Source organism: Solea senegalensis, linkage group LG3, assembly GCF_019176455.1.
Source record: "Solea senegalensis isolate Sse05_10M linkage group LG3, IFAPA_SoseM_1, whole genome shotgun sequence".
In the NCBI taxonomy this organism is placed as follows: Eukaryota; Metazoa; Chordata; class Actinopteri; order Pleuronectiformes; family Soleidae; genus Solea; species Solea senegalensis.
Genome location: NC_058023.1, coordinates 30323353 through 30448969, shown reverse-complemented (window position 1 = coordinate 30448969; position 125617 = coordinate 30323353). Strand labels below are relative to the sequence as shown.

General features: G+C 42.5%; 2 protein-coding genes across 11 annotated transcripts; both read right to left on the bottom strand.

Moving 5' to 3' along the window:
* Positions 1–4706: 4706 nt before the first annotated feature.
* On the bottom strand, positions 4707–62811 carry pcloa (piccolo presynaptic cytomatrix protein a). 9 transcript variants are annotated; one of them, XM_044022160.1, is made up of 28 exons: positions 62710–62811; positions 55781–56855; positions 52233–53142; positions 49649–50608; positions 36507–38759; positions 32213–36257; positions 30345–31870; positions 27813–29880; positions 26433–26480; positions 25870–25952; positions 25616–25691; positions 24302–24427; positions 20829–20937; positions 20522–20586; positions 20009–20190; positions 19576–19626; positions 19322–19452; positions 17293–17319; positions 16021–16114; positions 14953–15024; positions 14610–14859; positions 13835–14089; positions 12693–12881; positions 11712–11853; positions 10756–10817; positions 9485–9619; positions 8240–8385; positions 4707–7427 (listed from the first exon to the last, which is right to left on the bottom strand). In XM_044022160.1, the coding sequence occupies exons 2-28, from the start codon at positions 55990–55992 to the stop codon at positions 7284–7286; spliced, it is 14361 nt and encodes a 4786-aa protein (XP_043878095.1). In that variant the 5' UTR covers positions 55993–56855; positions 62710–62811; the 3' UTR covers positions 4707–7283. The 9 variants fall into 9 exon arrangements, with proteins under 9 accessions (XP_043878095.1, XP_043878094.1, XP_043878102.1 ...); XM_044022159.1 differs by lacking the exon at positions 62710–62811 and having other exon boundaries at positions 55781–58486; XM_044022167.1 differs by lacking the exon at positions 62710–62811 and having other exon boundaries at positions 38559–38759; positions 55781–58478.
* An 8778-nt stretch (positions 62812–71589) lies between these two features.
* Positions 71590–107747, bottom strand: LOC122766534 (semaphorin-3aa-like). Of its 2 annotated transcripts, none has more exons than XM_044021471.1 (17): positions 107070–107747; positions 92592–92752; positions 90627–90689; positions 85478–85597; positions 84604–84694; positions 84386–84505; positions 82012–82154; positions 81783–81897; positions 81317–81386; positions 78691–78835; positions 78396–78615; positions 77715–77806; positions 77555–77596; positions 77139–77296; positions 75236–75303; positions 74978–75126; positions 71590–73192 (listed from the first exon to the last, which is right to left on the bottom strand). In XM_044021471.1, exons 1-17 carry the CDS (start codon positions 107173–107175, stop codon positions 72437–72439), a joined length of 2619 nt encoding a protein of 872 aa, XP_043877406.1. In that variant the 5' UTR covers positions 107176–107747; the 3' UTR covers positions 71590–72436. The 2 variants fall into 2 exon arrangements, with proteins under 2 accessions (XP_043877406.1, XP_043877407.1); XM_044021472.1 differs by having other exon boundaries at positions 85478–85594.
* Between the last annotated feature and the right edge of the window lie 17870 nt (positions 107748–125617).

Genomic DNA, 125617 nt, shown 5'->3' with positions numbered 1-125617 from the left:
TAAGGAAGTGAAAAATAAATAGTTTTTTAAGTAGTATATTCAATTTCTGCCAGCAATAACCAGCGTAAATGTCACACACTGAACCTTCCTCATTTTTGTCTTTGAGTGGTCTTCATCAGCACCGACACGTCATACTGTGTTTCCCACAACAACATTCGGCTCTTTGTTGCATCTTGTCGACTCTGTGAGAGATGAGCGATGGCGAGTGCGTGCGATCTGATGTCTCACTTGGGACGGGACAGCCTCTGTCCCCTCTGTGCACTGACTGATCACATTACTATAAGTGGAAGCTATTCTGGCAGGAGAGGTTATGGCCGAGCAAAGGAGGGCCTAAGGAGGAAACCAGCATCCACTGACAGAGAGTCCGTTTCAGGGGCCATTTGAGGTGATTGGGTACGAAGGGTCTTAGCTGTCCCATTCTATATTCTTACTTAGAAAATACTCTAACTCTTGATTTTCAGTATTTTATATCTCAGTGGCGGTGACACAACTCAAAATATGGCTTTTAATTCCACCACATGAATAACAGTAAACTCTCACCTATGTAGCAGGTGGCTCTAGTGAACGTCTCTGTGTCTCCACACTTCCCAAATGTCTCGATCTACAGTTTACTGTCCCTTGGCGTCCTCCAGACATTTATGTCCCTGCCTGGCTTTTTGCTTCATCTAATATCAAGACACTGACAATAAAGTCAATGTTTTCATGACAACATTTCCCCATCTGTGTCCATAGGACTAAAAATGATCAGACAGGTCAGACGAAGCAAACAATCCTCTTTGTTGCCAAAGACCAAACAAAGGCAGATTAATAACACCAGAAAAAAGTTACACACTGCAGCTTTAAGAGTGACAGTATTTAACACTGCTCTGACTAGATTGGGATGTGTAGCTACAGTATAGTTAAGATAATGCTGACACAGTGTTAAGTGCGTGATACAGCCACACTGATGTGTGACCCCTCGCCTGACCTTTTACATGCTGATACACCCGGCGGCGGTGGCGGCGGCACCTCGCACGGCTTCGCCGGATCCTCGTCCTTCCCTCGTTTCGTTTTTGATCAGCCTCACAGTGAATCACAGGCGCGGGGCGACAGCGCGGGATTTCTGATGCAGGCCACGTCTTTGAAGCCAAAAGAAAAGGGAACAAACATCTTTAGAAGTGAAGGATCTGAGGGGCTCCGCCAGGAGAGCGCCAGATGAAAACGGAGAGGGAGAGACACGCGTAGAGGGACGGGAGAGGGTGAATATGAAAGAGAACGGGGAATATTATGAAAGGAGAGGCAGGAGACAAAGCGTGCGTAATGCACACGGAGCAGGATGTGGCATCATCCTTTCATCAAAGTGTGAGTTCTCACCGAGAAGCACGTGTACTGGTGACCATGCAGGGCCGGAGTCACCACGAGTGTGAACCACCATGTTGTTAAAATACTGCAATATCTTATTTATTGTACAGACAAAAGGTTAGAAAAAGAAGCTGCAGCTATTTAACTACACTCAGGGTTTCAAAAATACTTTCATTTTCATGAATAATTGAGCACAACATGAATCTGAATGTCAGAATACACTCAAGTGTCAGTTTTGAAAACATAGCTCGAGGCAACAACACCTCAGCTCCTCTTCTATATTTAAGAGTCTCCTTTTAAAAGTGCAGATGAAAACTCCGAGCATCACTATGGTAACGACATCCCATAATTTGACCTCATCAGGCCTCAAAAAGAGAGAGTGGATCAGAAAACACTCCACAAAGAGAATGGTGCAGGTTTGTTTTCAGAGAGCTTTGTATTTTTTTAATGTTGTATCTTCCTCCACTGAAATATTAAGTGAAACATGTTAAATGTGAAATGTCACCCGAGAGCTGTGTTTAAAATTTAAAAATAAAAACCACGCAGCAGCTGTCGCAGGACACATTTATGTTGTCATAAATGTGAACCGAAGACAAAGAAATGCTTTATTTATTGGAAATTAAAGAAAGAAATCCACATCAGAGAGGGACCACTGGTCATCTCTGTGAAATGGGGTTTTAACTCCCCCTGCTGGTAAGATTATGTAAGTGCTGGCATTCAATTGATCTGATTTTAAACTGATCATTTTAAATGTTCTCCTTTGTTTTCACACCATTCTTTGTAAACCAGGGGTCTGGAACTGATTAAATTCAACATTTAATTATATACATATATATATATATATATATACATATATATGTACATAAGAGTTTTGATTACAATTGACTACATGTATATTTTGATTTAGTGTTTTTACAGATTCAGTTCCCATCATAAATTAACTACTGTATATATCAAAACAAAGACTTTTACTTTGAAATGGTGTGCAGTGTCATGCTCAATGTTTATAACTGCAACATCATGATGGATTATCAAGGTGTCATTTAAATTTCTAACCACTGCACCGTGATTGTTGGCCTTTCTTCACTTGACCCGGCCCCTCCTGACCAGACTAGAAGTTCACTGGCCCCCCAGGTCATTCTGAGTTTGAGGCCCCTGTTGTAAAGCCTTGTGATCCGAGTAGAGGAGCAGTTTCTGAACAACAAACAGTCCCTTAAAGCACCCTTTTTCCCCGCATAGTGATTCTCAATTAGCATGTTGCTGTCGCTAATAAAGTGGTGTCAAGTGTTTCCACTGTTCCCTTGGATCAAACCTCTCCTCACTAAAGCATAAACAGAGAACGGATTGTCAAAGAAAAACCCTATGATGTGCACCCAAATACACTTCAAATCTGAAACTGTTAACATTAATCATTATATTTTAAGGCCTGCTGGTTATCATCCGTCACAAAAACACAATGAGCACATGGCCAATCCAGCAAATCCAGCAAACAAACAACACATGTCCGGCCTTTAAAGCCTCCAGCTCCAGTCTCAGAGAAACAACTAATTTGTTTCCATGCGTGGCCACAAGCACATGCTGCTCTGCATGAGTAACTTATTATAACTTCACACATTTGCAAATATGAGGACTGATCACAAAAGCAGCCAATCCCCTCCAGCTTCTTTATTTAGTGTGTGTGTGTGTGTGTCTCATGGGAGCTGGTTCACTGACCTGAGCGACGTGCAGAGGGGATGAGGACATCACGCAACACAGCCGCTGTAATGTCTGCAAATTCCGCGGCTCGTCTTTGAACTGGCACGGTTCATCTCCGACTGACTCGCCCTGATGAAAGGAGGCATCACAATCTCCACTCCTGACAGTATAAAGACATCCCGACTCAACAATGTGACCGTCTGCAGTCTTCACTCTGAATATGACAATGTTCAACCACTGAAGAACCAGCTCTCAACCTCATTTTGGTTCTTTGTGAATAAACACAGATGTTCATGAGAAAACTCAAATCAAACTCAAATGAAAACAATACCAGAACCCCAAATCAGCCTATGAGAGGTCATGTGGCTAGTCCAAGGTACTGGTACTGCCTCACAGCAGGGGTCTAGGGACACATTTTATTTTGAAATGACAATAAAAACTCAACATTTAATTATATATAAATTTGTCTAGCATTCTAATCACAATTGTCCACATGTTAATGTCTGTTTTTGTTATTTACAGGTTAATTTTGGATCATTTTGGTGTGAACTTTACATCAAAACAAGCATTTTTACTTACAAATGGTGTGCAATAACCTAATTATTATTAAATGCCACATTATCAAGACATTATTCTAATTTCTGATCATTAAACGGTTAGTTATTTCCCCAAACTCTTCCTGACCAGAGTAGATGTTCACTGGCCCTCAGGTAATTTTAAGTTTGAGGTACCGAACCAAGACCAGATGAATGTCACCATCCAGCATTCTGAAGCTTCAGTACAGTGGGTGTTACTGCCGTTCATCTTCTTGCTATGTTGCACTGTAGCTTAAAATGAGATGCACATGGCACCATCTTGTGGTTATAAGGTGGTAGAGCAGCACTGGTATAACTGTCTGCAGTCAGTCAGCGAAGTACACAAATGAAACAAATATATCTGCAAAAAACAAAATAACTTAGTGATCTTGTGTCTCCTGGGATCCTGGCTGTTCCGAGGACTGAGACCCTTGTTCCCTGACCCTCCTGATCCACAGTCAGTGTGGGGTTGCAGAAGCTCTACTGATGGCTCTTCTCTTACGTGGCCCTGTAATACCCAGGAGGCCTGTCTGAGCCTTCGGTCGGGGCGGATCTACTAGCTCTTCTCTCAGCCCTTGGTATTTCTCCAGTTCCTCCTCCTTGATGATCTTGACGACCACTACGTCCCTCACCAGTTTGGTCTCTCTGGATCTGGAAGTCCCATAGCCGGTCGTTCTCTACCACCTTTGCAGGCTTCTTCCATCTCGATCCTGGGACCTCCAGTCCAAACGCGGCGCAGATGTTCCTCTACACTATTCCAGCCCCACTTCCTGTACGCCTTCCCAGCCAGCATCTTTCACACCCTGCTGTGATGTGCTGAACTACCTCAGGGGCAACTTAGCACAGTTCTACACCTTGGTTCCTGCCTGGTGTGGTAGACCCCAGCCTCGACTGATCTGGTGCTTAGGGCTTGCTCCTGAGCCACCTGACGATGGAACATGCCACATAGGGGTTTGTCCTGCCATGGCTCCTCCTCTCTGCTGGGTTTCAGCTGCCTTAGACATATATACATATATATATATATATATACACACATATATACATATACATATATATATACATATACGTAGATATAATGGGAACACACAACAACGCTTAATTTGTACTGATATTTAATATTTAGACATGGGGCAACAGCCATTTTTACAGCACAATTTGCATAATTTATCAATACCTCCTGTATACAATCACGAAACCATGACATTAGATTTTTTTTTGTCCTTTTTTCCCCCCCAAGTTTACTTACAAGTGGAAAAACCAGACCAGGTTTTACAAGCAATAATCTTTGTACAGTCAGCATACATCATGGATAATTTAAATATGTTTTTCCTTCCCTCTGTAACATTTTTGTTCTATCTCTCTCTCTCTCTGTTGTTTTTTTTTTCTATCTTTAGTAATATCTGGACACAAAAATAGTATGAACCACCGACGAAACATGCAACATCCAGTGTGAGCACATTTAAATTCTCCTGCAACTACTTGAGCTGTTAAGATAAGAGCTGTGTGTGTGTGTCGTTAAGACTCTGGTAAACCTTTAGTGTTTGGTGTAAAGGGTTGGGTTAAAGTGGGTCCCTAGAGACAGACGTACGGCCGTTTCTCAGTCTATCCACTGTACAACAATCCAGAGAAATACAACGTCCGGTTACTTCTATGATCACACGCCTCTTTTTTTTTTTTATTTTATTTTTAAATCGTCTGCTAAAAGACCTATTGCTCCCCGAACCCCCCGGTATAAAAAGTTATGTATTTACAAGGTTTGAAATAGAGAGATGGTGTGTCTGTATGTGTAAGTGTGTGTGTGTGTGTGTGTGTGTGAGATTCTTAAAGTTAAGTGTTTCTTACTCACTTAAGTGTCAAAAAGGTGACATGCGTGAACTTGGCGTGGATATAAAAAATGAAAAAGAGAGAGAGAAAGGAAAATAACACATACTGACCTCAAACCTGCGGTTATTTCGGGTGCAGCGTCCCATGATTACAGTGTTTTATTTTGGTAGTTTCGTTGGTAAGCGTCGGTTCTCTGAGTTTTTAGGCCCTCTAAACTTTGTAAACAAGCACTACATTGTGTTATAGAAACCAAAAAAAACACAAAAACAAGTTTACCTGATATGTACTGTAAACAAATATAATATATATATATATATATATATATTTTAAACATGTGAAATAGTCTCTCATGGGCGACACAGTTAATAAATAAATACATACATGAATAAATAAAAAAAAAAAAATCATATTAAAGCAGTAACCGTTTACACGCCAGTGCAAAAGGAAAGTCAATACATACGATACTATACGTCCTCGTCTCTCCCCGGAGTGTCTCACGGACGCAGTTTCCGTCTTCATACGTTGCATAGAAATCACGCAATTTAGTTTGGAGTTGACTGACGCAGATGCTTCCCGCTGCTCGACACTCGGGAACCATCGAAATAGACCCCCCAGAAAAACACCAAAGAGGGTTTTGTTTTTTGTTTTTTTTAACTGTATAACTCTCTAATTCATCACCTTGAAATGTATTTATTTATTTATTTTTGTAGCAGGACGATGACGACAACGACAACGACGCTCGTACTGTACGTTCTAGGCAAGGACAAAAAAAAAATGCAAAAAATACCACGAGAAACGCGTGCAACACTGAGTCGACCGCTCCGGACTCCGGACAATAAAAGACATGATCATGTGCTTTTTAGATCTCATAAATCAATCAATCCATAAATAAGTGTTTTACAATCTAGGGGGCGTGAATAAATAAAATCCTCTATGTCACGTAATCGGTAAGACTGGATTGTCGTCGATAAAGATATCTATATATATCTATATCTATATCTATATACACGTGTGTTATAGTTCATTTCCAGCTAGGACACTTTGTGCACTGCATTCCAAACACACAGAGTCATGCGCACAATACCTAGAGACAATAATTTGATAGAATTTATGGTCAAAAACAAAACAAAGGGGGGTTAAAACATGCTCTCTGTTTCCCTCTTGCACTGGAATGGTAGTCAGTGTGTGTTTTTTTTTAAATATACTATGCCAGCATTGTTTTTAAATAATCCAGGATAAGACAACTGATAGAACTCTGTACTAATATCGTAATATAAAAATAAATAAGAGGTCTTTTTTTTTTTTTAATATTTCATTCTCCAGTAAATGAATAAAACTCTGCAGGTCATAATAAAGCAATGAGAAAATCAAAATTAAATCTTGTTTTCCATGACAAGTAAATAATTAATCTGCTGTGCGAGCGATGATGACGACGATGATGTGCAAAAAGGTGTAAATAACCGTGTGTGTGTGTATGAAAGTGTGTGTGTGTGTGTGTGTGTGGATTAAAAAGTGTGTTAATACCTGGTTGATTCCGCACGTAACCTCTGAACGCCTCGCCCCGCTCGTCGCGCTCTGACGTCCGTTCACTGTAAACGTCATGTGTTCATGTCCTGTGAACTCATGAACTCTGTATCATCATCACCATCATCATCACCACCATCATCCCCACCACAGCTCTCTGTTTGTGTCGTTTTGGTTTCACCTTCAAAAGCTGCTCAAGGCCTGAAACAAAGATTGGAATAAAGACACATTTTTCTGCTCCGGCGTGAACTTTGCGCAGCCTTCACCACAAATGTTCAACGTCTTCTTCTTCTTCTTCTTCTTCGTCGTCGTCGTCGTCGTCGTCTACGAATGGATCTGGGCGGTGCTGGCGAGCAGCTTGTGCCAGCTCACCACTCGCTTACGAAGGTCCACCTTGTCCAGCCAAACATAGGCTTCACCGATCAGCGTCTTCTTCATGAACTTGCCACCGTTGGAAACCAGGAACAGCTGAGTCGACGGGGAAATAATACGTTTTAGTTTTAGTGACGATGAATCACTTTAACTTGTGTTTATGTGGCAGCTTGTGCTGGACGATTAAATTGAACTATTGTTTCCCTGTTTTATTCAGCGTTTCCAACTGTTGTATTCCATTTCCATTTATATTTTTTATTTTATTTTTAATGAATGCTTCATAATTCAGCATTTTCAACTATTGTTTTTAATTGTCTTCATTAGCTGGCAAAGCTGATTCAGCATTGTCAACTATCGTGTTCCTGCTAGCTTCATTATTAGTTGGGAATGCTGAATCAGCAATTCCAACTGTTGAATTCCATTTTCTATGAATTAGGAACATTGACTCAGCATTTTCAACTATTGTTTTCAGTTTTCTTCTTTATTAGTTGGGAATGCTGATTCAGCAAATATTGCTTTCCTGCTAGCTTGTTTTTTTTAGTTGGGAATGCTGAGTCAGCAATTCCATCTGTTGTCTTTCATTTAGCTTTTTATTGATAAGGAATGCTTTATTCAGGATTTTCAACTATTGTTTTCCTGCTTGTTTAATTTTTAGTTGGGAATGCTGAGTCAGCAATTCCATCTGTTCTACATTGTTTTTTCAACAATTTCAAAATGTAAAGCTCATTCAGGATATTTTTGTGACTATTACAAATATGATCAGATTTCTGTAGATTATTAAATATTTAAATATTTATTCGTTTAACATACATTTTAAGTGAATCAGAAAGGGATATTTTCAGCTCATACTACGATTCTATATTGTCAAATACTGTGAGCAGTCAGTGTGTGCACTGTGTCAGGATTACCTGAAGAGCGTGTCCAGTGGGGTTCATACAGAAGCGGAAGGTCTCGTTGAAGGACGGTTCGCGGTCGTGTCGACACACTCTGGTCTTTTTCTTGATGATTCTTTTCTGGGTGGCGATATTCACCACGTAGAGCTTCACATACAGATCTGTGGACACACAACACGCATCATATGTCATGTTTGGTTTTATTTCACCCCCATTCTTTTATTTATAAGGCTTAAACCTACATTTAAATATCCTAATATGGTCATAAACTAAATGAAAAATCACACCAGAAACGGGAAACAGGAGAAATATACAATCTATAAAATATTATATGCAATACTGTTCGAAAGTGTTCAAGTTACTACCATTAAATGTGGGTGGAGTGTCAGGGTTTTTGCAACAAAAGAGCAGAAACTCTGAAGAACTGGGTATTTTGACATGATCCTAAATCCTCCCAAACAGGTACAGATGCATGTAGGCAGATTAGCATTGAAGTGTTAATACTGTGAGTCAGTGCAGCAGATTGTGTACTGCAGATGAGCCACACAGTAGAAACTGTTTAAAGGAAAAGGAGCAAATGCAAAGGCAGGCAGCTTTGGGATTTGGTGTGGAGGAGGCGAGGTGGGTGGCAAATCGTGAGAAAGAAGTCACCGGCGCGAACACCCACTGGTCAGTCTTTATAGCGTTGATTCGACATGTCCTGCATGTAAAGCTGGCTGTTAACGGATATCACGGGTTAGGCAGCACCACAGTAAACCCAACGTGCTGCCAGTTTTCAAATCCTACAAGACAGCACTAGGTGCAATCAATGGTGTTACGTTGCACAAACTTACATTTAAACTTTACGTATCATACTTTATTGTACGAAACGTCATGTTTAAACAGGAAATGCATCGGCACGCTAACGGTGTATATATACATACACCTCAAGTGCTCACGTGTGAGCCATCTGTGAGCTTCTGGCGTCTGTAACCTGGCATTTTAAAGTACATTAAATAAGAATATGGTCCTTCTGTTGCTCTGCAAAGAAAATGTTGGCCAGGAAACACGATCACAACATGTGCCGCGCGGAGTTTAGAAGAAGAACTGGCGGAGATTTCATGGCCTGTCAGATGATGACAGGTGTCTGTGTGGGTTTCCCAGCTGTCGAATATTAAGAATGATGTATATCACATGAAATGATCTTAAATAAAGAATTATTATTATTATTATTATTATTATTATTATTGTTAAGTGCACAGGGAAGATACGGTCCATTACCGGGCAGGTGGTCTGGAGTCTTGAACTTGTAGGTGATGTTGCGACACTGCAGAATCTCAAGGACCAGGTGCTCACCCTCCGTCTTCACCTCTTTCTTCAGAGCGATCTTTATCTCACCCATGATCTGAGATTTACCTAAGAGTATGCACACACACACACACACACAAATATGTACATTTCTAAAAGGTATAAAGGTTGTAGAACAGTGACGTTAGAGGAACATTCCGGGAACCTTTAGAGAACGTTCTCTGAAGGTTGTGATAAAGTCATTTTCCGGGAACCGAATGTTCAACCAAAAACTCTACGTGAGAGGAACGTCCATATCAACCACATGAGAACCTGGGGGGGAACCTTGATCAAATAAAGTGTGTTAGATGAAGTCATATGGATTAGAGTAGATTTAGAGTCGTTTCCCTGGCACAAAACTGTAACACTGTACTGTATGTGACTGCCCTCTACTGGACACCGAGTGCACGAGCGATATCAAACACAGCAGCTGTCTACTGTATTTGTCTAAGAAGGATGTGGGGAAGTTATGAACAGTGCCGCTTGACCTGCAGTTGCCTTGGCAACGCAGTGGACATGACAGTTTTGAAAGCTGAGTCAACAAGAGCCTGGAAAATGAACGTCTCTTTGTGTGTGTCTGTGTGTGTGTCTGTGTGCGCGACGGAGACAGGCGCATTCATAAAGGGCCTCGATGCGAATGGCGAACAGATGAAGACGAGTGAGCAGATGAAATAATGTGCAGTCAAGAGTGAGAATGTGTAAGTAAGGTGTTTGTCTTTTACTCTTCAAGGTCTTCACACCTCTGCATTAGTCATGGTTACATGTGTCATAAGATCACAGGCAGAAAGGAGGGAAATTAGCAAAGAAACTCAAGAAAATATTCACATTGAAGAAGCTGAAACAATCAGAACTCTTGTTTTAATCATGAAATAGACGATTCATTTAGTAATCGGTTAATAGTCGATTAATCGAGTAATTGCTTCAGCTCTAAAAATATTATTATGATTGCAATGATTTTAAAAACACAATAATGTTAATAAATGAATAAATTCTTCTAATATATAAGACCGACTTTCAGTCACAGCACTGATAAAAAACGACAAAGCTCACGGTGTGAATGATCGTTTAAATACATTTTAAAGACATATTAAAAGAAAAAACGTAAAAAGCAATATTAACACATTACACGAAACACAAAAACAGCTCCGTTGTTGTGTGTCTGAAAGGAGGAGGAGAGAAGGTTGAACTGCTCGTGTATGCCTCACCTTCCGCGTCACTGTGTCCCACTGATGATTTCATAACGTCAGTGCCGTTGGGAATCTTTCCACTGAAAGACGGGAGGAACAAACATCAGAGGAATTATTAAACCACACATGACAGTAATATGTTTCATATTTATTGAATTAGATTTGTGTCAGCATTTTCACTTCTTAAGAAGCAAAAAAAATATCGATTTAAAAATAAAAAAATACACTTGTTCTTTGCGCCATGGTTTTTTGTTTGTGGGCGGGCCTTAGGAAGCTGCCTGCTGATTGGCTACCGAGTTTTGGAGTGACAATGGAACAGGAAGTCGTCACCGGTTTGGAGTGGCTGTCCGTCTGGAACTCATGCCCAAGTTTTCCCCGTCTACATCCGACAAAATAATTGTAATTATCTAACGTTTGTCGGATTATAAACGTTAGATACTTACAATTATTTTGTAAGTATCTACATCCAGTGCACAGAACAAGGGAGGGAGCGCAAATAATAAATGAGGGAGCGCAAAGAACAAGTGAGGGAGCGCAAAGAATAAATGAGGGAGCGCGCAAAGAATAAATGCGCGCGAAGAATAAATGAGAGAGCGCAAAGAACAAGTGAGGGAGTGCAAAGAATAAATGAGGGAGCGCAAAGAATAAATGAGGTAGTGCAGAGAATAAATGAGAGAGATCAAAGAATAAATGAGGGAGTGCAAAGAATAAATGAGGGAGTGCAGAGAATAAGTGTATTTTCAAAGATCAAAATACAATATTTTTGAATGATTAAATGGATATTTTTGTTTCTTCCTCAAAAGTATTGTTTGAAAATATCGACACAAATCTAATTCCATACAAATTGAAGCAGTGTGTGTGTGTGTGTGTGTGTGGGAGTCATAAGATCAACAGTTAAACTGCAGATTAAAAAATGCAAAACTGGCCTCATTTCTTTTTTTTTTTTTTAAAGAAAATAACGACATTGAACTCACAATCGTGGCACCTGGAAGATGGCACTGTCCACTTCGTTCATGTCTGCGTCTTCGTCCAACAAGCTGTAGGCGCTGCCGCTCAGCCCGCTGTCCAACGAGGCCGCGGTGACGGGGACGTCGCCGGATCTGTAGCCTGAACGAGCTGTGAGGGGGATACGACCGCAACCGCGTTAAGACAAGGACGAGGACGAGGGACGGGAAGGAAAAAAAGTGCACCTCTGCCCGGTGCGGGGAAGTAAAAGAAACAAACAGTAAATATCTGCAGCAACTTAAACCTCATACGTGTCAAAAGCACACAAACAATACTTCAATTCTTTCTCTCAGACAAAGACAGAGACAGAAGTGGCTCACATATAAAGCTGTCACATGAAAAGGACAAATAAATCCAGAGAAACAACAGAACACACAGATATGTAAATGCAGACTAAACAAGAGGCATTTGTTAGTTTACTGTATGAACTATTTATATCATCGTCTAATCTCACACTGGGATTTTAAAGCAACTTTATGTGTGTTAACATGTTTAAAATGTCAAGATTTTATGTTTCCAGCATTTTGAGCGGGCGGTGTTTGAAGAGTATGAATGAGATGCGTGGATGTGGTGCAGGACACGTTTTATATGCTTTTCTTTCAGGCTGCTCAACACAAATGATGGAAGCTCACTGAGACCAGTTCAATAATAACGTGGTAACACAGAGTGAGTCACGCTATTTGTTTTCTGGCATTAGTGAACTGTGTTGGTGGCCGTGAAAGGAAACGTGCCTCGCCGCATGAAACCCCCGGTGACGTGGTTGAGTGCAACTTTTCGTCTTCCTGTCTTTATATTAGATTTAAAGACTCCTCCCTCTCTCTTCCTGCAGGTGTGCGTTAGTAGAATCACTTTCTCTCTCTCTCTCTCTCCCCCTCGCTCCATCTGTGCTTCAGTCACACGACAGAGAGGAGACTCTCTGAGGGGGAGGGGGGAGGGGGGTTAACTCTCACCTCCGGTGCTCTGCGGCCTCTCTTCTGACACGGCTTTCCTGAGGGTCAGGTGTCTGCCGTCTGACCGGCTCCCATTGGCCGACGCGGCTGATGGCAGCGCCGGCAGCCAATCGGGCTGGGCTCTCTGAATGGTGAGCACACCCACAACGCTGTGTCTCTGGTGCGTCAGTGAGATGCGGCCTCTTTGGCCTGGACGACGTGTTTAGTTTCAGGAGGAGCAGGTGCAGGTCAGATGTCAGGCACCCAGGAAGCAAAGTTCAAGATGGAAGGAGGGGAGAGGAGGAGGAGGAGGAGCAAGATGAAGATTCAGAGAGCAGTTTATCTTCACCATGGCAACCAGCTTGACTGTTTATTCACATGCAGCCACAGTGTGCGGTGCACTTTTTTTTTGTCACTCTCGCCCCCGTGTGCAGCATCGACTGAGGTGCATTATGGGTCCGGTGGTTATTCAAAAAACACACACAAAAAAAAGGAGGTGGTGGGGGTAGTGTGAACCGCATGCACAGCCATTTTAGTGGAGGAGGGGAGGAGCTTCAGGAAAGCTGCTCATTGCTTGTTGAACATAAATAAATAAATAAAATTGAATAAAAAGACCAAAAGAGGTTAATGATATTTAAAGGAGTGGATTGGGATTGGAACTTTTCCACAACATAATGATACATTTATATTTTAAATGGCTGCTACTCGTCTTATAGTAACTTTAAAAACTTAACGTAAGGTTTTTAACCAGTCAGAAGTGGTCTTTCCTCATTTACTAATAAACGATTTGATTCAAAACAGAAAATACTAACATCAACTGGTTTCATGTTATTTCTTCTCTTCAGCCGTTGCACTTTTTAAATAAAAACAAGGTTAAACATGTTTTTAAATGGTCAGTAACCATTATGCCTCTTTGGGTTCAATGAAAGGTGCTGGCTCTACACAGTACACACAGAAGAGAAGCAGTGGAAGGCAGTGACACACCGTGAATACGACGAGGAAGAGGACCAGAGGGCGTAAAAAAACGAAAAAAAACTCAAGTGAGGGAAACCAAGAGCAGAAAAGGAAACTATAGGAAGGGAAAATAAATAACTCAACAGAAGGTAGAACAGATGAGTGTGAGGAGGCCATGCTGCGTAGGCTTTATTTGCGTCTTGCTTTACTTGGTTGGAGGCGTTGCGGCGGCTGTGACTGCTGTGGGGCATCGCCCGTCGCTATGGCAGCGCCTCCGCCGCTTCCAGTGCCGCCGTCCTGGCGGTGTTGCCGCAGCGCTGCGCTTTTGCCGGAGCGCGAAGCGCCGTGCGAGCGCGAGTGCTGGCCGTGTCCGTGGCTGTGGCTCTGGCTCTGGCCCTCGGACAGGGAAGGCTTCGATGTGCCGGGGCTACTGTGAGATTTCTCGATAGTGGGCACCTGCATGTCTAAAACAACCAGATTCACCAAATTACCAAATAAAAGTCTATCTCTTATTTTAGCGACCTGAGGCTGTTACCTTTCGTGTAGCATTGGCGGTGGCTCGTAAGCTACTGCTGCTGGGGTTAAGGTTACCAGGATTCTCATTAAATTAGGGTTGTTTTTTGTTTTTTTTTTTAAAAAAGAGGGGATTATTCAAAGCCTTCCACTGCCATGATGCCCTCTGTGTTAGAAGGAAGATAGAGGGAAGCTAAGGCTAGGCCTCGGAGCTAGGTGGCAACCAAGAAAACGGACAACGAGGAAAGCAAAAAGCACGAAGCTGAAGCTACGGTGGGTGAACAAAAATGGGCAGAGAAAAGTACTGGTAAATATGCAGCGAGAGAAGCACTGAGATAGACGTTTAAAAAAGCACAGTAGTGACAGGAAGAGGGAGTTTGAAGAAGAAAGACCACTAAAGGAATGAATACAAAAAAAGGAGCGAGGATGATAAGAGTTGAGCGGGAAGAAGGAAAGTCAAATGTGTCCTACCCTTCGCTGGATCTGGAAAAACACCGTGGCTTCGACTCTTGATGACGGACGACTTCGGGGAATCCTGGTTGTCCTGGTGAGAGGAGCCGGTGGTTTTGGGGGAGGAGTGCTGCGACGGCGGTTTGGAGGAGCCGTGTCGGCCCTGGCTCGAGTGGGAGCGCCGGTGGTGGTCGCCCTCGCTCTGCTCCTTCAGCGGTAGCCACCGCGGCGTGTTGTCCAGCTGGGTCGTGTTGGACAGATCGATGAGGACCTGGGAACATTTAAACAGCAGGTTAATCAACACATGCACAAAAAGGTGCTGGGACACTGTTGAGCCTAAACCAATATTGTCAGAGAGGTTTACCTCGCCTAAGAAATCATTAGAAGAGCACTTGTCGTAGTCCCACACGCTCACCTCCAGCGTCTTCTTCCTCAGCTGCAACACACACACACACACACACACACACACACACACACACAGAGTCAGAGAGCTGTATATTTACACACTATTGTCATAGAAACTGATGTTGGCCAAGTGAACCATAAAACTGTAAGATAAACCACAGCAGTCTGAGCAGCTGAGGATGCTTCATGAGAGACGACTGAGGTTCACACGTTATTGTGTCAGGTCAAATGAGTTTAAAATATGATCCAGTATGGTGTAATTAAATCCTGATGGCATTTTCATCAGCTCTACTAAAACTACTGGCCTCATTACAAGTCAGCGTGCCAACACTTTTTCACTTTTAAGAATGAAACTGAGCCATTTTGTGTTTGCTCTCGCTCCAATTTGTTGAGTATTTCCCGGTCGAGTTATAAAAAGTACTGAATACTACAAATGATTTTAAATATATCTCCAAATAAAACATGTAAAGCATAATGCTGCACAATCGTCAATGAACGTTCCTCAGAATTAGAATCAGTTTAACTGCCAGTTTTGTGCCTGTGGGTGATTTTGCTTGGAATTTGGTGTTTGGTGAGAACGCTAGAGTGGAATCTGTGTGGGTACGGAAGAGTATCTATTTCCGAGATTAAAGTGAAGAATTCTGAGATTAAAGTCCAAATTCTGAGATAGAAATGTCTGAATTCTGATATTAAAGTCTGAATTCTGAGAAAAAGAAGTCGTAATTCTGAGATTAAAGTCAAAATTCTGATATAAAAGTCAGAATTCTGAGAAAAAGAAGTCGTAATTCTGATATTAAAGTCAGAATTCTGATTAAAGAAAAAATCTGAATTCTGAGATTAAAGAAAAAGTCTAATTCTGAGATTAAAATCAAGAATTCTGACTTTAATCTCATAATACATGCTGTTTTTTTTATTTTTTCATGTGGCCCTAATACTCCTCTGTAGCGTCGGAACTAGTAAAAAGCAGGTACCGTATACCTTTAAGAAGCAGCTGCACCTGTAATCTGTGAACACACACATACAGTACCTGTTCCAGATGGATGTTCTTATAGATGACAGTCTGGTTCCACTCGGGGTTGAGACTCTTGCCCGCGTGCTTGGACCTCCTCTTGTTCTCAGCACTGAGGGGAACACAACCGTAAACACTGGTCACAGACATGCGAGTGTCGCGCATGTTCGTGGGCCGCCGTAACGCAGAAGGCGAGGGCAGAGTAGGGCGACATAATATTATGTGACAGTGGAGGATGAATGTGATGCACATTTTTGGGACGGTAACAATGTAGAGGCCTGCGTGCATGGACAGCAGGGTACGATGTCAGACTGGGCTGCAAAAAAGTCCATTTTAACGTCTCTCACGTCGTAAGTCTCACCAAAAATGTGGACGTCCTAAAACAAGTGAAAATGTACGCCAATGGTAGACTGTTGAATGTCCAGTGTTTATAATGTAGTAACATACATTGGAGAAATTACAGATTGTGCCTTTGTTTGTGCAAAGGTTTTCATTTAAAAGCGATTAGAAACTCATATTTAAGGATAGCATGTATTCAATTTCTGCCCACTAACTCTTACACACTGGACCTGAAGACAAGGATCTGATTTCACTGACTATTCTTTTTCACCTGTTTTGAGGAAAATCACAGTGGACTCAGTGGAATTTGACAAACAACTTGTTGATATGGATGTTTTTTGCAGTGTTTGCAGGGTTTGGTTTTAGTTTATTCAGGAGTTAGTCCGATAGAGACGAGCACAAATCGACCATGTACTGGGAAAATAATGGGATGAATGGGAGTGAGTGTGTGCTGAACGTGGGGCAGGGAATTAAATAAATAAAATAAAAAATACAATACAACGTCGGGGGGGCACGATATAGGACATCACTGGGTAGGACACGTTTTCAACACAAAACAGGGACAAACTAAAAGGATGTCACGTCCAACGTTGAGGTTTAAAACTGAACAGAACACACGTCTTAACAGGAAAACAAAAAAGTATTAATTAGAAGAAGGTTTGTATATTATTTTGTGGTTAGTTGTTAATATTTAGGGATTTTTCAGTTTCAACAATGCATTGCAAAGACACTAAAGGGTGAGTCACAGTCATTATGTTAATGTGGGAGCAGGGGGGGAGGGGGGGTGCAATAGGTTCACACTGAGGGGGACTTTGTGGGGGCAAAGCTAAATGACTTTTATCAGACGCTTCTTATCACTAGTTACAAAAACGAGCTTTAACCAAACCAAATCAAGACAACCAAATTTCAACCAAAACAGAACCAAAGTGCCAAAGTGGGCAAGTCACATACCTGGCATTCTGGACAACCATGACCTGACTGAGGGGGGTCCAGCATGCATTAAATATAAAGAACAAAATACAGAAACAATGGTCAGAGGGAGGGTGGGGGTCAGAAAGTGTCTGTGGACTGTGAGTGCATGTGTGTGTGGGAAGGGGGGGAGGGGTGGGGGGGGATTGCAAACTGCTGTAGTTTTAGGCTGAGAGTTTGATAAAGTGATCGTGTGTTTAGGGCGAAAAAAAACGGGGGCAAGAGCAGGGAGGCGTGGTGTCCTGCGGTGGGTTGAATTTGTGCTTCAGTGTGTCATGAACATCATGTGCAGAGAGTGTTCAGGTGGCGGGACGCATCGTCTGGCAACGCTAGAGGAGGTCTGAATCTAAGCACCACTCAGGTTCCTGCTCCCAGCTTTTGTCGTCCAACACAAGTTCAAGTTCTTCAAGTCAGTTGTTGTCTTTGTTCATATTTGTAGTGTCATCTTCATTATATTATTCTTTGATTGTATAATTGTAATAATTGTATAATAACTTACATGCGGTTACCTCCAAAAGCATAATTCCTGCACTGACACATACATTAACATGTCTGTTGACATTTTAGGCTTCTGTGAATTCAATCAGTATTTGAAACAATATTTTATAACCTCCATGTTGTTGCCAAAAGATCGGCGATGCACTTGAAAAGCCTCTGTATGGTCGGTGTGGCGTTGGTGCTCCACGTACTTACTGTATACACACGTAGCATATACAGCATGTGCGCACATGCCCTTAAATGGGCATGTATTCCATAACCTGGAGGCCACAGGTTGTCGGTCTTCTTGTAACCTCAGCATCGAAGCATTAACTGAAGTAGGGCTGCATGATTCTGGAAAAACATTGCTGGACTTGTGACGTCATAACCAGGGAAAATGCGCAACGAGTGCCGTCACAGGAAGAAGCACGAGAATCCAGCCGAACAATGCCGAACTGTAGATCAGTTAAAAAGACTCAACAATCCTGAAAACGTGTGTTAATCTCCGACATTATTGCAAGGAAAGGTCTAAAATCTCATCATTTAACAGAGGAGTCTGGTGTATTTAGCGACAGAACTGGCGAGTGGCGAGCCGAACGCAAACCTCTTCTTCGGCACTTCATTCACTCACACAGGCTTCCGCCTCCACCGAATCACATGAGGTAAAATCGCCTCGTGTTCAGAGAGAAGGTAGCGACAAGGCTGCGTTTAGGGTGAGAAACTCCGAGAGGAAAATATGACCGTTTATTTGCGATGCAGCGCGTGAAATAAAATCATTTAGAAATTAGATCATGTGTAGTCTTTTTTATACGTGCAGCCCTAAACTGAGTGTGTGTGTGTGTGAAACTGAAGGCCTGACAGTCATTTATTATACTGCTTGTATCTGAAATCATCACAGGAAAAAAAAAAAAGAAGCTCTCTCAAGGGACCTCATACAGCAAAGAAGGTGGGAGTGTCAATTACATTAAAGCGCAATCACAGTGAGACGGCAGCTCTGGATGTATGAGAGAGCCTGGGTTGAATTTCAAGTAAATATGAGAACTATCGATTTCAACTGCACTCTCACCTACAGTGGAAAGACCCATCAACGAACCAGCAACTACACTAAAAACTCTGTATTGTTTACATATCGTTTATGTCACTTAGCAGCAATTAAGGACGATGATTTAAGGAGAAAGGACCTGATGAGTGTAAACAGAAGACTCTGTGGAACTTATACATAAAAAAAGCCACGTGCTGCACATTGAAAGATGTCACGGTGAGCCAAAATCGATTGTAAATCGATTTTAAAATGAATGGAAATTAGGTTCCCCCCCCCCACCCCGCTTAACAAAGTGGCTGTCTGCATAGCCTGGATGTCAAATGGGAAAATCTAAGTCAAAAAGAAGGCAAACAATGATATAAATGTCACATTATGCACGTACATCCACCTATTCAAGCCCATCACCTGTTCTAACTTTGTATCATGATCCCCAAACTCATCTTCCTGTTCCTGTCCTGAGCTATTTGAGTTGTGCCAACACCCTTGACTCACCCTCTCCCTGGCAGGAGATACACTTTAACAAATGGGTCAGAGTAGCCGTTGTTGTCCCGCGGGGCGAGATTTCTGGCCTGAAGGACGTGAACGATCAGGTTTCCAAGTTGCTTGTCATAGTGGATTTGAAGCTGAGCAAAGAGAGACAGTGAATGGAAGGTGTGAGAGGATTTTACGATGAGTAAATTAGCACTTTTTGCAACGGTGACAACAATGAAAACAACCACATTTGGACTTGAGTATTTGTCATTCACCTGTATCTCTCCAGAGATGGGGTAGGACGGAGTCTTTGTTCCCTCTGCAGTCTAGAAAGTAAATCAAAAACAACATGTTTAGCTCCTGCCAATGAAAATCTGTAGGTGTACGTTTACTGGTGGGTGCTCACACTGTACACTGTGTACTTTCTGTGTTGTTACGATAGTTAATGCTGTGCTTGAGGCTAAACTGCTAAAGTTAAACTCTTAGAAATGAGTAGGTGTCATATCAAATTGTGCCCACTATTTTGCAAATCGAATCTTTATTGCAATATTAGGCATATTTTGCACATTTTTCCCCAACGTTTCAGCTCAAGAAAACACAACTCAAAGAAAAGTGCGATCCACAATCTGAATGATTTAAACCTGAATGTCAAATTAAGCACCACCACAACGACAACTCTCAACTCAACATCGCTCCTCATGGACTCGCCTTGCTGCTGTGGCGCTTCTTGCTGACGGACGGTGATCCGGGCTGAGCGGGACTGGAGGTGGTGGAGGTGGTTACCTGACCTGAGGAGGAGGTGGACGTGGGAGCCTGCTGCTGTGACACTTTCTGCAGCTCCGCCGCCAGCTGCTTAGGATCAACGCCGGGAGACCTGGGAGGTCTGTCACCTATAAGGTGTACAAATAATATCATCACAATGCTACATACGACACTGATCCAGGAATAGCTTCTCCACCCTTTTTAATTGTGCACGTTTTACATAATATTCCATGAAAAGCACACTGCGAGGGGATTGAAAGCAGCAAGAAAAAAAAAAAGGCAAGGATCCATATGCAGAAAGCATCAAGTTGAATGTTAAGCACCAAGTTATAGTAGTTTAAATTTAGTGGTTGGATGTAATCCAGACAAACTAAGAAAAGGGTCAATCTGGAAAATACAGCATAGGCAGAGACCGTGTAAAATGAAAAGCTGAGTTATAAAACAAACGCTGTAACTTGCTTTTGCTGTGGTCCTGGTAATCCAGCTGCTGGGAACCCTCAGACTCGGCAAGCATGTTGAGATCCCTGAATAAAACAAAGAAATATGACGTGTCATACACAGTTCCTTCAATAACGAACCACATGGCATGAAAGCCAAACAAACTGGGGACTTCGGGGAATCGGGAACAGTGTAACGTTGTATTTTCAATATTTAATATGTGAGTTATTACATGTCAATAATAAAATGAGAGAGCGCAATCAATGAATTTGCTTGAAAAACTGAGGAAGACCATAACATTTTAATAGAATATAAAGGTTATACTCACAGTCGGACACACAATTCTGCATCATTACACGGCTGTCCAACAAGCCCCTGTACTTCTTCATACGTTTTCCCCGTCAGCAGAACACCATTCCACTCCAGGACTTGCATTCCTATACACACATTTAAATAAAGATATAGAGATCCTGAAACAAATACAGGGACAATTCAATTCATTCTAACAAAAACAGAAATTCATGTTGGCGGAAAAATGAGCAGCCAGTTCATGGTCGAACACATCCAACCTCTGATTTGCAGCGAGTAATCTTGTGGGAGAAAACAAGCACTCACCCGACATGTGCATCTGACTGCGAGCCAAAACTAGAGAGATAAATGCTGTGACAGCCCAAACAGCGGCCGTGTGACAAAGCCACTCATGGAGCACTCGGGCACAAACACAGTCAAGATGAACCCAGAAAATGGCTTCCTCTTATTTTGAGTAATAAACATTTCACACATGATGCATTACTGGCCCGGAAAGAAAGCAGAGAGAGTGTTTTCTCCTCGTCTGCTTTTGATTTTTTTTATGTATTTAACTCCACACATCACAGCAAACCCAAGCTAAAACACACACACCCCTGCACACGGGCAGGACTTACACAGGTTGAAACAGCTCATCAAGAGGGTCTTGGGTTTGTGGCGGTAGTCTCTCGCTGCATGAATGAGTGACAGGAAAGCTGCAGCTGTAGGTTCACGTCAATGTTACTCATCAAATCAGTACAAGAACACATTCCGACACTCCTCTGACGAGCCTCCTTTGGCCGTTGAATCAGACAGCATTTCTCCATATTCACACCACACACACACACAGAGAGAGATGCCACATTCCCACTGGCGGAAAGAAAGTACTTTTGCAGCCTTTCTGCTGAGTGTAGATGACAGAGTTATGGGTGTTATCATCATGCCGGAGTTATCCTCGCGGCCAACGACACCACAGATGCATTCCGACTCTGGGACCAGAGTGGTATTCGTCGGTTTCAGCCAATAGCAGAGACCGCTCTGTGCTCCAGGCTGAACAGTGATGGATGAGGAACGCTATTATGGAGCAGGAGTAGAGCTAAACAGATAGATGGTAATGATTTAGATGGTTTATGACGAGAAGAGCACAGTAATAGGGACTTTTTTTTTTTCATTAAAAACAACCGTTCCAGTTAAAAAGAGGCTCTATTTACGTATTTAACCTCTATTTTACACGAACATGTGCATCTGTCGTGATTTTGTAACAATTACAGTGCTTAACAAATGCCCACAGCTGCCCTAAATTAACAGCATTAGTTATCAAAACCATTTTTATGGTTCTGTAATGGTTAACACACACACGTAGAAGCTCTACAACCGAGATTATATTTTTATTATTATTATTATTATTATGAATAATAATAACAATAATAATAATAGTAATAGTAATAGTAATAATAATAATAATTATGCTTGTTATGCATGAATTTTCTAATTTACTGTTTTACAAAAAATTTAAAAAATAGTAAAGCACATTATTACTTGTGAATTATTACTTGATGTCGTATTATACTTATTTATAATTGAAATATATGAATATGAAAGACTTCTCATGTTTATGACAGGTGGTCTAATACATTTGTTAAGCACTGTACATAATAAACTTATTTGTTTTAGTCATGCAAAATTATATTAAATTCATTTTCCATCTTCAACTTTTCATTTGCAGGATTTCCCTTCAACTAATTCAGAATGTGCTGATAAAAATGTGGAGAGACAAACAGGAGAAATAAAAGGAGAAAGTAACATCGTGACAGGTTCGAGAGCGAGAGGGAGGAAAAGAAACAGAAGCAGACACAGACAAGAACAGAATGTGTCACCCACACTCATACACACATCCACAAGGCACAGACAGATGGATCACACACACACACACACACACTATCTAGGCCCCTACTCAGCAGAATCTTCCTCTCCTTATCGCAGCATCCATAGATCAACAGTGTGGCAGCTTCAAAAAGGCCCGGGCCACAGCTTTACCAATTGTCCGACAGCTTCAACGCGTCTCACCACAGACATTAGACAGATGGACTGAGAAGGTGAAAGGGTTAACTGCTCCCAGAGTCCCTCGCGTGAAATCAATAACACCTCATGAAGTGTGTTCCTGTTAATACACCACACACTAATTTATCGTCAGGTGGTGTTAGAGAGAGCGAGGTACAGTATATAAAAGGTAAGCAGGGTGAAATCACACATCATATTTCTGTCAGTTAGTGCCATATGTTTGCATTGTGACTTACAGTATCTAACTGCGTATAATGGAGGTTTACTAGATAGATATACAGTAGCTAAACACGTAAATCACATGTCTAAATATCTTAAATGAATTTGTTTCTTGTCTCTTTTCATACAATAACTTGTGGGTTAGCTTAGCTAAACACACGACCCCTATTTATACAAATATATACATTTAGATATCAAGTACACCCACACACATGCAGTTCTTTGTAGACAATATGTATAAGATGTCGGCAATATTATCCTAATTTCCCTAAAGCAAATTTAAAATTAGTAAATCGCTTGTTAGCTTAGCTTTGGGTAAAACCCTCGTCATTACCGTGTTTCTCTCCCTGATACATGCACTAAGATATACAAACAGTTACATTTATGACTGTAGGTATTCAAGTATACACACATTCATATGCAGTAATGTGTAGTCAATAGGTATTAGAGGAGGGCAATACTATCCTCATTTCCCTAAAGAAACCTCAAAACTAGTAAATAGCCTTTTAGCTCAGCTTTGAGCAAACCCTCTTTGTCAGTACTTTGTTGTTTCTCTCAATGGAAATGCACTAAGTGTAGATAATTCAAGTATATACACACATATATAAACACATAACTTTGTAGTCAGTATATATTAGATGACGGCAATATTATTCTCATTTCCCCAAAGTAACTTAGTAAGTAACTTGTTAGCTTAGCTTTGAAAAAAAAACCTACTGTGTTTCTCTCACAACATGTGAACAAGATGTCTAAATATTTTAGATTATAATTTTAGGTAATATATACCTGCATTATGTATTTAATTTGTTGACAGTATTTATAAGAGGAGGACAATATCATTTCCCTAACTTGAACCCAACAGTTAACAGCTCATTATCTTAGCTTACACAAACCTGGAGACAGGAGGAAACAGTTAGCTATCAGCACCTTACAATAATCACTTTTGCTTCAGGCTACTAGATTAAAATGTTCACTCACTTTAATTTTTGTGTAAAAAACCCCAAAACAAGATATAAGGTGATAAACTCTGTGCCAACAGACAAGTGAACTTTGGACAGTACAGGTAAGCTGGTTCCCTCTTTGCTAAGCTAAGCTAATTGGCGGCTTCCTATTTACTTTTTAAATACCACACTATGAAACCAGATGAAGCAATACATGAAATACTGATTTGTGATTCCGTCGCCTTTAGTGTTGCAAACATTTTGCACAAAGGAGAATTGAATGTGGCTAACATACCTTCAAGAATCTTTCCTGTTTGCTCTGCAGCTCCACCAGGTAGGACTTTGGCAACATATGCTCCAATGGCTCCGTTACTGCCGGGGACCTCTTTCCCTCCGACCACACGGATTCCCAGACCATTTCCTATTCATGTTAAAAACTGACTGGTGAGTGCCAAAATGTATAATTCTGTGACCTCCAAAAATATATCATCAAACAAAGACGCATCTAAATGGACATATTTGGACAACATTGAATCTTGATGGGAATCAGTCTCGTATTAAATCTGCCATTGTAGTTATTTTGAAATAAAAAAATGTGCAATTACCTAATACAACAATTAAAAACCTGTGTAATAGATTAATAATTTGGTGAATTATTTCACACAACTATAAGATTGATTTCATTATGATGCAAAAAACACACTCTAACTCATGCTATGGGTAGAAGGGGCAAGTTGTAATACGAGTGAATGAAATTTGCAGTGGTCAAGGTACTAAAGGCACATGTTTAAAGTGTTTAAATTGTCATTTAGTATTGATTTGAATGCATTGCAGACATTGATAGTTGACAGTAGTAAACGTTCTCTTGAAAGAGAAATGAACATTTCTGTATGTTGGTTGTTGGTCAGCTTAAAAAGAACCCTCAAAACAAATACTCTCAGTTTCACTAGTCTACAATTTTTGAATTTATAAATAACTACTATCCTCCACGGGTCACACATTAACCTTCTTCTACACAGAATAAAAGCCTTACTTATGTTGCAAGAACAAAAGGATTAAGGCAAAAATGTTCAGTACAAGACCCCATATAAACAAGTGCTTCCTTTGTGGGCTGTTTGTTAATTGCGTTAGATAATCCTGAGTGTGAAGGATACGCCATTTTGAGCACAGCAATGACTGATGAGCATGGAGAAGAGCCAAATCAAATGGAAAGCCAGCAAATGAAATGTCTGCCTGCTTTGAGCCTGGAGGAATGGTGTGATGGAACGTAATGGCAGGGGAAGTGACTTGCCAGTTTGTTGAGGTTTGGCCTGAATTTCAAGTAAATAAAATCCACGATTCATACTAGTCATGCCTTGCGAACCCAATGATATACTGGGACCTATTTAAACATGTGCATTTTATTGCCTTTATCACGTTTAAATGATTCAAAATCTGCTTTAAGATTGTTCATATTCAAACATATTGAATGCAGTTAGTTAGCAATGGCACTAATGCAATCTAATTCATGCATCACAGTCAACGGCACATTGAATTTCCCCCCGACAGGCCGATAAGCATGTTGATGTTGTCATTATAGAATGAAATGTAGCAAACAGTGGTACTTTACCTGAGACACTGCGGTCTTTGGGATCCCTCTGCAGTTTGACCCTGAGGTGAGGGAAGGGGTAGTGTGGGACTTTTCCCTGTGGTCCATACACAACGGTGAGATGTCATGTAAATGGGAAATAGTTTGCAAGATAAACATATTCTCTGTTTGCAGGTGCATGCACTTCTTTACCGCTTGAATGTTGGTAAACAGTACAAGTGACAGCATTTCTACGTGTGTGCGTACAGTACGTTTATGTTTTCTCTCCGTTTCACCTGTCTCTTGTCTTGTCCGTTCTCCACGCGTCCATTCCTTGGTTTGTCGAACCAGTCCGTCTCTTCTCGTCTAAGGTGGTAGGCTTCAGGCAAAAAAAGAAACATATAAACAAGCACTTTTTCAGAACCAATATCAGAACCTAGACTTCTTCATCCTACTGGAGAGGATGAGTTTTGATTAAAAGGTGTTTACATGCCACATGTTTTATTATGTCTCTAATAATTGACTGTAAACATTTCAGGAGTATTGTAAATTCTGCAGAAATTATGGAATGAAATATTAGTATGGCATTTATAATAGCATAACCTATATGTGTGGAAATGTATATGAAGGTAAATGCTGGGTATATTTCTCATTCTTTTCCATCTTGCTCAGAAGACAAATGCAGTTCTTTCTTTCCAAATATTTGTAAAGTAGATTTAAGTTTTTAGAAATACAAAGGTATTTAAAACCTCCCCAACATTTAATGTACTTATAATTTTATAGGCTACTGTGTTTAACTTGGTGGTGCAGGTTAGTATGTTAGCTGATGGGTGACTTAAGGACTGAATTAATACTCTACCATGGGTTGCATCATCTCTGTTCAAAGCCATCAGGGAATCACTTAGGGCTGGAATCAAGGCAAATGGGTTTTCATTGGACATTATGTGATCCATGTAAATTAATGAAAAAAACAAGTACTGCAGCATTCAAGGCACCTCAAATAAGTGTTCAAATTTTTCATAAAAAACATATGAGACAAGAATAGGTTCTCTAAAGTCTGCTCTTAAATATGCACATTCTAAGCCCTGCTCTTGGCTTGAAGTATACACTAGTATCTTGTTTATACATGATAAAGAATGTTCGCTTTTACTAATGAGAAATATTCAAAGAAGGAGAATTTAGTAAACTGAGTTTAATGCCTTTCTGATCGGAATAACTTTTTGCAAAATCTGGGTCCTCTTTGTAATCACAGTATATTTTTTTAAAGATAATAATCCCTTTGAATAATGTGAGGCAGTAATCCCTTTAAGAAAGGATGTAGTGTAAAGATTATTTCATAGGAAGAGTAACAGACACAACTGTCCATGCAACATGAAGTATGACGTACCATAACACATACAAGCAAGACTGCACAGCAAGACATGCAAGTTTTATATTTTATTCATACACCAGTGTTGAAACTGATTACCATAACATCAAGGCTTCACTATTATGACTGTTTTAACTATTTTCTAAGTGTTTAGGACATTAAATGTGATTATGATCTACAGTAATAATATCAATTACAGGCACTACACATTAAAAATTGATTACATGTTTCCTAATATATAATCTACTGGTGGTTATTTTTATTACAGCTGGTTTGAAGAGTCATTTTAGAACTGACTTGATAGTTGATGAAAGATACTGTCAAGATTTCAAAAGGGGAGGCACTTTTTCACTGAAAAAACAACTTTTTTTAACAAAGTTCTGGGATAATCTTGAATGTTAATGTAGTAGAACAGCTACAAATCATATCATTCTCTAAATATTATATGGACTGCCAAAAGCCCTATCTTCTAACAAAAATGTATCAATCACTGAAAGTTAGACCGTTTCAATAAACTGAAACTGTCTGAATATATATTGAATGTAATTGTAACACAGACAGAAACACAGTCCAAGCATACAAGCACACCCTATAAAACATACCGGAAAATATACAAAGGCATGCATGCACAACAGATCTGAAATGAAGGAGCAAATGCAAAGACACTACAATATAAAAGGAAAATGTAGTATATCCACCTAGGTTTTATTTAAATGTGAAATCAGAGAAAACATTAGACACATGCAAACTTTTAGTAAATATTATTAATTAGTACTAAATGCATGCAAGACAAAACATAAATAGACACTCTCAAGGATGAAACATTAAAAAAGAAGGAAAGAACGACAACGGGATAAATCTGTTTTTTACCTTCGCTATCTGACATGTTGCCCTGAAGATCATCCAGAAGTACATAACCCCTACCCCTTGTTGGCTCCTCCCTATTATGCTGCTGTTGCTGGGAGTCCTGCAGAGACAGGCAAGACCCAAACTGGTCCCTTGAATCAGCTGAGATGGGTGGCAGAGGTCCTGCTGATGCACGGGCCATGCCCATAGGTTGACCAACAGGGCTCAAGGGACTCTCTTCCTCTGAGTTCTGGGCCACGATGGGTATTCGGCCACGTCCGCTTTGCACAATAGGAAGGCTTGTGGGTTTGGTGCGACCAGAAGGTGTTTGGAAACTTGGTATATCTCCTGATGATTCTCCATCCCCTTTAAGCCTCAGTGAAGAGCTGGAAGGGTCCCTTTTGAGAGACAAGTCCAAGCCGTAGCAAGACGTAGGCCTTGACGCGGGTCTTGAGCGACTACCACTGGGATAAGCGGAGTCCAAACCCAAGCTCTGGCCCAAATTAAGTGATCCAGCCAAGTTGGCACCCAAGGTTGACCCAAGGTATTTTTGCTGCTCAGCAATATTCTTACGGAGACCAAAGGTAATCTCATCCTGCATAAGCCGACTGGATCTTGGAGATGCACTGGTAGACCCCAGATAACTTGTATAGTCTGTTTCCAGACCTCTGCTGTCTGTAACGGAGGAGTACTTGGAGGATATTTTGGGTTCTAAGAGTGGAGTCTTTTGCTTTTGGTACAACATAGATGCTGGGAGTTGTTTCGCAGCTTGCTTCTCAAGAGTAAGTCGACTGATGCTATACTTTTCCAGCTTTGGATATTGTCTTTGGGAGTAACTGGAGATGCCAGTGCTTGGGGTATAGTAGTGCTGGGACAGACCTGTCAGTTGTTCTAAGTTTTCTGTCCCGCCCGTACTTCTCCTAAACTCTTGTTTGAGCTGCTGCTTTAGCAGTTTCAGTTCATATGGTTCTTCCATTGTATCCTCTTCATCAGGGGTCTTTCCATAAGTATGGAGCCTGGAGTTGGATCCCAGATAATCAGTCGACCCCAAATCCGCAGCACTCCTTCGCAGCAGCTTCTCTGCCTTAGCTAGCTCCCTCTCCGCCAGACTATATGATGAAGACAGACCTGTTGAACTCTTAGCTAGCTCTGCGGCATCCTCCAACAGCATATAACTCCGAGGTGTGTGATGATCTACATCTGTGTAATAGGAATCAGAGACAGCTGACATGGGGCTACTTGCTATACTTCCAACTTCCAAGGCTCTGAGGTCAAGATGGTTGCCATATTTGTCATACTTTACTCCCAAGTAAGCGGATGATGTGGCATCAGGTTGGCGACTAATGACTTCATATTTTGTTGCATCCAGCTCTGAGAGGAGGGCTGCTTGTCTGGCAGCTTTTTGCTGCAACAGCAGCATTTGATGATAACTCTGCTGCTGGGAACTAGTGAGTGAGGGGACAGAGGAATAGATGGAATGAGACTGGTAGGACTGGGGAGTCTGGTAAAGAGTCTGGTACTGGCTTTGAGGGTATTGATACTGGGAGTATTTTTCATACTCGTGCTTGGTTTGAGGTGGAACAAAGTCATCCAAATCTGTCTGAGGAGCTGTCCTGGGCCTTTCCAGACCGTGGCTTTCAATCTCCTCATCTTCACCACCTCCACGCCCACCTCTAGCCTCTCTGATGTTACTAACTTCACTGTCTGACATGTAATCTCTGTCTTCAGCAACACTCTGTAAATACGCCCGTTCTCTTTTCTCTCTCTCTTTCAGCAGTGCATCTTTCCTGCGATTGATGCCCATCTCCAAATACCTGAGCTTGGCATCAATCTCTTTCTCCTCCTCGTCTAGCTCTGCCTGCCTTTTGCGGAGCTTGGAAGACTCGCGCTCCACCATATTTAGTTCCCGATCAATGTCTTGTAGGATCTTTGCACGTGCCATGTTGGAGTTGCGGCACATTCTTCGGCGGGCAGAACCAGTGGTGTATGCCGTCTGGCCAGTGGTTGTTGACTCATCCTCTGATGGTGGATTGGGGAGAGTCCTCTTCACCTTCTTTTGAGTGCCTGTTGGTGTGCCACCAGAGCCTTTGCCCTACAATGAACAAAAATAAAAAAATAAAATTATTACTGCAGTTGGAATTGTATTAAAGAGTTTCCTTATTCCTAAAAGAAGAATATTTATCTGGTTATGTAGTCTTCAGAATTTCAAAAACAAAAATCCTAAAGGGGGTAATATGCTCCCCAATATTCTCCTGCAAGATCAGCTTATTTTACATCATTTTATGTGTGTATGAGAGTCTCAGCATAGAATCACTCAAGGCCTATATGTATACTATCTACAGAGTCTCAATTTCCCTAAATATGTCAGCAAAAAAAGGCTTATTAAATCTTTGCATGCAAGTCGGAAAGTTTCATCACATACATTGTGATGCATACTGTCATTAATTATAGCACTTTCCAAATGTACTGTTATTATAGCTAGAATATGGACTAAGGTCATGTCTATCAGCAGTAAATGCAGGATTTTTAAATTTAAGTGACACTTATAGTACTTACAGTGAAGCCATCACCACACTGGGTGCCAGATATTGCATTCTCTTCTCCTGTTGGACTCATTGGCTTTGGATCAGACATGGATCTCTGCATTGTTTTGGGCCCCCTAGGACTACCCGGAGAGGCTTTCAATGTCTCTGCACCTCCTCTTAGCTTTTGTGGGCTGGTCTCACACGAAACAAACTCGAGGGATTTGCTAGGGGATAAACATGGTGATACAGGGGAATAGAGTACTTTTGGAGATTTAAGAGGGGCATGAAGAGAAGAGGAATCAACATTGAGGTTAGGAGACTGGCCTATATCTAACGGTGAAGGGCGTTTCTTTGGTGAGGTCCTTTCAGAGTCAGACAGTTCCATCCTGGTGTCCATTCTAATGTTGCCCTCTGTATCTGTTTGAATAGATATTTCAGTATGGGCTTGAAGAGACATCTCTGACTGCCCTCCCCTATCACCCCTGGCCGTTCGCGGCCTGCTTTGTCGACTTCTGGTCTGAGCTTCCCACTCTTCTTGATCCTCATCATCCGTTTGCACACAGCTGTCAACACTCTTTTTAGCGCTTTTCTTTTTCCTTCCTGCTGCATAGGCTTTGCTCACTGTATCATCCTCTTCATCTGTCTGGCAACCACTGTCTGTGATTTTTCTGGACAGCACTGTGCCATCAGGTCCGAGGACAAGTGCCTCCTGAAAGCCATGCCCTTGTATGTCCCCAGCTGGGTACAACTGATGAAACTTTTGCTCTTCCAATTGTAAACGTAATTGCTCTTGTAGTCTTTGAATTTGTTCAAGCTGCTGTTGTTGTTGGGCATATGTTTCTTTTTGCATCATGAGATGAGCCTGTCTTTCTTCTTCCTGTTGAGTCAAAATGTGCTGCTTCATGGCCTGCAGCTCCTCCAATTCTTTTTGTACCAGGAGCTGTTCTTGCTCACGAAACCGCTGAATCTCCTGGCGCTCCCTCTCCAATTCCTCTGCCAGGCATTGTTGCTTGAGTTTCTCCATCTCTAACCTCTCACGTTCTGCCTGATATTGGCCATCCCCTGGGACCATGGGTGAAGACAGAGCTTCCAGTGAAGCAGCTATAGCCTCCAGGGATGCATCAGTGTAAGTGTCAAGGGACAAAGAATTTGCCCTGGTGACCAAACTGCCAGCAGTTGTACCTCCTCTAGATATTTCTAGATTTAGCGGGGCATCTCCTTGTTCTTCTGTATCAGCAGTGGAGATAGTAGACAGGAAACTGTGGGACCGTGTAAGTGGCAAGTTCTTGAGGTTGGACAGTGATGGCATTGTGTCGCTGGTATGCATACCTGACAGGGTGTTGTATGTTGTACTAAAGATGGAGCCAGGTTGAGTGGTAATGGCATATGTAGATGGTATTGGTGCTGCAACAGAGGAATAGACCACCCCGTTTGAAGACCTCAATACACTGCTTGTACCAAAGAGTGTACCAACAGCACTTGTAACTCCAGCTTGAGAATAGGGTGGAATTGTCATTCCTGTGTATGTCCCTTTCTTGGAGTAGTCAACAGCTTCACCTGTCAAGAGTCACAAATATCAGTTGAGTCCATATAATGCAGACACTTTCAATGTTGAAGCAAGCCATGCCATATCCAAATTATGCAAAAAATGTGGAAAAAGGAAAAAAAAAAATCCAGTGCTGAGAGATGCAACAAGCATACAATATGTACAGCAATAGCATGCAGGCACATGCAAAAGTATAATGACAGAACAAAAATAAAAAATGGAAACTGAATTGTCCATGCTAAACCAAAAAAAAGCAAAAACAAACAAAAAAGTCTTGCCACATTAGCCATGAATAAGTGGCGGCAGTTCAAAGTAACATTTAAGTGACAGGTCTGCAATGTCACTGCACTGACCTGCATCAGATATCTTTGTCGAGGTAAGATCTACTGCACCCTCAGTGGTGCCACTGAAATTATAGCTGTTCTTACTCTTATACAAGAACAGGCCAGCTTCTGCTAGGTTAGTGTCTGACATTGATGGTTTAATTCCACCAAACCCTCTCATTCCATACGGTGATCGGTCATACTGGTAATGGTCGTCACGATATCCAAAGCGGTCTTCTGGCAGAGGTGTAGTAGGTTGCTGGGTAGCACAGCTTCCAGCAAATGGGAGCTTATACACAACATCACAGCATACAGCTCTTTTTCCTGCTGTGAGATCCACTGGCTTTCCATCATCATCTGTGATTACAGCTGTGACCACTTCGGCCGACAAACCTTCAACTGATACCATAGTGCCGAATGGTTTTGTGGTGCTAAGGTCAACAGCTCCGGCTATTATGGCTGTACCTGTTGTTAATCCATTGGCGACACAACTTGCGACACAAGTCGGTGCAATTGTGACAGGATTGGTATGGAAAGTTCCTACACATGTACTTGAGCCTACCGTGAGGTTAATGGGGATCTCTGTACTGACATGTGTGGAGGGCTGAGAATCAATTGGCCGGTATATAATCTGAGAAACAGGTTCAAACACTTTATTTTTTGTCAGCTGAAGGGGAACTGAAGATGCTTGAGAGGTGTCTGTATTGTCACAATGCTGAATTGTTGCAGAACAGGTCACAATGGTGATGCTATCAGTCACGATAGAAACAGTAGATGAGTCAGCACTGAGGTTGACCACAGGCGACTGCACGGCACTGTTCTGACGACTGACATCAGCCACAGAGGACTGATGTCTTGAGTCTGGGCCAGTGGACAGGTCCACACCATTGAAGTTTGATTCTGGGTCCACTTTCATAGTCCTAAGATCTACCACATCAGAAGGTTGGAGTGACTGTCCATTCTGTGCGGGCGGTTGGGGCTTAGGTTTCTCCAAGGATATTGGTATACCATTTGCCCTTGGAGCTGGCACTGGTGGTGGCGTCCTTTCATGAACAACAGATACAGTTGTCCTTTGGACCTCTGTGGTGACTACTTGAGAGATGAGGTTAGGCATAACAACAGGCGGCTGAGCTGAGGCAGATATAGCTTCAATTATGTGACAAGAGCTAGATATATGTTTGTCTGAGTTACAAATCTCTTGATTTTCAATAGACTCTGTGACTCGTGTGTACGCAAGAGGCACCCTCGTTGTTTGAGCAATGGTTGTCGGTGGATTCGGCTGTGGAAATGATTGAGGTTGATGCTGTGCTAGATTATAACCTTGGGGCGGAGTTTGATGTAAAGGGGATTCTGGGTCAAAGCCAGAGGGAGCTTGAGTTGAGATACCTTCGACTGGAGAGCTTGGCTGAGATGGCAGTGTGATCACCACATATGTGTCACGGAGACTGCTGGCATACCTTGGAGAAGAAGGAGACTTTGGTGAGGGTTGAAATGGCTTGCTTTCACAGGAGGGGCCCAGATTCAGAACTATGTCAGTAGTAGTAGTGCCAGTAGGAAGTGCAGTGGGTCTTGGTGAATGTGGAGCATGGGCAGGTGAAGAAGGCTGTGAGGCAGGCTTTGGTGCAATTGGTGGTTTGACACCATGTCCTGGCCTGTGGCTTTCACCACCCCCAGTAGAAATTGATGGCTTTGGGGGAACGGGAGGGGGAACATGAGGTTTGTATGTTGGTATAACTGCTTGTCTCGTGGACGGTCCTTGGGCTGAAGTCATGACCACTGTCTCTGATACGATAGGAGCTGCTGAAGCCTGAGGTGGAAGTGGAACTGGGGGTTTTCTGGGAAAAACTGTGGGTTTTGGTGGTGTGGGAGGAGGCAGTGGTACATCTGCATTTTCCTGAGAATTAGCCCTACACAGTACACTTGGCTTAGGGGGCACAGGCGGGGCAGTTGACACTACACTTGAAATACTGGGTGTGTACTGGGGGACTGTGGACAATGGTGATACATTCACAATCACTGGGTTTGACATTTTTGAGAGAGGACTAGATAAGTCCATAATATCAACCTGGGATTGTGTGATTGTAGGGTGAGGTTGCTGATTTGTTGATGATGGAGATTCAGAAAATACTGTAACATGTTCAGTTTCTTTAACTGATGTCATGTCTGGTTCTGCAGTTGTGCTCTCCTCCCTTTTAACTATGTACTCGTCATCAGAGGACACCTCTCCTGAAGAGCACTGTGTCACCTTTAAGTCTGGGATGGGGTGGAGTGCTAGTCTAGATTCACTGGCTTCCACTCCCTCCTGCTGAGTTGGACTTGTACCTGGAGTCAGAACTCTTTTCATAAGCTCTTCATAAGCAGCCTCAGCATCCAACAGGGGTTTTCCATCTTTGCTAAGGGTTACTTCACTGCTTTTAGAGAACATATTTTCAGCTGATTGTAACACGATTTCTGGATTACTGCTTTTCTGTGTGGGCTGCATATTTTGATATTCTTGCTCTAGCTGCATGAATTCCTTCCTCTTTTTTATCATGTCTTCATACACTTCATCAGGTGATCTCAGCTTTTTGGGCTGAGCAGGAACAATCATTTTCTCGGACTCTTCCAAATCAGCAGTTGAATTGTCAATCAGAGACGCATATGCATAGTCTTCAATGAGCATGCCTCCATAAAGGGACTCCTTTTCTGATTGAATTTCACCTGTGTCAAATGTTGGAGACTTAGCTCTCAGTATGATTTCCTCATAAGCCTCATCAGCAGATTTAAGAGTTTTTTTCTGTTTGTCAGTATTTTGATCATCTGTTGGGGAATGGAGAGATACTGATGTAGGCAGTTTATATGTTTTCTGAACAGCTGCAATCTTTGCAGCATATATTTCAAACCCTTCAGGATCTGAGTCAATACTAGGGGAGAAATCCGAGCAGGATGATCGTCTGATCTCCTCCATTTCTGCTTCTTGTCTCAGTTCTTCGGTGGGTGAGGCATCTTCAATTGGGGACAGATTGCTTGGTGGTGTCTTGGAGCGCTCTCGCCTTCTCTGGCCTCGAATCTCTTCTTTGTCTTTTTTGGATTTTTTTGCTGAGCTCCTCTGTTTTTCTTGTTCCCTAAGCAGATCCTCTTCCTCCCGTAATTCTTCCTCCTCAGAAGAGTCTTCAATAGTTGGCAACATTTGACCGGGTTGTCTGTGTTTGGCTTTCCTGTGTTGTTTACCCTCATCAGAACGGATACGACTGGGACTGCTGCTGTCACTGTCTTCATCCAGTGATGACATGGATGTTGGGGATGTCCCAGGTGTGAAGCTAGATGCATGTAGACTGGATGACCCCTCACCCCTGGACCTATCATCTGGAGAGTCTGTGAGGCATTCCATTTCAGGCTCTCTTTCAGTGGTTTCACTGGTTGCATTTAGCTCCATATTTTGGAATTTGCGAACTGCCGTACCCCTTTGATTTTCCTCCGCTTTTATCTCTGGTCCATCTGTTTTCTCCAATAAACCAATGAGTTTCTTGTCTTCTCCATCATCAGGACTGATACTGCTTTTCTTGGTTAGTCGTCTGGCTTTTCCTGATGCGCTCCTTTCTACGGACTCTGTTGTCTCCTGTTCCATTTGTTTCTTTTCATTCTCTCTGATCTTTCGTCGGATCAGGTTTTCTTCGTCAGAGGGGGAAGCGTCCTCATTCTCGCTCATTTCTATGATCTGTTTTCGGATAAATTCCTCATCGTCCCCAGACAGTGGACTTCCTTTTTCGTAGCTTTCACTGCTGTCGTCCAAAGAATCTGCTTTTAAATCCATGGGCACAAGGAGCTTTTTCTTTGTAGTAGCTTTGGTATTCTTATCAAAAAGTTCCCTGTCATCTTCTGAGCTGGGTGAGTCAGGCGAGAGAGGAACCACCTCTATTTTACGTCTCGTCTTGAGAGTGCTTGTTAGTTTCTCTTCCTCATCCTTGGGTTGGGTGCTTGTCTTTGCCTCGAGAATGGGAAGGACTGTATTTTCCAGCTTCGCTATGTCTGATGGGCTGGTGGGACTGCCCGCCGTCGGAGCCGTTTGTTTTTCTCCAGGCTCCAGCGTTTTTAACTGCAAGATCGAAATACAGAGACAGAAATAAATGTTAACCACTATAAAGTCTGTGAGATGTACATTTCTGGCATTGTCAAACGTTATCAGCCTTTTTGACAGGTCCGTTAACATAATACGTAACATAGTATGTAAAAGAAACATTTCCATAACTGCCCTCTATGAGTAAAAAATATGTTGAACATCAGAATAAAGCAAATGAGGCTCAAAGAGAAATCTGTTACTACATGTGCTTAATACTGTGGTCACCTCAGGAACTGCATCTCCATCACTGGGCTTTTCCAAGAGGCCGAACAAGGCCTCCTCCATATTAGTGCTGTCTTTGTTTGTGTTTTGCTCACTAACTACAGAGATTGGAATTTCAAGCGGCGCTACAGGGACTGAAGCAACTACAGACGCACCTCCACATTCAACATCAGTCTGTGGTATTTCATTCTTTGATTTTGCATTCTCTCCTACATCAGACAGTGCCGTTGAGTCTTTGTCGCAGACTCTGCCAGCCTCTGATGAACAAATATTTTCTTGGATGTTGCCAGTAGCAGGTTGTGATTCGCTTTCTTTTTTGTCAATGTCTGGTTCATTTTCTTTGACTGACAGCACAGTCTCATCACTGCCCGTCAGTGGCAAAGTTTCTATGTTTATGTTAGTGTCACTAACAGCTGAGGCCAAATCCATCTCTGCACTTTGCACCGACTCCGAGACACTGACCATTTCTTGCATTTCGAAATCAGGACATGGTTGAAGAGTCATAACGACTGCTCTCTCAGACTCATTATTTGCTTTCACTACGCCATCTATTGGTGTTTGCTTTTCATCTTTCTGTGCTATAACCTCTTGCAGTGCTACTGTCTCACCGATACTTTCCTTGGCAGTTGATGATGCATAGTTTGCTTCTGGTTCTATCTTTTTATGTATAGGTATCTCTATTTTCTCAATTTCAGGACATACTTTGTCTGCTTTGGTAAAGCAAAGCGTTGGACTTGTTTCTGCTTCGTTAACCTCTAGTGTTAGAGACTTCTCATCATTTGCTTTTTCAGCTGTGTCCTGTTCAAGTCCCCCTTCTTCACAAGATTTCCCTTTATCAGCTTTTACCCCTGTGGCCCTCTCTGCAGTTACATTTTTCAGATCCTCCTCATCTTCCAAAGCGTTGCTATTACATAATTTAATCTCAGAGCCTGTCTCCTCTGTAGTCCTCTCTTCTATAGCTTCTTTTTTAATAACTTCCTCTACAGTATTTGTTTCTTCAGCGGCGTCCTTTATTGTTTCCTCGCTGGACTTCTCACGAGTGTCTTCCTCAGAGACTGGATGTTTTTCTGTCACTATTGGAGAACTTTCAGATTCTCTGCCTTTTTCTGGCTCTTGTATGAAGTCATGCAGGGCCTCATCAGGTTTACAGCACTCAACAGGCTTTTCAGTGACACCAGTTTGCTCCTCGTCGAAAGCAGTGTCAGTTGTCACTGCAGGAATAGCTTGGGGTTTCTCTATCTGAGAAATCTCAGTTGGCTTCCCGAGCCCTGACTCGATTATTTTCTCCTCTTTTGCGCTTGTGGGTGTAGAGTCTGACTTTGAGTCGAGGCAAATTGAAACATCCTGTGCGACTGCTTTTAGGACCAAGACAGGCTTTGGCTCAACGGAGTTTGTTGTCCCTTCTTCAAACTTCTCTGCACTGGGCTCCACTTTTTTATTGTGTGTCAGGGGAGCTGCAGCCTCACTATAATAAATGTTGGTATTTGGGTCAGTTTCTACCACAGCAGGTACTGATGTCTTGTCTAAACATGGAGTAGTCAATAGATTTTGAGGCTCATGTGATGAAGGGAGAGATATGTCAGGTCTTCCAATCAGAGAAATATTCTCTTGCTGCTGAACTGCTGGGATATCACTGACAGGTGCAGCCTGTGCTTCTTGTTTAACATTCGATGGCTCAATTTTAAAGTCATAATGGCCTCCTTCCATTTTTATAGTGCTACTCTGTGGCTGAACTACTGCGCTTTCACTGACAGTTGCATTTTGTAGCTCAGAATTCAATTTCTCTGTCTCAAGTTTAGCTTGGCTCGCTGCTTTTTTCTCGGAGTCGTTTTCCTGTTTCTCGACTGATGGAATTGCAGGAATACTCTGAGCTGCACTTTCTGAAATTGGAGCTTCTGGTTCAGGATTAATTACAGGTTCTGACACTGATTCAGCTGCTAGGGGTTGATTTATTTTACTTGATTGTGGATTTTCCTGAGCGGTACTTTCAGGAGGAGAGGCACTAACGGGAAGAGAAGCATCATGATCGGGTGTGGGAAGGGTTGTGGGAACTACCTTGGACTCAGGAACTGGTGGGGTTTGTTCTGCTGCTACTACAGGTTTGCTATCTACAGCAGCAGGGGCAGGGGTGGTAGAGGGTGCAGGAGTGGGAGCCTGTGGCTGCTCCTTTGGGGATGCCATGGAGGCAGGTGGCACGTCTCCCAGCTGGCCTGACATGGCTCTTTGTGTCTGGCAGTTGAGGCAAAGCCATTCTTTCTGTAAGACAAAGATATAAGCACATTGTTATATATTACATAATAGTATTGCATAAAACATTACAAATATTTACAAAACACTGTGAGATCCCCACAAACAAGTATGTGAGATGTCACTGTGACGCGGTGCCAGTGTAACTTCTTCTATTTCAAGAGACGCTTTTACATTTAAAGGGACTTAAGAGATCAGGCTCATGCATAATGCAAGGTAAAAGGACAGGGCTTTGCCAAAACATGTCAGGGAGGGTTGGATGGCCTGAGCAGATATTTTTATGGAGCGAACTTAATGCAGAGACAGTGTTTGAGTGTGCATTTGTGATTGTGCAACTTATAAATGTGTAAACATGTGACGGTCGAACAGTGACCACGTCTTAAACTGGTCAGTGAAGAATAACAACAAACTCGGCATGAAAAAAAAGATGTGTGACAGTTACACCAGTGATGATGAGTGGAAGTTGCAGCACAGCACAGTTGGGGGTAAATAAGACATGGGCTGCCCTTGTTATAGACACTGCCAAAAAATCGTAGGAAGCTGAAGCCTTGTTTCCAAGTGGTACAATGCACTTCCACTCATCTGACTGTTTCCACTATGGGGTGTGTGGGCCGTAAAATGTGTATGCGATGTAAAAAGTGTAATGTCATACCAGCACGACACAGTGTAGCTCGCCAGAAAGTTCTACAAACAAGAAGGTTAGACAGTAAAGGGCAACAACGGAGGACATCCAGCACATATTCTGTGTTTTTCCCTCTTGGCATTTATTGCAAGAAAAAGACGAGCTTGATTTGAAAGAATACTACAGCCTGCAAGGGAAAAAAATACCATATTTAAACTGTGATTCTTCATTGACAAATCAATGAACTGCAGTGTTTCTAGCTCCCCAATGGAAGGGTGCCAAAATCTGAGATGGTACGGATCAGTTAACAATGCAATGTGCATACCGTACCATACTGAACTGAACTGCTCGGTGAAAACAGGTCTTAACACTCTGCTCCTTCCACCTCTCAGGTTTGCTGCTGTTGGTAAGTTGCCGCCCCTTACTTGACGGAAATCAATTTAATCCTGAGGCATGATGATGGACATGGAACAGATATGGAAGACTGTGTGTATGTGTGTGTATGTGTATATACCGTACGCTATCAGCACAGCCCCTCCCACCTTTCCCAGCATGAAGGATTTGAGATGTAAGTTCCTCCAGCTTGACGGCTCTATCGGTTAAACCAAAGAGAGCAGGCACTGAGCGCATGAGAGATGGTCGCCGATAGGAAATGCCGGAAAAGCCACTCAGTCTGACAGTCAGTCAGAGCCTCAGCTACTTCAGAGCCGGTCATCACAGATGTTATCACCACATCACACTTAAGGCTTTTACTACTCCCTCAAAAACCCTATTACTTTGCAGAACTAACCCACCCTTTCAGGCAATTTGGAATAACCTCCAGATATGTTAATTTAAATCATTATTGCTAAGTGGCCAAGACTCCAAAGTATTTCTTACAAAGATGCCTGGCAGCAATCACCTTGAAAGGCCATCGAATCATTAACTGTGTCCCTGATTGGAATCAAAGCGACACAAGGGAACTTCGGCAGCTCTCACTTTAACACAGAGAAACCAATACATTTTGCAATGTCAATACACAGTCAAGTCTGTGTTGACCTTTCTTGAATGGCTGGGTATTAATACTGCATAATACAGCTGACTGATGATCAACAGATCAATAATGTATGCGTCAAATGAAACTTTGACAACATGTGTGACTTTCAGAGTTTAAAAACTAACTTTCTGCTGTTTGTATCTTTGTCTTAAAGTTTCAGGTCTTGAACTCTGGGAGAATAGGAAGGCCAAAACCTCACTTGGTGTCTACAGTCAGACAATAAAAGCTATGGGAAGTTTTAAAAAGTCAAATGGTGCTTTCGCTGACTGCTAAGGACAGCATGTTAATAGAAATACCAATGGAATCTTTTCAATGATCTTTGATATAAAGGGGACAGAGTTTGATAGCTGCACTTTCATGTAATTTTATGTAATTTCATGTAATTTATTGACTCAAATTATGTTTTATAGCGTGTTTCCACTGGCTCGCCTCGGCACAGCACGGTTATTCTGCGCTTCCACTAGCAATAGTACCTAGTTCCTGGTATATATTTTTTTTAAGTAAGCTGAGGTGATAGTGTGCGTGATGTTGCCAGACTGCCGGCCACTGATTGGTCAGACTGCTGTCACAGGATGAGACGTCCGAAACAAGAATCAAGCCAAACTGTAGATCAGTTAAAAAGACAACAATCCTTAAAAAACATGGATTTATCTCCAACAATTACCAGGGAAATGTCTAAAATCTCAATATTTAACAGAGGAGTCTGGTGTATTTAGCCATCTGAAGAAAATGGATGGATCAAGGAGCTGAACCAACCAAGAGACTATTACTGCCACGGATCAAAGATATATTGGTAGTAAAGAACTGATTGATCAGTGGCTGCAACGATAGATCCTTTCTTTTAAAGGACTGTGTCAGGGATCATCAAAAAATGCACAAATAAGAGTTGTTTTTACTCATAAAACAATCTTTCATACTGCGTCTGTCAAGTACATAAATTACAGGCCTGTGTGTGTGTGTGTTTCTGCTGAAATGATTTCTGCTAACGGCACCATGGATGAATCATAAAAGTCGAGGGGCTCAAGGATGTTCTTAACATCGCATGAGCACGATGCCAAAGAGCTGACACACACCTACACCCACAGAGCTGAGTTTGAGAGTGTTGATGATGACATGTTTAGATAAAAAGGGAAGCAACACGTTGGAAGGGGACGACAACTCATTCTGTATTCTGACACGACGCTTGAGCAAATACAAGCTCATACGTGAAGGAATAATGACGGGTTCAGTGCAAGTGTTCCAAACTTCTGCGTCAAACTTTCTCCAAGGACACAGACAGGAGACAAACAGAAAACCGCAGACAGCAACCAGATATTGACACGAGATGGGCCTTACCCATGTTTGGTTATGGTTTTTCCAACAGGGAATTTGAGTATTGTGAGGATTGGTGCAGCTATTTGATTAAGACAAGGGATGCCTGCGAGGGTTTTACCCAGCTAAATTTAGACTAGCACAGAAAGTGGGGGAGGAAGAGGATCTATAGATGATGAGTGTTCAGGTGGACAAGGGCAGATAAAAGGAGAGCAAATGAGAGGGATGTGTCTGTCAGGTGTGGAAAGAGTTCTAAAATTAAATTTTTTAAAATTTGACTTGACAAAGAAAGACCTGGAGCTTGACAACGTGAGGACAAGCGTGAAGCAGTGAGGAAGCTTAATGGTGACTGAAGGTGACTCTGCACCGCTAATGCCAGAAAGCTTGACATCATCACCCTAAATCTGCAAATCAGAAGCTGTAAAGTCAAGACAAGCTGCTGTCTGTAAGGCCTGCCAAGAATGACCTTAACATTTAATTTGTGCAGACTGAAGATTTAGTTGACATAAACACACACACACACACAAACAAAGGCACACAGTCCATAAGTCTATATATCAGGGTTAGCTTACCTCCTGCCAGCATCCATTGCTCAAAGATATAGGGGTTTCAATAGGGGTTTGTTTAATAATTGTAGCCTAAAAAAAATACTTTGACAGTTTAATTTTCTGTCTGACCAAGAGTTTGTGAGTAAATTAAAAAACAACTACTACATTTTGCTGCTGGCTAGTTTAGCTTAGCATTGACCAATTGACCAATATGAACATGGTGTTTGTATTTGTTGCTTAAGTGTCTTTTTCAAGTTTTTGGGAAAAAGTAGGAGGCGGTAGGGATATCTCCATCACAATATTTCACAATAAAGTGTCTTTGTTGACATGGAACAATGAAAAGTTCACAAAAAACAATATATTTGCAACACAAAATTAATCTATTGCTTCAAAAACATATAGAAGTAGCTCATAACTTAATATAAGTCGTGGCCCGCATTGAATTGATTGGAGGGCCACAAGTTTGAGACCCCTGTTGTAGAAGAACGTAAACAAATGAAGAATTAATTTGAAATTGCCATACTGCCATACCACACAGGGATATATTCTTTGTAACAAGACTACTGACCATATTCCAAACATTAAAGGTTATCAACAGTGTTCGGACACATCAAAAACCATGTAGGGCTAAGGAAAATTTAATATATCCATATTAATCTATAATTAAAAAGGTGTTGAAATGCCAGTGTCCTTTCAACAATGCTCTGTTCATCTTTTAGTGCAAAAGCTCTTGCTAAAATTAAAATCTCCTGCCCTTTTCTCACTGACGAGCGTCGCTGACCAGCCAACTTAATTATAATGCACTACACCGAACGCGGAACATCACATCATCAGCTCCTTTGCAAGCCAAAAAAGATCTTTGTCCTAATAAATGTCCCACGCTTAGATGTTCCCATCTCTGGGTCCAATATGCTGAACTGTTTCTCCAAAGGATCCCCACACATTTCAAGTTGCATGTAATTCTCATTCAAATATGAGCACAAACGGTTGGAGAACTTGACGGTTGGCTTTAATCCCAAAAATATGAAGCAGGATGTGGGCTGTGAAGATGAATAAATCAAACATTGCTGTCAAAAAAGCCTCTGCGAACTGAGAACTTTTAACCCTCAGCTGCTTGGTAACCAGCACCAGAGGACTATAGATGGACCAGTCAGATCTAACTGAATGTGAGCCAAACAGAACGCTGCAGGAACCCACAGTCACATCCTCTGAGGGAACTTTACCTGCATAGATGAAGGTTAATTATCCACGTTTGTGTTGAAATCTTTGCAAACACATTGCAAACAAGAGTCGAAGCATTTCTCCCTCAACATTAATGTTATTGGCTGTTTTGCACTAATATTCCCTTTGGCAAGTGAGAGTGAGAACAAGTGTTAGAGCGGGTCTGCATATTTTATGCAGATATGACACCGTGCCAACTGAAATTAAAGGGGTTTTTGTTTGTTTGTTTGTTTTTCACGACGCCCCAGGATTTTCGAGCAGATTTTCTTATTCTGCTGTATTCAGTATTTTTGGCTGAGTCACCTCACATAAAGTAGCATATTACCACACATAAATGTGAATATTTGGTTACTGGGAATGAAACTTCAGTCAATGTAATCCTAGCTGTTTAAATTAGCAGAGCTGTTTAAAGCCCCGCCAATCAATATTTTCATTATAGTAACAATGAATCACAAGACAACATGTAACATGAAGCTCCAAACATTATTATTCTCCTATTAGATGGTTTAGCTTCTTCAAGTGCAATGGTTTTTACCGCAAAAAGCACACCTGTCAGACAACATACTACGTTCACCTCCATGAACTGTAAGTACGTAATAAAAATGTTTTGTTTTGCATATTTAGTGCAGGTAGAAGGTGGGGGGAAAAGGTTGCCAGAGAAGGAGACAGAAAGGAGGGGATTCAGGAGGCTGTGGTAGCAGTGGGTGGGTTGACAGGGGAGGTTCCCACCCACAACTCCCTTCTCTGTAAAGGTTAACCTTAATGAGCTGTGGGCTTTGGTTTGACAAAATCACTTTGACACGTGCTGTTGTTTTATGGATGTGCGGCATAAAAAGACTGCAACACACAAAAAAGAGGGGGATTCATGGCTGTCATGTTAATTACATGCTAGCATGCTGTGCTACAGAACCTCGTTTATTACCCAACCTGTGTGTTAAACTGCTGCAAAATCTAATCATTTACACATATTGTTCATAGCAGGACGATACAAGCATGTACAGTGTCTCACAGCAGCACACCGGCAGTCAAGTGAACTTGTTTATTCCCTTTATCCCCCCCTTTATTCATATACGCAATGAATGTTTGCCGGTGCAGCTCTTGCTTCATCAGAGGTTTCTGCTCCACGCTAAATAAATCCTGCCTCTAAGTGCTGCTAATATGACTCACAGGTGTGACTCACAAGCCCTAAAACAAACTGCAATAGTCAGGTTGTCATGGTTTGCGCTGCTTAGGGCAGCAGAGGTTTCAGCACCCGTATCCTTCCCGACACCCCCACCCCCAGCCTTTCTCGTCTTGACTACCGCGGTTAGACTCATCTTATTTTTACACCTTTTTCCTCCGGTCCCTCTTTGGCCTCACCACTTCACCGCATTCACACAATTTTTCTACCATCATCACAACATTTATTTTAAGGATAAATCTTCACATGAGAGGAAAGGAGCCACTTTAAATGTGGAGGGAAGGGGGAAAACGTCAATGGACTTGCCTCTTAGGATTTCTTAAGCATGTAAGTGATTTTTGAAGGTGAAGTCATTTCCTAATCCGGGGCTTCCGCTGTCGGCTACACCTGTTGAATATCAATTTTTAAGGAGGACACATTCGTCCAAAGCAGGAATGTGTGTGTTTCTTTAAGAGTCTGTGTGTCTCTGCTCGTGTGTCCTTGCCTCTCGGTCTCACCGGGACCCAGTCTTGGCATGCATGATGTCCTGGCTGTTGTCCATGCCAACTTGGCACCAAAGGGCTCGGTGGCTAAAGAGTGGTCCTTACTAAGCACACACAAGTACCACTACAGTAGAGAGGGGATAATTGAAAATCATGCTACAGAGGAGCTGACGACGTCACAGATTTAGCACACAAGACGTCCTAGCCCTGGTAAATATGACGGACAAATGTCCAGGCAGTACACTATGTGCAGTATTTTCATTTTCATACGGCAGGATTTGTACTGTCAAACTAGCTCAATTGTGTCTCAAAAAGACAGACATATGCTACCCAAAGTACTGCACAGTCACAACACCTTCACGCCTAAAAATAAATTCCATTTTGAGCCTTCCAAGATGGCCATGTGAGGGATTCTGTGAGTTGCCTGGGGCAGCAGCAGCAGCAGCAGAGACCCTTTTAAAGAAGGATATATAAAGGAGGGAGAACACATAACAGCAATAAAAGAGACTGGAGAGCGAGATAGAGAGAGAGCTTCCCTACAGTTGTTGGCGTTACCTCCTTTGTGGCTGCGCCTATTTCTGTACACTTCAGCCTTTGGGGCAAATAATGGGCAAGCTGTGAGGCAGCCGGCCTGGTGTTGAGCAGATACACACGAAACCTGACTAATACGCTCACAACAGATAACAGCGAAAATCCTTTTAACAGCTGGATTCTATCACAAGATGCAATAATAGAGAAAACAAAAAATACACCAGGCTGAGTATGAAGATTGCCAGCCGATTCATACTGAAAGCTGCATTTACATGCACATGTGTGTAAATGTACAGTGAGGGATTAATTAATAATTATAGGATTAATCTGCCATTGCAGACTTGGGATGGTGCAGACTGTGGGTTGAGTCATGGACACAACTACGGAATAACAATGAAGGAGGAGGAGGAGGAGGAGACAGGAACCACCACGCAGTGCGTGTGTGTATCCTCAGACTTCAGACACAGAGGATACACGGGCATACTACCAAAAACAAGCTTTCACAAGGACACTGGAGTAGCTTTAGCTGACAGACACTGGCCTCACCCTTTTTAATCCTGAAAATATGGGTAAAATATAGACCCACAGTCACATTTCGACTTTATTTATAAATGATAGAATACCTTGTGAGCTGTATAGCTGCAGATAAGACAGAAAATAACTTTGTTGTAAGTAAGGTAGTGGTATATAAAAATCGACTTAACTCTAAATCTTGAATTCCAACCTGCATTACAAATACGCCTTTAACACCTAAGCCTATTTTTGACAATTTTTCCAGAATTAGTTATTTACAATTTACTGCACATGAAAAGAGTGTATTACTAACAATTTGAAATGAAGAGGAAAAACACTGCGGCGGAACATGAACAACAGATTTTTGCATGTAAAATTAGAATTTTGAACAGTATAAAGTGTATTATCAATAACATATTTCACATGCAACTTTCTCAGCTTTCAGAAACTGTTGTTTTTGTTCCCAATAGCACAATCCGTTGCATAATTACAGTAGTGTTAAACACTCAGTGTTAAAGATTAAAGGATAATACCATCATATAAGAAGATGTGTTTGGTTAGTAATTATTTAATGAAGTACATATTTATGTCACGCTTAACATGTGGGTTGAGCATCTCATGCTCCAGGCTATTACATGAACCACAGATTGATATTAGGGGAGTTGGTAAAGGTGACACAGAATGTTGCTCACATTTTTCCCCCTCCTATCTGGATTCTTTGATTCGTGCTTGTTAGCAAAGTGGCGCATGCCCCCATTTCACATTAAGACCTCCACCGAGTGTGTGCTCATTACTGATAAGGGCAACATGACTTGTAGCCTCTGCTACGGTGGCATCGCCGTAGCAGCACTAGAGACGTACACAATTATAGACTCGCTTACATCAAAGAGGGAAACTCAACATGCTATATAAGCATAAAATAAACGCAAAACATTTCACCTTTGCCTTGTAAAATTTAGGAAATGATTAAAAGGATACAGAGAAATTACATATATTCTGGTAAAAGGTGAAGGGGGAAAAAAATACTAAGAGGACTGTGGTGGGAAGAACTAAAACAAGAGAGAAAACTATTAAGATAAGTGCTCCTTCTGGGATGTCTCTTTTCATGACTCGTATTGATGGAGATTACGCCCTGACACCTGAGTCTAGGATCAGGCCTTGATCGAAATGACAGTCTTCCAGCTGCCCTTTAAATCCTTTTAGGAAACCGAGATTACGCCTACACACACACACGCACACGCACACGTGTTGATACACCATGCATGCACTCCCATTCTCCAGTACTTCAACACATAGGAAAATAAGCTATCAGATGCCAAATTAGCCGAAAGTTCTCACATGTACGCACAGACATACTGCAGTCACGGAAAGTAATTCGAAACTCATAGAAATCATCAGTCTTTTCAAATAAAACATCACACACATTCACATATACACACACGCTGACCCACTCACATGCGTCAGCAAACCCTTGCGCAAAGTCTTTATGACAGCAAATGACACAGAAGCGAGGCATGTATGTCGGGGGGGTAGATGACTCAAACACGGTGCCGTGCCGACACATGTGTGTCTTCTGCACTGGGTCCCCAATTTGACCCTTCAGAGGTTCAAACAAATCCCCCTTTATTTCTTCTTCGTGACATAATTAGTCTACTTATTTACTACAGTCTGAGTAATCATTGTTCCAGTTGTACCAATGTCTAGCTCCACAATTGATAATAAAAACAAGATGACAATTAGGGCTTCAAGACAATCTATAACCAATTAGAGCATCAGTCGATGGGGCCCACATTTTTATCTCGCGTAATTACATTTTCCCCAATGCTTGGCCTCCATTAAGTGATGCCGCACTTTATTCCATCGAGTGTGTGCGATTAACAGTTGCAGAAAAAAACAACAAAGAAATTGAGACTTAAAACGTGCCGTCACCACTGTAAACAAACAGCAGCCATCTTGTTTTGAAGTGTTACACATCGGGCACTTATTTTATGACACTGAACAAACATTAATGTAGCCTGTATAGCAAAAAAAAGTTTCCCATCTCTGAGTAAATGTAACATTTTACAAACTAATAACTATTATTTTTAGTCCATAGCTACTTTTTGGCAGTCAGAAAGCTAGGGTTACAGAAAAGGTTTCCTCCTTTTTAGGGTGTTTATGCTAAGCTTTAAGCTAACACACTTAAGCTAATGGGCCTAAAAGTCTACAGACTACTACTCACATCAGGCCAAAACATAATCATAAAAAAAGATATTTCTTACAACCCCATTAGCTATTTTTAGTCCTACAAGACAAAAGTTGATTTCCTATAATAACTCTGTTGTTCGTGTACATACACTAGTAGTTGTTGACTAATTCCCGGCTTATATATTTATCTGCTCGCTGTTACAGAGAGAGCCAGAAATACACATCAGGTTATTTAGGACTCGCTTAAACCACAAGCTAACACGTGAAGCAAGAAAGGTGCTGCCGATTGACAAACACGTGACTGATCAGACCTATAGCTTCTGTTTCATTTAACTAAGTGTGTGGCCTCTCTTTTTCAAAGAATGCGGGAGGTGCAGTATGTAGATAACAAGTATGCTAATCCACATGGAATAACAAGTGGGTGTTGCATATGAGTATGTTTGGCCTGCATGTTGAGAAACCACTCAAGCGAAATGACTTTTTGGCCTCTTTTCCTATAATATACTGATTGGACACCATGGAGTACCATCTGCTTTGTAGAACTCAACGCAGTATCACCAGCAAACCAGTCCCTGCACCTTGCAAGATAAGCAGGCCAAACGTGTTTGGTTTCCACGTCCATGTGTTTGGTTTCCATGTACATGTTACGCGTCAACTAAAGACCATAAATGAACACACTCCGACATACATACATACTGCACTCAAGCATGCATTCATACTTTAAAATACATAGACAAAAATAAATAAAATAAAAAGTCTACTGAATGAAAGCTGTGCATTGTGGACATAAAGCACACATATTTACTGTACATGCACAGAGTATTCCGTTTCAGAGTCAAGTGTCAATAGTTTCAAGTGCCCCACTTTACCCTCGCATTTCTGTCTGCCCTCTTTACTGAAGAAAGCCTGATAGTAATGAGACTGCCAATTGACCGCATCCATTCATTCAGTGGTCACACATGTGCAAATGTCATTACACTGTCAATTTGGGGCAGAGCAATGTATTTAGCCGGGCTAATACCATGCTATTCTCATGTCAGAGTAGTTTGCTAGATGCTAGTGGGGAAAAAAAACAACCCACAAAGCTGAAAACTCTCCTGCTGCTCCTGATGGTATCTCTTCACTGACCTATTTCAATGAAACATCTAGAGGATGTTTGCTTTCTATTTATATATGACAGGATACATAAATTACTGGTCGGCACAGTGTGTTTAGATCAAGCCGTGGGGCTTAAGAAAACTGCAATAATAATAATATGGTTTCTTACCTCTCCTAAGTGGGGTGTAGGATTGAATCCACACAGATTGCACACTGTCTTCTTGCACTCGGTGCAGAAGCTGTGGTTTGGTGCTTCTGATGATCCAATGTTCAGCTCCACATTACACAGAGGGCAGCTTTCCTTGGTTGTTGAGGCTGGGGCTTCTGGGACCTTCTGCTCCACAGACAAGGTTCTGGGAGGTTTCTTGGATTTGGCCGGTGGGGTGTCAGGAGCAGAATCAGAATCAGGGGGTGATCCGGGGGCTGAGAAGGGGGAATCAGGAGGTGAACCTGGTCCAGAGTCGGCAGGGGAGTCTGGAGGAGAATCCTCCACCTTTGCGTCTTCTCCGGTGACAAGACTGGTGGCTGAGCTCAGGAAGGATGATCCGAAGCTGAACATCTGAGAAGCAGCAGCTGGGGACTTGGTTTCTGTCAACCCTCCAAAACCTCCAAACAACTTCCCAGCCACCGACTCCTCCTGCTTCGGTGGAGCCTTTTCTTGTGGCTTTGACGATTCCATCAAACCACCAAAACCGCCAAAGAGTTTCCCCGTCACAGAATCGGCACCTTGAGAAGCAGCTGCAGGAGGTTTAGCTGCATCAGTCAGGCCTCCCAAACTGATACCACCTAACCCTCCAAAGAAGCTTGACTCCTGTTTGGCTTTAGCTGGAGACTGCTGGGGAGTTGACTTCTGCTGAATGGGGCGACCTGTTTTGGGGTCAATTCTTGGTGATCCTACTGAGGAGCCTGGAGACGTAGGACCTGGGGATTTCTGCTTTGGCGTGGTTGGTGGTGTTAGCGATTGGTCGCTGGTACTCTGCTGCTTTATCAACAGTTTGCCAGGCTTCCCGGGTGCCTGTCTCTGAGGTGAGGGAGGGGTGGAGCTTTGTTTGGGCTTCGTTATACCAGGAGGATCCATGCCACCCATCGCCCGCTGCATCTGGCAGTTCAGACACAGCCACTCTTTGCCCTGAGCACAAAGCAAAACAAGAATTAGATTCCACTGGAACAAATGTCCACACTGTTTTAAGCACAACGATCAGTGACTCGGGTTATAATAGTATACACACAGACAAAATGGAGCAATTAAACCCCATGAAATAAAACTATTCTTTGTGTTTAGTGCAAAAATAAAGACACATTTAGAGATGTGCCCTTTAGTGTGTCAAATTAAGCTGAATCCTGTTTTCCAGGCAAATTGCTTCTTTATACATGACTGAAATAAAATCTGGAAGTAGAATCCGTTCATCCTCTTTTCCATATTTACTATTTAATTCTAATTAAATAAGAAGAAAATACATCTTTTTTAGAAACAAAGTCTCAAAATAATAATGAAATACCCTACATGCATCAGTAGCTTTTATTCACCACTTTATCAGACATACTGTGTATGCTTAGACCACGATTAAACACTTGCATTTCATTGTATTTGTTCAGACCACACACTATTTCTCAACACCTGTTCCAAAGCAGACCAGACTACACGACCATGGTCTTTATTCAGTGTTAGGATATCAGCTTGGTCTCCAACATGTGCAAACTATGCTGCTTTAAAGGCAGTGTTGACAGTTGGATCACTATCTAAAACAGAACAATGGGTGTATTTTCTGTTTAATTGCACTTGTAACTGCAAACATTATCAGACTTGTCGAGAGTCCGTTCGGAACTCACAAAGAAAAGTATCATCCTGAATTGATCAGTCTGCAAAACCCTTGAACCCAGACTGGATAGAGGAGATGCTCATACAGACAGAAGCTGTCTTCCTGCTCTGCTGTCGTTATGACCCACCAGCATTTACAGTGCATGTGTGACTGTGAGTGTCCTCAATGGCTGGCACAGTATCTTCCTGTGGCCATGACATGAGTCACCTTGATCAGCATTCCCTGGGTCCATATGGTCCCTCTGTTCCTCAAACCGCTCAAACCGAGTGCCATCCTTATGAGATACATTCTCCTACAGCCAGGGAGGCTCAGAGAATAACATGTGCTGCTAAAAGACCACAGTTGGCCACTACAAATAAAATATACTAATTTTATAGTCTAATCTGAATATTTAACTGTTCTAATTTAACACAGTAACTAATATAAAACGCTATAATGGAAGTACCACAGCAAATTTCCTTTTTTGTGATAAGGTTTTTTGTGTGATTTGATTCGTTGAGTTTTTTTTGGAAGGCTTAGAGTACATTTTTACAAACAGATTTTGCCTAGATTTTCATTCATTAATTTATTCATTGGCGGGGGAGCTGGAGCCAATCCCAGCTGACAAAGGGTGACAGGAGACAGGAAGGAAGAAGTGCCCAGAGAAAATCGTACACACGGGGAGAACATGCAAACTCCACACAGAACCGGGATGCAAACCAGCAACCTTCTTGCTGCCAGGCAACAGTGCTCCACCATGTGACCCGTCAAGATTTTTTCTCATTTTGTTATGGGTACGATATCACCTGTCTTTGTACCACTCTTTATGACAAGAGGTACAAATCAGGATTGTGTCTGACGTATTTTTGTACAGAAATCTAGACATGGCACAGAAACACTGTGCAGAATATAACATGACATTTTAAGTATAATGAAAAGTAATGACTCTCTTACCGCTGAGTCTGGAGGGCTGAACCCACAGAGGCTGCAGACCTGGCTTTTACACTCCGTGCAGTTACTGTAATTTGGAGGCTCCTTTGATCCAGCGTTAAGCTGCGTGGTCTTACACAGAGGACAGAGTCCCCCTCCACTTTTAGGTGGCTCACCAGGATGAGCCCCAGGGCCTGGTGGCCCTTGCTGCTTGGGTCCAGGCTTCCCTGTTCCTTGCTGCGGGGGGCCACTTTTTTGCAGGGGAGGACCACCTTGTTTGGCACCAGGACCTGGTGGTCCTTGACCTGGTTTGGGGCCCTGTTGCCCAAGGGGTCCTTGGCCAGGTGGTCCCTGACCTTGCCTGGGAGCCTGCCCAGGTGGTCCTTGTCCAGGGGGACCCTGGCCTGATTTGGGCCCCTGGGCTGGAGGTGCCTGACCTTGCTTGGGTCCTTGACCCGGCTTTGGCCCCTGCCCAGGAGAGGCTTGACCTTTCTGGGGTCCTCCCTGTTGTGGCCCCTTTGGACCTTGCCCCTGCTGAGGGCCCTTCCCTGGTGGCTTTCCTCCCTGCTTAGAATCAGGTCCTGTAGATGCAGTTCCCTCCTCCTCATCCCCAAACAATCCAAACTTGGGTATGTTGACAGCATCGCCCATAGAGGATATGGACGAGGACATGGAGGACGTCATGGCACTGAGGGGGTTGGCCCCACTGAGGAAGCTGGAGCCAAACATGCCGGATGACTTGGTCTCAGCGTCTTTTGGATCCTGCCGGAATCGGGATTCAAAAAGGCTGAGTGATGAAGGGCTACGGCCCGGTGCTGGCTTGCCAGGGGGACCCTGGTTGAAAGCGTCTACAGTTCGGCTCTTACTGAGACCTGTCGGGCCCCTGGAGGCCCCTGCCTGAGGGGATCGTTGCTGAGCATCAGATTCTGAAGGTCTGGGAAAGAGTAAAAGAGAACACAGGAATAGTTGTTGTTAGCACACTGTTCATTCGTCTTTCAGTCAAAGTGGATCATGATTCACTTTGTTTTTTAATACACTGTTGTTACACTTTTCATTTTCAATTCAATCTCACACCACCAGTGAGTCTACCGTAGCATCACTGTACGTATCATAAAACTTAAGACCCTGGTAGTAACTCTCCAGCCTTTTTAACACATCAGTGAACATGAAATGTGCAGCCATCAGCCCTGGAGTGAATCTGACAGTAAAGTGTATATTGCTGAATGACACGGAGTGTAGATAGAGAGGGGGAATGTGTGGATTTGATTAAGGGAAGGCTGAGACATCTTCGTTAACACAAGTTGAGTGGCAGCCCGCACAACCGACACACACTCCCAGGAGGCACACTTGCATGGCGATCAGCATCCGTGTACTCACAGGCTGATAGGATATTGTGTAAGCCGCTTTTATGAGTTTCCACCGAGCGGCACCACCCAGATCTGGCTTCCACAAGATGCACAGACCAGATGGTGACACAGTAGATGCATCATCTATGCAAATATTTAGATTGTGAATACATTTTCAATGGTTCTCTACATACTTAATTTGTCTTCTTCACCTTCTACCACTTTATCCTCCACATGAGGGTTGCCGGTTGACTGTGGTCAGTTAAGACAGCCAAATACAATTTTTAAATGACCACTTGCAGCTTTTTTACAGTAAATTTGAGTTTCTTCCCTTTGGATAGAGGTATAAATAGTCAGATGATATAAAAGGATCCACAATTGAACAAATAATATTGCACATAATCTATTTAATTGACCTAGTTTTTTAGTAATTTTTTGGTAGTTTCTAATATTTATTGTTTTTTTAAGCCTTAGGTACTTTTATCTCACCTTTTTTTTTTTTAACTTATTTCATGTTTTATTATGTTTTGTCATATCCCTTCTGTATTTGTGATGTTTCAAAGGATACATCTGTCTTGAAACCAAAAACACATCGACCTATGGGTTTAAATTAAGTAACTGGATGGTAATTGATTGCATTTAGCTCAGCAGAACACTGTATAAAAAAGGGTACAGTTTGGTAGATTGGTAACATTCACAACTTCTGACGATTGCATAACACATCGACGTGAACTGAACCGTACCACTTGGTGGAAATGGGTCACTGGGTTTCTCCGTCTGTCTCAGACAGCCATATAAGACATAAATCACCTTCCCCGGGCAATTAAGTTTAACGCTGCACTAAACGCGGCATTTAATTATGATTATTTAATAACAATGAGATGATAATAGAGGACTTTAGAGGGTGAGAGTGCAGGGAAACATCACTGCCGGCCATGTGATCCAGAGGAGCCAGTGCAGAAGGGTATTTCAGCACCATAGACAGCACCAGTGGACGACCATTCAGAAGCAATGGCTCTCAACGGCAGAACAAAAAGAAAGAAAAGAAACCCCCCATACATCCATTTTCTACCGCTTTATCCTCCACATCATGCCAATCTTAGCTGACATAAGGTCCATCACAGGGTACACTCTCACACGTACGGTCAATTCCGAGTGTCCAATTTACCCAATCCCCACATTGCATGTTCTTGGACTATGGGAGAGCATGCAAACTCCATGCAGAAAGGCTCTTGTTCCGGACCGGGTCTCGAAGCGGAACCAACCGTGTGGCCGAAAAGGAACCAGACATTTAAATTAAATTAAAAACGGAAATGGGAAAGCATGGGCAGGCACAGAGGTGTCTTCTACGTCTGCTCTATTTATAGTCATATTAATATTGATGTGCTCCTCCCCTCCTCTCAATCTCCAGCACAGATATAAATAACAATTCTCCAACTGTTGGAGCCAATTAACAGTGGCACACATGATGCCAATCTATTACATATGAAGGAAGAAGTATTTTTCTGGAACATAAGAGAACATTACAACGATATATACACTATGTTGTTTGTCACACAACAGATTGAAATGAAATGCAGGTAAATGTAGGAGGAAGAATGTGTGATTGGCCAAATTAAACATAATAAAAAGGTGGTTGGATTCGTTTTTAGTGAGTGTTGAAACGTCTGATGAGACTAACACGACGGGTTTTTTTTTTCCCCTTTTTTTTACCCAGCAGGCATTCGAAAATTTCGCACAAATACTGGAGGTGTGTCCCTTTACTCTGCGTGATCTCACGCAGAGGCACAAACCGCGCAACACTGACACAAACAAACCACCCGCTCCACATTCGCTGTCTCAGGCCTGGAATCCTCGAGGATCATATCGCCTTATTGTCGAGGCTTTTGCAGCCACATTTTTACAAAAACACACACACACTTTAAAGCAGATTATGAAGAGGACACGCTCAGGAGACACTACAGCCACATTGTAGCTAATCAATCCTTAATCAATCGTGGCAGACGTTAATGTTAAATCGATCCCTTGCAGCTCTAAGATGATGATTTCTTGAAGGGTTTGTAATGGGCGTGAACGTCATCTCTGCCTCCTTACGGCATCTTCTAACACATCCCCAGATGCTGCTGCTGATGCTGCTGCACACTAACCTCGACACCTCATCGCGAGCTGATTTTAAACGCATCAACAACAACAACAAATTAAAAGACAGTGAAAATAAAGCCCTGCCTTCGCGCAGCCGCTGCGCCTCCAGGCTGCCTGCCCTGCGCCCTTGACATCGCCGCGGCGAGCAGCCTCCTCTCCTCCTCGCTGAGTTCAGCCAGGTTGACCGGGGCGCCATCGGAGACACGCACGAATCCCCCCTTCCCGTCAGGTGCGAGTCCCTCCGGCAGCCCGCACGGCGGCCCTTCGCCTCCTTCCAGACTCGCTTCGTTCCCCATGATCGACCCCTCCCGTTCCCTCCTCTCGCTCGACTCTCCGGATCAATGCACGATCCGAGCTGTTCGCGTTTTTATCTCCAAAGCGCGCGGCGGACACGGCGTTCCTCGGTGCGTCGGAGCATCTCAGATTATGGTTTCTTTCCGGGGGTTACTTCATTTCCTTGGCCCTTCTCTCCATTCCCTTGGTTTCTCCTTGTTTTTTTCCTCCGTTTCTGTGTCGCGCATCATCTCTGCAGCTGCTCGCCAGTCACCACAGTTTTCCGTGATGATGAGCTCCCCCTGGTTCGTACAAGCGCGCACAGCCATAAATGGTGGTTTCCGGTAGAGTTGACAAAATACACGTCTAGTTAATAACGACTTTCAGTGCATTAACCTGCAGCCAGCAAACACGACTTTATCTCGAACATGCGTTTAAGAGGAATTAAATCAAAATCTATTTGGCAAAAATTCAATTGCCACAAATATTGGTATGTTTCTATGTTTCTAGCTTGTGTTTTATTTGTAAATCACTTTGTACTCTGGTTTTAAGCACTGTATAACTATTATTACTACTACTATTTCTGTCATGATAGAAACATATTCAAAGAAAGGACCTTGTTGGTATGGCCTGTATACTTCTGCACTTTATTATCTCTTTTATTCACTCTCCTTTTAACTTTTATATTATACTGTTGTGACTTTCCTGGCTACATGAAGGATGCATTAAAGGTTAAAAAATGTAGTAGTATTAAGACGGCTTTTATAGTTTACGGCTTTTATTTTGAAGTGACACCAACCATTTCCGCTAATTTCCTCCTCCAGCTTTACTTCTCCAGCAGTCTCTGTGGTCGCTCCTGCTTCCGCTCAGTGCGCATGCTCCTTCTCTGACAGGTGACAAGACATCAGCAGGAAAAAAAAGTGTTTTTAAAGGGGACAGACTCCACTAAATACACAATGTGTCTGGTTTTGTTTCAAGATGCTCAGACATGTGGGGTCATGCATTCTCTTTTCCCTTTTATACCCCCCTCCTCTTTGTGGTTCAGATTTTTGAGAGTAGATAAAAATGAGACATTTGTAGATGATGTTTGTGGGTCAGGGGCTTTGGCTGAAGGCGAGGAAGTTCATATATATTTTATGAACTCTCACTCCACCTCTGTGTCTGAATGCTGCGATAATGGAAAATGCTTTCCTGCATTTATCAATTATTTGTATGATTATAGCGCCACATAGATGTCATTTTAGGCAATATTGCTGATGTAAATAGTGGAAAAACAAACTGTTTCATTCATTTGCTTTTTCTTTTAACTGGCAGTCGTAGGATGAGTCTCATTTCACATCTTCAAATTTGTGAATACATTAAAGGGAAGATGAAGGCTGGCAGTGGCACAGGGGGGAAACCAGGTCGTATGCAGCCAAATGACTCAATTCTTTATCTCCTCTTCTCTTGTGAAGAATTGGTCACTGGTGAACATCACATGTTAAATCTTTTTTTTTCTTTTTTTTTTTTACAAAGGCTCAGTAATGAAAAGGGAAGACAGACGGAGCAGCGGGGTCTGCCGTGCCGTGCCGTGCACCTCTGACACATAACAGCATCAACCACCAATCCGGCCCACAGATTCAAAGCTACAGTATATTTAGCTGCGCTGTACTGGGAATATGCAAAGCCAGCTACGGGTTTTCCAACGAGTACAGGGTATTAAAATATGTCAGCTCTGTCTGCTCCACATTAGGCTAATGTGTTGTAATATGGCTCCGGGAAAAATTGTGTCCTGCAGCCACCCGGCTCTCAAACTGTGGTACCTGGGCAGGAGCGGAGAGGAAGAGTGGGAGATATTGCTCCAGCAACGGGCTTCAGAAAATAAAAGCACAAAATGCCATTTGACACGATAGATGAATAGATCATTTCAAAAGTCAAGTGTGTAAGAAAAAGTGACATCTAGTGGCGAGTCGGCTCACACCTCCTTTTTCCTAATCACATCAGGGAGCTCGAGTGGCCTTCACATTCCAGTGAGGATGTCATTCTTCATTTGCATTGTTATCTTTGGCCGGTTTGTCCCTCTAAGGCTACAAAATAATACCATTTTATTCTGAAGCCATTATACAACTGTACAAACGTACTGATGGGTCAATCCAGTGTTTCCATTGTGGTATAGTTTGGTTTGGTATAGTATAGTACGGTCCAGCTTGGAATGGTAAAGAACAGTACCTTTACTTGGTAGGCAAGGGTGTGCACCAGTGTGGTAACAATGAACAACGTCATCACAACGTAACACAACGGACAACAATGGAGGACATCCAGGAGCTAATTTCTTAGCTTTTTAGGTTTCTGTTTGTCTCAACAAGACGTCAAACTTTGTATGCAAATAGACTGTGGAGCATTGAAGACACAACGGTCTCAAGGGACTGACACTTTAATGTCGCCCAATCAACTGACTGTTGTGGGTCTAGCTCCACCCATAACGTACCCTACCATTTCTCTTGGAAGGGTACCAAAAAAGGAACGGTTGGGGTTGGTTATTTCAGTACTATTCCTAATGGAATGTTAATTTATAACCCTAACCGATTTGTTGTCTTGCTAAGATAAAAAGCCAGGAGATGGCATGCCTTCCCTCGACGGGTCCAAAGGTAACACAATCCACCCTCAAGAACCTCTTCAGCTCGTATTGTTTGTGCGATCCAAGCAATTTCTTTGTGTGTTCATTGTGGGAATTTTTCTTGGCCGTTTTCCAGGAAGAAAGTATCTCTTCCAAAAACAAACAAAAACAAACACAGCCCAGGCACATAACCCAACGCCCACTCATGTTTTTATACATGAAACAAATGAGATATAATATTCTAATTAGTGAGTTTTACAGATGCTGCTCAGTACACGGGGAACCGCGAATTTGGCGCATGTACTGAGCTGACGAGCCAACGGTGCAAAGCTACCATCTGTGTTTAGGTCTGAATGCCTCAGAGTCGCAATCCTGGTAAGATGTAACAATAAGTGTCGAATGTAGCATCACAAAACTTTGGATTGGCTGTTGATGCTCAGCAAGAGGATGGTCGTGCCTTTCATATCCTGGATCACATGGTTTTAGGGAACCTGGTGCTGAATGAGCTGCTTGATGAACCGATTGTAGATTAGAGTCTGTGAGAAAAGCAGCTCAAGATGCTACGACGTGGTGAAAGGCAGACCTTCACTTAAGCTTGTGCCTGTTATGGTCTGTTTACACCGAGTGGAATGGTTCCGTATGGTACAGATTTCTTTGCATTGCCATTAACAATAGTACGAAAATAACCGGCCACAACTGTTCCAATTTTCGGAACCCGTCCCTTGGGATATCAGAGAATAATGGTACAGCACGGGTGGAGCTTGACGGACTGGGCGACAGAAAAGCGTCATTTGTTGTCGTCACACCGGTACGACGTCATGCTACATGTTCCCCTGACACACAATCTACCAAGTAAAGGTACTGCTCTCAGTCAAAACGCAAGACTGACCCAGGGCAGTTTTACCAGTGCCTAGCTAATCCCTAACATTCTGTATTTGAATATGCAGAATCTGTAAGCTAGGGGAAAGATTTTAGGGCAGAAAGCCATCTCCTCTGATTGAGCAATCATATTTGAACTTGCTTTGGCTGCTCACATGTAAAGCATATGGCTAAAGAAGAAGCTTCAGAGGTGGATTTTTACTGCTAAAAATAAACCTAGATTTTAGCTTCATGAATGTGATCATTCCATATTGAAAATAGGTACTTCGCCTATAGTGCTCCCCCAAACTGCTGACTATGTGCCTGCATTTGCACCTCACAGCTCTAAGTTTCCTGGATGCAGTTAGGACAAGTAATAGACAGATTAACAACATATAATTTACAGAAGAACATACTTCTTTTTGTCTCTCTCCCTCTCTCTCTGTGTGTGTGTGTGTGAGGAAAAACTAGGTCATCTAGGACCACAGTTTTCTTTGGTAATTACTCAGATGTCCAGAAGAAGAGGGGAGATAGGGGTTCTGCAGTGGAGCTATCAAGGTCCAAGTCAGTAAGAATTAGTTACAATTACAGTTGAGACTTCAGATTTTACTTCTCCCTTTCCCAAACACTTTCCCAAAACACACCGACATCCTCTCTGGTGTGTAAAGGCCATGGTAGTTCCAACCATTGCCTTTACACACCAGAGAGGATGTCGTGTAGCTACCACTTCAAAATGGTTAATGGGGGCAAAAACAAGGTGGCACCAGATGGCCACCATGTTTTGAGTGTAGCATATCTGTGGCCGGTGGGTGAGTGCGTATGTAAAAGGCGTATTCTGAAGCTATAAAAACCAAATCATCTTTGTTTCCAAGTGATTATACATCTATACAAATACAGTATATATGTAAAAAACTCCTCAACGTTAGACAATGGACTTTTAGTTAAAACCTGATATGTTTACGTTTTATTCTTGACGGACTGTGATAGCTTTGTGCAAATGAGTCTACTCATGTGTGAGTGTGTGTAAACTGCAGGGTTTGCACATGCTTCAGAGAGTTCTTGTCCTCAGGCCTGTGTTTGATGTTTGTGCGTATTTATACCTGTATGTGTGTGTCAGAGTGTCTGTCTGTCTGTCTGTCTGTCTGTCGGTGAATATGTTTGCTTCGCATGACTGGATGCTTTAGCCAGTGTGAATATGAATATGTGGGTGAAACACAGAGAATGAGAGAGAGAGAGAGAGACAGAGAGAAAGAGAGTATGCATCTATGGGCCCTACTTCCGCCTCATAGCATAGAGACAATCACGCCATGCCTCAGCGATCATGAGGAAAAGAAGGAGAGGAGCAGAGCAATCGCTGTACTAACATCATCTATCACTCGAGACAGAAACCAAGCCTCACCTCCGCCCGAAGCATGCACTGAGGTGAAGGAGGAGGAGGAGACAGAATGGGCAAATAGGAATATTTATACTTAGGAGATAATGTATAAATATGTATAGAAAAGGGCTGAAGGAGAAGATGAAAGGAAAGAGACAAGGTCACAGCGAGGTAAGAGTAATAGACGGGATTTGAAGGCTTTGAGCAGCATCACCCAGCAAGGTCAACAGTTTATCAAATGTATCTGCGTCTTAAAGTAGACTCACATGCACATGTTGCTTTAATGCTTGACGGTAGGAAATCTGACACTTAGGTCATTTCCACACCTAATAGTCCGGTACTCGGCGTGATTGGGGACTCGGTTGCAACATTCAGCCGGTCTGAATTTACTTTCACGCTGCACTTTAGTGAAACTAACAGAACCGTTTGAACGGCGTATTTCTCCTCCTCGCCTGAGGCAGCGCTGCATGAGGGAGAAAACGAGACAAACAATGAACAAGAAAACTCGCTCATCTGTTGGTTAATGCAGGACAACTTCTGTTTCCGCCACATAAGAGCAAAACAAGGAGCCCTCCCCCCCATGTACCAGGTATACTGCACTTTACAGGCTAGTTTTCCCCCACAATTTGGGTTCCCTTCACCCGGAGAATATCTAGCGTAGCTTAGCGCTTAGCATACAGACAGTTGACGCAGCTAGCTTGTCTAAACTCATCGATTCTATCTTAAGGGAATGAATTAGCCACTGGGCACGAGGTTCAATATTTGTAAGCTTCCAGACAGTGGATTATATACAGGCCAAGACTTCCAGACTAGCATTTCCAATCATTTACTGTCAGATGGGCAATGAGAAACTGGAGCACAGAGCTGCGGTTGGGAAAACTTTTCCAATTGGATTTTCTTTTTTAACACAACTAGCAAGCATTTAGCCGGTGCATATGACCGCAGATATATTAAAAAGCTGATAGCCAATGAATTTAGGTCAACCGCTCTCGCTTTAGGAATGTCGCAAACAATAAAAAATAAAAAAACCTGCTGAGAAACACAGACAGCGAAAGCCATGTGAAGCTTAATCAGCATTTTGTGAACTAAGGAAACAATTTGAATGTAACCTGTAAAATAAGAACCATAGCAGGTCAAACTAAAGTCCTGTCTTTTCTTTTTATTCACCTAGGTTTGCTTAAACATGTGGACCCCAGAAATCTTAGGGGTCATGATAGAAAATATTCTCCTACACAAAATGAAGCCAAAAACTGTATAAGAATTTTGGCATTGGTTGTTCTAAGCTTTGTTGAATAATGAAAGTGTTTTTACCTCTTTAGACCTTTAACAAGATTTTAATCAAGTAAAAGAGATTCCCAGGTTAAAGCTGCTAAATATACAGTACATAGAATTAATCATGAATACAATGTGCAATAGGAAATGTAGTGGAGCAGAATATTGTGGAACTATATTTAAATGAAGCTCCTCTCCTACATATTTAGTGTTTGTATGAGAGATACATGTAGATGTTTTTGCCGGGCTGTCTCACCTGTGTAACTCGAGTCTGGTAACCAGATAACACTGTTCATGAATTTTAAATGCTCAGTTGGGGCAAATGAGTGCAAAGACGTGAACAAAGGCAACTTCTTTTGCCGTGAAGATCAATGTCACTGTCTGAATTCAAAATTTAAAAGAGAACTAACTCACTCCAAAGCACAGCAAGTTGCATATTTACACCAGGAGACCATTCACCAAACACACTCACATAGACGCATAAAGACACCTTTGAGACAGTGTAGGAACCACAAATGCTATTTTCCCCGGGCAGTATCGTTGCTGAAACAAACTAATAAATCCCTCTGTAAAGAGCTTTAATGCCACAACACCCTACTACTTCTCCAGTAGTTTCACACAACAAACAGAATTACATACCTGAACTTAAGTGAGTTGTATGAGTGCAGGGGTATCAGCTGCTATCCTCAAACTCTGTGTGTCATGAAGTGGCTCCAAAGTCACGGTGTATGCGGAAAGTGACGTTTAATTTCTGGTACATTAGGACTGAGCCTTCCCTCATCCCTATTAGCGAACCTAGCACACACCTAAATCCTTTCTCAACTTCCTGACTAGCGAGATTCTGTCGACTAAAAATACCTTTAAAGTCACAGAGGCTCCGTTCCTTCCTTTTCTTGCCAGCCGTACTGTCTGGCAACCACACACACACGCGCGCGCACACAGCGTAGTCGTGCTTGAGCTCACACATACACACACACACACGCTACACTCATGCAAACACAAGCAGCAACTTAGGACAAAAGCACACTCATACACAGAGGTCCCTCTAATCCTCTTTTCTCTTTAGAGACAGGCCAATCACACAGTGCCATGTGCGGTAAGCTGTTCTCATGCAGGCATGGAGTCCACTCTGCCACAGTGGAGGGTCAAGTGAAGTCACTGGCAATCAAGAGAAACAACAACAACACCACAAACGAGCAGGAAAGAAAGTCCATAATTCATCTCTCGCAATGTTTTTCTCTCAGTCGGAATACTTTTAAAGAGGAGGCACCTGTGGAAGTTATATTTTCCACAGGTCAGTTGAGGTTGATGGGTAGTGAATTTACATTTCAACAATACAGACTTTTAACCAGCATTTACTTATACTGTACATTATAAAAAACATGGCATACGGACATTTGCAAATCAATTTTGGACTGTTGTACCAAGTATATTATATATACAATAAACGCTGATAATTAAACCTGAATCCACAAATTTGTTGTTGCTTTATTATGTGCCATTATGAGTTCCAGGACTTCAATCCCATATGGCATAAAATAGAACCAAACTCAAATTTTCAATAGTTTAAATATATAGAAAATAACCCAAACAGGACGGGGGGAAGGGTGATCCAGTAAGTGGACAAACTATCCTGTGTTTACACAACATATCTGAAAATATCAGCTCATGGAACTGGGAACAAGCCCAAAAATACAACTACACTTAAGTAACACGCCACAGAAAACCTGCAACTACCAATATTTTATAAGCGACTTTACAGTCTGCACATGCTGTGTCTTGTTTGACAGCAACCATACCACCAAGATCCACTTGAGGTTATTGTGATAAAAGTGGAAGAACTCCTGGTGAAAAAACGTCACTACTCAGTGTGGAACACTAGACTGATTTGCAGGGAGTGACACCCTCTTACTGTAATGTGGATTAAAATCTGTGTCATTTTGAAGAAGGGTAATCTGGAATTTCTCCTCAATAATCATAATAATAGATACATAAAAGTCAAATGGAGAGTAAAATAACAGCATAACAATCTACAAACAAGGATTTCAAAAGTATCTTTTAACAAAACATTATGAACCTGAAATTTCTTGACAAAATATTATGTAAAAGTTTGCCATTTACATGTGTACATTACAACAGATCTACAAAGGCACAAAGCATTTAGTCACAGGTATATGGAACTGGAAAATAGGACCGAATTGGACCGTCTGGTGGGCCAATTCTAGGCCATGGGCCGTACGTTTGACACCCCTGGGATAGAGGATTGAACTCGAACTATGAACAAGATCTCTGCAAAAAATTATGGATTATAGAATCTTCTATATACAGAACATATGTGTTTATTAATTTTCCTCTGTGTCGTTTGTTGTCACCACTGTTGTCAACACTAGTGCATATTTGTGTTAACAGTTTATGTACTTAACAGAAGAGTTAAAAATGTAAGATTGCTCTGCATATTTGAGAAACAAGCTGCATTTTCTCTGTCACTGCTTCATGCAGACAGCCAAGATTTCTATGGTTTTCCTTTTTTTTTTCCCTCTGCTCCCTGAAGACTCACAAAAGGCTTCCGATTCACACTCTGCACTCAGTGTTGACGTTACATAAAGCTCTTTGTTTGCCGTCAATTCACTGCAGCACCGATGACAAAGGCACACAAGTCAAACTGCACAGAAAAACTAACAACATTACCGTCTGTGAAACTTGATAAAAACACTTCTTCTTCAGCTGCTTCCAGGTTTAACAGTCACGTGTCCTCATCTGCATCCAGTCATGACTGTGGTGGATTTAAAGGATTTAAACCACTGTAAAGGATCCCTTACATCACTGCAACATGATTTTTCTTTGATGCGTGAAAATAAAGACTAAAAAAAAATCTGGAATCAGTGTCTTGGATTTATTTAGTCTGGTGCTCAGGTGAAGGTCACGGGGAGGAGACTTTAACTCGTAACAAGTCTGTTAATAGGATTTACTGGACACTGTCTGGGAAGCCAATCTCTAAAGCCACTCTCTCAGTGGCCATTTGCTGTAATGACAGCATTAAAAAAGGTGCAGTTTGTAGAATCTAACTGTGAACTAATGAGCAGAAATTTTATCTATCAGTATAAGACGATGTCTTATTGTCAAACTCAAATGACCTGGGGGCCAATCAGCGTCTAATCTGGTCAAGAGGGGGCCGGTCTAGAGAACAAAAAGATCATGATATCACATTTAAGATATTCATGATGATATTTTCCAGAATTTAAAGGGCTTGTTTTGAGATGGAATGACGTATACTTCAGAATAAAAACATATTTATGATGCAAAATTAATCTACTAATATCAAAACCAGAGACAATCATTTAAAATACCGTAAATAATAATGTGGACAACAGTAATGAAAAGACCAAACAAGCTTATTTATGTACGTAATTCAATGCATCAATGTGATAATTATGACTGAATAGCTTAGCTAGCAAACATATATTATATTCTGTCTATATTAAACAGTGTGTAGCTGTGCCTCAGTTTAAAAGAAGGTGAGGTCGTGGGCCATGTTTTTATTATTACATGATATTAATTGGTGGGCCGCCAGTTTGACACCTCTGCCTTAGACTGAGCCCAGTCGTCATCTTCCAGAGTCTGCCAGGTTCTAGGGGTGGGTTAGCGTCTTCCAACCACAGGGTCAACGTGTCCCTGGGGAAGACGCTAACCCACAAGTTCCTCCCGACAACTGTGCCATATTCTATATTATTAATGATATTTTATGATAATATGATACAAAAATGCAAGCCTCACCCCTTGATGCCACGACACATTCAGGATTCAGTCCCCTGTGTCCGCTGCTCCTCGTATTCTTTGAGCGGGTTGTCCCTCAACTCTTTGCCAATGAAAGGTGCAAAGGCAAATGAAAACCAGAGACCTGAAATGACATTTAAATTCAAATACCCGCCGCCACCCACACACACTCCACTTTCATTTTTCAAAATGACAGAGGCTGACACTTGTTACTGATGTTACGCCGGCGTCTAACAGTGTGATTCATAAGTAAAGAGAGAGGAGAGGGGGAGAAATCCCTGCTGTCACGCTGTCAAGTTAGTGCGTCACAGCCGGCGACGTCACTGCTCTGCATCGATGGGGCATGTCCCATGTGTTAAGTAAGGAAAACAGCAGTGAGTCACACTGAAGGTGAATTAAAATGTACAAATAGAGAAAAACAAACAGCTCACACGACGCAGTTATTAACTTAAATTAAGACGAGTCACATGAAATACTGCAAAGTCAAATATCTCTACAAGGGACTGGTATTTTGTTTGGGACCAAAAGCTTCACAAGTCCTTGATTCATCAAGTCCTTGAACGTAACTCAGCAGCCTGTTGTGAATCAGTGTTCTCGGGGGGAGCAGCAGACAAGAATGGGTCATTGATCACCTCATCAATTCTAAGCAATCAGTGAATGGAGTGCGAATGAGGTCAAGCCGGTGTGTGTTTGTGTGTGTGTGAGTCATTGCACATGCCTGGCTGAGTGAAGTGTCACGGTTTATGACTCCCATTCTTGTAGCTCAGTGTTGAAGAGGTGGAATCACAGCCATTAATCACGGCCCCTAAACGGGAGACATAGAGACAGCTCACCCAGTGGACACTGCACTGCATATAGATATATATATGTTGTTGTTGTTGTTATATATATATATATATTTTTTAAATCAATATCAATGAAATTGAAAATTCCTTGGTCACAAAAGCTATGTGATATTGTGTACACACAATTCGTGAACTTCAACTTGTAAGTTTGTCCACCATTTTTTTTTCCAATTCCTTTTTCACCATCTTCAGATCTTTGCCAATAAATACTAATATAGTCCTACTTTGTTCATGCAGTAAACTTCTGCTTCAATGATGCCCTTCATATTCCAAGGCTACAAAAACAAAACACTCAAAAAAACCTTATTTTTTGGGTTACTGAATTCCATGTCTGCCAATAAACCCTTGTAAATGTCACGTGACATTGCCTTAGTTACAAATTCATAATGACATTTTCTAACTCTGCTGGAAAACAATAACTTGTGTTTTTCTTGCTTCCATTATGTTATGGACAAAAATATGCTATGATATTGCATTCCTGTACGGTATATACAGTATTATGTGCTTACATCTACTGCAGCAACTTCAATCAATGGGGAGGTAACAGGGAATCTGCTTCTGTAGAAGACACTCTCAGGTTCAGTCTTGATGGAAAATGTCATCTATCATCAAGGAGAGCTGCTCTTTATCAGTTACCATGGTTTCTGCAGCAGCTGCCACTCACCTGCAGGGCTCCTAATTATGGAACCACTCAACGATTAGTGCAGTACAGTACAGTAGCACACACACACACAAGGCCTCCATCTGTACATAAGCATGTCATACAGTGTGTGTGTCGTTGTTTTACAGTTAATCTGCAGATGAACAGAATGGAATTTACAGATGTTTTAACATTAGCCAGAGGGAGAGAGAAGAGCAGGAAAACAGGAGAGGGAGGATGTCAGCAGGCTGCTGCTGTGTTGTCATGCCATTCACCTAAATCTCATCTCTCCTTGCCCACAGACTTCATATCCCACAATCCCCTGGGGTTTGCTTCCGGGCAGGAAGGAATGAGTCAGAGCCTTTTACATTCTCAACAGAGCCTGCATGATGAGGAGTCGTGAGAAAACACACATACAGAGAGAAAGAGGGAGGACACAAATAGCATGTGTGTGTGTACACACATATATATATATATATATATATATATATATATATACATACATATATATACATATATGTATGTGTATATACTGCCTTCACAATTATGGTAAATACAAGGTCCCAACAACAACGCCTCCTCACGCTGTGATCCCCAGCGGGAAATAATTTTGATACACAAGTTCTCGATAACTTCCGACAATATGGACAAGAATCATCACAAGTGGTAAATATTAACGCTGTGCAATTAGTCGAAACTTGCAAATTTCTAACCGAAACGATTACAAAAACTAAACAAAATCACAACAAATCTATTATTATTATTATTATTACAAAACAGTTGCTTTTATTCTGAAAATAACGCTTTTAATGTTGTAAAAGTGTCTGACTTCCTGTCCTGCTTGTTATCCGGCAAACAGTGTTGCCAATTGAGCCATTTCTATATTTAGTGAGTATTCAGACTCTTATATTGACAAATCTACAGACTTTTTCTGGTGTTATTAGAGATTTGCAATCGTTTAATTTTTATTTTTTTTAGCGTACATTACAATTTACTACACATGGTAAATTATGTAAAGTAGCAATTACGTCATTAGCGACTTCTAGATAACTTTAGGACTACTACCACTCGTGATCGTGATTTTTCCACAATCAACCAAGTTACATCTTACAAATAAAATTCAGTTACTGATTGGTTTTACCCAAGAAGGAGGTCAGGGTGAACCGTGTGTCAGCCATTTTACATTTCGCCCTAACAACAAAAGCACTTCATTGTACAGGGAAAAACATTTTCCTTACTGTGTCATCAAACACATTGACTCTTACAATAATTACAGAAATCGATTAGGAGCTAAATTTATCAGTTTTAAAGATTTAAAAAAGATATGACTTATACACAGCCATTACTACTTCATGTAGTGAAAACGCTACGGGAAAACTGCAAATAACTTCCATAATTTTTGTCACATGTAGTCTTAGTCTTCATGTAGAACCGATAAGCGGCTACATATTTTTATCTTTAGAACAACTTACCTCAAATTCGGACAATTTCCCAATATTGGCAATCAAAATCCACATCCTCTGCCGAGCCAACACTTCCGCGTCCGTAAACCGGATGTAGTTTAACACTCCGTCCGCTAGATGGCGACAGAGTGCTGCCAATACGATCCCTCGCATGAACTGGCATTAGTGGGAAACAGTAACACACGCCGTTTCGACTGCATTTGAGGCAAATTCACGGGTACAAGGGTTTAGATATAAGCACAGAATGGTGAATGGGTCTGAAACGTAAACTTAACTTTGATTATAGTTTTATAGGTGCTAAAACACCAGTTACTGAGCAATAAACATCCGTTTCATTAAAAAAATGAAGCAGAGTTTTGAGGTTGAAAAGTGAAATCAATTTAAAACTCTTAATTTTGTTCTTCACCAAGCTCAGACTTTAGTTTAAAAATGCACACATTTGTAAGAGTGAAATTTATTTTTTGGGTTATGTCGAGGTCTCTCCTTACAAAAAGCAATTAAGTTAGCACAGATAATGATATTTTGAATAAAAATTATACAACTATACTCTTGGTCAGCAGTTTAATATTGCATGTAGGAAATAGTTTTTTCTTTCACAATAAATTGTAAAATATCCAAATTATATTTTAGGTTTAAAACAAAAATGCAATCTTTTGAGAACAATAGTCGCATTACCAAGGGAAGACTAATATTATGAAACCACAATGACAGCTTTATTCTAAATTAGAACAAGTTTCCCTCATTGTTTCTCTCACCAAATACTAGTTCATTTATTTTAAATAACAAAATGAATTGGACATAGTGGTTTCCTTGGTGAATCTGGAGACAGAGATGAATTTACTTGAACAGAAATGTTGCCCTGATCTGACACGTGAAGAGAAAAACCACTTAAGACGCAGGCGACGCTCCAAAGGACAATAATAATAATGACACACTCCAACATAATGGTCATAATGTCGTCTCTCAGCAGCAGAAAATGCTCACAACTCTCTGTCTCTGTCTCTCACACACACACACAGGACATTTAAGGACAGTCGCCATGGTAACAGCACAGCCAGTATGTTAGGAAATGCTGCTTTGGTGGATTATTTTTTCTGACAGTCAAGGGATTTTTTGGTGTCATAAATAATAGAGAGAAAAAGAAGTGATGTTACTGCGCCCTCTAGAGGCTCACTTCAGCACTTGAGACTGGCCTTGATAAACAAGCTGCACAGGCAGTTTGACAACAGCGACCTCTGCTGGTACTTTATGAGAGGAGACAGGATAATGCTTTTTTATTATTTAAAATATTTATAAATAGATTTCTGGTTGTTTCAGCTTCTTAAAGGTGAATATTTTCTGGTTTCTTTGCACCAAATAACAAAAAAATCATGTTGTTTTGTGGACAAAAACAAGACATTTGAGAACCGGATTATTTCCTCTTCGACATTTTTTAACGTTTCCTGACATCTGATGCACCAAGCGATTAATCCACTACCCCATCGATCATGTTTGATTCATGCGAAAAGTCGGAAGAGGATAAAACAAGAATCTCACTTACCTCAAATTTGATGTAGAAACATCCACTTCTTTGAAATATCTGGGGGGGGGTTTATACATTCATTTTGACATGAGCCTCTTTCTGAGAGAAATTAGTGGGAAAAACCAAAGATAATGAGCTTTCCTTTTTGTAACGGAGATGTTTATTTAGACAACTGAATGCATGCCAGAAAGAACTGTGTGTTACAGCAGTGGTAACGTTCAGCTCAGTTGAATTATTGACACACCAGACCTTTTTTTTGTGTGTTGGTACAAGAAAAAACTGAAAAACTGCCGTGGATTTTATTGCATCGACACTTCACTCTTGTCACGTGTTTAAAGGGGGACAAGGAAGACAGGCGGAGGTGGTGGTGGTGGTGGTGGGGTGGGGGGTTTAACTGTCGTTGAATCGGAGATTGAGGAGCTTTGGCCACGGTATCGTGAAATTTGCTGATATCACTGTGTGGTGGGTTTTTTTTTGGCAAAAAAAAAAAGTTGCTGTCGAGGAAAAACTTGACCTCTCACACGAAAACGAGACGATTTTTTTTTTGTTTGTTTTTTTTAAAAGATGCACTTACTGTAAGGTAGCATTCACATGCAGTAATAACGTGTCTCCTCCTCATTTTTCTCCACTATTTCTTACAGAGATTTCACAGCTAAGTTTTCTCAGTTTTTCGGGGGAATTATCTTACACATAATGATGGCTGCTCGATGAGTGAAAACACACGTCGTTGGTTGGGTTTTGGGGGAGAAAGCGAGGACGTAAATACAACAACAAAAAAAAAAAGAGAGACAAAAATTGTGCTTATTACTTAATTCACTTTAAAAAAAATCCCCAAAAAGGGACTCCTCGTTACTATTTCAGTCACTTGGTCCATCAAAGATTCCGTGTAAGTCGCCGTTGCCGTAGATTCTCCGATGTATCGATGAGCCCGAAAATGACCATAATATCAAAAATAAATGCAACCCTTTCACAAAACAATGAGCAATAAATAATAAAAGTGGTGTTTCTTGTACTGTATATGTACTGTATATACACAGAGAGTTTAAATTTTGTTGTATATATGTACACAAAGAAAACAAGTGGCCGTCTATTTCCAGACCCTTTTTTTTTTTTATGCCGGAAAATTCGCGCCCAGACTCGAAATAAATCCCTAGAAAAAGCAACGACATAATCACTCACACAGAATCCAGCAGAGGGGGATAATGCACAATGAGACTTCTGTGTTGCTTTGTCATTTCTGCCAAAAAAAAAAAAGAAATAGAACCACTGGTTTGGAAAGGAAAGAAAAAAAAAAAAAAAAAAAAAAAGCCCCTTGAACTCCATAAAATAACTAGCTTATTAAAACATTGATTGACAACAACATGCACAATGCTTTCCCAGCCTCGGATGGAAGAGGGTTGTGACGAAGCACTTTTCTCCACGCTTGCAGTGTTTGTTTGTTTTTTTTTGCATGTTTATATTCTAATGATTCCTGTTGGCCACACAGACTTCGACGGAAAGGTTCCTTTTTGTCTTCGCCCCAAAAAATAAAATGAGTTCTGTTTATCTATTTCCGTTGAAACGCTAACTTGCAAGTTCACATGCTCAGGTCACCGACGGCGAGTTTTCCGCCGTCGCCTCCGCCGCCTCCGTGAACGTCCCCGTGTGCATCTATAAATGTCCCCACAACTGTCCTCTCAGCGTATTTAGGTCCATCTGCTCACCGACAAACACCTCAGTCAACGTTTTTTTCTTCTTTTTTTTTTTTGTCCCAGTCCTATTTTAGTCGCTTATGTACAGGAGGTTGAAGTGTCTGCCAGACGGTATCCCAGGCAACCAACCGACCACATGCTCACACATTTACAGTACGCCTTCCAGTTCCTCCGTCCTCTCGTTCGTCTCTGTCCACGTCCAAGGTTATGTGCTGTTATTTTGAATGAGAGCTCTGCTGCCGTTTACAAAGTGGGACTGTGTCTTGCCGCGGTTGTTATGGAGAGGTCACTGAATCATACGTCAGAGAAACACAGTCGACAGAATGTGCTTGTGTGGGTACAGTATGTGTGGATGCATGGGTTTGTGCTCGTGTTGTTGGTCGATCTCAGTTTGCATGTCGTGTGCTTCTTCTTTCCCCGGCGCGCCTGGTTCAAACACTGCGCGGAGGTCTCTGGAGCTCGTGGGTTCTCCTGTTGCGTCCCTTCTTGTTTTCCTGCATCCGCCGCCACTTGGCCGCGTGCTGGCTGCTCGCCCGCGATCCCCCCGCCGCTTGAGAGCCAGCCTGGCTTCCCTGGCCCTTCTGGCTGTTCTGCGACTTCTGGTTGTTCCTGGCTGTCCCCAGATTTGTCTGACCTTTCTGGGAATTCTGGCCCCGTGCCGGCCCCTCCACAGTTGGAGAGCCGGCCTGAAGCCATTGCCTGCTCTGTGGTGGCCCGGCCTGCTGCTTCTGCGCATTAGGACCAAACGCTTTAGGCCCCAACGGAGAGTTGGAGCCACCTTTGTTGTCAGATTTCCCCTGATCACTGGCGGCGGGCGTCTTCGCCTTCTTCTGTTTGCGCTCCTTCTTCCAAACTCGATCACAGAACTCTTCGACGCTGTTGAGGTCGGGGTGATCCAGGAGAGAGAGGAAATCTCTGTACCACAGCCTGTGCTTGGCCGTCTGACCTACGCCGCCGCCGCCACCGCCGCCACCGCCGCCACCGCCGCCACCGCCACCCACGCCGGGGAGTCCAGGAAGGATGTCGCCCAGTCTCTGTGCAGGGATGACCTGAAGGTTGAGGCGCTGCAGGGGCTGAATGAAGCCGTGTTCCACCGCCTGACAGTGGTAGATGCCGGTGTCGGACTGTGTCAGGCTGCGAATGAGCAAACCCTGGTCTGTGCGAAGCATTCGCTCGTCGAGCTTGATCTGAAAACAAAGAAAAAAAGGATTAAAAAAAAAAATATATATATATATATATATGTATATATATATGTATATATATACATATATACTGTCTTTTTTTAACTTGATTTTTTTGTTCAACTGAAAAGTTGGACACAAGAAGACACAGGAGAAGGAATATACTGAAGAGCCACCAGGGGGCACACTGATGGATTAATAAAATCTATAACTCAATCACTCTTTTCAGCTCTTCTTCAGTAACTCATCATGTTGATTTTTGTAAATTATGTTTTTCCCATTTAGTGTTCCCCAGTGTGTGTGTGTGTGTGTGTGTGTGTTTCTCCAAACAAGCAGATTTGGGGATTAGGTGAATTGGTCACTCTAAATTGGGTGTGAGAGTGGTGTCCCCTGGTGATCTGTCCACAATGGACCCCCATGTCAGCTGAGATTGACACCGCGTCCCTCATGTGGAGGACAAAGCGGTAGAAGACGGACGGATAGATGGATGGATGGATGTTCCCACTGAGAGGAAAATAGATGATGAAGCCTGTGAACGCCTGGTTCCTGTCATTTTGTTCCTCAAACCCGGCATTGGTCAAATTGCAAATCTAATTGTTGACATTACAAGTGGTTGCCATTTGGTGTGGAATAAATAAAAGACGCTGAATTCACGCCGATAAACACGGTGTGGAAGAAGAAGAAGAAGACTGAAAACTGCCAAATGTCGACGTAAACAATGAACAATGATAATAAAAAAGTGTTTTTCAGGTCTCCAGGATACACACAAAGAGTTATGAAGGAAAACATTGAATGTAAACATAACTCTACATTTTTATTTTACACCAAACTCCACAGGACATTTTCTGGTTTCCACAGACCACAAATTTGGACGGTAGAAACTCGGGTTTAGCCAAAGGTTCAGCACAAACTGTAGCGCTGTTCGTCATCGCGTGAACAAATGAAAAACTGACGCCGCGGCGTTTATTTGAATGGGACCACTGTGTTTGAGAAAAGGGAGGGGCGAACCTGGTTCACTCTGAACGCCTGGTGAGACAGATGTTAGCCATAGTTGAAAATCTTCTCTGGCGTCAGAGAGTCAACAACAGTCTAAAGGTCATGACACGAGCACAGCAGGGCAGGTGAAATGATGTTTTGTCTACAGGAAACTAAAATAGAGGTGTGAAATAGATGCTACACTTTCAAATGAGGGGTGAATTTGCAAAAATGCAATCTGTATATTTGAATGTGACCCGCTAGATATTCAGCAGCAGTACGCAACAGTACAACACGGTAAAATGAGCTTCAGATGCAGCAGTGTGTGCGCTTTCAAACTAGCTTACTCCAACCACGAAGCTGAGCTTTGAGATGCATTCAAGAAACCTGTTAAGAATTGTCAACAATTAAATCATTCTATAAAACAATTTGCGGTCGTGTACCTTTTTAATCTAATTACAAACGGTCGCATTAAATGACAGACTTTGTGTCTATATTCATGCCTATCCCTGGTTCAAATTAAATGTACTATGAGTAACACACACACAAATGACCTGGGGGCCACTGAGCGTCTGGTTTGGTCAAGTAGACGAAAAGAAAACATCAAAATAATAATATTTATGATGATATTTCACACAATTCCAAAATAAAAGGGTTTGTTTTGATATGGAAAATGAACTCATTATAACTTTATATTGCCTATCCGTAAATTAACCCTAACCCTAAAACCAGGTCTTAACCCTTTAAGTTGTGGGGCCCAATGATAGTTTTTAGACGTAAAGATATAAGTACACACACACGCACACACACACACACCTCATGCTTGCGATCGTCGTTGAGCTTCTGCAGCTGCCAGTAGATGAGCGCTCTCTGAGACTTGGGGCTGCACTCGAGGAACATGCTGCTGTTCTCCACGCCGAACACACTCCTGTCCTCCACGCTGCCCCCGGCGCCGTCCACGTCGTCTGCTCGGGCGGACACACAGACAGAGAGAGAGAGAGAGAGAGACGGTGTGAGGACACAGAGACACAAAAAACTAAGAGAGACGGGCAGAGAGTCGGTAAGTTTAGTCACCGTGATGCTGCAGGTCCGAGCACTGAGAGAGAGGGTCTCCGTTTCTGATGTCCTGCCGCCTCGTGCGCCTGGACAGAGACGTGGACATTAAATGAAACGCAAAGACACTTGGACCGCTTGACACATATTTGAATAAAAACAGACTAAATGGATTTAATATCTAACATAAAGCCCCTTTATTTTCCCTCATCCTTTACATTTTAATCGCCTTGTGAATTATTTGATGATTTATGGATTGTGAATGACATACGAACGCACGTTAATGTTTTGTTTTGTATTAAATTGTACACTGTGTATGAATGTGCTTGTGTTCTATGTTGTCTGAGTTCTATGTTATAGATTTGTAAATTCAAATACTTCTTAGTCCCTCTAGACAGCAGCATACACAATCAGGCACTAGGAGCCTATAAGGGCCAGAAGTTGAAATAAAGCATAATAACACTACAATGATATATATATATATATATATATATATATATATGTAAAAACTGAAAAAAAATTGGGCAACACCAATTTACCAAATATACACTTATCTGTGTACTGCTTCATTTCAACCACTAGGGGCCAATGTTGCCCAATGTTGCGTCTCCATGTGCAGCTTCTCCCATTTAAGGACCAGAGAAATGTGTATTTATTCAACCTTTACTCTACTGTTTGAATCACATGTGCGGAATGTAAGACGCGTAAAAAAAAAAAACAACCTGTCGTACTCTAAAGCCCCACTGCCGTCCGATGAGACGTTATTATAAAACACAAACACTTCAGTTTCGCCCCTTGGAATTCCTCGCTCTTTGTCCACTGCTTTATTTTTCACAGTTTTTCACAGCCTGGCTTCCACACTCACGCCGCCTGACTGCCAATGTGTGTCGTCCCTGTTTCTGGTTGCCATGGAGTGCAAATGTGACGATGGATGGTGTAAAAAAAAAAACGCGCAGGGACAGGTGCGGGTGAGCCAAAGGTGAGGGGAAGAAAAGGGGGAGCTTTAAAGGCAGAGATAAAGTCGTGGAACCATGGAAGTGAAATGTCCCATCTGTGAGAATCCCTCTCCATCATTATCTCTCTGTGCCACACACTCATCTCTTTTTTCCCTCCTCCGAGCTGACATTCCTGTCTTTTTGGCCGTCTGAACACGTGCGGGGCCGAGTGTCTGGTTCCCATTCTGGGAGAGGGAAAATTATTTTGCAGTGTAGTGCGGTGCGGCGCGGAGAGGAGCCGGCCCCCGGCCTTAACCATGGGGTGTGCCACCTCGACTGTAACCCACTGGCCTCGGTCTGCGAGTGTGAGAAGTTCTAGAGAGTGTGTAAGTGTAAATGTGTGTGTGTGTGTGTGTGTGAGGGCTGCCGTGCTCGGGCCTAATCCTGCTGCATAGAGTCAGAGGGTAATTTGAGGGTGTGTATGTTCATACCTCCGTGCTGCAGGGTGAAGCGGTCAGACAGCTCCTGTTGGCTATAATTTAGTGTGTGTGTATGTGCTTCGACGTGGGTCTCGTTATGTTTGCGCGTTCATCTTTAACGGGATCACAACTCACAGGAAGTGTTGCTGGACTGCGCCTCTTGGAAAAGTGACTTTTAATGAGCGTATGTTGCACCTGTGAAATATTACTACCCCTCCAGATGACTTCCATATTGACGTGTTTGATGCACTTGCTCACAGGCCAGTGGAGGTCTGAGGTAACAGCACCAGGCTGTGTGTGTGTGTGTGTGTGTGTGTGTGTGTCGAACACGGCATTCGGCAAACTCCTTCGGGCCAATTTCAACAGCACACTGCAGGTGCTCTGATAACTGCCAGGTGTAGCCGTGTGTGAAGGCGTCAGCCGAAAAGAGGCAAACGCGCTCAGCTAGCCCAATATAAACTCATAAATTACACTGTGTGTGTGTGTGTGTGTGTGTGTGTGAGCTCCTACCTCTTGGCGGTCGGAAAGTATCTCGAACACTCGGTGCCGTCCCAGGCACAGTACGGGTCTCTGGCCAAACAGCACTCGGCGCACGCTTTCCCATAGACCTCGCAGCGGTGCAAAGACATCTGCGAGACGCCCAGGGACGAGCCAAGGTACAGCTGTTGCTGCAGGAGCCAAAGAAACAGCGAGGACTTTAGTAGTTGAAACACTTTGTGTGTGGCTCAGTTGGCAGAGTTCTTGTGAAAAGACGGCCGATTGTAGGTTGGGTTCTCAGCAGGCACATCACATATACTTTGTTTTCGGATGTCAGCGTTTGGTGAAAGGCCCAGAAGTTCTCGCTCGGCCCTTTGTTAGCTTGTCAACAGCTTGTTTTGTGTTTTTTTTTGCATAAATGACAGTGTGCTGCTGGAACAGGTCGTTACCTGCTTGGTGGACAGCTCCATGGCAGTAATGGGAGTTGGCTCCTGTACAAAGACAAAAGCAGCCGGGCTTCACACCACATCCGCGGACACAAATGACTGTTTTTATAAGCCGATCAGAAAAGGCGTCGTTGACACTGTCAAAGACTGTCAAAGCCGTTACCCTGAAGACGGTCATCTCCTCCAGCACCACCTCCTCCAGGTCGTGCCAGCTCTCTCTGGGGATCGTCACCACTTTCAGCACGGTTCCCATATCTGAAAGAAAACAGAGATTACAGTATATATTATCAGTTTTCTAAAGTAGAATTTATTTATGTTTCTCTTGGAAGTAAAGGAAGCTGAAAAGGAAGTGGAATTTTGAAGTCAATTATCATCCATTTATTTCTACTTTATTTCTACCGCTCGACCAGGAGCAAACATCTACTTTTACATAGGAGCTGAAACAGTTACTCGATGATTATTAATCAATCACTAAATGAATCGTAATGAAGTATTTTGATAATCGATTCATGGGTTTGAAGCTTTTTTTCATGATTAAAACAAGATTTTCAGCTTATTAAATGTGAATATTTACTTATTTACAAAGAAATCATTGAAAACTGAATCATTTTGGTTCGTGGACAAAACGAGACATTGATCAGACAGTGATCAACCTTTTTTTAACGTTTTCTGACCAAACAATTACTCGATTATTCGTGAAAATAATCGAGTGTTGCAGCCCCAGAACAGAGTCAAAACTACTACTGTACTACTCTTGTATCGGTTAAAATGAAAATAACCAACTTTACTTGATGAGTTTACAGACTTTTTAATGTATAATGTATTAATGTATTAATCTGCGTACCTGTGCCGATAAACATGACATCGTACTGTCCGTCCTCCGCCTCCACTCTGTCCACCACCAGCTGGGAGAACTGGTAGTCCACGTCCGTCCTCACCATGATGGGACGCCCCCCGATCGGGTGCACCGGGTTGTACATGGCCGGGTGACCCCGGGCGAAGGTGATGACGTCATCGGGGAGGTCCTTCGTGGAGTCGAATCCTCCAAACGTCTTACTGGGACACTGGGGACAAATAAAATCAGCATTAATATCACAAAGAAAGCTATATTTTAAGGGGGAGACGAAGAGGAAACTCACAGTTCCTGGACGAGGGTAGGGCACTCGGCCCTGGAAAGGCACCCACTGGTAGTTGGGTCCGTCTCTGTGCGCGTAAGGACCCAGGAAAACCCTCCTGACGTCCGCCATGTTGTACATACACACTGCCGAGCCTTTAAATATGTTACTGTGGAGGCAAGGACAGAGAGAGAGAGATAAACGGGGGAGAGGTGAGGGGGTAAAACTGATAAAAAAAAAAACAAACATTAAGTTGAAGAGAGGGAGGGAACGGGAGGGCGGTGGAAGCGGAGGACGATGACAGAGGCAAACAAAAGGGGATTTATAGACGATCGGTCACAAGACAGGGATTAGGAGCTCGTGAAATACCGAAGAAAGACAACAAAATGACCCTTCAGCGCACAAAGACGGAGGAGAGCAAGGTTGTCATTACCTAAGTACGGGAATGACAGATTGGAACTCCTCCGTGATTGCTTCCAGCATCTTGAGAGCAGACAGGAATTTGGGCACGCCACCAATAAAACAGAAGACCTGCCTCAGAACACATTTGAAATCCACTCCAATGTTTTGCGAGCGTTTGCCCGTAGCCAGATGGGCGGATTCCTGCTTTCCGCTCGCCAGACGAGGTCCAGCGCAGGCAAGGTCAATCAATCACACTCGGGCCGGGGGGGGAAATGACGGGGGTTTCAATTTATGCTTCGTCCTGGTTTCGTCCAAAATCTGACAATCTGAGCCGTGACTCATAGATTCCGCGCGATCCAATCCAAGGTGTACGGCATATTCCACAAATGTGATTGAAGTATTCATGAGATTAGGGTAATGGGCGCTTATAGGTTTTACTGTACGTGGAGATCACACTTAGAGAGATGAAATAATCTCATTTTAAAGATGCGGTACGTAACTTCTAGTGATGTCTTTGTGAACAGAAGCAATGTCACATTATCTGTACGCTGGTTTCCTTCATGGGCGCAGGGGTGGGTGGAGTCAAGAGGTTCGACCCAGTTTTTTTAAAGGTTTTTTTTACTCTTTGGCATTTGACCCAATATAAGATGTTAGTTTTTTATCTTTTTTTTCTTATAGTTCTATTGTATGACTCGTTTATTTGTGTCGTTTCACTAAAGTGTGAACGAGTGAAAGCAAACCCGGACCGGCTGAATGTCGCAAAAGGACCTGAGTCATCCTGCAACCTGTTTGCAGCCGACTCACTTTATCTGTCTGACTAAAAAAAAAACGAAACGCCGCTCTGGTGAGACACACAATGGCTTGAATGTGACAGACAGTTGTTTCAAGTGTCACTTTTTAACAAATGGCAGATTTTCAGTTTTGCCTTTGCAGGAAAGGAACGCTTCAGTGAGATTCGCGACGTCCTTTGTCTGCAATGGCGAGTTGTATCAGACTAATTAAAGATGTGGCTGGCACGCACACACGCACACACACGCACACACACGCCCCACAGTACCCAGCAAAGCATGGAAGATGAATGGATTAGCATTTGAAAAATGTTAATTACAGAGAAATTCAATTAACTCCGGGGGGCAAAAACAGACACTCCTGCGTCTGTGCTTCGGAAGGAGGGTGAACATGTGTCTGTGCAGATACAGAGAGCGGCGCGCACATTTCGATGAAAACAACATCAAGCAAACACACAAACACGCACACAAGTCGAGAAACAATCAAACAGTGATCTGTCAGTGGCAGCTTCTTTGTGCCTCATTAAGCAGTGATATGAAAAGCCGGTCCCTTTTGCATCTCTGTTCTATTCATCTCTGAAAACCGGCCACTTAGAAAACCAATTAAACCACTCTAATTCCTCAGTGCCCTATAATTGAATTTTAAAGCATGCATATGTGTGTGTGTGGTGTGCGTAGGTGAACCCTCTTCATTTCTGAAAGCTGAGAAAAGGCCATTCGGGCCCAGGCGATGCACGCTGACTGACAGTATGTGTTTGCTGGTGCTGCCTTTCTTTTCAGCCCGTTGTCATTATTAGCCGTGATTGATTGTGGCCCGGCTCCTTTGTTCAGAGCGGTTTGGAGACTCTGCTGGACCCCCTTTTTCTTTTTTTTTTCCTTTGCCCCAAATGCAAATTCATCATCCTCATAAGTGCCACCATCTGTGCCATTTCATTTCACTTATCTGCCTTGGCCCGTGCCTTCACCCTCTCCACATGCTCCAATAGAGCCACACCCGGACTCTGAAAAACCCTATTCAATGTTAGAGCGGCAGCCAGAGGAGGTGGGATTTGTATGGGTGAGAGACGTGCGTTGCCACTGAGTGAATATCGTGTTTCTCTCGCTCCCTGTCGCTCCATAATCTGATTTCCCCCTCTGCCAAGGTTTCAATGAAAAAGCAGGACAGGTAGCAAAGAAATGGGAATGGGCTCCAATCGGAGTGGAGTGGTCGGGGAAAACAAGCATGAGACACCTGTAAGTGGATTATGGGAAAGGGAGGTGGTGGGGGGGTGAGGCACTGTCTGGGTCCTGCACGTCCATATTTTTCCTCGTCATTCCAGATGTTTTTAAATAGATGACTTTTGTGTGCACGTGTGTTTTTCAAACGCAAAGAAAAGAACTCGCTCTCCTTCCCGTCGCCGAGCAACACATCAACAACACAAACACTGACACGACTCGGACACGTCGGGACGGAATCGTACCTGGACGTGGTGAACACGGCGTAGATGACGGGGTTCTTCGGGTCCTTGGAACTCATGAGAAACACGTCCTCTGGAATGAGAACGAGATGAAAAATAAGAGCGAGTGACGCCAAGGTTGTTTAAAGTCTTATTATAGTTTTGTCTTTTCAACATAATAAATGTGTATATTTTCACACAAAGGTGACAACAGGATTTGTTATTCCTCTTTCTATTAGTCCAGTAATCCCGTTAATCCTCACGCTGCTTTAAATTAAGATATTAAGTTTAAGAAAACAACCTCAGCTCCGAGAGCAACACAACGTCACTGTCTTATTTATTTTAACGGTTTTAAAAAGCTGCACTCGTAGCACCCTCTGCTGGATCACATGGTAATTACTTCAAACAGGCTGACGCACTTTTAGGCTTTGAATTTTGAACTCAAACAAGTTTGAATGAAAACACACACACGCAAAGAATACACACTTACGCAGTTCGTCAAAGTGTGTATCAATGCCATTGACGCCAGGGACTGAACACATTAACCGGGCCTTGAGGAAAGTGGTCCACTTGTTGACCAGACTCCTGTGGCCTCCCATATCATTCTGGAACGACATCAACACGTCAATCAGTACTTTTTGTTTTCCTCCCTTCTTCTTTTAAACGATGGCAAGGATACACTGCGGTGAGGATTTTGTGTGTTTTCTGTGTGTTGTTACCTTACACAGTTGTCCTATCCTGGCGATGGTCGCCTTCCCGGTGTGCTCTCCGTCGATGGCGTTCTCTTTGAAGAACAGGAAGATCTTGTCGTCCTCGGGGTTGTCGCTCTCCGGGATCAAGTGAACGCTGACAAACCTGGGGTCTAAAAGAAGAAAGCGGGGGAAATGAAGGGGAAATATGTAACTTAGTCATAATGGGACTTAAATAATGGGACCTTCTGCAACCTTCTGCCCACAATGGCCTGTAGATGGATAGATGGATTTTTGTTCACTGTTACTGAAGAAGTAAGTTATAATTTGAACAGGAATGAGTCAAATATCCAACAACTCTTTCCCTGCGTTCGAGAGGCTGCCTTCTACGGTGTCCGGGCTGCAGGATCCAGAAGAGGAGAGCGACCTTTGTTCCCCAGACTGTTCCCCTCCTTTTGAACTCTCTGAACTCCCTGAACTCTCTCAACGCTGACCTTTAACACACAAACCTCAGTGCAATAATGCATATATACTATATATACTTTTCCTCAGTGTCCTTGAATTGTCCTACGGGGATAAATAAAGTTTTAGATGAATAAAGTTTTAGAAGTGCAGCCTGTCGGTACTGCACTTTCCTCTGTCACCTGACTGTAATTAGCCCCAGGAAACATGGGCTGCAGTTCACTTTACGGCCACATGTGTCGCTAGAAACAACTGTTTCTTGGTACTTCCATTAAGCCTCTTAAGTGCCGTGCATAAAAAAGAGACACGATCGTACAAGTGTTCACACGCAGACTCACTCGCTCGCTCGCTCTGCACAAATTTAATAAAAGCCTCTCACCCCTATTTTACACCTCGGAAGGCAATCTCCCATGATGCTCTCCAGTCACGGCTCGATAAAAACAGCCATTTACTTTACACCCCGGCATTGTAATGTCCGACTTTAGCCCAGATTGAGCACGCCGAGACAAAAGAAATCCCATATAAACCCTCCCGTCTCTGGACCACATCCTCGCAAACACACATGGCTCTGATTGTCACGTGAACACATTCATCTCAACGTTAAACGCGGCGAGGGGAAACCAAAGCTAAGCGGGGGCGGACCGAGCTGAGATCTATCTTGATTCGAAAGGGGGCACGAGGGCTTGGTGGTGGTTGGGGGGGGGGTAGTGGCCACAGCCACTGAGGCGTCGTCACGCGTAAAACGAGCCTGCGCCTGAAAGCTCGGGGGTTAGCCGGAGAGAAACAAGCCGTGCCATGTTACGCCTCCATGGCCGCTCGGGATATAAGAGGAGCTGTGAAAACGGAGATTGTGGCCAAAGTGGGACGCAGATTTATAAGCTCTGTGCGGGTGCGAGGGACCTCTGGCATGAATCATGTGCACCTCACACATGCTCCAGACCTTTATTGTGAGCCTGCGCCACGTAAATGCACACATTAATAAATCCAGCCGTGTAGGCGCTCACACACAAAAACCACATCGAGGTTACATTTAACTCCTGACACAAGGAGGTTTAATCCAACCTCACAGTGAGTGGGAATTAAAGACGTGTAAATAAATTGAATTTTACCCTAAATCGTTCTCCTTAATGTGCTACTATATGCATTCATTATTTTAGTTACCGTGTAACCTTGTTGATAAAGGCGCGACAGAATATCCCCATTCCAGTAATCCGTGCAATTACAATCCGCCTTTTGTGGAGCGGGATTTGGATTTTGAAGAAAGGAGACAATCCCCGGGAGCATTTGTTTGAACAAGGTGAAAGATCGATGGGGATTAAAGTGGCAACAATGACTTCTCCCTTTTCAACTCGCGCTTTATTATTAATATGTCACGGTAATCAGCCCCCGCAGAGATTTTTCAGTGCTGCCGGGTGAGGTGGTGGTCGAGGGGGGAACTTGCGAGGAATTTGACTCCTCTACAGGAAAACAGCTGAGAGTGGATTAGTTGCGTGGGAACGAAGGGGGGGGGGAAGCGATGGCACAGCTTGAGGGAAAGGTTCAAACTCAACCTTTTATGTCTCCTTTCGGTGCCGACTGATACCCAGACGGACCGCACAGACAACAACCCTCACTGCCGCGCTAATCTGACCCGCGCGGACACTTCCTGTGACTCTGTGAATGGGCTCCGATATCTGATGACTGCGCATGAGGCTTATGAGGGGAATCCGACGCTTTAAAATCCGCTGGAAAAAGTTCCGCCGCATCTCTCTTCGCAACTGTCCAATTACAGGGACTTAATTCCACTTTGTGCTGAATATTGTGTGGAGGCAACAGGTGTCTACTTTGATCATTTTTGGGTTAGATTCACCTGCAGAATTACAGAGAGTTTAATACAGATAATAAACACAAAAAAGTTCTACTTGAAGTGCAAAATTGAATATCTATTTTTTTTTATTTTTACCATTCAGCCATCTTGAATCATGCTGCTCTGTCCTGATTGGATGATGATCTCCCAGCGTACGGAAAATTGCAAAGTCCCTTCCCATGAAATCAGCAGATGTGCCAGAGTACAGTTCTCCATCTGCCAGTGAGACAAGTTGAGTTAGGAACAAATTATGCAGCTCTGACGTGCACATGCACATTTTCTGGAACTAATCGAGGCCCCGGGATCAAACTCACCGATCAGGAGCGAGGCTGAGAGCATTCTGGGGTCATAGGGGCTTTTCCCGCGGCCGTTCTCGAAATGTGGAGCCAGTCGGAAGATGTTGTCCTGCCGGGGAATGGGTCAGAGTTCAACATGAGGGCAGTGAGAGCCAAATTAAGACTGGCTAAAGGTGCACTTAAAGCCTGTGTTTCAAATTACAGCATAGTCTGACTATAGCGCACTACTACGGGTGACGGGAAGCGCCGCAACTTCAGCAATATTAGCCACAAGCATTTTTATTTTATGCTGCAGCAGAGAAACCAAGAGGAAAGAAACTTTAAAAAGAGTTTTTTAAATAAAGTAAACAAAAGAGAAATCCAACTTTTAGGCAACACGCAGGGTCTCCTATACTAAAAATCTGCATGGTGCAAACAGTCAATCCCTTCCCCATTGACAGGCTGCAGGAGCCATGCTGTTGCATTGATTCTCTTGTAAAACCCTCTATCACAGAGACTGATTAAACTTTCATGTTGGCGAGCGGCTGTTTAATTTCCCCGTGTACTGACCTATGCTTTTTTTTTTGTTCTCCCCACTTCTTCGCACAAAGGAAAACATTGATGAGGAGATAATCAATGAGTGGCCGGCGAACGCCGCTGCAGCCTGACAGAAACCCAGTGCCGTTGACGTGGCACACTTTTTTCCTTTTAAAAGGAAACAATATTGGATTTTTATCTCTCATTAGTTCAGCACAGCGCGGGTGTCACGATTCATGACTCCTTAATGAAAACTCAATTGAAGTCTAAATGACTTTATGCATATATATAACTGATTAAACCCCCCCCCACACACACACACACACACACACACAACATTCGTTTAACTAACACTCAACGGAGCGAATGCTTTTACCTCTGCTCTTTTGCCCATTTCCAGATAAGAACAGATGGGGTGGAAGGCTCCCGTGCCGCAGATGTACAGGTGAGTCTGGTTGTACGGCTGCAGGACTCGGACGAAGTTAGAACACTCCTTCTGAAACAGTGGGTATATATATTAAACACTTGAAAACATTGCAGTGCAGAAACAACATACAGTCGTAATATGTTTGTGACAAAATGGAAGAACTTGATTGTGAAATAATCCTGAATTTGCGATTGCAATATTATTTTTACATTGTTAATTACAATTTACATTTTCATTTGAATAACACGTTTAAAATGATCACTGTGTGATTTTTGTGCAGATCCGTGAGAAACAAAGACATTTTCTTCAGTCAGTGGGACAGAGGGGTCTCAAACTTGTTACAATTAGTGATTCCAGCATGTTTTTGTTGAATAATAAGACTCATTTTCCATCGTCGTTCCATGTGGAAAGAAAGAAAGAAAGACTTTTCCTCACAAAGATCATTATTTCATTTTCAAAATGTGATAATAATAAAAAGAAGACAAGCAAAGAACAAACAAGAAGGAAAGAAAAACAGAGTCCTTTATAATAAATATAAAATTTCTATAATAAATTGTCATGTTTTATTCAGAATATCCAACAGTCTAAGACCATATTAAATTACAATATTTAATATAAAATGGATAATTTGACACACATTTTTGGCTTTAAGAAATATTGCGCCTCCTGTAATTTAGGCTGAAAATGTTTGTTAATAAAAACTATATTATTCTAAGTTTATTTTTACCATACTGTAAGTCTTCCACACATTTCTCTTGTTCTCATTGATTTACCATAGACATAAAATGGCATTATTTCCCTTGAACAAAATGAGTGCTTCACAATTACCCTTTTGTTAGTGAACAGTAAAGTGTTGCAATAAAGATAATTTTCTACAGTAAAAGTAACAGCTGGAAAAGAGATTTGAAAATTGTCCGCGCGCACGCTTTCAAAGCGCTGAGGATTTATATGATAATGTACACATGTTAGCAGTAGCTTACGCACTTGCCAAATTCCCTCCTTTTATAGACGGTTTTACCCTTTATTAAAACAAACTAGACACTTACAATAAAGAAAAGCTCTGATGTGATTTGACTGAAAATGGGGAGAATAGTTGGGGAATAGAGAAACGCTTTGTTGGAACTTTAAAGCAGGGACTTTCCAGTGCGTTTGGTGGAAAAAAGGCACTGAGGGAAATCCCACCTGTAACTCAAATCAAGCGAATCTACCTCCAATCTTTAATGATCCATATGTTTCAATTTAGCGAGGGTATTTGGGTTGGCTCTCCAGGAGACGCTGATAATCCCAGTGGTGTGAGACTGTTTATTAGAGTGCTAATCAAGGAGATTGGTCGGTGTAGGAGGCTTATTAGCAGCCTTGAGGACCTGATTTGGGCACATGTGTTTAAGAGATTAGTCTGGGGTTTTGCCTAATTACAAAATACATGCTGGATACCCAACGAACAAATAAGAACACCAAGTTGTTTGGGGATTTGGAAATGTCGTCACATCACAACGCAGACGGCCAAATGACCCCGCTCGTCTCCTCCCTTGAACACATGTATGTCCTCAGGCTTCTTAGCGTCTCCGTCGTTTCAGTTTGATGTCTCTCAGATGAGACATAAATGGATATGAGGTTGCAGGTTGGAGTTAAGACATTTCCCAGTGCAAAACAACATTAACTCTGCATCATACACCCCCCCAAAAAAACCGGGTGTTAATCCATGTTATTTAAAATAATACTGTGTCGACTGTTTTTCCTCCACATTTGTATGATTGAAGGTGACAACTTGGGAAATACACTTGAACTTGTTGAGAGAATGTGAAAATAGACACCACATACTTGAGCTCACACACACTATAAGCTCATTATAGAGCTATAAAGCCAAGTTAGCTGGCTAGCCTCACCCTGCAATTAGCATGTTTGATTTGTTAGGGCCAAATGAGCTAAAACAGAGTGCTGAAAACGGTTCCGTCTTTGCTTCCATTATTATTCAGTTTAAAATAACACACTAGATAAGATATTCACGTGTTAGGTGTGGAAATGCTGGCGGCAAATTTTGTTGCCTTGTCGAAAGAGCTAGCTTAGCTGTTTCACCCATTAGCCTACGTGCTACACTAACCTGACTGCAGCTGAATTTACTGTACAGACACAACAGTTTACACTTGTCCTGAACAGTGTATTCTTAACATTTTTATACATTATGTGATTACCTTTTTGTTTGTTTCGGTTTTCACTGTAGCTTCCCTGCTAGAAAAACTAGCATAGGCGAGCACAGACCAGCATGGAAACTATATTGGTTTATGCTGGTTTTTCCAGCAGGTTATATTTATCACAGTTTATTGTAAAATGCTTATTGGCTTATGCTTATTTTTACTGTTTGGATTGTTTGTCTCAATTGTTGTGTGTGTCTGTTTAAGTTGATTTTTGTTTTAATTGGACTGAAATGTATCTTATTGTGTTTAAAAAAACAAAACAAAACAAAATAAAACACATTGTAATTGCTGTTTAATTTGTGATACAACTTTTTAGGTCAATATTCAGTTCAATACTTACTTATCTTAAAGCGCATTACAAACATCAAAATACTAATGCTCTGTTTTTAAATTGCCATTTTAAAAATGATTATCCTAGCAACCACCTTTTGGAAACTGATGATCCCAAAGAAAGAGAGATGACATTAGTTACCTTGTACTACACGTGTTTGCATTTATCTGGGTTGAATGAAGGTATTTAACACCATTAATCTGTACATGTTATCCTAATCCCAACACAGTTCAGCCACACTGTTGCTGCTGATTTGACAAAGATGGAATAAACCTCCATGATGTCTTGTGGCTAACCTCAGCCACGTCTCTGTGTCTAGATGACTGTGTTAACTTAATGACTTTACCCTCTGTTTTTCCTACTGTCGAACAGTGAAAGCACATGTGCCCTCGCATCATTCTCACGCCCCAGATTATATGCATTTCACATTGTCAGCTCTGTTTAGGATTTTACATGGCTGTCTTCAAGTCAGGCTCATTAGATACGTGGGAGGCAGGTCGCACCTAAACACTCACGGCAGCCCCGTCTGTCTCTGCACTCTGAGGAAAAATGCCTGATTTCCTGATCGCAAACCATTTTATTATACGAAAACCACAACAGCGGCAGAGGATAAATGAGCCATTATTGGATAAAATTAATGACTGGCATTGGACTGGCTATTGATGGTGACTTTCCATGAGAGAAATGGGCTCACAGATATGTATGCGGTTTGTGTAAATTTGGAGTTGAGTGAATTTTGAGATTGGGCTGAAGTCTCTATAATTGAATATGGAAAATTCAGCGGGTATGTAGCACAACTTTGGGACTATTAATTTCCCTCTCACATCCATAATAGCTGGGCAGACAAATCGGAAATGACATCATGACACATTTCAGTATCTCAAACCTTTGTTCACTAAATCAAATGCAACAAGCAGGGCCAAGTTACAGACCCATCCTGCCAAAGAGGATGATACACCCATCAGGCATTTTGGAGAGGGGGTGGGGGGGCAGCTGTTACATTTGTTCTGCGGCTATAAAGTGTGGTTTGGAGAAATGCATCACTTTGGAAGCTCTGAATGCTTTGGTAGTGTCCCAATCAAGGCTTCCCGTGCTGCTCTCACTGCTCCATTTTCAAGGGTAAACAATTCTGTAGCACGCAAATATCTCATCGCTGTATTTTACGTGTGTGTTTTTCTTTTTCTGCTGCCAGAGCACAACCTTTCCACACTGTGCGTGCGAGCGAGCGAAGGCTGCAGTGTTCCTCAAGCGGCTGTGACTTCATGTTTGAGTGTGAACGCAAAAAAAAAAAAAAAAAGCTAGAGATCTACAGACACCGGTGGAACCTCTGTGATTTAAAAGGCACTATGTAATTCTGGATAATCCTTAAACCCTGCAGCCGCTGCACTCGAGACTCATCCAGCCATGAAATTAAGATCAGATACCACACAGAGGAGGGCCTATTCCGACACAAACAGAGCTGGTGCCATACAGTGTGTGTTCAGCAAACCTGTGCACAACTGCACATGTGAGCTAACACACCGCGCCAGATAACGGGCACAAACAATGCGCTTCCGCGTGAACATACAAACGTGTGCACGCTCTCACGTTCACGGAAGTGCTTGATTGTTCTTGAGCCACTGACACACAGGGAAAGTGTGACCGAACATCTGTCGTACAGTGTGTTCAGATGTTGGTGTCAGTGGTTAATGGCTGGTCCACAGAGGGTACAGTGAGCTGGAGGTGAAGTGGGGCACCATTATTTTTAGCTGAGTGAATTTCCTTCAGTGCTCTTTTAATTCTGCCGACGCTGGAACCACACAGTTACTGCTGTGATTAATAATCTTGGTAATGTTTATTTGTTTTTGTTTATTTATTTATTTACGTATTTAATTCATTCATTGGCAAAAGAAAAGAACCATTGAGAATAACTCAAAATTCAAAAGCAGAAAGGAGAATTCATGTTATTAAATCTGCTCCTTTGTCGCAATAAATACTTTACACAGAGCAATTATAATTAATAGGTCAAGTATTACATGTTTGTAACCAATTGGTATTGAATTAACTAACACAGTTCATTATATTTCCTTATCATACTTTTTTTAATTATATTTTTACATGTAACACTGGATTTCGATTCTTTATAGATTGTTCCGCAAACTGACTCTCTGACTACCGAAATACAAATCCAACAGGGACTGAAAGATTGTGTATGTGACCTTTTGCATTTAAATCAGTGACTGCAATCCCGATTTAAAACACTTGTCCCTCCTTGCCACTTTCAATCGTCCACATTTCAACACTTTGCCGCTACTGTAAACTCTTGTCATCTTTCGGTTGAGACGTTTTTGAGATGGGTAGTGAGGCTTTTTAGGTTTGGCAACGTTCCGCTGACAACCCCAGTGCCAAAGCTGTATTATCGGGTGGGTGACAGTTGGATTTAAACCCCTAATCAAAACATAAACATGTTTCCTTACTCTCTGATCACATATCATTGTCATTTCATCACTTAGTATTATACAATCCTTACATATAAAGGGATGCGAGTGACTCTAATTTACAAATCATGACACTGGTATGAATATGGACTTACCCCATAGTCTTTTCCTGCCCACTTGCATTCATCCCTCTTGGAGGGGGTGGCAGGCCATGCAATCTGTGCACAATGAGACAGAGACAAAGTCACACTATGCTGGAGGAGGTGCAGAGGAGTTTTTTTTTCTTACATGTTGTTTCTTGAAACAGGGAGGCAGTGAGTCAAAGCGGTGAATCAGAGGGAGAGAAGGATTTGTGTCCTTCCCGGAGAATGACTTTTGATTTGTCAGGTTTCATATCGACAGAATTCTAAACGACTCACTCCCTTTGTTGCATTGAGTGTAAGTATGATACATGAATAACTAAATAAATAAAGGCAGACAGCATCAAAGAGAAGAAAAGGAATTCGAATGACTTGAAACCAAAGTTGGGGGTGAGACAGAACAGGCAGGAACTCTACCCTTTATGTTACACATGCTCGGTGAAAAAAAGACATTTTACATTTCCTAAATATGGCTTCTGGTTCAAATTATAGGATTTAAAATGTTAAAGTCCTTTGTATAGTTACAATCCCGGGCATATGGTTGTACTTTTCACTTCAAATATGAAGAGAAAACAAGCTTTTGATATATTCTTATAGAAAAAGATGGGACTTGGGACATGTATTTCAGTACTTTGTACTTTTCCTCATGGTGAATCCATATATGACCCCCGGAGGCCTTATCTTACACACACACACACACACACACAGTGACAAGTGGCGCCAAACATGACGGAAGGGTTACTGAGATGTCCATGTTGTTTTAATAGGAAATACGTTCTCACACGATATGAGTGTCAGGGATCACTTTGGTCTTTACAGTTTGACTCATATTTCACTTTTTTTACAGTATTTCATCAGTATTTTAAGGCTGTGTCACAAAATCAGATGATGAAAAAAGAAAATCGCTTTTCTTGCATATATTACGAGTTTTGCGATACTTTTTAAGTTTCCCTTCAAGTAAATATTCACTTTTTAAAGATTTAAAAACAAGATGGAGCACCATCATACATAAAGATAGTTACTACGCCTGTTACTTGGGATTATGGTCATCATTAATTAATTGATTATTTGAATAGTTACATTTTAATTGTTGCTACCCTAACAATGAAAAATAGAACAATTAAAAGTTACAAATTCTGATTTTTAACTTAATTAGATTTGAAAACAATGATTTGTTCAAAAGAGGGATGGCATTTTTATCGGTTTATACTCCGAGTTCAGCTCTTTTGAACTCATCCTGGGCCAGAAACGAGCCAAAGTGAATGTGGCCGCACTGTAAAGAGCAAACACACAGAACAAGTCCTCGTGTCACGTGAATTATAACCCACGAATGGAGCATATTATTATGGCTGTGCATGTACGAGCATTAATCCATAAGGGAATGATTATATACTAAAAAAACCTGGGTGTGAGTGAGCTCGCTCTATTTGCCCGTGGCCGAACAGGTGTTGAGAGCTTGAGAGGCAACGAAAATGTATGCAGAAGCATGTTTATGCATTATTATGTCCCTATAATACACTCACACATACACACACACCGTCAATGTTTAACTCCTCTCTAGATCGGCTGAGTTTTCCTTTCTCGGGAATCTGAGTAATTACATTGGTTTTGCTTAATCACTTCTTTTTGGTCTTTTATCTCGTAATGTTGCAAAGTAAAAATCTGTAAAAGAAGAAAGAAGGAGACACACACACACACACGCGCACACACACACACTATGAATTTTTCAGCACTGCTCGGCTCTTTGCAGCCTGCAGGCAAGCCTGTGTCAGTCTTGTGTGTCAATGATAGCCGCTCGAATCTGATAAAAACACTGTTAACCTAGTCCAGGTGGAGTAATGGAATTACGGACAGCCCTGTCTGGACCGAGACAGGCGGGCGGGGAGGGGGTGAAGGGGGAGGTGGAGAAAGGGGTAATGGACTCCAGAGGGAGAGGAGAGGCGAGGAGAGGAGAAATGAAAAAAAGTACACGAGTCAAACCTGTTTGTGGTCTCTGTTGATGTTGACGAGGTCAAAGGAGAAGATGTGGTCCTCGGCTCCCACCAGTAGTCTCCCCCGCTCCTCGTCCAGGAGGAAAGTGTCATAGCCTGAGCTGTTGGCCAAGCCGTTGAAGGTGACGAGGTTACTGGACTCTAACATCTCTGAAAGAGGAGGAGGGAGAGTTGATGTTAATAAAAGTAGTGAACATGACCTTTTACATGAAATATGTATATATTTAAAGGTCCAGTGTGTGCGAATGAGTGACAGCTGTATTCAAACATCAATATCTGCCAATAAATCCCCCTTAAACGTTACACACTGGACCTTAAAGTCATTTATTTATTTATTTTAATTGCTTTTCGACGTTCCTTTTCCTCCCACACGTGAGTCAAATATAGCGTGAGACATTTAAAGTGAAGCATGTCCCGATCGGGGACACAATTGAAACTGTTCAGTCGTGTGATTGGCTGAATAATTCATGCGGAGTCAGGGAGGCGTGAGCAGACGCTGTGTGTAAATATGCTATGATGTAAAGGTGAGAGTTTGCACCGGGTTCCGTTCGAGTGCACGCGCCGCACCGTGCACTCAGACTTTAAAGTTAAACCAGATCGCCGACATGTCAGTTAACGTTTAATCACCGAAGAGGAGTTCATCAACTTTGTAATAAACACTGGTGTTGTATTAACAAAAAAAATAAACAACAACACTCCCACCCAGAGTACAGGTTAACCCGGGATTATACAGCCAGTAAATCCCACAGGATGTGTAATCCTGGTGCTTTCAGTGTCAGTGAAGAAGACCTCTGAAAATCTACACTTGTTTTTGAATAAGTCAAAATCTAAAGTGCTGTTGCCCTAAAGAAACTGAAGTTTGAGGAATATTTGAGGAAGAATACTTTTAGTTGCAGTTAAATAATGCTGTGTTACAGATTAATTTGCATTATCGTAGTTACGTGGCGGTTTATGCTATCGGAAGAATTCCAACAGTTTCTGAAAGCTGAGACGCCGCACGTAGACACGCAGTACGGTAAAAGAAAGCCGGAGAATCAGTGTCTTTGTCACCAGAGAGGAGAGTGTGGGAAGAAGGCTGGTCTATAGTATCCATTTATGGGCCTGTTTTTGCACATTGAGAGACAAATTTGCAGTGTTTTTGTAAACAAACCTTTTTTTTCTTCATTTAAAATGGTTAAAACAGTATTTTAACAGGCAGTGAATTGTAAATAACTGCCCGGTATTGGAAGTTATTCTGAAAAAATTGGACAAAAGCACTTACATTACCATTCTCTGGTCCTTTCCAACATGTACTTAAAAAAAAAAAAAGGCAATTACAGCCTTAATTGCATCGTTTTAAAGCGCAGATGAATTATTCAGCCCCACCAGGAAGTCCTTTGAGATCAAAATCTCTTATTTTGAGGCTCATCTGACCAAAATAGCTTGCCATAACAAAATTATACGACAACAAATCAATCACGGACAACCCGAGCCGAATATAAATCCATTTGACAAAGCAGTATGACAATCAGCAGTGCAGCGGGCCGCTCCAAAATAAAATAATTCTGAAAAGTGATTTCCTGTTTAATGAAATGAATAATTAAACACGTGTATCTTTGCCTGGTTCACTGGACACGGAACATGTGCTCCATATTTCAGCGCAGGTGAAGTCCTCCCATACATCAGTCGCAGTCTATCACACGACATCATCCGTCATCGTCAGTGTCAACGCGGTGCGGACACATGCAGGCACACAATATATAGAAACCAGGATGTGTACACACACACACACACACACACAGAGTCCTGTGGATTGTGATCTCCCTGCTCTCTCTCTGCAAAGCTGTGACTGACGAGCTGCTATAGGAGCCATCTGCGCCCACTCGCGCTGTGTAAAACCTTGGACATCTGTGTCTACATGAAAGAAGGAAACCACCGGGGAGGAAGTGGCGCAGCGACCGTCTCTGCAAGTCGAGAACGAGCGAGAGAGAGAGAGAGAGAGAGAGAGAGGCGGATCACGGCGTTGCTGTCACTTCATAAAGGTGGTCGCAGCTCATCTGCGTCACTCGCAATCCGGGTCTGAGGCTACGTTTCGGGGGGCTAAAGAAATCGTGTGGGTGGGAGTGGGCATGAATGGAGGTCTGTGAATGTGTGTTTTGTGTCAGAATTTGGACTGTGACACAGATGGGTTGAGTGTGTGTGTGTGTGTGTGTGTGTGTGTGTGTGGGATTCAGTGTGTGTATCCTTGATTCAACACGGGCCATTTCCTGCGAAACCACTATCCACATCCACCGAGAGGAATCTGCACAGCGCTCATGTTTCGACAGACATGATGAGGTGTATCCAGATAAATGCTGTGATTATGTGGTGGCCAATAGCAAAATGGGGTTTCAAGTCAGCAAAGATTGTTGCTTTTTCTTTTTCAACTGCAGAATGAAGTAATGGAAAAAGGTATGGGGTGTGGCAGAGAGCCAACGTAGACAAAAAAAAACCTCAATAAAAAAGAAATATTAACTGTTTGAGGCAAAGGATTTATGGACACAATGTGTCAGAGCATTGGGAAAGAGGTAGAGAGAATCATTATAAATATACTAAAAAAAATAAATGCATCGTGATATATATATATATACGTCTTCTAAATGCATTGTTCTGCAAATAAGTAATAGTAATAAATGCTGTTTGTATGGATATAAACATTTAGAGTGATGTAGTTAATACGTAAATGTGTCTGAGACACATTATTTTTTGATATCTATCTTTTAAAAGTTTCTTTTCAAATCGTATTATTTTTGTATTATCCGTTAATATATTGTGGGGAAAAGGGGGTATCCAGGCAGGTTTCTGAGTTTAAACCAGTCAGTAGCAAGTGGACAAACTGGAGGGAAAGAATATCCTGTATCTTCTGCCTCTTTCCACTTGGAACCGTTTCTCAAAGCTCGCCATTTGGGCCCCGACATGTGACGACCCATATCAACTGAAAGTGACACTCTGGAGCTGAACCCATGGAGACGGTCCAAACTGGCACCGCACGCGGATCCTCATGAAAGGTTTTCCCATGATGGGCTAAAGTAAAAACACGCGCATATTTCAACACGTGGTGATCGCTGACAAAGACAAGGTGGACAGAGCGCACATAGAAACACACACACAAAGAGGCTTTATCTGTGCTGGGATCTCTCTGCGGTTCGGAGGGTTGGAGGAACTGGGGCGTGAGCACCTAAGGACCCTTCCAACCTAAACACAGACACGCTCGTTTGGAAGTGGGAGCAGAGAAACGCTGAGAGCACATGGCACACGGCTCACACAAAATATTGTAAACCAGGCAAAGAGGGAAAGAGTATCCACATTCAGTGGATGTATGCTTGGAATAACACACACACACACACACACACGACAGGTTCAACATGAGTTCACTTTGCTCTACTTTTAAAAACACCAAACACAGCCTTAAAGTCATGTCCGTAAAGTAATAGTGACCTATAAATGTTTGCAACCCATCACTTCTCTCTGAAAACACACACACACACCTAACCTTAACCATGACAACTAAATGTCTAACCCTATCCTAAACACAATTCTAACCTAAACCCGGGTCCTAACCCACAAAAAGCAATTCAAATCCCTTATCAAGTTCTGTGTATGGCCGAGCACACTTTGCATTACCGTAGTTACGCGACGGTTTGTGCTAACGGAAAAATTCCAACAGTTTCTGGAAGCTGAGGAGTTGTGTCAACGCCAATGTGTGGTCATTACGGTAATTTTCAGGAAGCCGGCGAATCAGTCGTCTTTGTCGCCAGAGCGGAGAGAGTTGGAAGAACACCTGTACATACAGAAGTTTCCAATTTTTTGGAAAGAAACATTGAGAGACTAAAAAAAAAAATGTTATTGTTTCAAATTTCAAATGTAACACGCAAAATCTCTTTAAACAAATAATCCCTTTTGTTTTTCCTCATTTTAAATTGTTAACACAGTATTTAACATGGCAGTAAATTGTAAATGACTGCCAGATATTGGACGTTATTCTGGCAAAATGTGCAAAAACACTGTAGTTACGGGACATTCTCTGGTCTTTTTATGGTTAAAATAAGCAACAACAAAAAACTTGAGGGTTAAAAATGTGAGGACCTGCAAAATGCCTTCACTTTCTACGGTCCTCACAAAGCCACATATACAAACACACACACACAAGACGAAAATTATAATCCAATAAGTATTTCTGCTTACGCGGCACAAACTAGTTGAACAGAGAGCGCACTCAGCAGCTTCCATCTCTGACACCCTCTATGGACCCAGACCCCCAATACACACAAAGACACCATTTTTCATGTGTGCGCAAACTTGTATTTGTTACCTCTTCAGGGCCGTTTCTGGCACAAACACTTCCAGACCAGTAGTCCTCATGGAGACTAAAAATCAAAGCCTACTTTCTGAGGTACTGATTATGTTTAGGGTTAAGATTTGAGTTGTGCTTAGGTTAGTTGGTTATGATAATGGTTAGAAAGCGTTTATGTGTTCAGGCATAACTTATGTTGCGGGAACCTAAATTTGAAAACACAGTCACATAATGGGGACTCGTCTTCCTTCCTTATGGGGACAAAAAAAGCAAGTTCTCATAATGTAAAATTATTATTATTTTAAAATGAAGATATGTTGCATGGTGAGGGTGAGGTTTTCGGGTTAGGCCCAGTAGTAGTTATGGTTAAAGTTAAGAGTTAAAGTCTCCAGGAAATGAATGTAAGTCAACGTAATCTCAGTCCTCTGAAGTCATGGAAACCGTGTGGTGGCTGGAATGCATGTGCGCACACACACATACACACAAGTATATATATGTGCTTTTAAATGTGTTTCAGTGGCTTTGGTGCGCACACACACAAACACACACCATTCAGTCTCTACCCACATTCATCCCACTTTCTCTTGTTACATATCCGCTGTCTGCTCTCTTTCACTCACACTTTCTGTCTTTCATGCAGAAAACTAGCAGACAACGTTGACCCACACACATGTGAGGCCTCATGTGCACATGCAGGAGTGCACGCGGTTCTTAATCTAAGGCGTAAATATACATAACGCCGTACGATATGTAATTACAATGAGGTTTTATGCCGGCGTTTTCACACTCTGCACAAAAACAATGCATTATATTCAAGGACGCCCCTTGAAACTGGCAAAATAAAAGCAAGTCATTCAAATAAATTATGATTTGTTCCACTGTCAAGCTCCATTATGGAAAATAACCTGGCTCTTATCTTCAAAAAAAAAAAAAAGAGCTACATTGAAAATTCAAGTGCAATTGTCTGTGGAGAGCTCTTCACTCCCCCATTCTCCAAACAGGCAGGCATTTTTCAGACGCCTACATGCCACGCAATAGTGGAATAATGAAACCGAATGAAAGAAAGGAGACAAGGCATTAAATTATGTTTATCTGGATGTGCGTGAACTGTACGCGCAGCTGTGTGTGTGTGTGTGAGTGACGTCAAACATAAAAGCCTGATGGGCTATGTTCCATTGAAAATACTGTCAGACTTTTTAAAGTGTTTATATATGCAGTCGATGGCGTTTTCACTCAGACTGATTTTTTTTTTTTTTTTCCCCAAACTGCAGCTGGCAGAAAACAGCGAGACTTAGCTCCACTAGGTGAGTTACTGTGTTATACTAAAGAGCTACTACGCTGACAGGCAGCGGGAGGGAGAAAAAAAGGGAAAGTTTGAAAGAAAATAGCAGCATGAAAGGACCTGGGCGCAGAGAATTACACGTTTATCTTTCAAATACAAGGCTAGCTTCACAAACGCAAAGGCACACTCTGTGCCGTTATATCTCCGGCGGTTTGGGTTTGGCACGTCGCTCTCTCCCCTCTTTCTTCCTTTTTCTCTCCGTGTGTGGTGCCGTGTACATTTCGCCGCTCTCATAACGGCCTTGGCCGCAAAAACACAGGTGTCAGAAACAAAAAAAAAAAACAAACAATAAAAAAATGAGCTTTTTGCTTCACAAAAATGTTCAGATGAATTCTCGCCCGAGCTCAAGGATATCATCCACGCATGCCTTGGAAGTTCACCTTCCCTCCCTTTCTCTCTTTTCACTGCCTCTGAAGGCACCAGCAGGTGTGGGTTGGTTTCCATGGCGATCCCGTGCACAATACAACCTGTGCTGTTGTCATTCAGGTGTAGCCGAGTGACTGCGCCTACAGGACGTTGTGCTTCCCTTTGTGTGTTTAAACTCCAACAGAGCACAGTGCATATTGACTCATTTATTATTATAAGAAATAAAAGACCGAGAAGTGTTCTTTTGACTCGCAGTACGTATCATACCCTATGGGACATACTGTATTAACACTTGACTTGTCAGAGCAAGTTCAACCGCAGGATAATGTAGGCTGCGTCAGAGGGACGGACGAGGAAAATCTGGCCGCGTCTCAAACCGCACGGACTATATGTGTGCGTGTAATCTTAAGTATGTGTTGGATTTTTCACCACGCGGCACGATTTTCTCCCCTCACTCGAGAGCCGAAGAGCAAAGTTAGACAAGAAGAGTTGACGAGAGACGAGAAGAGATGAAAAGCAGAGGGTTTTTGTGTCCTGGGGCCACAAAAACAGAGGGTTTTCCACAGGGCTGCGTCCAAAAGATCAATATCGGTTAACAAAATCCTCAGATCGATCTTTCACTACGTTACGATTCCTGCATCCTGTGCACACATCTCACTCTCACAGACTATTACGAACAGCTGAGTTCACGCATTGTTTTTCAGCTACTTTGATGTCACGGCGCGGACATCTCAGTTTGTTTTCCTTCTTCTTCTGGTAAGCAAAGAAGCTGAGCTGTGCTCACAGAACCGCTCCTGCTGGGCAACTTGGTTATTACTTCAAACTGTCTGCTGCGCTTCTAGGCCCTATCGATTGAACTTTTTGAGTTCATTTGCACTTTGGGGTCACTTTTTAAATGTACAAATTAATATTTTACCAGGTAAGAAAGATTGAAAAATCTTTAGTTCTGTGTAATCTCAATGGGATTATCGTGGTAAAATAATGTCTTTCATAATCTGGGAAAATTGGAATGGAAATCGGATTGAATCGAATCCTGAATTAAATCAGTTAAATAATTGAGGTTTCAAACTTCTTTAAGAGCAATAAATGAATGAATGAATGAATTAATTAATATTATATGAATCCATATATGCTGAACCTTTGTTACGCCGCCATTGAAGAAATTATACACAGTATAATTTTGGGCCCAGGAATAAAGAAGGAATAAAAATGAATAAAAATGCACATACATAAGAAAAGCGGTCAGATATGGAATGATTTCATTAGTGTGTGTCTCCTCATGCCTTTGGATGACTGGACCACTGAGTGAGGTTTTCCAGGCTTCTCCAGCACTGCGACCACAGTCGGCTTTAGTCCTGGCCATGTTGGCCACAGAAACCTCGCTCACACATCACTAAGTGTTCCGAGCATAACCAGGCTGCCTGGCCCTCCCTGGTTTACATTCATTTCAAGGAAAACAAACACTGAAAACACTTTAACTCAAACGCGGAATACACACATGCTCACGTTTGCATGCGCGTAAGAGCGACAAAGCGTGTTAAGCGTGTGTGTGTGTGTGTGTGTGCAGATATGTCGCACAATCACTCTGTGCAGTAAAGCCGTGCATGGAGGAGGGGGCGGGGGGCGGCGGGGAGATGCTGCTATCGCAGTTTGATGGATGGAGGTTGAGAGGAACCAGGCTGTGGTTAGCGTGGTCATGTCTGGAGCCACTGCCTGTTAGTGCGGCCTGTCAGCTGCACGCCGCCGCTGAATGTCAGCGCTGCCATTTCATTAGAAATTAATGAGGCACGGTTACAGATGTGAGCGTGTCCCGGGCAAAACGCACGGTCGACACATCCAACGGCGGAGACGCTGGAACACAATTCATAATTCTTTCACAGAACGACATTTCAGGGCAGGGGATGAAGCCGGCTTTTACACTGGAAAAATCACAATCTATAAAATCTCCAAGTGCAGCAATTTCTTTTTCTTTCTTTTTTTGTTACGATGTCAAGATTGTGTCATGTGGAAATCTATAATATGATTTTTTTTTTTCATAGCGTACCTCATTACATGTCATGCTGCTTGTGTTATTTATGACAGTAAAGAAAGAAATTGAGATTTTAAGGGGCTGGCATTTCAAGACGAGATTCAATTTGACTTTGGGATCAATAACGGGGTCTATAACAGGAGGAATATGAGCCCATTTAAATTTAGAATCAGTGACGCTACGATACTGGCCAAAAGTGATGGATGTCAGAATATGAATGTGCTTTAAAAAAAAGTGCCGTTTATCCCGACGAACGACCAGATTTCTTCGGCAGTAGAATTCACTCAATTACTCTGTGCAGGAGTGTCAGTTTTTTTATTTATCTATTTATTTATTTACATTTAAAAGCCACGTTGGACAGTTTTAAGTTTGGCAAATACTCAAAAGTGTCCATAACGGATAAAAGAAAGCGGCGATGATGAATTAATTGTGATAATGACTGTGCGTCTTTCCTCTATTTTCTATATATTTTCACCCACTTCCACAAGTTTTGTCCGTCTCGCTCTTTGTCAGCGAGTCTGTCTGTCTCTCCGTTTGTCCGTCCGTCCGTCTGTCTGCAGAGATTTCATTTGTAACTCGACTCTGTCCGGGTTTCGAACGGTGCGCCCTCGCTCCCTCTCCGTCTGACTGACGAGACTTAGCAGGTGGTGAGACCCATTCATACCCTCGCTCCGGCAAACGGCCTGTAACCCAAGCCCACGTCCCAAACACAGATGCAAAGACACTGGATATTTTCCCTGTGTGCATGACCATACAGCGCTTATGTACACACACGGAGGAAAAATGTACACGGAACATACGTGTTCGCCGTGTGCACACACAGTAATCTCTGAGCAAACACACACACATAGCTGACACTATCTCCTCCTGCAGCCTCCCGTGAGCACGGTGCAGCATCCAGACTGGTTCTGATCATCGTCCCCCCTCGTTTAAATCGAATTCTCTACAGCAAAGTTCTTTTGTAATCACATTTGCAAAAGAACATTTTATGAAGCAAAGCGGGAAACGCGAGCATGTTCCACAAATAAAAGACAGATGCAGGTTTGACTGTGTTTTCCAACCTCCCTGCAGATTCACGATGAAACAATCTACGATAAAATAAAGACTCAAAATGACCGCGAGAGACATTCCGTGTCGCAGAACAATGTTTCCTCCTTTTTGAAGCGATTTTACGAAATGCTGAGATACAAGATGCATCAAATGTCACCCACAAATGCATCAAATTTGAAAATGAGTGAGGAAGTTTGAGAACTAGATCATTTGGGAACTGGGATCTTCAACAAAACGTAAACCATGAACTCTAAATGCGTGAGAAGTGAATTTTAAACTAAGCAGAGCCGGCCGCTCCCAAATCCTTGTTGTGCTAGAGTTGACGACTGTCATTGATTGTGTGATTGGTCGCGGGGTCTATCAGATTGCGTCCAGAGGCACGTCTTGAAAAGTGTGAGGTTTCTGACGACACCGCCGTTCCCACCCGTTTTCTCTCTTGTGTAAGCGTGAACTGGCGAAACACTGCATAAAGGACGGAATCGTGCTCTGACTGTGTCGTGTGCATGTGTGAAACAAGTGACACATCTTCCCGCGAGGTGATGAATGGCTTTTTTTTTTTTGTTTTTGCAAAGTGCGGCTGTGTCATTGCACAATTATCTGTGGGGCAATCAGCACGACTACACACACACACACATACTTTGCTATGCCATCTTTCAACTTGTGGCCGAGGGGTGGTGGGAGCTCACCAAACACTGCGGTCAGGTGTGTGTGTGTGTGTGTGCAAATGTCATATATTCAGAATGCAGCATATGGGACGAGTTGAGAAACAAGCCACGGCACAACAGTGGTTTATATACAATAGGAATGTGGCTGTGTGGGAGCAGAGATGAGGGCAGCTCAGTGTGTGTGTGTGTGTGTGTGTGTGTACAAATAGGGATGAAAAAAAAGAAGATATGTATGAACTGAGCTACAATCAAAGAGACGGAAAAAGGAGGCGAGTTAGGCAAAAATTACATACGCACACTGACACACAAACAGCCTGCTGGAAGATTGCACTTAGGGTCTGCGGCGCTGTGGTTCCTCGAAGATTGAGCCACGGGAGAGGAAGAAGAAGGGGGGGCAGGAGGAGGAGAGAGCGAGGGAAGGGGAAGAGAGGGAAGAGAGGGGAGGGAGAGGCAGACATCTCCAAAGTTGGCGCATTGGGAGAACACCTTCTAATTATCTACATCCGCTCTGTCAACCTCAGCCCACAGAGCGGACAGGGAAACGGCGAGAAAGACGCACTCAACGAAGAGAAAAAACACTCGGTGATGAATGCAAACACCCACACACACACACACACACACACACACGTTGCTTATTTTCACTTGCAGGCACGCCCACACGCAAACACACACACACACACACACACAGACGGGCCTAATATGGGGCTGAGTCCAGACTGCGTCGAGTGCGGTTCCACACCAAGTGTCTATTTTCGAAGGCTCGCGAGCCAATTTCGGATTCCCTCTGTCTGTTTCTCTATCTTCCCTCCTCGGTTCCACCCATGCGGGGCCGGTACACGAGGGCGGGCGGCCCCAGCGTCAGGAGGTCATACGCGGCAGGCTGCGTAATTACCCCGGAGCTGAGGGTAATTATCAGGTTGTTTAACGAGAGCTTTTATTCTGAAAAGCGCCGCTCCCTGGCTCCCTTGCAGGGATCACAATGGGGTCAAACCCTTGCACATCATACACTGTACGTTGCTGTATGAGCACGTAGTGACCTTCAGGGGTCAGTGTTCCTCCTGCACACGGACTGTGTTCAGGGATGCATTGATCCCTGCTCGTGTGTCATTGTTGCAGGCTTGTAATACATGAAGAGCGACCGTATTGCACTTGCAGCGCTATCACTATTTAATTATTTCCCGTTAAATGAAGCCATATAAACACTTATTTTAGCGTCTCAGCAGCGTCCGCCGCTTTTTGCTTTAACGCGGACAGAAAGAGCTGTTTTAGCGCGAAGGAGACGAGAAAATAATTAACCCCTGTGATCATTGTTCTGTCCCCGTGAAGTCAAATCCCTTTTCCGCGGAATGTCTAACTGACCCCACTGGGAAATCATTTACTCCGCACTTGCTGCACCAGCTGTTCCCCCGAGAGGTCATTTTATCTACCTGCCTCCATTTCTCAGACATTCTCCCACTCAAAGTGCTCACGCTGCAGTCGCTCTGCTGGCTGTCTGTCCTTTCCACGCAGGGACGGGGAGAATCACTCACTTTTGTCCGACGATCGGCCCCCGGAGGCAGATCATCGGCGGCCATTTGAGAGCGATTTCACGGGAACCTGCTCACGTGCTCGGTGTAGGTTTGCCTCAGACTAACAGCCCCCCGCTGTCCTGGTCCTTCAGTTCACACTCAAGGGTTTTTCACGTTAAAAATGAGGGTTATATTCCCATGACATCGGAAATGCGACATGACACAAAATGAATCAGAGTGAAATAAAACACGATAAAACTCGGTGACAAACGAAATGTTGAATAAGTAAACATAAGTAAACAAAAAATTGATCAAATCAGGAATTTTCAGATTCAGGATTTGGCAAAAATGGACTCTCAGAGACGAGACAACCTGTAACCAGACTTTTCTACTGGACATTACCAGCTGTCAATCACAACTTCTTCTTCGTTATCATCTACTGTATTTTCCTTGCGGACAATGACATCATGCTCCACTGCAGAAGAAGACCTGAAAGTAGCGCGTGAGACACAAACTCCTCCTTCAAACCCCCCCATGGAGACCTTGTATGATATCGCTACTTCCGCGTTGGCTTCAGGAAGGAAACCGTAAACTCGGAGACCGGTGACTACATGTGTGATCGTCCCACTCGAGGGCCTTGGCCACTCTTCTGTTTTCGCACTTGTTTGACTGTGCATCCCAGGAGGATTCCTCCTCCTCCTCCTCCTCCTCCTCGTTGTTTATTTGACTTAATTACTATGCCCGGCTTCGTGGAAAGGGAGAGACGGGAGACGGGATGAGTGACACTTCGCTCCCTTCCTTCTGCGTGGACTTCTACTGTACGTCGTCTGCCAGCTTCTTCTTCTTCTTTTTTTTTTTATTCTCCCCTTCATTAACAGCAATCTCCTCCCCTCTGCATCACTTCCACCTTCCCCGCCACCTTCCTCCATCCAGCGCCATCAGTGTGGGGTGTTGACGGAGAAGCGTCCACTGACAGGCATCAAGAGAGCCATCAGACACCTGTGAGGCCGGCGCACAAGCACACGCAGGCCCCGGGCGAGCAGTGACACACAAAGGCAGTGGCGAATGATACACACACACACACACACACACACACACACACACACGAGTGTGCGAGCCAACAGCAGTTTGCAATCACACGTAATTATAGAAACACTGATTCAACAGCACAATAAAAGATACCATTTTGTGAGCTCATGCCTGCCGCGCACGGGCACAAGCACAAGCACAGAACCAGGTGTCTAATTATACGAGCGCACACACACACACACACACACACACACCAGACCTGACACTTTTTCATGTCTCGCTAAAACACACACAAACACATTCACACACACCGAGACACTGCTTACAGTCTAAGAGGAGGAAATCACAAGAGGAGGTTGTCGAGTTCCCACACCAAGATGTGGCAAGAACATTCACACACACACACACACACATATATATAAATGTACTGTATATACATAAACAATGAGGCTTTTCTGGCAGAAATCACACATCTAATCCCGTGGACCTGCCCTCCAACACACATCCATCACTTCCACAGTCAGTGCATACACACTTTGACGCTCGACGACATATCTCTCGTCGTCGTATTGTTGTCAGCGACATGTTCACTTGTCAGACTGGAGAGTGGAAGGAGGAGAGAGAGAGAGAGAGAGAGAGAGAGAGAGATCGCACAAAAAAAAAAAAGATATTTGCATTCTTTGAACAGATGGCTGTGCAAAGACGGGATGACATTTTCCCATCAGGCTCTGCTGCGTTGTGCGAGCTGACGTGATGGAGCCCCGGGGACATGTTGTGGCTCCTGAGTCAGGTGAGTTCAGCTGTGATTCTCTCCAGATTTATTTTGTCCATTATTCTGTGATTTAACGTGAAACATAAAGGAAAAAGTCCAACATATTTACGCGCTGGGTTTAGAATGCATAAAGGGAAATATACGAGCCCAAATTACCACTCGCGCTCCATGTGAAGAAGAAAGCATGTCACACGGCAGGCCTCTAAACATAAGTTACGCCAAGCGTCTCGGCTAAAGATAGAAAACGAATTAGATGACAAACATCATATTCGAAAACATTTGATTTCCCCCCCCCCCCTCGACGGGAACAGAAATGATCTGAGGAAACCAAACCTTCAGGGTGACGGTCAGACACAGAAAAGCACTTCTGTACCGCGCGCTCGTGTTTTCGGCTGCAGAATAACGGCAAGCCGGCCGTGTTCGTAAATTTTCAGAGGACATGTTTTATGGAGGAAACGGGGACTAAAATAAAGACTCCAGAGACCACAGTCCCAGCTCTATACTTTTGGTCATGTTTCAGGACAAAGAACCACAATAGCCTCCTTCACTGACATGAAGAAGAAGAAGAAGAAGAAAAAAAGCTTCCCAAAATATGCCAAAAATGTTGACAGTTATTTCTAGCCGAGATGAAAAGTCTGCCATTACAAAGAGCCTGATTTAGTGTAGGGTGTGAGGGATGGAGAAAGAGAGGGAGAAAGGGTGAGAGAGGAGAGGAAGAACCGGCGCTCCGCAGTCTCCCCTCAAAATAACACGGAGGCACAGAGAGAATAACATGTTTGCTGTGTACGTCAAAATGTACACGTGCACAGTGCGGACGGAAAAGTCACGTTAAAACTCGACGCTGCAGATGCGCGATTTACTGCGTGTGCGTTATAAGTCAGCATCCCCCCACCCCCCCCATTTAAAAACAAACTGCTGGATCCATTTACAGTGCAGTAATAAGAAGTTGGGGAGAAATGTCCTATGTCATGACTGAGTTTTTTTTTTTGGGACAGAAGCCATTAAAACAGAGGCACTTCACAGTGCTGCTCAGTACTGGCAGAAGGGGACAGGACAAGGGGAACTGGTACAGGGGCCAATATATACATTTAGCTACAGGCAAGAGCCCTTTCCTCGCCATATGGAACCAATCGGACTATTTGTAATAGTCTTTCTTTTTTTCTGGGGAGAGAAAGGCAGCAGGAAGGAAGGTTTGTGTGCTCACAGGAGGCGAGAATACAGAGTTGGATGCTGTACGCAAAGAGGGATTCTCTACATAAAAAGAATAAATGAAAAGAAAGAGCGGCCCCGGAGGGGGAGGGCAGGGAAAAGAAGACTAAGGCAGGGCAGTTTATGTTAAAAGCAGCACATATCCTGGAGTCAGGAGAGAGAGAGAGAATGGAGAATGGGCTCACCCTTGTATGACAGCTTTAGCCTGGGTACATTGTGCTTGGGCTCCGCTCCTCTCCCCAGCTGCATTGCCCCACACAGCAGCACTACAATCCCAAGCAGGTAATCCATGGTGCTGGAGAGCTGCTGGCTGGCCTCCAGACCAGGGGGCACTTACACCCCGACCACTTCCCCCCTACTGAAATGAGCGTCTCCCGCTGTGAAGGGGGGTGTACGCCCGAGCCCGTAGAGTCCCTGACAGTGGATGGAGGGTCCCAGGCAGGAGGGGGGGGAAAAAATCCTGGATGTGCTCCCCAGGCTCAGAGTGCAGATCTTGAGGAGGTTGGGGTGGCTGGACTTGGAGAGTGTGAAGTGGGTGGATGGGTCGCTGCTCACATGGCTCCGTGTGTGGAGGTCCAGGATCTATTATGGTCCTCCGGTTTGATCAGGTGAAGCCTCAGCAACTTTAGCCTGGCAGGAATGAAATGAAAGGTAAATCAGATCACTTTATCCACAATGGAAAGGTCTTTCTTTTTTCCCTTCAGCCGATTTTCTTTCTTTCTTTCTTTCTTTCTATTTTATTTTTATCTAGCTTCTTCTTCTCCCTCTCTTCTGAGCAGACACTCACAGCAACCCTCTAATCCTTGAGTGCGGCTCCACCAGACTGCGAGAGAGAGAGAGAGAGAGAGCAAGCGCTACACCATCCACAGGAAGAAAAGGGAGGGAGGGAGGGAGAGAGAGAGCAGCTGAGAGAGACACACACACAGAGAGAGAGAGAGAGAGAGAGAACGGGAGTGCTGCTGGTGAGATAACGATGAAACCTGGATAGGAAGTACAGTGGATGTCAGGTTTTTATAGTGTTGTCTTTTCCTCTCCAGTTTTTCCTTTTCTTAAGTCATCAATTCTCCGTTTCCTGTATTCTGATATCTTTAACAGAATCACTCTCTGCTCAATTATTTTATCTTTCCCCCCCTTGGTTTCTTGTCTGTCTGGTTGTTTTATAGAGCTTTGAAGCTCTAAAAAGCATCAGGAGAATCAGTAATACTAGTATACTAGGAGTAGAAGAGAGAAGAATAAAAACTATATATATATATATATATATATATATATATGTATGTATATATATATGAGACTGAATAAATTAAATGCCAATATACAAAGAATAATAAATAGTAACATAAAACATTGGAATGTCAGTCTAAAAACAAATGAATTAAAATAAACAAATTGGGTTTATTCAGTTTTTCCTTCATATAAATTGTTTAATATCTGTATGCTATTATTTGGAACTCACTTTTTAAAAAGTACAACATAAATAAAGCCTTATACTCGCTTATTTCCGATTTATTTTTCATCAAAATTGTGGAGCATGTTTATTATTGTTTTTTTCTGTTGCTGTAGCTGTAGATACAGACACTCACAACATTTACATGACTCTGGTATCACTGTCTGCAGAGTCACTCAGGAGAAGCTCCACTTCTATTTTCTGGGTTTGTCGTTGTAACCTTGTGAAACTCAATTTAGTTCATTTTCAGTCAGACTAACGTGTTAAGTCTGGGTTTCAGTCAGATTAACATGTTTACATGAATTGTAAAGTCTGAGTTTTAGTCAGACTAACGTGTTAAGTTTTGGTTTTAGTCAGACAAACATGTTTACATGAATTGTAAAAGTCTGAGTTTTAGTCAGACTAACATGTTAAGTTTTGGTTTTAGTCAGACTAAGATGTTTACATGAATTGTAAAAGTCTTGGTTTTAGTCAGACTAACGTGCTAAGTTTTGGTTTTAGTTAGACAAATGTGTTTACATGAATTGTAAAAGTCTGAGTTTTAGTCAGACTAACATGTTAAGTTTTGGTTTTAGTCAGACTAATGTTTACATGAATTGTAAAAGTCTTGGTTTTAGTCAGACTAACGTGCTAAGTTTTGGTTTTAGTTAGACTAATGTGTTTACATGAATTGTAAAAGTCTGGGTTTCAGTTAGACTAACATGCTAAGTTTTGGTTTTAGTCAGACTAATGTGTTAAGTCTTGGTTTTAGTCAGACTAACGTGCTAAGTTTTGGTTTTAGTTAGACTAATGTGTTTACATGAATTGTAAAAGTCTGGGTTTTAGTCAGACTAACATGCTAAGTTTTGGTTTTAGTCAGACTAACGTGTGAAGTCTTGGTTTTAGTCAGACTAACATGCTAAGTTTTGGTTTTAGTCAGACTAATGTGTTTGCATGAATTGTAAAAGTCTGGGTTTTAGTCAGACTAACGCAATAATTTGTATAAAAAATCTACATTAGAAAAAACAAATTATTGCATTAGTCTGACCAGAGGAGACCGCTTTTATGCAGCTTAAAAAAATATGATATTTTTAAGTTAATGGATAGTACAAAGAGAGTGTGTGTCCACACTGGGACAAAGACAGTTGTCCAACAGTTGAACAAAAATGCCCAGTTGATTATAAAGCCATTAAAAGATATCGTTTGTTTTTCTTCAATGTAAAAATGTATATCTTGGGTTGCCGAGACTTTGACAGGAGGAGCCGTTCTAATCTGGTAACAGCCATTTTATACGTTGCAGCTGTTTCGGGCGCCGGCTCCTGATTTGTGAATGTTTGCTTTGCAGAAATTTTCAGGAAATACTCCAGTGAAGTATTCACCAATTACAGCAAATACATATATATATATCTCTTAAAGTTCATGTTAAAACAGAGGGATTTAAATGAGTTTACGACTATGAAAGAGTTTGACTGGACGCCATCGCCGAAGAAAAACAGTCACGGGGGGCCCGGGGAAATGTTGAGAGAGATAAATCAGAGACAGAGAGGCGGATTATTAAAAAAGGTTAAAAAAAAACGACCTTTATTGGCTTTCATAATCGTGTTTTCTTTGGAGTTGGGGGATATTTATTTACACTCGTTTGCAGCGAACTGTGAGTCATAACCTGCGTAAAATGAAAGGTCAGTATATTATCACGTTCCCACAGTGACCGTCGGTTTTCACTCGCTGTGTTTTCTGACAGATGAGACTTCAGACACATGCGGTTAGTTAAACCTGTATAGTCTGAGATGGATCCTGTCTCTGGTAAAGTCATTCAGTGCAGGTCAACAACAAAAACCCAACCCCTGCTGGCCCCTGCAGGTGTGTGTGTGTGTGTGTGGACACCTCCTGCTTCCTCTCCGGGGGGGTGACATTGCACTGGTGAGGTGATAAAAGCTTTGATAAACAGGAGTGCTGATGTGTCAACTCACACACCTTAACACACTAAAAAGCAAATAGTGGATGAAATGAGCTTGTATATTCCCATTCCCGCTGGTCAAAAAAACTCTTAATCCCAGGTTTAAATGGATTTAATCTGCATTCTCTCCTGCGTATTTTCCAGTAGCGCTACCAGAATATTGTTGGGTGTTTTTTTAATGTATCCTAACCTAACTTATCAAGCATGTGGGGGCTAAGTACAGTTTATTCCAACTTTTATTTTTATAGTTTCAGTCATTATTGCGATTGGTTACAGTTCCTCACAGTTAACAGTTGCCCACAAATGGAAACACATGTCACTTCTGAAAAGTGTGTCTGGGCAAGAAACCACTGTTGAACCTCTGAAAGTGGGGGAAAAAGCTCAAGGTAAACAATAAAATTTTAATCCAAACTCAAGCTCATAAATATCTCCACCACAGTTTACAGATTGATTTTCAGACTGAGAGGTATTGTAGTTTGGGGAAAGCAGTTTCCTGTGTAACGCGGGGCTGTCACCTCCAAAGAAAGTGGTTTAGTCTAATCTGGCGTCATGACGTTCCCAGGTAGGTGTTAATAATATAAAATGCACGATTTAACTATGGAAAGAAACATTTATTTATGATTTTTCTCATTGTTTTATCGGTCTGAGTGGATCCTTCAGTATGTCTTCACCTCCACCTCCCTGTAACTCATCACCCCTTTAGTTCAAGCAACCTTTTTAGATGTTTACCCATAACAAAAAGTTGTGCGGACAGACACAGGGAAGTGTCCTCTCCTCGTCACTCAGCCCACTCTCCATCGACCTCTGCCTGTTGCCCTGATCAGCCCACCCTTCCCTTCCCTTCCATTAACCAAACTAATGGCATCGATCTTGGCTTGGCGGAGCGGGACGTGCCCTTTAGGGAGTGCAGCAACAGCCCACCCTATCCCCTGCCAATCTATTTCCAACGCCGCGCCGCCACCCCAGCACCCCCGAGTAATGACGACTTAATAAATGGTGACACGCCGCTGACCGTGGTATGAGACGCCCATTGACAGGAGGCTTTCAGCGCCTGTCGGTAAAAATAGACGGCGACATGAGACACTCTGCTTATGAGGACACAGTGGTTAGGGGATAGGCGTCAGTGTGTGTGTGTGTGTGTGTGCCGAGTGTCAATGTGCTGTTACCGATATGGCTGTGTATCTTCATCCGGAGGTATGGGAAGCGCTGTTAATCTTCCATGTGTGTGTGTCTCTGAGCAGAGAAAATGATTACGGTAACACGACCTCAGATGTCTCTTTTACAGGGAACATCGGAAATGTTCCCACCCTGTACTTTGCACACGTTGCCCTCTGACCTCACTCCTATTTAGCACACGCCTACAAACGAGCCCCCCCCCCACCCTCGGTGTTCGAGGTCGCAGCACACACACACACACACACACACACACACACACACACACACACAATGACTATAACCGCAGTTTTGAATAAAATGAAATATGAAGTTCAAGGTACGGACGCTCGCCCCACTTCCTTAATGCCGGAGGATTTCCTCTTCCTGTGCTCTCTCTCTGGCGCTACTGGAGGTCAGACGACAAGCGCTTACTCAGCAAAAATGACTCGTCCAGGATGAGGGAGGAGTGGCACGTAGTAAGGAAAGATGGGAGGGAGGTATGACAGTGCAGTCGCGTGAAGCTTAGGTTATACAGTACCTGCTGCGACGCGCCTCGTGGCTGAAATGACGTCGTCTCCGCCGCGGTCTGAGCTCCAAACGAGGAGTTTTTATGGCGTGATTAACAAAGACAACACAGGGAGAGAAGTTCAGGCCGGGTCATACTTTCCACATCTGAGGTTTGCTGGGTTTCGTGTGACATAAACTCTGTCATCCGCCCATTTCCACAGTGGTCCACGTGGACCCTACGTGGAGAGTTTTCCAGTCGCACAACACTTTCCAGTCCAGCTGGTGGCCCGCTATCGTTTCGCTGGAAAGTGACAATGAAGGAGATGGTAAACATGGGGGGGGGGAAGAAAAGTGATTCACTGTATCTCGTCTAATTTAACAGCATCAGCAGATGTTGACTTCCTGTTTATCCAGATGATCTCCTTGCAGCGTTGCCTCACAGGAGCGCAAACAAAGGCCTGGGAGCTGAGCAACATCGCTGGAAGACGCAGCGACGAGCGGGCGAGTAAGAACAGAACAGAACCTGCAGCATGTGTACAGAGAACTCTTGTGTACAGCGCTAAAATATCGCAGGTTGTGAAGAAGAAAACAAAAAAACAGAAAGAAATCTGTGTCTCTGTGAGGGCGACAGTGTATGAAGTCTGTATGAACAGAAATGACAAGTCAAGATTGATAGAGAAACTAAAAAAAAGTGATGAAAAGACCTCCTTCAAAGTCAACTTTTATAAAAATGATGAGAGTAATTCCCCGATGTTTGTCCGCTCAAGTGCCGACACCTGCCTTTTGGTAGCTCCTCAAACAAAGTGGCGCCTTCATTTAAAATCCATTCTGGGGCTCATTAACAAAAGCTTCCTCTACACCAAGAAGAGTCTTCAGACTCGGGCTCGAGGGAAATGGGCGGTTTCCCTCCATTTCATTGCCTCTCAAAAGGTCAGAGGTCAGCCTGCAGGTTTACAATGGGGTCGCGCAACCCCATCGTGTGCATGACGGAGCCCGGGGGATTATCTCTTTTAGCGAGACCCTCTGCCCACATAGTGCGCATATGCGCCGCTCTATGGGCGCACATTTCGCTTCCGCGTCCACTCAGGACAAGTACGGGAACGAAAGTATAAATAAACACAAAGTGGAACCACATTGCACCATGGGAGAGAAAACACGAGCGAGAGCTAACATCTGCTGAAGTGAAGGAGGGAGATGTTTGGGTGTATTTATCCAACGTTGATCCATTTCCATCCATCTTCCGCTGACTGGAGTCTCCCGTGGAGGCCTTGCCTCTCGCAGATGTGTCCGCTCTGCTCGTGAGGCGGAGGCCGTTCAGGAGGAGCTTACAGGAAGCGAGGAAATGTGACTGAAACGTAACACTGATTCATAAAATATGATCATTTCCTGGTGAGACGCAGGTGCTGACGCTGGGGTTTCGGGGGCAGGAGGAGGAGGAGGAGGAGGAGGAGAACGTGGGAGTTGTGTCTGTCTGACATCAGCAAGTGTGCACTTGTTGAGTGAAAACATGACCGAGTTGTCTGACGTGGAGGTGTAATCTCTTCTCATGGAGCAGATCAAGATACGCGACTCTCCATGTAACAGGTTCTTTTTTAAAGCTGCAGTGTGTGATATGTAATGTAAACAGATTATGCAGACCGTTATTTGTATCCTCAGACATTCATGAAAAAATAGGCTCTGTCAAGAAATACTATCAGACCTGACAGAGAGAGAGAGAGTGTGTGTGTGTGTGTGTACAGCAGCTGGAAGAGCAGAATTCACTTAATGTTTCACGGACACTTCTTTGTGTTTTCTGAGGGAGAATTAGGGCTAAACAACAAAGAAAAAAAAAACGTACGTTTCACCAATAAAGTCGTAATATTTTGAGATTATGAGACTTTTTTTCATAATATTACAACTTTTTTCTCATATTATGACTTTATTCTCCTAATATTACGACTTTATTCTTGTAATGTTACAACTTTATTCTCATAAGATTACCATTTATTCTTGTAATGTTACGACATTATTCTTATAATGTTGCGACTTTATTCTCATAATGTTACGACATTATTCTCGTACTATTATGACTTTATTTACATAAGATTTCGACTTTATTCTCATAATATTACAACTTTTTTCTCATAAGATTACCACTTATTCTTGTAATGTTATGACATTATTCTCATAATGTTGCGACATTATTCTCATAATAGTACGACTTTATTCTCGTAATGTTATGACATTATTCTGTACTATTATGACTTTATTCTCATAATATTCCGACTTTTTTCTCATAAGATTCCGACTTTATTCTCATAATAGTCTGACTTTTTTCTCATAAATTACGACTTTATTCTTATAATGTTAGAACTTTATTCTTGGAAGATTACTATTTATTCTCGTAATGTTGCGACTTTATTCTCGTAATGTTATGACATTATTCTCGTAATGTTACGACATTATTCTCATATTATGACTTTATTCTCATAAGATTCTGACTTTATTCTCATAATATTCCAACTTTTTTCTCATAAGATTCCGACTTTCTTCTCACAATAGTCTGACTTTTTTCTCATAAAATTACGACTTTATTCTCATAATAGTCCAACTTTTTTCTCATAAGATTACAACTTTGTTCTAATAATATTCCGACTTTATTCTCATAAGATTACGACTCGTCATTCTCAGTGCACTTTATGTCTCACTGCATTGTCTCTGATAATAAAGATTATTAAACTTTAAAAGCCACACGCTGCCGTTTTAAAACGACAGCGACCGCATCACGATGTAACAGATGAATGACCGGGTGACCAAAGACTCCCGCGTCCCCTTTGACCCTGAAGAAAGCTCGTCATGAAGCGTCATCGAAGCGTAAAGGAACCAAAGTGAGAGAGAGGCGCGGGCTAATCTGAAACCTGAGGGATTTCTTTTAACTCGTATGTATATGTAAATGCAAGAAAACACAGCGTTTGTGAATGGGGTTTAAGGATGAGACAACGGTGGAGAAGCTCATTATTCCCTGTGTGTGAGCGGAGCAGGGAGCTTATTCAGTGTGAATGGAGCCTGTGAGAGATTTCTCTCAAAGGGCATTAGAGCCTCTGCGGTGGCTTTGCTGAAATTAAAGAGCGGCCTAAGTGGCAGTGGGGGCGTAATGATGACACTAAAAAGCTTTACAGCGGGACTCTGCTTTGTCATGTGACCACATTTTCATAATGTTTTCTTTTAAAAAACGCTCGTACGGAAATGTCAGTGCTGCAGGAGTGTGGAGAGATTTATTAAATATTTGAAGTATTTTTGCACAGCTGAGCCTGTTGGCCTGTTATTCTCAGACTATGTCAAACTTTAGAAATCAGTGCAGCTGATATATGATGCTTTTTTTGGCCAATATGTTTGACCAGTTTTCTTTCCCTCCATATTTTATGGCATAAAGAAATTAATTATTGGTGTCCGTGTACAACTACAATTTTGTTTTTCTTCATTTTAACTTGTTAATACACTATTTTAACATGCTGTAAACTGATATTGAAATTTATTCTAGAAAAATGGGCAAAAGCACTCACTCACAGAACAATTTTCTGGCCATTTTCTGGTTAAAATAAGTCTTAAAGTCCAGGCAGACATTTTGAGGCTTAGGTATTCAAGGTTTAAGTTACGTAAACATTTTCTGAATAACACTTATGGTCAATCTCTTCAATCATCAGTCATTTTGTGTATATTAATTACATGAAACAGTTGATTTACAAAAAGAAACACCTAAATATTGTGAAATAATAGTTTGAATGAAAAAAAACAGCCTCAGAGAACAAAAATATAACTTATAAATTAATATAAATAGGTAAAAAAAACTATAATCATTAGTAATTCATGCTGCTGGGTTAATTATCTTATTATTTCCGCGTTACACTTTGATATTTTTTCACTAATCACAGTCATTCATACAAAGACACAGTAATAATAACTCAGTCTGCCTTTTATGCCGTGCAGGGAAACCACATTATGAAGGACGATGATGATGATGTTGCAGCAGACGCAAACGCCAACACTGAACTCTGTTCGACCTCTCAGCTGAAACGAGATGCAAATATCAGGAAATAAATCCACTATTTTACATGATTACATGAAGTCAAATTCCTGTGGGGGCACGCAGACGTGCAGCCGGTGTTTTGACACTCGTCACAGGCTCCACAGGAAACTTTGACATCAGTGTTTATTAATCCAGCTTTGATTGTTTGTATGAGTCCGGCACACATCCTCAAGCCTCTCGGCCGATTAGGATCTCCAAGTGAAGATGGAAACATGAATGGAAAATTCTATAAGACCACATAACAAGTACATGCACCGCTCCTCAAACGCACACACACACACATCCTTAGTTTGGAATGCCGGTTTGTCGCCATCATGTTTCCTACGTATCAAGTTAGGGATCAACATCTATACCAACTAACATCTCCTGCGACCATAAACAGCTTGTATATCCGTGTCCGTGTCACACGATCCATGAATGGTTAAGAATAAGACTTGTGTATGAATCTTCTGGCCGCTTCATAAATTTCATCTGTCAGGAGGAAATTCTCCGAGCGTTTCTCCTCCACGGCCGACGGAGCGGGAACAGTGACACAGCACTCGGAGCCCTGCGCTTCTATTAAATATTTACACGCTTGTGAAACATATAAAACTAACCACCGGTGCTCGCGTTACCGCTCTGCAGAGGAGTCGGATTTAATATGGCTCACATTCGCTTCCAAGAATATGTGCGTTAAATAAGGAGATCTGGAGAGAGAGACAGAAGATAGAGACACCAACTGCATTCATGTGTGTGTGTGTGTAATGGGCAAGGGGGGAGTCTTTTTTGTGTCAAGCCAAGGCCTTAAAATTCCCATGTGAGGAAACTGAACGTACATTCTCTCTGTGAAACAAATCTCAAATCTCTATTTGGCCTCACCGGTTGAACAGATCATGTGCAGTAAAGTCAGTTTGAAGGATTCCCGGCTGCTACCGTGTTTCCTCCACAGGAAGATTTTAAAACTTTAAACAATGACTGTGAAAATGCAGCGACTGTGCATGGATGAAGAATCAATCAAGTCTTTTTAAAGGTGGGATTTTACATATTACACTATAAACTTCAGCAGTGATATTACAGTGAGAAAGTTTACCTTTTTATACAGGGTTTAATCTGCAAAATTACTGTTGTTTTTATATTTTCTACAGTATGTTATTGTTTGGTTTTTTGGTATTATGCTTCTATATTTTATTTATTTTATTTATCTCTTATGTACGGCACTTTGTTTCAGCTGCTGTTGTTTTGAAAGTGCTTTATAAATAAAGTTGAATTGTAATTACCATGAATAAAATCTTGATTTAGATACTAGCCAGCTAGCTAGATGCTAGTTAACTTGCTAGATAGACGCTAGTTAGCTTGATAAATAGATAGATAGATAGCTTGATAGATAGATAGATAGTTAGCTTGATAGATAGATAGATAGATAGATAGATAGATAGATAGAAAAGCAGACAAGTATAAAATAATCATATGTATCGTGGACAGAAATATCTGTCATAAAAGAATAATTTTAAATTGGATGACACTGAAAATTGTCCCAATAAATAAAAAGTTAAAGAAACCACCATTTGTGGTGTTCCACTAAAAAAGTTGCATTAAAAAAAACCCCAATAACCACTGTTTCCAGAAACGGCTACGAATGTAGATGAAACTACATCGAGTTAAGTCATGTCATGTATTTCAGCTTGTTTGCTAAACGTCTCTTGATAATATATTCGATGCGTTGTGGCATGTGGGTGACTCAGCTGTCACATATTTCTCCACGGTGATTCGGCCCAGCTGCGAGAGCTCACTAACACTTCCACGCCAAGGGAAAACATTTCTGTGTTTTATCAAGCGCAGAAAACTCATCACACACACACACACACACACACGACGCATGCACAGCGGTCGTTGCTCGGCTGGTAACTCCAAACTCCATCACCTTTCATTACCCCAACCTGTTTTTCCTCCAGATAAAAGACCGTACTCTTAAACTGAGCTATGGCCCCCATTTTTAACAACGTAATTATCTTCCTCTATTTATTGTCCTAGCTCTCTCTAAAAGGCCATTAGCACAATATTATCAGTTCAAATTTATCAGGGCTCATAACGCAACCTCGGGGAACTTTACAACCTCTGTGGCCCACGTCTGTCTGAAGGATGTGTTTCATGTCTGTCACCTTTAACTTTTTTTAAGAGACCCCGTGTCATGTAAACCTGAGAACCAAACTCTTGTGTACGCTCCATTCATTCCTCTCTATATGGCGAGCTTTACAGCATTCACACAAGGCCTTGGGTGAATAAAAACCATCTGTGTCAACACAGACTTCTGACAAGCTCGTATGATGAGCGATGGCTCCCACCTGTACGCGAGCACAATACCTCGGCGAAGGTTTTCTGATGTGGTTATGTAGCTGCTTTTTACAAGTCACAGACACTCACGCACAGCGGTGAAGACTCTTAGTGTACACCCATGTAGATATAGTATATCATATATATATATAGTCTTAGACTTGCAAAAAAAAAAATTCCTGTTGTGAAGCCTCAAGTTTCAGGATTTGACCGGCGCCATGAAACCAGAAATTCACAGTCACCTGCACCCATAGACCATATACATTTATATGAAATATGGACATAGCCAATCAGAAATAAGAATACTGGATAGCTAATTGGGGGCAACTCTGCTGGTAGTAAAAATAACCCCATTTGAATGAAAGTTTAAAAACTAGTTTTGGGTCTTCTTTAATAGCATAAGATATCAGTTTGTATGTTTCCATGTAAAGGGAAAACCCTTAGACGCTTTAGAGAATTTAGTAAGTTTTACCATTAATATGTTAAAAGGTATATACAGAGGCTATAACAATATGGAATACTTGGTCTTAAATCCTTTTTTCAACCTAGGCAAAAAGTATTTAAAATTGGTGAAAGTTGGAAATACATCAGTAGTTCAAAGTTTGCTTGGCTCATTTTTATGAACAAAAATAAAATAAAAATAGTCTATTTTGGGACTTCTGCACCATTATTGATAATAACGTTGATTCAACAACACCTGAAGTCACGATTCTGGAACGGCTCCAGAACAGGAGCTTGGATTCTTATGGGTGATGTCACGAACCAGTTGCCGTGCTTCAAGGTCATTTAAGAAACTAACATCCTGTGCTCTTGAAGAAAACTAATGATTAAGACAATTAACCCTCATTTTCCCATGGACTTCATTTCAAACTGAGTTCTTTTCTTTGTCCGACCAGTGGAGTCGCCCCCTCGGGTTCACTTCTCAAACTAAAAGACTACATCCAATCTCAAAGTCTCTGCGTACACCTGAGGAGAGGTCGTTTGGTGAGAAGAGTAATGACCAAAAGGACTCATTCCAGTTCGACAAGGGATAATTGAAGGACATCCTGCCATGTTAATGAATGATATATTCTGCCATCTCCTCTCTCTCTCTAGCGCAATCACCCACTCACAAATTGATGCTTCACATTTGCCGTCCCTTAGACACCCTGTAAATCAAGTATAATTGACAGACAGAAGTGATGAAATGCAAAGAGGTGCAACTAAATGACTCCATCACAGCGGCTCCATTAAAACCTCCTAGGCGACCAATTATCTCTCACACACGCTTGGCAAATAACACAGGCAGAAGGATAGTAAAGAGAAAACACTTAGCGGTACGCTAAGGCAGCGAGGGAAAAGTTTTATATGCCGATGATAAAAGTTCCGCTGAAAATCTAACGATTTTGTTTTTGATTTCAAGAGTTCAACAGTCGCTCTGAGAAGTCTGTGTCTGTGAAAAAAGCCCACAGAGAATCACGAGGCTCCGTGTGGCCTGCGATGCAGTACTATAATCTTATGTAGCCTACTTGGCAAGCAAGTGTATGCGCTTACACATTAACCAGAGCTACTTGGTCATTATGGCTCTTAGAGCTTGTCTCTATTTTCAGTTTACTGGGCTATTTTCCTCCTTCCACACACTTTATATTAGGACTGTGTATCATTTTGTTCCGAGTTTGCACGACTGCTCAACATTTGCTACGACTACATCTGTACAAAACTATTATATGCTCAGTTCAGTGTTGCCCAATATGTGGGTGGCAGGCCACCAATGGGCCTTAAGACCCTGGTATACTCGCGCATTGGGGTCCTGTTGTATCTGAGTCTGGATGCATTCTTCTTCTACCAAAGAAGAAGAGAATGACGCTACAGCTCCCTCAGGTTCAGGCAGGGGAGTCGGGGTGTCAGGTGGTTTGAGGGTCGCCAGGTCGAGGCTCGGGTGACTATCCTTGGCGACTACTTGTTCTTCTGTTGTCAAAGTGTTTTTTCTGCTTGGTGCGCATGCACTGTCCACGCGCACCCAACGTGCTCTTTGAAGGCAGTTCCAAAATCTGAGCTGCATGCGTGCCATTGATGACGCAAAACACGCCATGTGCACGATGCGCATTCGGTAGACCAGGGTCTTTAAAAGGGGGTCCTCAGACTGGGCTGAAAACGTTCCATTTACCAAAATAATGAACACATATATTATTTGTTCTGGGGACAGGAGGGAATGACAATTCAGATAGAAAAGAGAGTCATAATTACTTTAAACAACACTGAGGTTTTCTCCAGGTTCTCCGGTTTCCTCCCACAGTCCAAAAACATGCAGATTAGGCAAATTGGACATTCTAAATTGACCGTTATGTGTCCCTGTGATGGACTGGCAATCTGTGCACGATGTACTCCCCTTTCGCTCTATGTCAGGAGAGATTTATTTTCAGTATTTACTTCACTGTTTTACTACATTCATAATCCGGGGCATGCGGGTTTTGGGACATTTGCAGAATGTTTTTTAAAGCCTCAATCCTATGAAACTTTTGAGGCTCTGGCTCAGCTGTAACAATAAGAACACAACCACATAAGTCACGAGTGAACATTTTTTTTGGACCCAATGCAATAAAAAACAAAGCAATTCCTTGAGACACAGACAAAAATTGCAATTTAAATATTGCTGTAACCAAGCTTCAAAAAATTCAACAGTAAAACGGTTTTATTTTCCCCCTTAGCAAATCCCACTGAGAGCTTCCTTACATGGATTCACCATCATCAGCCTGAATCCCTCTATTCCCAGGGGGTAAGGAAAAAAAGTTGGACTTCCAACGACTCCTCTCATCATCATCATTATCCACACTTCAATCTTTTAGGATGTAAAGGAATACCTTCCTTCAACTGCTTTCCCTGACAGCCGGCAGAGCGAGAGCCACTCATGTTCCACGCCTCAACTCGGACTATTAAACCACGAGACAGATGGATTCAAAGCACTGTCCACAGAGTGATTAGGTTTCATTATGTCAAATGAAACACTCCATTACTTTTTACTGCCTTATAATAAATGTCTTTAAAGAATGTCTCCATTAGTTTGAAAAAAAAAGGGAGTCTCCAGGGATCAGGATAAATGGTTGTGAGATGTGAACGTTTGAGGACTCTTCTTTTTGACCGTAAGAGAACAAGAGAGAGGCAGAGAGGATGAGGAAGTGCGGCGGAAAGAAGGGATTGAGTGGATTATAATGTCAGCAGTTAGTGCCTGTGTCCAAATTAGTCAGTGTGTCATTTATTTGTTCTGTTTCGACCGGAACAACACTGTCCATGTGGGACCTGTGAGGACCACAAAGGCTTGAGCTTCAGCAGTCCAACATCTGGTGAATGAGAGACAGAAAGACAATAACAATGAAGACACAACTGTTATGGAATCACGTCAAAGTGTTCCCCAGGACAGTTCCCCACAAATTCTGTTATCACTGCACGTCCAGAAAGGCATGTAGGGAGGGCAGAGAGTGGGTGGAGTTTTGAGGACACGGGGCCTAGTTGGGAAACTGGATGGTGCCCCCCCCCCCAGCAGAGGCTGTCTGGCAAAGGATCGTTCTTGTTCCTCTTCAGTCAGTGACTTCTTTTTCTTCTGAGCTGTCACTTCTGACGTCTTGGAAAGCTGACACAAGAAATGCTGCTTGGAAAAGTAGCTTCTGGTCCTGCTGGTGAGAACTGGGCAGAGCTCGCTGAATGCATTCTCCGAGACAAGAGTCATATCATGCAGCGGCACAGAGGCTCAGTGTAGTCATCTTGCATTTCAATAGGGAGCGCCGACAAGATACTGTACGTTTGCAGGGGAGCTGTGTGTGGCCTGGGTGTTGGTTTATGTCATAAAGTAAAGATTAAGACGATATCGATGTATAGAGTGTCTCAAACAGCCGTAACTGCGTATGCTCGGCCTTTGAAACGAAAGCTTTTGTGGCGACTGCAAAAAGAGATGTAAAGCGCCGACTGTTAAAAAACCGACATGAGTCACCTGAGCAGTGAAAGGTGTTCAAATTAGCATAGGATTTCTTTCAGTAGCAGTCAAAGAGTGAAAATGCCCTGAAGCCTCACGTCTATTCAGAGCTTCATTTCAAAGCCCATCATTGATGAAGCTGCACTCGGGCCAACTTTTTTACACACTTGTTGGCCTCCAAATGAAGCCAAGGACGATGACATAAATGAAAACCATTTTGCAAACATGAATAAATGAAGGAGTTGCTATTGCAACAGTGAAAATCACAAGTTTCCATGTTAGTGGCAAAGTGGTTCACCAGTCACCCCAGGCACAGAAACTCATCACATCCTGTTTTTCCTGTGCCAGCGAGGTTGGACAATGGGCGCACATCTCATCCCCCCCCTTGTTTTTCTATGGGGCGGATTCTTGATGGATGATAGATGAGGCCGTATCCTCCTGTTTCCCTCTGATGTTTGGGCTCTGCATTATCCCTCGGCTCAGTGTGGTTGTTTTGGGTGGATTCTGCTCTAATCCCATGTGCTTCTGTCATACTGCGATGAAAGACAGCCTGTTGGTGTTGGCTCAATACTGAGGCCGACGCACAGGTGCACCAGGGGAGAGGAGAGGTCACACAACAAGCCAAACCCGGCGCTTCGTGTAATATAATGTTAGTCCTACGTGCAAATAATACACTCAAAATGTGGTTTTCATTGAAAAACTAATTAAACAAATTGGCTAAGTGACAGGGATTCCTGACTGATGAATGCCAGTCACTCAACAGCAGTGGACAACGCTGGTTTGAACTTGTAAAACCTGATTTTGCAGCTACTAACCTGGCAATCTACAGAATTCGTCTAATCCTTCAAAATGGGAGGACTCACTGTGCTCTTTGTTGCAAGATCCAGGCAGACTTGACAAGTTTAGCCTCGGCACCTGAGGTAGTTGTGATTAACATGTCTTCATCTTGTACATACGGGATTATGTTATAACAACAGTTGTCGGGGGAAATATGCGCGCAAACACTTCACCGCAAATCATGACCCTGAGCAAAATATCTGCCTTTTTGAATGCTCTTTTCTTATCTTATAATGAAGTATGGACTTGTCTACTAACACCTGCTGAGGTGTGCTGGAGTCATTTATGGCACTTTTCCACTACGCAGTTCCAGCACGTTTTTTTTTTGCTTTTCCATTAGCGATAGTACCTGGTACCTGGCACTTTTTTTAGTACCCAGTTCCAAGCAAGCTGAGCCGATACTGAAATGTGTCGGCCACTGATTGGTCAGTGTTGTCGCCGGAAGAGTCATGAGAGTGATGTGACAGAGCAATCAAACTGAACAGCAAACGGAACTGCGTTAGAGCAGGAGCCGAACATGATCCAGTTGAGTCGTTTTTGAGAGGGGTAGTGAGGCTTTTTAAGTTTGGTAATATTTGGCTATGTCAACGCATGGTTGGCAGCAGACCAAAACATGAGCATAGTTTGCAACACGCACAAAAAACGTGTATTTTTGTGAACCATTCCTACCAATTAAATTTCCTGGCCATTTTATGCCTTAATATAATACATATGGCTCCTTTAAAGCCATTGAAGTTTGAAGTATGATTTTTGTTGCGAGTTAATATTGTTTTTCTTGCCAATGTCAATTTATTTACCATAAAAAATGATTGCGATTGGCAGTTATTTGATTAGATAATCTGATCGCTCTGGCTGCGACAAATGAAAATCCCATCGGACGAGGTGGGTTTCATAAGCGGCTGCTGCATCACACGAAGCCTTTAATCCAGCCAGACAACAATGCTTCACCAGGGAGCGTCATGTTTTGATTACAGCCACTGAAGACTGCCCCACAGAAGACATTTTAATTCATCTCAGCGGCGCACGGTTGTTGTCTTCTTTGGCTTTCTACCTGCTGGGGTGCAATGGGTAAACACTGGCTATGATGGCAGTTGGTGGTCTACGGTTTTCAGTGGTTTACTGGGGATTTGCTCCTCTGGGGAGCAGTCCTGAAGAGGAGGGGATTACTTCAATCCTCTCTCCCTGCATCACCCCTTCCAACTCGACACTTCAGATTCAAACAAAAGCTGGAGGACTGTGGGCCTCAGGGCCCTGGTGCACTGCTAATCTCATTCCAACTGGACAACAATCCGTCTGGCCTGTGGCCCCTGCATGGCTGTAAAGCCCCGGTAAGAGGCTTGGAGGAGAAGTCAGACAGTTCGTCAAGGATGAGGACTTAATTAGCCATGCAAAGTCAACCTGGCTAATTGAAAAGGTTCGACATGAGTACCACGGCAGGAGCAGAGGAGTGGAAGAGAGCATTTATTCCACCCATTGTTCAAGGTGTTCTGTTGCCAGGCGGGAAAAAAAATGTTAGGGAAGAGGTGCCCCACTGCTTCAAAGTTGGCAATGTGAAAATAGCCCTGCATGTAAGGTTAATTGGGCTGGACACAGTGCCAAGATAAAGTATGGGGGAACATGTCTTGAAGTGTTTTGCTGCATCTGAGCTTAAACGTTCATGACAGGCTTTATCGGCGGGGTCAGGAGTGTAGGTCTGGCAGTGATTCTACAAGCTGCTTTTATTAGATGCTTGGGGTTTTTTGAAGAAAACAATAAAACATGGGTGTACTCCTGCACCCATGCCTGTGTGCGTGTACCTTATTTGTGTATTCGAGTGTGCCAATAAGCCCTCAAGTATGCTTTAGGGTGAGACGAATCGCTGTGATAAGTTTGTGTACTCAGGTTGAGCTGATGTCAAAGCTCCGTCAGTGCTCAATGGAAAGACAGAGCACACACACACACAAACACACCGTGCTGAAATAAAACAGAAACTCTCTTGACCCGCCCGCTCTCTCCCCACTCTCCATCAACACTCTGTTTAAGCATGCCATCGCCGCTCCGCCATAATGTGTTTAGAAATATCGCACTCCCTCAACCTTTTCCCGACTCTGTAATGCATTCTGCTGCAAGACCCCATTTCTCTTATCCATAATGTGTTTAAATACGCCGCCTCTCCCCAAACACGGCGTGTTTAAAGAATGCCACACTCAGCCTCTCAAGCTCAATCACTGTAACGTCTTGGAGAGCGCAGGCTACCGCTTCCTTTGTGTATTTTGTTTGACTGTGCAAGACTCTGCGACGCCACTTACACCTAATATGTTTGAGTATTAACAGAATCGCACATGTGCATACACAGTTACACACACACACACACACACACACGTACGGAGAAAAAAATAAAAAACTTGCAGCACGGACATAACAAATTCATGAGATGCGGCAGCGGCTAATTGTGCCGCTTATTACGAGCTAAATTAAACATTATGACAACACTTAAACAGGACAGTGCAATATGAATAATTCACATTGAAAGGGCACTTTGCCCTGCAGCAA

Bases quoted from the DNA above. Each gene is read 5' to 3' on its own strand.
- pcloa (XM_044022160.1), bottom strand. From the start codon at position 55,992: ATGGGGAACGAAGCGAGTCTGGAAGGAGGCGAAGGGCCGCCGTGCGGG. The intron at 15,025-16,020 runs GTACTGTATGTG...TGTGTGTTGCAG, and splicing joins AGAACATCCATCTGGAACAG to CTGAGGAAGAAGACGCTGGA. The intron at 8,386-9,484 runs GTAATGGACCGT...GTGTGTCCACAG, and splicing joins GACTCCAGACCACCTGCCCG to ATCTGTATGTGAAGCTCTAC.
- LOC122766534 (XM_044021471.1), bottom strand. From the start codon at position 107,175: ATGGATTACCTGCTTGGGATTGTAGTGCTGCTGTGTGGGGCAATGCAG. The intron at 92,753-107,069 runs GTGAGCCCATTC...CTCCTCTTTCAG, and splicing joins GCTAAAGCTGTCATACAAGG to AGATGTTAGAGTCCAGTAAC. The intron at 77,807-78,395 runs GTACGCAGATTA...GTTTTCTTTCAG, and splicing joins TGTCATGTTTATCGGCACAG to ATATGGGAACCGTGCTGAAA.